Below are 144,179 nucleotides of genomic sequence, written 5' to 3'. Positions count from 1 at the left end.
CCTCCTCGTCATAGAACGCTGTCCGAAGACTAGCCGATTCCATCCTGCTGTAGCCAGGGGCGCTGTACGGATACTAGCGTTGCCCTCAATTTAGTAAATCCACGAACGGTGTCTCCGAGCTGCTTCTCCTCACACTAGGACGCCATCCCACTGCTTGCCACCAAATGTAACGGAACGTCTAGCACCCCGACCGGGTACCTTCGTTGAATAGATGCTCCTAGTGCTTTCCGAGGACTCCAAGCACTCCACTTGACACCGTACGCACTGCAGACCCCACGAACCGCCGAAGCTTGGTTGAGGTCTCACCGTCTCCTACCCACCCTGGACCTACGACAAGGCTCCAGGCTCCAGTGGGTGAACCTCTCCTAAAACCAGAGAGCAGGAACAGCTCTTAAAATAGCTAGTAGTTATAGCCAGGGGAGTATAGCAAATCTCCCAGCGTATAGCAATCCCCAGCGTCGATTAGTTACCCAAACATCAGCCTCAACATGATAAAGGGTAAAACAGGAACACTTTATTGAGGGCTACCCGCCCGTATTTATGCAGGTCCCCATCTGGTGGACACGCCCCTAGGGGACCAGAATGAAGACTGTGACACAGGACAGATATGCAGCACTGCAGGATACACAGAGACAATACATCCCCCCAATGCATCATGGTTTCTTCCTCTCTGCCCTGGAGACACCCGAGGAGCAATCCAATTATCTCTCAAGACAAAGGGAAACCACCAATACACATGTGGGGACAACAGAACCGAAATCACCATTTAAACATACAATGTCACAACCCTTTTCAATACACAGACATTTAACATCCCAAAATGGCACGAATTAGACCAGGAGTTCAAGTTAGTTCAAGTCCTTTGTGAACAAATGAGGCCTGGCTGATGAGAGGGCCCATAATCCTGGGGCAAGAGGCCAGCAGCCAGGCCCCTCCAAAACCCAGTGGCGAGGTTGGTTTCGCCACAATTGCCAACCCTTGTAATGAACAAAATGTATAAAAAAAAACTCCATATGAAGCTGGTACCATCTGGGTCCTACACAGCTCGATGGGTGTCCTTATTACAGGTCTTCAGTGCACAACTCGAAGGTTGCTTGCATCAAACGATAGAGACTGATAAATCCACCTTAGGCTTCCTGCACACGAACGTGTGCTTCCCGTTGCCATATTGCGGACCGCATTTGCGGATCCGCAATACACGGGCACCGTTCCGTGTGCATTCCGCATCACGGATGCGGACCCATTTACTTCAATGGGTCCGCAAATCCGGAGCTGCGGAATGGTGCGGAACGGAAGCACGGAACCCTACGGGAGCACTACGGAGTGCTTCCGTGGGGTTTCGTCCCGTACTTCCCTTCCGCAAAAAGATAGAACATGTCCTATCTTTTTACGGAATGGCCGGATCGCGGACCCATTAAAGCAAATTGGTCCGCGATCTGCTGCGGCTGCACCACGTACGGTGTTCGCGCATTGCGGCCCGCAATTTGCGGGCCGCAGCACGACCACGAGGCGCATGAGGCCTTACCTAGATAATCTGCACATTGCACATATAATAATCAATTGATTGCTCATGAAAAAAAAAAAACCTTGTTCTTGCACTTCAATCATAAAATTTTCCAAATTCCAGATATTCTTACAGATGAGTTTTAAGGGTTTTGTGTTACTACTTATTTGTAATTTGTGTCTGAAAGAGTTTGAGAATACTGCAGAGAGAAAAACATTATTTTCCATTCAAGATTTAGTGTAAAAACAAAATCATGGGGTTTTAGCTGAATAATTCATGCATGTAATTATTACCAGAACTGTGATGAAAGGTATTTTTCTTGGTGACTGCAGCGCATGTTCCTTGATCTGGGAATGTCAAATTCAAATCTTGTTTGTGTAAAGATCTCTAAAAGCTGAGCGCATAGCTGCAAATTACCCAAGCGGACATTACAATAAAAAGTATCAACTCCTTAAAGAGGTTGTCTCGCTTCAGCAAACGACATTTATCAGGTAGACAAACTTAATACGAGGCTCTTACTAATGTATTGTGATTGTCCATATTGCCTCCTTTGCTGGCTGGATTTATTTTTCTGTCGCATTATACACTGCAAGTATCTAGGGGTTATAATACGTTTTATTTACTCCAAAATGAAGTCATCCCACAAAATATAAAGCCCTCTCACAGCTCCATAGAAAGAAAAATAAAAAAGTTATGGCTCTTGGGATGTGGCGATAGAAAAACATTTTCTTTTTAAAAAGTGTTTTTATTCTGCAAAAGCAGTAAAATGAAAAAAAAAAATATTTAGTATCGCTGTAATTATACTGAGCAACAGAGTAAAGTTATCATGTTATTTATGCCCAAGAATAAACGACGCAAAATTTATAACAGAAAAACTCAGTGGTTGTATTGCTATTTTTTCCCATTCGCCCTCCCAGAAAGACTCAAAGGGGTTACCCCATCTTAGACAATGGGGGCATATCGCTAGGATATGCCCCCATTGTCTGATAGGTGCGGGTCCCACCTCTGGGACCCGCACCTACAACGAGAACGGAGCCGGGGAGAGTTGTGGCTGGAGGACCCCGGTTTTCCCAGGATCCGTCCACCACCAGGCGCAGCTCCCCGCCTCTCCCATTGAAGTGAATGGGAGCGCACCGCGCATGAGCGGCCTCGCTCCCATTCATATCTATGGGGCCGACGGAAATAGCCGAGCCAGCGCTCGGCTATTTTCGGCGGCTCCATAGAAATGAATGGAGGGCGGCTGTGCATGCGCAGTGCGCCCTCCTCCACTTTCTCCGCTCCGTTCTCCTTGTAGGTGCGGGTCCCACCTCTGGGACCCGCACCTATCAGACAATAGGGGGCATATCCTAGTGATATGCCCCCATTGTCTAAGATGGGATAACCCCTTTAATCAGTAAGTTATGTGTACCCCAAAATGCTACTGCTGCCACACGCGGAAGGCCCCTAGGGACTGCCATATGCAGGATCTCCAACATGCTACAGCTGACCGTTATCCGGACTTCATCGGACAGCTAAGTAGTCCTTCTAGGCGACTAATCCCCGCTTTATTCAATTATTCGTACCATGGATTCTATAGTTGTAAGATCATTGTATGTATCTGTCCCCTGAAGACTTGGCGAGAGCCAAAGAAACGCGTTGGGACACTCTCAGTTACCATTATTGTTTCATCTCTCTTTTCCTTATACATCTTGACGAAGCTGGGCAGTAGAGAGAGGTAGGGACTTTGAGTTCATTTGGGTCTGAGGATTAGCATATAGGGACATATAGGGGTATAGACTCAGTATCTTAGATCTCAATACTGTCCTTGCTATTCCCTCCTTCCCATCTGCTTCTGTCATTCCACTGTGTATCCACCATACAGTGCTGGATGATTAGGCGTAAGCTATTAATAGTGTTATATGTACTTTACACATTGAATATCTATTTTTGGGCTCATTTTTTTTATAACGTATATTTATTAAATGTTAAGTTTTAATATCGGTTTATTACCCCATGTGATATTTTCTACCCCAAAATGGCATCAATAACAACTAGAACTTGTCCTGCAAAAAAAAGTCCTCACACAGCTGTATCGATGGAAAATTATAAAAAAAATGATAGCTTTTGGAAGGCGACGATGATGAAAAAAAAATCACTTGGTCATCAAGGCCCAAAACAGGCTGGTCACTAAAGGGTTAATATAGATTTTATAATACGGAATAGAAATGTGTGAAATATGTTCCTAAGATACCAAGCCTCATGCTTATTCACAAGTTTTAGTTTTTTTACGTTATTAAATGTGCTAGTAATGGAACACAGGCAAACAATGAGTGAAGTTTTCTGTTCTGCCTAACATAGTATGGGACAAACAGAGGACTGCTAATCTAATCAGCAATGCTTCAATGATGCTCTCTGCAAAAGAAGACGGAAAAAAAAAATATTCCATAAGGTCCACTTCAGCAGAATATTATGCACCTATTCATTCCAACTGTGAATGCAAGACAGGATCTCAAATACCCAGCTGGAATCTAACAGCATCGCACCAGGCTCCAGATGCCCATTCAGTCTAGAATCCAACAGCTGGGTCCCACACCGCACAGCTGGTCTCCCTATTTGAATGCTAATATTCCTGTTACAAAGTATGTACAGTAATATAAAAAATATGTTTGCATAGAGTACGCCTCATCCCGCTATTCTCTACACTTAATGCACATACTATACACTATTGGTTCATATTCTTGATACTTTTTCCAGTCAGTTGCCCTTGGCCGTATTGGGTGTAATAGAGTGAAATCAATGGCATGTAAACCTGACATCTTTCTGGGCTAATGTTCCTTTTGGGCAATTATCAGTATCAGTTTAAAAATGGAAAAATAAAGCACACTCGAGCTTCTGTTGGGCGCCTGATGATTTTTTAATTGGTCATCATGGACAGCCAGGCAGGCTTTGAAGAGATATTTGTCATGCAAGTTGTAAGATTTCCTACTTGCTTCAAATGTGTTTTTCTGTCATCACACTTAGCAATTGACTTTGTAGAACAGAAGAGGTGCTGTATGCATTAATTCATGACTTGATGATCTACCACGGAGATTGCACTTTCATTATGCCCTCTGGCGATAATCAGAGGCCCGCAGCAATAAAATCGAATGGGATCCCACTCCTCCGTAACCAAAACCAGAAAGTGAGCTTAAGAAATGGAAAAGTTCTAATTATGATGTTATTTTCTCAATCATTTTTGTTCTCTTCTTTCCATTATCCATCACCACCCCTCCTCCCGCACAGGCAATCGGATAGATATTCCTCCCCATCAATCAACTGTACATAGGCATGCTTGTGTTCTCAATGGGGGCTGCAGAATAAAACACTGTCCGACTCCTCTAGCAGAGGCTTAAGGTCAGCCAGCCCCTACAAAATCGCCTAGTTTGGCCAATGTTAATGTAATGTGTATGGCCCCCTTAGCACTCTCATCTATAATGATTATCAGCTGCCACTCGCCAATGAGACTTTGTTTATTGTCGAAGTTGGGCCTCCTCAGCCAAAGGGCGCACAATTTTACCATAAAACTTCATGCCCATTATTCCGCAGGTGGGAGTGGACCGGCTGCAACATCTCGCCATAATCTTACTCATGCTCTAGTTTTAAAGGGAATCCGTCACCAGTTTTATGGTGTTCTAACTAAGGGCAACATAAACTAGTGACAGATCCTGTTAGCAGAATGCTGGCTCACTTTCCATAACTGACCCAGCCGTTTTGCTAAAATCTTGCATTGGACAGCTCCAGCACATGTTGATGAGTCCCCGTATTCATGAGCTCCTGGCTTTCTCCACACCCTGCTGCTAATTCAGTTGGAAATAAAATGTCAGAGGCATGGAGTAGAGAAAGCCAGAGGCTCATGAACAAGGGGACTTGTTGGCATGTGCTGGAACTGTTAGGACCGAGCAGCATTAAACTGGTGACAGGTCCCTTTAACTCAGGCATCTCAAACTCGCGGCCCTCCAGCTGTTGTAAAACTACAACTCCCACAATGCCCTGCTGTAGGCTGATACCTGTAGGCTGTCCGGGCATGCTGGGAGTTGTAGTTTTGCAACAGCTGGAGGGCCGCGAGTTTGAGATGCCTGCTTTAACTGAATTAAACCAGTCAGACATAATTTTTCAGTCGTTAACACTGTTGCGCTGCAGAACCAGGTCCAAGGATCAAAATCAAACAGAGAAGTATTTGCATGAGTAGGTAAGAAAGGGATGCAAATGAGCTCTTAACAAGCTCTTCCTCTACTGCCACCAGATGTAAGGCAGCTATCCTGTAAGTCAGTGTTCCGCTCTTTAAATAAGCCTCGAGACATGACTCGGATATTAAATAAGCCAGCACCTCATCTGCAGACAGCTGTTTCGGGGTGATTGCCCCTAATCAGTGCAGAGCAGAGTGTACTGGCTTAACTGGGTGAGCGGCCTGTCAGGGTTTGGGGGGTACTATCTCTCCTTGGGGAGAGAGCGCCTTAATCGGCATGAGGAGACATATAGGCCATACATGCTCCTCTGGAATTTTGGGAAGAAAGGGATGCAGATAAGCTCTTAACAAGCTCTGCCTCTACTGCCACCAGGCAGGTTTTCTTCCTGATTCCTTTTCCTTTCATTACTTTGCATTCTTCCTGCATTCTACTGTAAGGTTAATTAGCTCGTCAAACTGCCAAGAGCTGACATACCATATGTGAAACCAGTGTGGTTGCACTGGGGCCCAGTAGGTAAGTGGGCACACGTTCCCCTTAAAGGGATTCTGTCACCTCTTTTTACCCTATAGAGATGCGTACATGCACGGCTAGATCGCCGCTAGCATGTCCGCAATATAGTTGTCCCATATCTGTCACAGCCAGACAGCTGAGAAGCGCTCACAGGAGCTTCTCAGATCCTCCTCCTTGAATTTCTTTGTTTTGGTTTAGTTTCTCATCTCGTTAGTCTATCTCAGCTGTCATGCAGTTGGACTGATTGCTACCCTTTAAGTTCCTCCCCATAATGCAGTAGTGTGCGGCTGATACAACTTCCTGGAGTGTGTGTGCATGCTGTTCCGAGTTCCCAGTCCTCAGTCGTCAGTCGTCTGCAAGATAAGTGCTGTTTATGTATTTATGATTTTGTCTTTTCTGGATCCAGGTGACCCTGACTCCCTCCGTGTCAGTGTAGGGAGCCGGTGGTCGTGTCCCTTCACTATTGTAGGGTCTTCAGGTAATAGATAGCCGAGGAATGTGGATATGCGGCCATCCACCTTTGGGGTGTTCGCATAGGCTGAGCAGTGAGGGAGAGCGGCAGGTCTATTGCAGGGGTCTCCCTTTGTTCCTTAGTTGTGGATCCAGAGAGACATTGTTTATATGGTATTGTCTTGTTTCCTGTACACCATCCGTGACATTATCAGCCGCCAAAACCGTCTCAAGCATGGATCCGGTTTCACTTTTGGCTGAACGCTTTCAGGGTCTTTCTTTGGAGGTAGCTGATCTCCGTAAGACTTTTTCTCAGTTTCAAGTGACCGGTTCAGCTTGCGTTCATGGAGTTTGTGCTGAGCCTAAGATCTCGCTCCCGGATACGTTCTCCGGGGGTAGTGAGAATTTTGTGCGTTTTAGAGAGGCTTGCAAACTCCATTTTCGCCTTCTTCCCCATTCTTCTGGTGATGAAGAACGGAGGGTGGGGATCAATATATCGCTGCTCAGGGGTAACGCTCAGTCCTGGGCCTTTTCGCTGCCGGAGGGGGCACGGCCCCTTCGTTCAGTGGATGAATTCTTTTTAGCCCTGGGTCAGATATATGATGATCCGGATCGTATTGCTCTGGCTGAGTCTAGACTACGTCTGTTATGCCAGGGTAAACAATCCGCAGAGATATACTGTTCAGAATTTCGGAGATGGGCAGCAGATACGGGTTGGAATGATGCTGCACTCCGAAGTCAATTTTGCTATGGTCTTTCAGAGGGATTGAAAGATGCATTTGCCTTTCATGAAAGACCTACCTCCTTGGATTCTGCTATGTCTCAGGCTGTTCATATTGACAGGCGTCTTAGAGAGAGAGGAGAGATCTCTCCTTCCTGTCATACTCAGTCCCGGGACAGTGCAGCGGTCTCATTCTGTGCACAGGGGTCTCAGTCGCTGTCAGCCCCTTCTGAGCAGGAGTCCATGCAGCTGGGGTTGATTGCCTCTGACAATAGAAGATTCAGCCCGCAGGGGAGGGTTTGTTTTTGTTGTGGAGGTATAAATCATCTGGCAAATGTTTGTCCCTCTAGGAGATTCAGGCAGTTTTCTGGGAGTAATAAAGAGACAAAAAGGAAAAAATCTTTTAAAAATGTTCCGTCTGTTACTATTGGCAGGGTTGAGGCGGAAATTGAAGGTTTTCCGTTTGCTTGTAGTTCCCGTTTTGTCCTGCCTGCTAGGGTGGCGCTAGAGAGCAAGAGCATTTTTTGTGAGATTTTTGTGGATAGTGGAGCAGCTGTCAACCTCATTGATAATAAATTTGCAATAACTCATGGTTTCCAGGTATGCACTTTGGGAAAGGATATTCCTGTTTTTGCTATTGATTCAGCTCCACTTTCTCAGAAATCATTAAAGGGCATAGTTCACAATATCAGTTTAATTGTGAGTGATGCTCATGTTGAGGATGTGTCATGTTTCGTCCTTAGCGGTTTGCCTACTCCTCTAGTGTTGGGGCTACCCTGGCTCACTAAACATAACCCCACCATTGATTGGCAAGCAAGGCAAATAAATGGTTGGAGTAACTTTTGCAGAGAGAATTGCCTCATAACATCTGTTTCTGAGGTTTCTACTAAGACTGTACCATCTTTCCTCTCTGAATTTTTGGATGTCTTCTCTGAGAGTGGAGTTCAGGGTTTACCTCCGCACAGGGAGTATGATTGCCCTATTAATCTCATCCCAGGCGCCAAGCTGCCTAAATCTCGTTTATACAATCTCTCCCAACCTGAGAGGGTCGCTATGCGGGCTTATATCTCTGAGAGTCTGAGAAAAGGACACATACGACCCTCGAAGTCACCTGTTGCCACTGGTTTTTTCTTTGTTAAGAAAAAAGATGATTCTTTAAGACCTTGTCTGGATTTCAGGGAGCTGAACAGTATCACTATTCGTGATCCTTATCCGCTTCCTCTGATCCCGGACCTGTTTAACCAGGTTGTTGGGGCTAAAGTCTTTTCCAAATTAGACCTAAGAGGGGCATACAACCTGGTTAGGGTCAGAGAAGGAGACGAATGGAAGACGGCTTTCAATACCCCTGAGGGCCATTTTGAGAATTTGGTTATGCCTTTTGGTTTGATGAATGCCCCAGCCAATTTTCAGCATTTCGTCAACAGCATTTTTTATCATTTAATGGGAAAATTTGTATTAGTGTATTTGGATGACATTTTGATTTTTTCTCCTGATTTCAAGACTCATAAGGAACACTTACGTCAGGTCTTGCTCATCCTGCGGGAGAATAAATTATACGCGAAACTGGAAAAATGTGTGTTTGCGGTTCCAGAAATCCAATTTCTGGGGTTTCTTGTCTCCGCTTCTGGTTTTCGCATGGACCCCGAGAAGGTCCGCGCTGTGCTTGAGTGGGAGCTTCCTGAGAATCAGAAGGCGCTGATGCGTTTTTTGGGCTTTGACAATTATTACAGGAAATTTATTTTGAATTATTCCTCTGTTGTTAAACCACTCACTGATATGACCAGAAAGGGGGTAGATTTTTCTTCCTGGTCGGTAGAGGCGCGTAAGGCCTTTTCTAATATCAAGGAGAGTTTTGCTTCCGCTCCCATCCTAGTACAACCTGATATTTCGTTACCCTTCATAGTTGAGGTTGATGCTTCTGAGGTAGGGGTGGGTGCGGTCTTGTCTCAGGGTTCCTCTCCTGCCAAATGGCAACCGTGTGCCTTTTTCTCAAAGAAACTCTCCTCCGCAGAGAGAAATTATGATGTGGGAGATAGGGAATTGTTGGCCATCAAGTTGGCTTTTGAGGAATGGCGCCATTGGCTAGAGGGAGCCAGACACCCTATTACCGTGTTTACTGACCATAAAAATCTGGCCTACTTGGAGTCAGCCAAGCGTCTGAACCCGAGACAGGCCAGATGGTCTTTGTTCTTTTCAAGGTTTAATTTTGTTGTTACGTTCCGCCCTGGGGTTAAGAATGTGAAGGCAGATGCCCTGTCACGTTGTTTTCCGGGAGGTGGGAATTTTGAAGACCCGGGTCCCATTTTGGCTGAAGGTGTGGTGGTCTCTGCTCTTTTTCCTGAATTGGAGGCAGAGGTGCAGGCAGCCCAGTCAGAAGCTCCTGATCTTTGTCCTCCTGGGAGGTTGTTTGTGCCTCTCGCTTTGAGACACAAGATTTTTAAAGAACACCACGACACGGTCCTTGCTGGGCACCCGGGGGCAAGAGCCACACTGGATCTCATCGCTCGGAGATTCTGGTGGCCTGCGCTTTGTAAGTCGGTTGAGGGTTTTGTGGCAGCTTGCGAGACTTGCGCTCGTGCCATGGTCCCTCATTCACGGCCATCAGGTCCTCTCCTTCCTTTGCCCATTCCTTCCCGTCCTTGAACACATCTGTCCATGGACTTCATAACGGACTTGCCTCATTCCTCGGGGAAGTCTGGGATTCTGGTGGTGGTGGACTGTTTTAGCAAAATGGTGCATTTTATCCCTTTTCCTGGTTTGCCCAATGCTAAGACGCTGGCGCAGGCATTTATTGACCACATTGTCAAATTGCATGGGATTCCTTCAGACATAGTCTCTGATAGGGGCACGCAGTTTGTTTCCAGATTCTGGAAGGCTTTCTGTTCTCGCTTGGGGGTTCGGTTGTCATTCTCTTCTGCTTTCCATCCGCAGTCGAATGGCCAGACAGAGCGCGTCAATCAGAATCTGGAGACATATCTGCGCTGTTTTGTGGCGGAGAATCAGGAGGATTGGTGTTCTTTTTTGTCCCTTGCTGAGTTTGCTTTAAATAACCGTCGTCAGGAGTCCTCTGATAAGTCACCATTTTTTGGTGCATATGGGTTCCATCCGCAGTTTGGGACTTTCTCGGGAGAGGGCTCTTCTGGTTTGCCTGATGAGGACAGATTCTCCTCGTCTTTGTCATCTATTTGGCAAAAGATTCAGGATAATCTAAAGAGCATGAGTGAGAGATATAAGCGTGTGGCGGATAAGAGACGTGTGCCTGGTCCGGACCTGAATGTTGGTGATCTGGTGTAGTTGTCTACCAAGAATATCAAATTGAAGGTTCCCTCCTGGAAGTTGGGTCCTAGGTTTATTGGGCCTTACAAGATCCTGTCTGTCATCAATCCTGTTGCCTACCGTCTTGATCTTCCTCAGACTTGGAAGATCCATAATGTTTTTCATAAGTCCTTATTGAAACCTTATGTTCAACCTATTGTACCCTCGCCTTTGCCTCCTCCTCCGATGATGGTTGATGGAAATCTTGAATTTCAGGTCTCTAGGATTGTGGATTCTCGTCTTGTCCGCGGTTCCCTCCAGTACCTCGTTCATTGGGAGGGTTATGGTCCTGAGGAGAGGATGTGGGTCCCAGTGACGGACATTAAGGCCTCTCGTCTCATCAGGGCTTTCCATAGGTCCCATCCTGAGAAGGTGGGCTCTGAGTGTCCGGAGTCCACTCCTAGAGGGAGGGGTACTGTCACAGCCAGACAGCTGAGAAGCGCTCACAGGAGCTTCTCAGATCCTCCTCCTTGAATTTCTTTGTTTTGGTTTAGTTTCTCATCTCGTTAGTCTATCTCAGCTGTCATGCAGTTGGACTGATTGCTACCCTTTAAGTTTCTCCCCATAATGCAGTAGTGTGCGGCTGATACAACTTCCTGGAGTGTGTGTGCATGCTGTTCCCAGTTCCCAGTCCTCAGTCGTCTGCAAGATAAGTGCTGTTTATGTATTTATGATTTTGTCTTTTCTGGATCCAGGTGACCCTGACTCCCTCCGTGTCAGTGTAGGGAGCCAGTGGTCGTGTCCCTTCACTATTGTAGGGTCTTCAGGTAATAGATAGTCGAGGAACGTGGATATGCGGCCATCCACCTTTGGGGTGTTCGCATAGGCTGAGCAGTGAGGGAGAGCGGCAGGTCTATTGCAGGGGTCTCCCTTTGTTCCTTAGTTGTGGATCCAGAGAGACATTGTTTATATGGTATTGTCTTGTTTCCTGTACACCATGGGTGTCAAACATGCGGCCCGCGGGCCGCACGCGGCCCGCAATAAATATCTTTGCGGCCCGGCAGTCTAGTATCTCTGAAAATGAGCGCTGCTATCGGCGCGCTCATGTTCTCTCAGCAGCACGGGGAGAAGGAAGCTGTCCTCCCTCCCCACTGTGCTGCTGCCGCTGCCACCAATGAGAAGAGAGGGGGGGAGGAGGGGCGGGCGCACTGCGCCACCAATGAGGAGAGAGGGGCGGAGGAGGGGCGGGCGCACTGAGCCACCAATGATAGGACTATTCCCATTTCCCACACAGAGCGGGGCCCAGCGATGTCTCAGCACTCACCATTAGTCCTGGGCGCCGCTCCGTTCGCCCGCAGTGCCCCATTACTGTCTCCTCTCCTGCTCCCCATGCTGCTGATTACTATTGGAGCGATGGGAGGAGACATCAGCTTCACTAGTGGGCGTTCCTTCTCCCTGCGCTGCGATTGGACAGCGCTACAGCCAGGAAGAAGGAACGCCCACTAGTGAAGCTGATGTCTCCTCCCATCGCTCCGATAGTAATCAGCAGCATGTGGAGCAGGAGAGGAGACAGTAATGGAGCACTGCGGGCGAACGGAGCGGCGAACAGAACTAATGGTGAGTGCTGAGACATCGCTGGGCGCCGCTCTGTGTGGCCTGATAGTGAAAGTCAGTCTTTAACACAATACAGGAGGCGGGTGCCGGCAGCAGAATCGCATTGCCGGCACCCTGCCGCTGACAGGGAGCTGCGATCAGAGGCAGTTAACCCCTTAGATGCCGCACCTGAGGGGTTAACTGCTGATCTGCCAGTACTAGCCTCCTGTATAAAGGGGTAATTTATCATTGGTGGTGCAGTGTGCCCCCTCACCCTCAACCCCCCATCCCATTAAAATCATTGGTGGCACAGTGCGCCAGCCCCTCTCAACCCCCCCAGTATTAAAATCATTGGTGGCAGTGGCCACAGGGACCTCTCCCCTCCCCCTCATTGGTGGTGCAGTGGCAGCTTCTGATCGGAGCCCCAGCTGTGTAAGCCTGGGGCTCCGATCAGTTACCATGGCAGCCAGGACGCTACAGAAGCCCTGGTTGCCATGGTAACATCCCTGATGCTGTGTGCACAAGGCACAGAGCAGCAGGGACAGTGTGAAGTCCTATTCACCCTGATAGAGCTGAATAGGACAAGGGATGAAAGATCCCAGGTTCTCGCCCCTAAGGCTACTTTCACACTTGCGTTCAGAGCGGATCCGTCTGAGACGGATCCGCTCATATAATGCAGACGGTGGATCCATTCAGAACGGATCCGTCTGCATTATATTGTAAAAAAAAAAAAATTTTTTTTTTGATGCGGCCCACATAAACTAAAATTTTGTTTTTTTGGCCCATGTTAGCCTTTGAGTTTGACATGCTTGCTGTACACCATCCGTGACAATATCTCTGAGTGGTTTTATTGAGTGTAAAAGATGATTTTATATATATGTAAATCAGCCTGGTAAATAGCCCAAGGGGCTGTACTAACCGTTCTGGAGCCCAGCCACGCCCCCCTCTATAGGGTAAATAGAGGTGACAGAATCCCTTTAAGAGCAGCTTCATGCCATTAAATTGTATGAACAGTGTATCAAGAAACGATCCAGCACTTGGTAAATTCAAACTTCTTGACTTTATTTCATCTTGATTAATATATAATATCCATATACTGTAGCATTTTATTGGCAGCCCCACAGATAGTCACTTACGTGTTTCAAATGCTGAGTGCGTTCTTATTAATGGCTAACAACAGTAGTGACTACTTCCTAAACGGGTTTTCTGGGATTTTACTACTGATGACCTATCCTCGGGATAGGTCATCAGAATCTGATCAGTGGGGGTCCGACACCAGGGATCCCTGCCGATCAGCTGTTTCAGAAGCACAGCTTACCAAGCACAGCACAGGGATATGGAGTATATACAGTCCTGATCAAAAGTTTAAGACCACTTGAAAAATGGCAAAAAATCATATTTAGCATGGCTGGATCTTAACAAGGTTCCAAGTAGAGCTTCAACATGCAACAAGAAGAAATGGGAGCGAGACAAAACATTTTTGAGCATTCAATTTAATGAAAACAACGAATAAACTGAAACAGGCTGTTTTTCAGCTGATCAAAAGTTTAGGACCACACCTCCAAAAAAAAAACTAAACCCCCCAAAAACAGAAATCCAACTTCCAAACATGAACTCAGTAATGAGTAACTCTGCCGTTACTGTTTATCACTTCCAAAATTCGTTTCGGCATGCTTGATGCAAGCGTTTCCATGAGGTGAGTGGGAACATTTCTCCAAGTGGTGAAGACGGCCGCACGAAGGCCATCTACTGTCTGGAACTGTTGTCCATTTTTGTAAACTTCCCTTGCCATCCATCCCCAAAGGTTCTCAATTGGATTTAGATCAGGGGAACACGCAAGATGGGCCAAAAGAGTGATGTTATTCTCCTGGAAGAAGTCCCTTGTCCTGCGGGCAATGTATACTGTACCGTTCTCCTGTTGAAAAACCCAGTCGTTACCACACAGACGAGGGCCCTCAGTTATGAGGAATGCTCTCTGCAACATCTGGACATAGCCAGCGGCCGTTTGACGCCCCTGCACTTCCTAAAGCTCTATTGTTTCACTGAAGGAAAAAGCACCCCAGACCATTATGGCGCCCCCTCCACTGTGGTGCGTAGAAAACATCTCAGGTGGGATCTGCTTGTCATGCCAGTAACGTTGAAAACCATCAGGACCATCAAGGTTACATTTTTTCTCATCAGAGAATAAAACTTTCTTCCATCTTTTGAATGTCCCATGTTTGGTGCTCTCTTGCAAAGTCCAAACGAGCAGTTCTGTGGCGTTCAAGGAGACGAAGTCTTTAAAGACGTTTTTTGTTTTTGAAGCCCTTCAGTCTCAGATGCCGTCTGATAGTTATGGGGCTGCAGTCAGCACCAGTAAGGGCCTTAATTTGGGTCGAGGATCGTCCAGTGTCTTGACGGACAGCCAATTGGATCCTCCGGCTCAGAACTGATGACATTTTTTTGGGTCTTCCACTTGACTTTTTTGTTCCATAACCCTCAGGATCATTTAAGAAATTCCAAATGACTGTCTTACTGAGTCCCACCTCAGCAGCGATGGCGCGCTGTGAGAGACCCTGCTTATGCAGTTCAACACCCGGCCACATTCAAAAAGGCAGAGTTTTTTTGCCTTTGCCATCACAACGTGTGACTACCTGACAGAAAATGACAATGAATCCACATCTTTGCACAGATTTGGCCTTTTAAAGGCAAGTGGTCCTAAAATTTGGATCAGCTGAAAACCAGCCTGTTTCAGTTTAATCATTATTTTTAATTAATTGAATGCTCAAAAAATGTTTTGTATCACTCTCATTTCTTCTTGTTGCATGTTGAAGCTCTACTTGGAACCTTGTTAAGATCCAACAATGTAAAATATGATTTTTTGCCATTTTTCAAGTGGTCTTAAACTTTTGATCAGGACTGTATAACGTATACATACCTTCAGCAAGACATCCAATTTTAAAGGGTTTATCTGACCTCCAGAAAACACTACTAAACTAGGAAATTGCTTAAAACAAAGAAGAAAAAAAAACACTCACCTCCTGAAAGACTCTCGTTTTCCTTAGAGTTGGCACAATACAGCCAGTCAGGTAAAGTTATCCTGGCATTTACCAAACTCCATCATAATGCCAGATGGGGAAACGTGATTCGTCCCTCCACAGAATATGTTTTCGCCAAGTCCATTGGCAGCATGCTTTACCCCACTCTATCTGACACTTATCTGACAATTATGCTATTGATGTAAGGCTTTCTTGTAGCTGCTCAGCCATGGAAACCCATGCAATAAAGGTCCAGGTGCAGTTTTTGTGCTGATGCTAATGGCAGAGCAGGTATGGCACTCTGCAGTTATTGAGTCAGCAGAGCGTGGGTGACTTTTATACTCTCTGTGCCTCAGCACTAGGCGACCCTGCTCTGTAACTTTTCTTGGTCTGCCACTTGAGTCTGCATGACTGAGATTCTGTGGTTCCTAAATACTTCCACTTTACAATAATGTCAATCACTGCAGATTGTGGTATATCTAGGAGGGAAGAAATTCCACAAATTGACTTGTTGCAACAATGACATCCTGTTACAGTACCATGCGGGAATTCAGTGAGCTTTTTATAAAAACCCATTCTTCTACAAATGTTTGTAAAGGCAGACTGCATGGCAAGAGGGTGGATTTTATACACCTGTGGCAATGGGACTGAAGGCAGAAGAACCCACAGCCTGTGTGAGTACAGCAGGAACAGTGGCATTGGTGGAGAAAGGAATAGGTAAGTATTACCAAACTGTCTTTCTTGTTTTGTACAGTGATCCAGCCATCTTTTAATATCTGTGTACAGTATGTAAAAGTATGAGATGCCTAAAACATGGGGGATATGGGCTGAAGGGATCAGGTTCTGAGGAATAATGTAGAAGGGGATAAAAGGAAAAGAGTTGGATTAGGGAATGTGAAAAGGATGCCTAAAGAGATGAGTTTAGGGCACAATTAAAACTGTGTATATTAGCAATTAATATGATGATGAATGATATGTCCTAGGGGAGGTAACACTGGGAGCGTCACTTGTAGAGGAGGATTTTGGTGTTCTTGTAGATCATAGATTAAATAACAGCATATAATGTCAATCAGCTGCTTCTAAGGCCACCAGGATATTGTCATGCATTAAACGAGGCATGGACTCGCGGGGCAGGGATGTAATATTACCACTTTACAAAGCGTTGGTGCGGCCTCATCTGGAATATGCAGTTCAGTTCTGGGCACCAGTCTATAGAAAGAATGCACTGCAGCTGGAAAAAGTACAGAGGAGAGCGACTAAACTGATAAGGGGCATGGAGGGTCTTAGTTATGAAGAAAGATTAAAATAATAAAATGTATCTAGTCTTGAGAAGAGATGTCTAAGGGGGGACATGATTAACCTATACAAATATATAACTGGTTTCCATGTAAAATCCCCTCAAAAGACAAGGGGGCACTGCTTTCGACTGGAGAAGAAAAAGTTCAGTCTCCAGAGGCGTAAAGGATTCTTCACCATAAGAACTGTGGAATAGTATATTTCAGGACGTGGTCACATCCGGAGCAATGGGTAGTTTTAAAAAGAGCTTAGATGAATTCTTAAAAGCAGAATACATTATTGCTTATGAAAATATGTACAATTCAGGGTCTCACTCCCCTCTTTTAAAATTCACATCCCCACCTTTCCTTTGGTTGAACTTGATGGCCTTACGTCTTTTTTTCCAACCATATTAACTATGTAAGGCTACTTTCACACTAGCGTTTTTGCTGGATCCGGCAGGGTTTAGCAAAAACGCTTCCGTTACTGATAATACAACCATCTGCATCCGTTATGAATGGATCCAGTTGTATTATCTTTAACATAGCCAAGACGGATCCGTCATGAACTCCACTGAAAGTCAATGGAGGATGGATCCGTTTTCTATTGTGGCAGAGAAAACGGATCCATCCCCACTGACTTGCATTTGGGGTCATGCTGGATCCGTATTGCTCCGCATCCCAGGACGGAAAGCAAACTACAACATGTTGCGGTTTCCTCTCTGGTATGGGAACGCAACTAAACTGAACGGCATTTTGGAGCACTCCGTTCTGTTCAGTTCAGTTTTGTCCCCTTTGACAATGAATGGGGACAAAACTGAAACGTTTTTTTTTCCCCGGTATTGAGCCCCTATGACGATCTCAATACAAGTCTGTATTTTAAAGTGGATGGGCAACACATGCAGTGACTGGCACAAGAAAAGGGTGGATTCTGGAGATGTTTTTTAGGTGCAGATGACAACAGAGAACAGGTAAATGAATATAGGGAATAAAGGAAAGATCCAGGACAGTAGGTTTAGTTCAGTTAGATGTCCTCAACACAAGAAGTTCAGTTTTTGCAAGCTTCATTTTAATTTTGTCTTATTTAATGTTGAGTTCTGTGATAGAACGAGCATGTGCCAATGTGCTCTGAACTCAAGCAGAAATAACCTATCATGCAGCTTCCTGAGCCTGTAACTTAGAGGCTGCAAAGTAAAGGCATTCAAAGTCAATTTACAAATTAGACTTGTCATTTGGAAAGTAGTTTTGCAGTATTAGACTTGAGGTCAATTTAATAATATTTCTAAATGCCAATATTTGATTCTTAAAGTACGCCTTTCACATGTTGCCTCTGGCTATAGATCAACTGTGAATATGTCAAAACTACAGAGAATGCTTTGAAGGTAGGGATAGTAGAGCCTGCTTTGTGGAGTTTACTCATAGAATCATCAAGGTTCTTCTCGCAGGTTCTCAACCTTCTTAGGGTACTTTCACACTTGTGGCAGAGGATTCCAGATGGCATTTGTGAGACGGATCTGGATCCATCTGACAAATGCATTGAAATACCGAATCCGTCTCTCCGATGTCATCTGGAAAAACGCATCCAGTATATATTTTTTTCACTGGAAGAACGGATCTATCAATGCGGCAATTTTAATGCCGGATCCAGCACTGATACATTTCAATGGAAATTAATGCCAGATCCGGCAAGTGTTCCGGATTTTTGGCCGGAGAGAAAAATGCAGCATGCTGTGGTATTATCTCTGGCAAAAAAACGTAAGAGAACAGAATGCTCTCCATTCAGAATGCATTAGGATAAAACTGATCATTTTTTTCCCGGTATTGAGCCCCTGTGACGGAACTCAATACCGGAAAAGAAAAACGCTAGTGTGAAAGTACCCTTAGCTTTCTACAGTACACTGCAGCCAAGAGGCTAAGAAAAACACCAGTATGTGATGAAAAAGATGATGGAAACTGGAATCCTGTATTTAAAAAAATATCCTCTGCGGGACCACGCCGGGGAAATGTGCAGAACATACAGTACAGACCAAAAGATTGGACACACCTTCTCATTCAAAGAGTTTTCTTTATTTTCATGACTATGAAAATTGTAGATTCACACTGAAGGCATCAAAACTATGAATTAACACATGTGGAATTATATACATAACAAACAAGTGTGAAACAACTGAAAATATGACATATTATAGGTTCTTCAAAGTAGCCACCTTTTGCTTTGATTACTGCTTTGCACACTCTTGGCATTCTCTTGATGAGCTTCAAGAGGTAGTCCCCTGAAATGGTTTTCACTTCACAGGTGTGCCCTGTCAGGTTTAATAAGTGGGATTTCTTGCCTTATAAATGGGGTTGGGACCATCAGTTGCGTTGAGGAGAAGTCAGATGGATACACAGCTGATAGTTCTACTGAATAGACTGTTAGAATTTGTATTATGGCAAGAAAAAAGCAGCTAAGTAAAGAAAAACGAGTGGCCATCATTACTTTAAGAAATGAAGGTCAGGCGGTCAGCCGAAAAATTGGGAAAACTTTGAAAGTAAGGGCTATTTGACCATGAAGGAGAGTGATGGGGTGCTGCGCCAGATGACCTGGCCTCCACAGTCACCGGACCTGAACCCAATCGAGATGGTTTGGGGTGAGCTGGACCGCAGAGTGAAGGCAAAAGGGCCAACAAGTGCTAAGCATCTCTGGGAACTCCTTCAAGACTGTTGGAAGACCATTTCAGGGGACTACCTCTTGAAGCTCATCAAGAGAATGCCAAGAGTGTGCAAAGCAGTAATCAAAGCAAAAGGTGGCTACTTTGAAGAACCTAGAATATGACATATTTTCAGTTGTTTCACACTTGTTTGTTATGTATATAATTCCACATGTGTTAATTCATAGTTTTGATGCCTTCATAGTCATGAAAATAAAGAAAACTCTTTGAATGAGAAGGTGTGTCCAAATTTTTGGTCTGTACTGTACATGAGAACCAGGGGGAATCGGGTCCAACAAACACAGAATTGATTTATCCCAGTTTATACGGAGACCCGATCTGTCACCAAAATCATGTATAAGGGACATTATGGGACCGAGTGACTCCTGTAAATCCCCAATATAGATTAGCATATCGTCCGCATATAGTGAGACACGTTCTTCACCAATGCCCGCCGGAAACCCTACAATCCGTCTGGACGACATCAGTAGACATGCAAGCGGTTTTCATTGCTATAGCAAAGAGAAGGGGAGAGAGGGGACAACCTTGTTGGGTGCCCTTTTCCAATTCAAAGGGCTCCGAGGTAGTATCATTGGCCCTGAAGCGCGCCACTGGACTTTGATATAGCAACTGGACCCAAGAAATAAAAGTATCCCTTAAGCCCATAGCCCTCAACACTCCCCATAAATACTGCCATTCAATGCTATCAAAGGCCTTAGCCGCGTCCAGAGATAGTATTTCCCGACACCCGACCGCCTCTGAATATTAAGAGACAGCTGCCTAAGATTAACTGATGTTAATTTATCAGGCATAAAACCAGTTTGGTCCTCATGAATAATAGTAGTAATTACAGTTTGTAGCTGATTTGCCAGAGGTCAGTAAGGAAATAGGTCTGTATGAATCAGGACGAGACGGGTCTTTTCCTGGCTTTGGCAGATCCACGATTATTGCTTCCCTCATTGAATCAGGCAGTCTCCCTGTCACGGCCTATGGTGTGCGCTGTGACACTGTTGCCACACTTGTGGTTGCCCGCGGCAACGTGTTGCTGTGAGAGCATGCGGTGGCAGTGTCTCGGCCTGATTGCCGTGACATGGTTGCCACGCATGCTGTTGCCGGTGGTAACGTTTGGCTTTGTTTGCTTTTGTGTGCACTTCCCCTTTAAGTGGCTTCCTTCCTCTGTCTGGTGTTGGAAGGGTTAACTCCCTTCCTAGTGTTTTGTGAACACTGGGTTTAAGTGTGTGTGGGTGTGGCTGCTTGGGCTATTTAGCCTCTGCTGGATGCCTGAAGCTGAGGGGTGCTCCAGCCATGGTGTATGCTGGAGCTATACTCCTGGTCTTCATATTCCATCTGTCCAGTGAGGGCCACCCTTGTGGTAATAGATGTTAGATGTTTTTATGGTGTCTTATGTTTATTGCAGCTATGGGTGTCCTGGGTCCCTGTGTGGTTTGTGGTGTGTGCTGTCTCCTTAATGTTGGTATGGACAGCAGCACTAGTGCACGGGTTCCAGTCTGTGTGTCTGTGGCAGGTAGGTGTGTTATAGGTTTTGCTTACCTGCCATCTCTATAGCTGTATGTGTTCCCCTCTCCTTGCGGCTAGGCCTTTAGAGACTCCTGTTCCTCTGTGTTGTGGAGGAACAGGTCGTCTTTACCCTGCTCCTAGTCCAGGGATTTCTTGATGGTTAATTGGGCCCCGAGGTTCCGGAGTATGAGCCCTCCTACCATCTGGGTTGGCTCATACGGTTAAGAGCTAGGGAGAGGATTAGGGATGCAATAGGAGGTGACCTGATCCCGGCGTCCTGGCCTAGCAGCTACCCTTTATCCCTTTGATACCGCACGGTGGGGGGGCTGAGGTAGTAGGACAGTGCTATATTTTTTAAAGAGCTCCGCTGGTAAGCCATCTAAGGCCTTTTTATTCAGGAATGATCCAAGCCCCAACTTCTGTTCCTCCAATCTAAGAGGCTGGTCCAGACAAATCGCATGCTCCCTTGAGATTCTGGGGATAGAAATGCCAGTGAGGTATTGCGCTATGTCTTCTGGGCCCCTTGACAGTTTGGACTTATATAGGTGTTTGCAGTATGAGTGAAATACTGACAGTATATCCATATCAGCAGTGACCAGTGAACCTTCAGCATTCTGGATAGCCAGCACTCTGAATGGTCCATCTTGCTCCCGTACTATTCTAGCTAACAACCTACCCGAGCCCTCCCCAGCCTCAAAGTACTTCTGTCTGAGAAAGAAGCGTTTATCGTCAGCAGTATGCAGTAAATGTTCCTTTAAAGCTACTTGCTCCGCCAACCATAAAGTCTCATTCTCACGGGTAGAAGACTCAACAAACTGCATTTCCGTCTCCACAACTGATTTTTGAAGTAGCTTCAAGGCGTGTCTAGACGTTGTTTTATGCAGGCTAACCCACTAGATATACAGCCCCCTTATGAATGCCTTAAAGGCATAACATAACATACAGCTCCCTTAAGTGCCTATCCCACATTGGTAGCAAAGAATTCCTGTAATTTAACCGTGATTTCCTCCCCACTGTCCACCAGCCGCAGCCAAAAAGGGTTGAGCTTCCATGTACCGACACCCAATTTGAGAACTATCTATATAGGGGAATGATCGGACAGGCTCCTGGGCAGATACGTAGCGTCCACCACAAAGGACAATAGGTCTGATGACCCTATAGCCAAGTCAATCCTGGAGAGAGAGTGATACAAATTAGAGAAGCAGGAGAATTGACGCGCCTTTGGGTTTCTCACCCGCCAGATATCAGACAGACCCAATTCCCTTAACCCCTTCTACCCCGGGCCAGTTTTCACCTCCTGCTTTGGAACACTTTTATTTATCCAAGCCATTCTGAGATTGTTTTCTCGTGACACATTGTAATTCATTATAGTCATAAATTTGAGTCAATATATTTTACATTTATTTATGAAAAAATCCCAAAATTTCAATTTCTCTGCTTTTAAAACAGAAAGTGATACCTCATAAAATAGTTATTACTTAACATTCCCCATATGTCTACTTTATGTTGGCATCATTTTGGAAATGTCATTTTATTTTTTTTAGAATGTTAGAAGGCTTAGAATTTTAGAACCAATTCTTAAATTTGTTAAGAAAATTTCCAAAACCCACCTTTTAAGGACCAGTTCAGGTCTGAAGTCACTCTGTGGGGCTTACATAGTGGAAATCCCCCATAAGTGACCCCTTTGCAGAAACTAAACCCCTCAAATTACTCAAAACTGATTTTACTTTGTTAATCCTTTAGGTGTTCCACACTTGACTTTTTTGGCAGATTTTCCATTTTAATCCATTTTTTTCTTTAACACATAGTGGGTTAACAGCCAAACAAAACTCAATATTTATTACCCTGATCCTGCGGTTTACAGAAACACCCCACATGTGGTCATAAACTGATATAAGGGCACACAGCAGGGTGCAGAAGAAAAGGAGCACCATATGGTTTTTAGAAGGCAGATTTTGCTGGACTGATTTTTAGATGCCATGTCCCATTTGAAGCCCCCCTGATGCACCCCTACAGTAGAAATTTCCAAAAAGTTACCCCATTTTGGAAACTAGGGGATAAGGTGCCAGTTTTATTGGTACTATTTTGTGGTACATATGATTTTTAATTGCTCTATATTACGTTTTTTGTGAGGCAAGGTAACAAAAAAAATTGCTGTTTTGGCACCGTTTTTATAACATTCACCTGACAGGGTAGATCATGTGCTATTTTTTTTAGAACAGGTTGTTACAGATGCAATGATATCAAATATGTCTATTTTCTTTGTTTGTTTCAGTTCTAGATAATAAAGCATAAAAATAAAAAAAAAGATGTTTTTGTGTCTCCATTTTCTGAACGCCTTATTTTTATTTATTGTTTTCTGCCGATCGTCCTGTGCAGGAGCTCGTTTTTTGCAGGAAAAGTTGAAGTTTTTATTGGTACCATTTTTGGGTACATATTTTGATCATCCATTATTAAACTTTATGGGGCAAGGTGACCAAAAAAATTGGTTGTTTTAGCACAGTTTTTAGGGGGTTAGATCATGTGACATTTTTATAGAGCAGATTGTTATGGACGTGGCAATACCTAATATGTATACTTTTTCCTTTTTATTTTTTACATAATAATAGCATTTTTAAAACAAAAAAAAAAATATGTTTTAGTGTCTTCATAGTCTGAGAGCTATAGCTTTTTTATTTTTTGACAGATTGTCTTAGGTAGAGGCTAATTTTTTGCGGGATAAGGTGACAGTTTTATTGCTACCATTTTGTGGGACATATACCTTTTTGATCGCTTAGTGTTGCACCTTTTGTGATGTAAGGTGATAAAAATGACTTTTTTTGACAGTTTTATTAACTTTTTTTTATGGTGTTTATCGGACGGGGTGGATCATGTGATATATATTTATAGAGCCGGTCGTTACGGACGCGGTAATACCTAATATGTTTGTTTTTTTCCTTTTTTTTCTTTATATTTTTTATTATAAAATCAGGGGAAAGGGGTGTTTTTTTCTTTATTTTACTTAAAACTTTATTTTTTTTATTAAAAACACTTTTTTTTTTAAACTTTATTTCTGTCCTACTCTGGGACTTCAACTTTTGAGGGTCCGATCCTCTCTGCAATGCATTACAATACATCTGTATTGTAATGCATTGCCTGTTTATGTATTACACTAAGTAATACACTAACAGGTTGCCTAAGAGACCCAGCCTGGGGCTGACCGTGGCATAGAAGGGGTTAATACGCCGGCATCAGCTTTTACAGCGATGCCGGCGGATACAGCAGGGGCCCGGCTATCACGGACTGCCGGGCCCCTGCAGTGATCGGGCGCGCACCCCTCCGGTGCCTGCCCAACCACCATGAAGTAATAGTACGTAAAAATGCGGCAAATCACTTGCCGCCATGACGTAGTATTACGGTATATGTCGGAAAGGGGTTAAAAGCTTAGCAAATAACGTGTCACTATTCGTCCCTGCTGAGTCTGTCACCCCCAACCTATCCAACCGTGGTGAGGGGCATGTGTTAAAGTCACCTATTAAAAGGATCGGACATGGGGAGCACCCCTCTGTAAAAGACATTGCCTCCTTTAGGACCTCACTGTTGTATGTTGGAGGAATATATACCGCTACTAAAACTAAAGAAAAATGATAACAAGTGCACCCCTCCCCCCCCCCCGAGAAGAGTGTATAGATAATGTAGAAGGGAAGGACTGACCCACCCATGGTCTGCTCAGCAGGCGGGTAGTGGTAGGCACCAAATGCGTCTCAGACAATCAAATAATGGCCGGCTGACATTGCTGGAGTGCGAGATATATGGCCGCGCGTTTCGTTGCCTCCCCCAGTCCTCTAACATTTCATCCCACAACTGTAAGTTTTTCAGCCATAATCTAGATGTCAACATATTGCAACAGGATAGGCAGGCCATGAACAGTGTGGAATTAGCCACCACCGCTCATTGGTCCAGATTGTTAGCCCAACCGTCTCTTCCCTAGAGCCTCCCAAACATAAATGATAAACATACCAGTATTTCCCAAGCATGTATCCCATAAAAATAAGACAAGTAATATAACTGAGGCAAAAATAATCAACAGCAAGAAACTGTAATCAGACATGTACTAAGATACCGCCGCTAGCCTACCTCCCAAAGAATAGATTCTACAGAGGACATCCTACTAAGGCCCCTTTCACACGAGCGAGTTTTCCACACGGGTGCAATGCGTGATGTGAGCGCATAGCACCCGCACTGAATCCTGACCCATTCATTTCTATGGGGCTGTGCACATGAGCGTTGTTTTTCACCCCTCACTTGTGCGTTGCGTGAAAATCGCAGCATGTTCTATATTCTGCGTTTTTCATGCAGCCCTGGTCCCATAGAAGTGAATGGGGCTGTGTGAAAAACGCATTGCATCCATTTCACTGATGGTTGCTAAGAGATGTTGTTTGTAAAACTTCTGTTTTTCATCACGAGCATGAAAAAAACGCATCAAAACGCATTGTACCCGCGCGGAAAAAAACTGAACGCAATTGCAGACAAAACTGACTGAACTTGCTTGCAAAATGGTTCGAGTTTCACTGAACGCACCCTGAATGCATCCGGAGCCAATCCGTCACGCTCGCGTGAAAGAGGCCTAATAAAAGCGCCATTATAGAGATAGGGCACCTACCAGTGCTATATACATTAGTACTCCTGTGCCAAACAACAAGATTACATTACCTATAATATAAAGAGAGCACTGAGTATAACATTCCAGTAAGTGGGGAAAAGGATAGTAGAAAAAAGCAGGAGAAAATAGAATATATCATACAGGGAAGGGGGGAGAAAGAGGAAAAAGAAAAAAAAGGGAAAAATATGTGACGCTTATCCGGCGCGTCCATTCAGTATTGCGCCAGTTATGTAAATCTCCCGCCCTGGTAGAGGGGTGTACACGTCATCCGGTGTCTTTTCTTGCCTTGAGGGAGTGTTCGTTAGTCTCCCACTATTGCGCAGCATCCAAAGGAGTATCAAACATGCAGACTTCTCCATGAGAAGCTACCCTCAGCTTGGCGGGATATAGCAGAGTAGTGAAGTTGTAAGTCCCGTTGGCTGCGTTTCACATCTTGGAACGTTGCTCTTTTGCGTTGCACTTTAGCGGAAAAATCCGGGAAGATGGATATTTTGTTCCCATTGATGAGGAGGTCAGGGCCTGGGTTTCCTGCGAATGCAGTCCCTATCCCTGAAGTGTAGTAGTTTCATCAAGACTGGACGTGGGGGGGGGGGGGGGGAGCCCTGGTGGTGGAGCTCGGAGAGGCACTCTATGTGCCCGTTCAATGGCAAATACATGAGAGAATGAGTCCTGGCCAAACTTGTGTGTCAGCCAATCTTCAAAAAACATCACTGGGTCGGACCCCTCTGCCCTCTCAGGGACCCCCACCAATCTGAGATTATTTCTGCGCGACCTATTTTCGAGGTCATCAGTTTTGGACATCAGTAAAGACACATTATGTATAATCCTGCCAAGATCCCATTTTACTGGGGGTAATTGGTCCTCCACATTGCTCACTCTTTCATCTTCTCATTGACTTGTCTCAGATCCTGTCTGATAAGGGAGACATTTTCCTGTAGATTGCCCACGTGAGAGTTAAAGAGGACCTTTCATCAGTTTAGCCCTAGTCTAATTATGGTTTTCCCTTATAGGGTGGCCCCCACTGATGCCATGACACTTTATTTTTTTCCAAATAACCCCCCGTTCGTCTGCTGTTAGCCCTATCAGGAGGGGAGGAGCTCATTCTCCCTGGCTAAGAGCGGTGCGCGCTGATTGGATGCGCTCACAGCCAGGGAGAAGAGAACCGCACCCAGCAAAACTGCGAGTCTCCGCCTAGTATAACCGAGTCGGCTCATTATAATATAAGGTGCCGAAATCAACGGGGCCAACAGCGAAAAAAAAAAAAAAGTGCCATGGCATCAGTGGGGGTGTTCCGTTAGATTTCCCTACCCTTGTCACTTGCTGCTGTGACGCGGTAGCACCGGACATGACGCGAGGAGGTGTGCCTCGCAGGCGCACAACGACGGGGTAGGGAAATTTCACAGCAGAGTTAGCTGGACACCGGCCGACACTGCGCATGCGCTGGGAGCCTCACCAGCGGTTAGGGTAGGGAAAAATTACGGGCCAGTGCTTTTTCCCTACCCTAACCGCTGGTGAAGCTCCCAGCGCATGCGCAATGTCGGCCGGTGTCAGCTGAGAACATCCATCCGATCACCGCGCCTGCGCACTGGCCCGTAATTCTTCCCTACCCTAACTCTGCTGTGAAATTTCCCTTACCCGTCGTTGTGCGCCTGCGCAGCACACCTCCTTCATGTCATGTCCGGTGCTGCCTCGTCACAGCAGGAAGTGACGAGGGTAGGGAAATCTCACGGGTAGGGAAATCTAACGGAACAGGGGCCGCCCTATAAGGTAAGACCATAATTAGACTAGGGCTAAACTGATGAAAGAATGTTTAATTATCTGCTGCAACACTGTACAACAGCGTATATGTCCTTTATAGTAGGCTCACCAGCAGGTATATGAACATTCCTGATGGAGGCACCTTCAAGTGTGCAGGATGGTGCGTGCAGGTTGATGGTGTTATCTGCCTGCAAGGCCGCCATTTTGGAGGTCACTTGCGCTTGGTAGGGGCCTTCAGGAGGGCCCAGGGGCTGTGTTGTTTGTAGTGGCGGTAGTTATCACAGCAGGCATGGGGGGCACTGAGGATGAGCGGGCATATTAACAAAGCAGGCTGCAACCTCCGCTGCCCGCGCCTCTAATGCGGCGCCATCTTGCCTCGGAGTGGCAGGAGGCCTGGCGTCCTTCTGATCCCTCTCTCTCTTCCCTGTTCCGTGTCATAATGACACAGAAGGTATCTGTTTGTTTGGCGACGACGTCTGGTGGCATCCAGGACAGTTTTTGTCCATTGCAGGAGGAGGATGGAGGAGAATTGAAGGAGGTAGGACGGGAGCCTCTCAGTGCTGCCTCCTCTTACATGGTTGGCCAGGCTGTGCCCCTGCCGGAAACTGGAATCCTAATCATCTGGGTAAGAGAACAGTTGGTTTCTATAGGCTGCAACTTAGAGAGTCTACCAAACCTTGAATAATAATTAGGGATGAGCGAAACATCCGAAGTCGATTCGCATAAAACTTTGTTCCAATACTGTACAGAGCAGGAGATCCATACAGTATTAGAATGTATTGGCTCCGATGAGCCGAAGTTATTGCTTCGCAAAGTCTCGCGAGACTTCGAGTAATAACTTCATAACTTAATTTGTACTGTAAAAAAACATTTCCTGAACTTGGGTTCAGTTCTGAGGTAACACTTGGAACCGAAACAGAGTTCGGGAAATGTTTTTTTTACAGTACAAATTTGTTTATGACGTTCTTACTCAAAGTCTCGCAAGACTTTGCGAAGCAATAACTTCGGCTCATCGGAGCCAATACATTCTAATACTATTAGAACAAAGTTTTATGCGAATCGACTTCGGATGTTGCATATGAAGTCGATTTGCTCATCTCTAATAATAAGGCCATGAGGAAGAAGCACTTCTACATTTCTTTGTCGGATGCATTGATTTCCCTAATTCCCAACCCACCAATCTACTTTTCTTGAGGCCAGTCTCTTCAGATGAAGCCTCACTAGTGTCAGGGTGGCTCTAGGGGTCGAATATTTATTGGTGCCAGACGGGTCCCACTAAACTCAATGTAAAAAAAAAAAAAAAAAAAAAAAAGGGCCTTTCAGGGGTTAAGTAAAAATGTCTCCCCACATGCACACGAGAGAACACTGTCCCTGCACTGGATGCAGAAGGGTCTGATGTGGGGCACATACATATTCTGGCCCGCTATGTGGGGCATTATGTATAAGGAAGGAAAGGGGTGACAAAAAAAAAAAGCCAATGAACTCACAGCTGTTAAAAATGGATGAAAAAACGATGTAAAACGGCTGAAACATAGATGGCCAGAAAATGGATGCACACAGACATGCAAAATTGCCGTGAAAAGCCGGCAGTGTGTTGCATTTTGTGAATACAGCCCACTAGCCCAGGCGCTTTCCTCACTGTCTCTATGACACAGGCATGGCCACACGTAGCGGCTCCGGTCCGCTATACGGCACTACTGGCTGCTCCCTGGGGGCGCTGTGGACTGCCCTCCTATAGGGGGCGCTGTGCTAGGCTCTTCCATAAGGCAGTAGTACTATGCATCACACCACGCTCTATATGTCTGTCCTCCTCCCCAGTACAGCTTCCCTGTCAGACGCCCTCCCCTCAGCGCCGTGCACACGGCTGCATTTCCGGCAGAGAGATGGAGGGCGGCGGCTCCCCGGTGCTGTACGTGCTGGCCGCCCAGCTGTGTGCCGTGTGCTCGCAGCCCCCGCTGCCCCTCGTCGTCACCACATGGCCCTTCCACAGCGCGACACAGGCAGGTGAGGCTTTTGCGCGGGGCTAGTATATCAGGGGGTGTGCAGCGCCCTCCTGTGGTGGTGGCTGCGCCCTGACTACCAGGACTGCTTCCTATAGAGACTCCACTGCACTCAGAGGTAGACGATTCCTGCACAGCAACCTGGTTTTGGTTCTGCATCCGATCCACGTTTTTTTACGCATCGGATGCGGACCCATTCACTGCAATAGGGCGGCAAAAGATGCAGACAGAACACCGTATGCCGTCCGCAACCCTCAAAAAATAGAACATGTTCTATTCTTGTCTGTTTTGCGGACAAGGTGAGGACATTTCTACAGGAGGTAAAAATAAAATGGCGGCATGCACATGGTGGTATGAGGCCCATAGTCGCATTCACGTACGTGTTCTCCACGGACAGCACACGCCCCCATTACATACCAGTTCTTTACCACAGTCCGTGATTTTAGCACGGGTGTATGCTCTATTTTGTCCGTGTCCAGTATCGTCTATGGGTCCGTGAAAACCACATGGTTTCTAGCGGTCACTAGGTCCTGTGTGCAGCGCACAGCTGCGGTATAAAAGCTGCCCATGTGTCATGACTGCAACGTGCCGGATTTTATAGGAAATGTGTCACCAAATATTGTATTTGCCAGTTAAAACCAGATGGGAACGCGTCTCCTTTTTTCCTAATCTGATTTTATTTCCAGATTACAGATTTTTTTATTCTATTTCCTGAACATTATTACGGGGGCGGCCATCTTGCCTGAACTGTTCTTAAAGCGGTTGTCCGGGCACAGCTCTGAACCCGGGCATACCCCCTTCTTTACATTGACCAGCAGCCTGCTGGAAAATACTCAAGGCTGGTCTGGGGCCTACATCAGGTCATGTGAAAGTACCTAATAATACATGTAAGGGTGGGTTCACACTAGCGTTATGGAGTCCGTTATGGCTTTCCGTTATAAGAGGGTTATAATGGAACATAACGGAATCCATAAGACAGAAGGACAGATCCGTTTTGCTGCCCACAGACTTGTATTATGATGGAATGCAAAACGGACGCCTTTAAAAGGAATTCCGTTTGCTCTCCGTCCTAATAGAAGTCTATGGGAATCAAAACGGATCCGTCTGGTTCCAGTTATGCAAGACGGAAAACAAAGTGCTGTCGACAGGACCCAGACGGATCCGTTATGTTTTCCCATAGACTTCTAATAGGACGGAGCAAAGAGGTGTTGGGAGGCCCCCATACACATGACACGAGAGGCGTTGGGAGGCCCCCATACACATGACACGAGAGGCGTTGGGAGGCCCCCATACACATGACACGAGAGGCGTTGGGAGGCCCCCATACACATGACACGAGAGGCGTTGGGAGGCCCCCATACACATGACACGAGAGGCGTTGGGAGGCCCCCATACACATGACACGAGAGGCGTTGGGAGGCCCAGCTGACATTTTTGTAATGTGTTTGGCCAGCGTTAGATTATTGGTACATCCTGGAGAAATCGCGGTGCCTGCCTTGTGTGCATTGACTATATTTGTGCTCTTGCTGTTTCATAGCTTGGAAAGCCCTAGCGGCTCGTGGATCCGCACTGGATGCAGTGGAGACGGGCTGTGCCCAGTGTGAAACTGACCAGTGTGATGGCTCAGTGGGATATGGAGGAAGCCCTGATGAATCTGGAGAAACAACGCTGGACGCAATGATTATGAATGGGTAACTATATGTTCTTGTATATTTTGCCATTTGTCACATTGCACAGGTTTTTGCGCTTTGTTCTCGAGTCCCTCATTTTACTTGAAGTTACCATTGCTGTCACCTTGGGGCTCATGCACACGGCGCAGCAGGCGGCGCGGCTCCATGTCTTCCGCTGAAGGGCGGGAGCCTTATGTATGAAAACATCCTTTTGTAGAAGCAATATTTCTAGGGGCGAAAACCTCTGCACATAGAGGATACAATGGACCCTGCCATCTGGTGGCCACATTGTAGAGTGCTACCAACATGTACACCTGTTGATCTTGGTGTTAGACCACCATTAAAGGCTGTGTTCTTGCTGGCTTCTAAACAGAGAGGACTAAACCTGGTGCTGTATGCATCTCAATGTCCTGGTCACCAACGGCGAATAATACAGAAGATTCTGAAGGTCATCAGAGCTTTTAGCTACTACTGGTCCCCGTACTTTGCCAACCTATCAAAGAGCAGGGCAAGGGGTAGTTTGTGTATATGGAAGGCATAGATGTTAAAGGGGTTGGCCCATCATAGACAATGGTGGCGTATTGCTAGGTTATGCCCCGATTGTCTGATAGGTGCAGGTCCCACCTCTGGGACCCACACCTACACCGAGAACAGAGTGGGGAGAGCTGTGGCTGGAGGGCCCCGGGTTTCCCGGGTTCCAGCCACCGCCAAGCGCTCACCCTATACAAGTGAAAGGGAGCGCACGGCGCTTGTGTGGCCACCACTCCCATTCATTTCTATGGGTCCGACGGAAATAGCCGAGCCAGTACACTTCTATTTTAGAAATGGAGGGCGGCTGCACATGCACAGTACACCCTCCACCATCTTTCCCCACTCCATTCTCAGTGTAGGTGCAGGTCCAAGAGATGGGACCGACACCTATCAGACAATGGGGGCATATCCTAGCGATATGCCCCCATTGTCTAGGATGGGCCAACCCCTAGTGCAGTAAGTATTTAGCAAGGGTTGCTACCACTGTTAGGCCTCATGCACACCACCGTATCTGTTTTGCAGTCTGTAGACTCCGGATTCACAAAACATGGATACCGGTTATGTGTGCAATACTGACAAGAATAGGACTTGTTCTGTCTTTTTAGCGGGCAGCGGAACAGACATACATACGCGGAGAGCACACATATTTTGCAGCCCCAAAGAAATGAATGGGTCCGCATCTGATCCACACAAAATTCAGATCAGATGCAGACAAAAAATACGGTCTTGTGCATGAGACCTAAGGCTGGATTCACACAGTTCACCAATAATAACTATAACACCATACTGCCCCAAGTTATGAAAATACACTGTTAAAAAAAAATAAAGGGAACACTTAAACAATACAATGTGACTCCAAGTCAATCACACTTCTGTGAAATCAAACTGTCCACTTAGGAAGCAACACTGAGTGACAATCAATTTCACATGCTGTTGTGCAAATGGGATAGACAACAGGTGGAAATTATAGGCAATTAGCAAGACACCCCCAATAAAGGAGTGGTTCTGCAGGTGGTGACCACAGACCACTTCTCAGTTCCTATGCTTCCTGGCTGATGTTTTGGTCACTTTTGAATGCTGGCGGTGCTTTCACTCTAGTGGTAGCATGAGACTGAGTCTACAACCCACACAAGTGGCTCAGGTAGTGTGGCTTATCCAGGATGGCACATCAATGCGAGCTGTGGCAAGAAGGTTTGCTGTGTCTGTCAGCGTAGTGTCCAGAGCATGGAGGCGCTACCAGGAGACAGGCCAGTACATCAGGAGACGTGGAGGAGGCCGTAGGAGGGCAACAACCCAGCAGCAGGACCGCTACCTCCGCCTTTGTGCAAGGAGGAACAGGAGGAGCACTGCCAGAGCCCTGCAAAATGACATCCAGCAGGCCACAAATGTGCATGTGTCTGCTCAAACAGTCAGAAACAGACTCCATGAGGGTGATATGAGGGCCCAACGTCCACAGGTGGGGGATGTGCTTACAGCCCAACACCGTGCAGGACGTTTGACATTTGCCAGAGAACACCAAGATTGGCAATTTCGCCACTGGCGCCCTGTGCACAGATGAAAGCAGGTTCACACTGAGCACATGTGACAGACGTGACAGAGTCTGGAGACGCCGTGGAGAACGTTCTGCTGCCTGCAACATCCTCCAGCATGACCGGTTTGGCATTGGGTCAGTAATGGTGTGGGGTGGCATTTCTTTGGAGGGCCGCACAGCCCTCCATGTGCTCGCCAGAGGTAGCCTGACTGCCATTAGGTACCGAGATGAGATCCTCAGACCCCTTGTGAGACCATATGCTGGTGCAGTTGGCCCTGGATTCCTCCTAATGCAAGACAATGCTAGACCTCATGTGGCCGGAGTGTGTCAGCAGTTCCTGCAAGACGAAGGCATTGATGCTATGGACTGACCCGCCCGTTCCCCACACCTGAATCCAATTGAGCACATCTGGGACATCATGTCTCGCTCTATCCATCATCGTCACGTTGCACCACAGACTGTCCAGGAGTTGGCAAATGCTTTAGTCCAGGTCTGGGAGGAGATCCCTCAGGAGACCGTCCGCCACCTCATCAGGAGCATGCACAGGCGTTGTAGGGAGGTCATACAGGCACGTGGAGGCCACACACACTACTGAGCCTCATTTTGACTTGTTTTAAGGACATTACATCAAAGTTGGATCAGCCTGTAGTGTGTTTTTCCACTTTCATTTTGAGTGTGACTCCAAATCCAGACCTCCATGGGTTGAAAAATTTGATTTCCATTTTTTTTATTTTTGTGTGATTTTGTTGTCAGCACATTCAACTTTGTAAAGAACAAAGTATTTCAGAAGAATATTTAATTAAATCAGATCTAGGATGTTATTTTTGTGTTCCCTTTATTTTTTTTGAGCAGTGTGTGTATGTATGTATGTGTGTGTGTGTGTGTGTGTATATATATATATATATATATATATATATATATATATATATATATATATATATATATATATATATTTCACCTAAAGAATTATTAGGAACACCTGTTCTATTTCTCATTAATGCAATTATCTAGTCGACCAATCACATGGCAGTTGCTTGAATGCATTTAGGGGGGTGGTCCTGGTCAAGACAATCTCCTGAACTCCAAACTGAATGTCAGAATGGGAAAGAAAGGTGATTTAAGCAATTTTGAGCGTGGCATGGTTGTTGGTGCCAGACGGGCCGGTCTGAGTATTTTACAATCTGCTCAGTTACTGGGATTTTCACGCACAACCATTTCTAGGGTTTACAAAGAATGGTGTGAAAAGGGAAAAACATCCAGTATGTGGCAGTCCTGTGGGCAAAAATGCCTTGTGGATGCTAGAGGTCAGAGGAGAATGGACCGACTGATTCAAGCTGATAGAAGAGCAACGTTGACTGAAATAACCACTCGTTACAACCGAGGTATGCAGCAAAGCATTTGTGAAGCCACAACACGCACAACCTTGAGGCGGATGGGCTACAACAGCAGAAGACCCCACCGGGTACCACTCATCTCCACTACAAATAGGAAAAAGAGGCTACAATTTGCACGAGCTCACCATAATTGGACTGTTGAAGACTGGAAAAATGTTGCCTGGTCTGATGAGTCTCGATTTCTGTTGAGACATTCAAATGGTAGAGTCCGAATTTGGCGTAAACAGAATGAGAACATGTATCCATCCTCTGATGGCTACTTCCAGCAGGATAATGCACCATGTCACAAAGCTCGAATCATTTCAAATTGGTTTCTTGAACATGACAATGAGTTCACTGTACTAAAATGGCCCCCACAGTCACCAGATCTCAACCCAATAGAGCATCTTTGGGATGTGGTGGAACAGGAGCTTTGTGCCCTGGATGTGCATCCCTCAAATCTCCATCAAAAAGGGGGTCCAAAACCGTATTAGTATGGTGTTCCTAATAATTCTTTAGGTGAGAGTGTGTGTGTGTGTGTGTGTGTGTAAAATATATATATATATATATATATATATATATATATATATATATATAACCCCTTTAAAGGGAACCTGTCATGTGGATATTTGATTATAATCTAACTAATTTTATACAATCATTAACTACTAAAAAGTACCTTAGATGTATTCACTTACTGGTGTGACAGATGGTTACCTCATAATATACACACAAAGATGCCGCATGCTAATGAGCCAATTTGAGTCCAGCGGTTTTTTAATTCAGAGCTATAGCCACTCCCCTGCCCACCTGCTGCTGATTCATATGGAAAAAAACTGTCAATCAGCAGCAGGTAGGCGGGGAGAGTCAGGAGCTCATGAATATTCATGACTCATCATTATGAGCTGGAGCTTTTCAATACAAGATGTTGGCAGATTGACTGGGTCAATTAAAGAAAGTGACCCAGCATTTTGCTAAGAAAATCAGTCACTTATTTATGTTGCCCTTAGGACACCATAAAACTGGTGACAGGTCCCCTTTAAGGCAAAAATTGGTTACATCACCAAGAGGTTAAAATGCACTTGGAGGACCTTTCACTAGTTTAAAAACTAAAAACGAACTATATCAGTGGGCAGAGCGGCGCCCAGGGGTCCCCCTGCACTTACTAGTATGTCTGGGCGCCGCTCCGTTCGCCCGGTATAGGCTCCGGTGTCTGCAGCTCCCTCTGTTGTACTGGGCGGAATTTTTGTATTAGGGTTGTCCCTTGCTGCAGCGCTGGCCAATCGTAGCGCACAGCTCATAGCCTGGGACTCCCAGGGGGACCCCTGGGCGCCGCTCTGCCCACTGATATAGTTAGTTTTTAGTTTTTAAACTAGTGAAAGGTCCTCTTTCAGTCACTTGAGTTGTGTACCAGCTAGATTTACTTGAAACATAAATTCAAAATCTACAATAAAAACAACATTTTTGGGAGGGTTTTTCCAACTTTGATGTCACTGTTGGGGGGGTTAATCATGTAGCAAACTGGATGACACCCAGATGCTGCTAAATGCATCTTTCAGTTGAACACAACTACAGATTGAAACCCGAAAACAGCAAAATGATGCATGGAGCTATAAGGTGCCCATACACAATAGAAGAAATGTGGTCAAACCTGCCAGTGTAGGTGAAAAACACATGGTTAAGACCACCTGCAGACGGGCCCATTCATGTCGATTGCATCGGTATGTCTGTTCCACCGTCCCCCCTTTTGCAGACAAGAATAAAATAGGGCAGGACATGCGGAACAGGAAAATGTGGAACGCACACGGGCGGTATCCGTGATTTGAGAACTGCAAAATGGATATGGTTGTGTGCATGGGTCCTGATTAGGTTAACAAGTCCTCTATCTCATTACATCTGTCTGTATTTCAGAAACACAATGGAAGTTGGCGCAGTAGCCAGTCTTAGACGAATAAAAAATGCCATAGGTGTGGCCCGGGCAGTCATGGAGCACACAAAGCACACGTTTCTAGTTGGGGAATCCGGTATGTAGATCTGAATTGGCGTTAGTTGCTTTCACCTCTCATTTTCTAATGCAATTAAAACGACTTTCCTGTGCCCTGTCCACTGTGCCAAATGTTATAGTGTAATTAACAAGGTACCACTTGGAACCGAACCCGAGTTCGGGACATGTTTTTTTACAGTAGTAATTTATGAAGTAATTATTGAAGTCTCGCAAGACTTCGCAAAGTAATAACTTCGGCTCATCTGAGCCAATACATTCTAATCCTGTACGGAGCGCTCGCTCCGTACAGTATTCAAACAAAGTATTATGCGAATCGACTTCGGATGTTTCATCCGAAGTCGATTCGCCCATCCCTAGACAGTAGCAAAAAATCGATCCAAGATGGATTTTTCTGTTGCAGTACGACACCATAGACCAGGGATCAGCAAACTCCGGCACTGCAGGTGTTGTGGAACTACATCTCCCATCATGCACACTTGCTTGGCTGTTCTCTGAACTCCCACAGAAGTAAAAGAAGCATGCTGGGAGTTGTAGTTTCACAACAGCTGTAGTGCCGGAGGTTGCTGATCCCTGCCATAGACTATCATTATAAAAATTGATGCGCGACATTGGTGCGACACGTTGCAGTGTAGTTGTGCCCTATTCGTCGTACGACACGTCGTCGTGTTGCCCAAGCCTTATATGTGTGAAAAAAAGTAGTTTAACCCCTTAATCACCAGCAAGATTTTTTTCGTTTTTGCCTCTCTGCATATCAGCAGCCATGACTTTATATTTTCACTGGCTGTCTGAGACCTTGTTTTACACGGGAGAAATTTTAGTATTTTTGGCAAAGTTTGTGGGTAGATATAAATTATGGTGTAACATGTATTAACTTTTTCTGTGGAAATATAGAAAAAAATTATTTTTGGTGTTTTTTTTTGGTTATTTTTTTGATTAAATGAATTTTTTGGGTTATTGATGTGATGTCGATACCTAATATGTATAGTTTTTTTTTATTAAGATGTGCACAGAGAAATGTATTTTATAGTAAATAATTGCATTTTTTATTTTGGTGTGTTTTTTTTTTTGTTCATCAGTGTTTTTTATTTCTCTAATATTTTTTATCACATTTATAGCATTTTTAAATCCCATTTTGGGATTACTGTTTTCAAACTTTATTTCAAACTTCCTGTATATTAATAGATCATACTCTGTGTCACTATGACACAGGCATCTGTTAAGAAAACACTAGTGTGCCCTAACAGCAGGCTTACTAAACAGGCAGCCCCGGGGTCCTTCATCGGCTCTCAGGCCTGACTACTGATGGTTCTTAATCTCTGATCAGGTCATAGGGGAACTGGATGACCTGATCTTATGGGGGGCTCCCGTTTGATAATGCCACAATATGGACCACTGCAAGCAAAGTGTTAACAGCAGGGATCAGAGCTTTCTCTAATCCCAGCTGTGCTAAGAACAGCAGCGCATTAACTCCCTTCCACTGCAGCAATGCCAAAGACTGGGGCCCTGGGTGGTTATTGAGGGGTTAAAAAGTGTTTTTTCGCCGATGTTGCCTCTAAATAAATACATTTTGGAATTCTCAAAGTATTCCCCCACCACTGATGTTTTTTCCCCCCTCCACCTGCCCTGGTGTGTTGTCATCTTGACCACAGCTACTGACTGTTTTAGTTCACCACAGCTGGACCACCGACATGCTCAGCTTATTTCTAGACATGGCTGTGATAACTGTACTAATACTTAAAGCAACAATCCCATTTTTTACATCTCTGCATTCAGTACCCCAAACACTGCCGATTTGTGCCCCAGGTACCTGTTTTTCATGTATGTGCTTTACTTCCCCTGTCGTCCCTGCCTTTCATCTGGGCAGGATATTTACATGCAGAACTTCCTGTCTTTCTCAGCTTCCTGCAAACCAGACCCAGCATGCTTTTGGTCTGTAATGTTTTTCACAGGGCTTGCTCTGCCCAACATGGAGAGGGGAGGTGTAGGGGGCAAACAACTGCAGAAGGTACTAGCAGGCTCAGCGGAATCCATAACGGAATTCTTAGATAACCCGAACCTTGTACCCCGAACCTGAAAACACAATTTCGCTCATCACTAATGTCGAGGCGTACACCGCCGGGCTATGATAAATCAGGGCCACAGTATTTTTGGGGGTCAGATGATAAAATTCATTATAAGACTGGAGAACCACTTTTTAAGGTGCACAGACCGTCGATAGCTGTGCGTCTCTCCTGCCTCCCCAATACACATACTTTCTTGGTTTGGCCATTTTCAATAGGGAGAGAGCCACTGCCAGACACCTATGGTCACTGCTTATCTCCCAGGAGAACAAAAGGTTTAGGTGAAAAAACTTCAGGTCAGGAGCGCCTCATATACACTAGCAGGGGCATAGCTAAAGGTTAATGGGCCCTGGTGCAAGAGTTCAGCTTGGGCCCCCCTTCACTCAGTGCTTTGGGGCAGGAAAGCACATAGCCCATCGGGTAAGGAAAGTGGTTCAGTTTTACAAAGGCTATATGCTTCCCTGCCCCAAAGCACTGAGGGAAGGGGGGTCCAAGCTGAATTCTTGCACCAGGGCCCATGAGCTTTTAGCTATGCTCTGCTAGTGTATATGAGGCGCTCCTGGGCATGTTTGGTACCCAAATCCGAACTTCTTCACAGAAGTTCGGATTTGGGATCGGTGTTCTGTAGATTGTATTATTTTCCCTTATAACCATGTTATAAGGGAAAATAATACATTCTGAATACAGAATGCATAGTAAAATGGTGCTGGAGGGGTTAAAAAAAATATATATATTTTAACTCGCCTTAATCCACTTGCTCGCGCAGCCCGGCATCTCCTTCTGTCTCTTTTGCTGAACAGGACCTGTGGTGACGTCACTCCGGTCATCACATGATCCATCACCATGGTAAAAGATCATGTGAGTGACGTCACCACAGGTCCTGTTCAGCAAAAGAGACAGAAGGAGATGCCGGGCTGTGCGATCAAGTGGACTAAGGTGAGTTAAAATATTTTTAAAAAAAATTTAACCCCTCCAGCACCATTTTACTATGCATTCTGTATTCAGAATGCTATTATTTTCCCTTATAACCATGTTATAAGGAAAAATAATAATTATCGGGTCTCCATCCCGATCGTCTCCTAGCAACCGTGCGTGAAAATCGCACCGCATCCGCACTTGCTTGCGGATGCTTGCGATTTTCACGCAACCCCATTCACTTCTATGGGGCCTGCGTTGCGTGAAAAACGCAGAATATAGAGCATTCTGCGATTTTCACGCAACGCACAAGTGATGCGTGAAAATCACCGCTCATGTGAAGAGCCCCATAGAAATGAATGGGTCGGTATTCAGTGCGGGTGCAATGTGTTCAACTCACGCAGCGCATCCGCGCGGAATACTCGCCCGTGTGAAAGGGGCCTAATACTGGTGTCTTCTTATGCACCACAAGGGTCTTTGGGCCCAGTAGCGACTGCTACCTCTGCACCCCCTATAGCTACGTCCCTGCACACTAGATTGTTAGCTGGTTCAGCTGTGTATGGTGAGGGATAATTACCTTTTGTGTCCAAAGGCAAGCAATGAAGGTTGTCCTATTGACAACAAGCTAAGATTCTGAAAATAGTGACACAAAAAGTTGCAAATTGTATTTTTTTTTTTTTTTTAAGAAACAGAATAACCCCCTTTTACTGAAAGTAATTATTTGGTAATACTAAATGGTGGTTATCAGCATCATTCGTGGTTCACAGTATTCATATAAACACACACTTGGGCCCTTGCTAGGACCCGCGGGATAATTACTGACAACAAACAAAACGGTCCTCTGACACCAGTTGAATCACACTGCTAATAACCACCCCTAGAACATATTGCTGTTACCAGCAACACATTACACTATACGCCGCAATACCATACAGGGTGCAAAAGTGAAAATACAAAAAGGTTATATATGGAGGTGTTGATATTATAATAATAAAAACACTACACACCACATATCTTAGCACTGCCATATACTGGTGTTAACTGATGCCCTCTGCTTAGTCCTGATGGTTTTACTCATACACATTTTTTCTTTTCTATAATAGCAGTTTTAAGTGAATATAATAAAAGATGTAGTTTTAGATACATAGTTAGGACCCCTAAAGTGATTATTATTTTTTTTGGTCAGAGGACCGTTTTGTTTGTTCACAGTATTCATGCCGTGCAGTTGCTAGCAGTATATTGCATCGGTTAAGGCGCTACGCCAGCCCCTCGGTGCACCTCTTCACCTTCCCCTCTGCCTGTTGCCACTCCCCCACCCAATGAGATTGACAGGGCCAGGCCCTGGGCAGTACCACCATCAGTGTATGTGTAGTGAAGATCTCGGAGCGAGAACGACCACTCGTAGATCTTCACTGTGCCATTAGTGCAGATCCCAGTATGCCATTTCTCGGCATTAGTAATACCTAATGCAGAGAGAGGCCATCTTTTAGTCACCATGACCAACCCTACCAGGCAGTATTTCTACTTTAATAGGGTTGATCAAGGTGACAGATGTGCCTAAAAGGCATGACTTCGGTAATTTTTAGGTTTATTTTGATCGAATTCAGCAGATTTATTTGGTAGCAATGTGACGGGGACGAGCTGACTGTTCTGGTAAGGTCACTGATCTTTGAAACAATCATTGTGGCGTTATTAGCTTTTCCTCTTCTCTCCTTTTGTGACATCTGTTGTCTTTTTAAAGTAGGTTTGATTTTAACTTTGCAAAGTCAGTGTAATGTGAACGTCCATGCAGGATAATAGCAATTAAAACCAGACGGTAACTTATCAAACCTATCACTTTTAGCTTCTTTGTTCGCTGAGAGCATGGGTTTTGTGTGTGAAGATTTAACCACCAACAGATCCTTATCCATCTATTCGAAATGGCTCGATCAGCAGTGCCAACCAAACTTTCGCAAGGTAAGTTGTATAGACGGTATCTATATTTGTATTCTACACTATGATGTATGATAAGATCTTAATCCAGGATTAAGAGGACATGTGTTGTGTCATGTCCTCTTAAAGGGGTATTCCAGGATTTTATTATTGATGATCTATGTCAATATCTGCCGATCAGCTTTTTCAGAGTAGATCTGGTGCCAATGGTCTGTGCCAGAACTACACCTCTCTGTGCAATCATTTTTTTTTCTTTTTCGTTTGTTTTTTACTCCCTGCCGTCCTAGAGCCATAACCTCTCTTTTTTTTTTTTTTTTTTTCCACATAGCCGTATGAGGTTTTTTTTGTGTGGGACAAGTTGTACTTTATAATGCCACCATGTATGGCTGCATATAATGTAGTGGGAAATGGGGAAAAAATTCCAAATTAGGTGAAATTATAAAAAAATATTAAAAATTTCCACCACAGTTGTATGGGTGTCGATTTTACAGCGTTTTCTATGCAGTAAAAATAACCTGTTACTTTCTACGGGTCAGTACGATTACAACGATACCACATATTTATAGTCTGTCTTGTATTTTAATACTAAAAAAAAAAAATACTAAATTTGGGAAAATATTTTTTTTTTCTTTGCATCACCATATTCTGACCCCGTAACTTTTTTTTATTTGTATGTTCATGGAGCTGTGTGACAGCTCATTTTTTGCGGGCTGATTTGTAGATATTAATGATACCGTTTTGGAGTCCGACTTTTTGATCACTTTATTAAATTTTTTGTGATAGGTGAAGTGACCAAAAAACGGCAAATAGGCCATGTTGACTTTTTTTTCTGTTTCGCCATTTCGTTTGGCTTATGCATTTTTGCAAGCGGCAATGCCTATTGTTTATGTATTTTTAATTTTGGGGAAAGGGGGGTGATTTAGAATTTTTATATTTTATTATTTCTTTATATTTTTTACACTTTTTTTATTTTTACACAGGGAATATAACAAGCAATCATTAGGTTTCTTTTCTTATAGACTTCAATGCATTAGAAAAACTGGTTTAGTTGCCCATAGCAGCCAATCATATTCCACCTTTTATTTTCCAAAGGAGCTCTGAAAAATGAAAGGTGGAATACGACTGGTTGCTATGGGCAACTAAGCCACTTCTACTTTACACCAGTTTTAATAAATCTCCCCCTGTGGAGCCCTGCCACAGGCAAGCGCTCCATAGTTACGTATGTATGGCAGCCTCGGATCACTCAGGAGGACCGAGGTTGCCGCCATCCAGCTCCCCCGATCCTTGCTAGGGGCAGCTGGTGCATGACTGGGAGCGTGTGCTTCCAGTTTTTGATCTCCCAGATGCTGTGGTCATATTTGACCATGGTATCTGAGGGGTAAATATGTACATACGTTTAAAACAGAAGGCACCTGACGGCTATGTCACTCGCGAGCAGTCGCCATCTCAGCATACCCGACCAATGATTTATTTTTACGTTAGGTGGTTGGGAAGGGGTTAAGCAGCGTGGCCTTTTCATACTATACCAAGTACAGCAGCGTACATTGTATAGTGGTTATGATTGGTATTGCAGCTCATTCCCATTCACTCGCAGCACACAATAGAGCTGCAAAAAGGCCACATGGCGGATGGACATGTCACAAGCCTAGGACGAGGCCACAGTACTCATCCAGCAGCTGATTGGCAAGTGCCTGGAGTCAAACCCCCTCTGATCAAATATTGATGACTTATCCTAAGGATTAGTCATTAGTATTTATACTAAATATGTTATCCAGGATTTAAAGTGATTAAGCTTCTAATATTGTGTATTTCTAATGCTACAGTTCTGGTTCTTTAGACACTTGCAGTATTTTAGGTGGTAATTGAATCTGTACCACATCAGAATAAATTGCTATTATAAATCTTTAAAATCAACTTCCAGGTGTAGCGCTCAGTGGGCAACAAACCCGCACGACGGCTCAGATGAAACTGATCTCACCTGATAGATTGCAGCATGTCACACGAAAAAGTGTGAAAAAGTTTCTTTCGTATAACAAAGCATATAGAGATAATATGCAGTTTTTTATGGACAATACATGCATTATACGCACCCACAAGTGTATGGAGAATCTGAGAGAACTTATTTTATTAACATAGAAAAACTGACAGTTGAAGAATCTGCAGGCAATCGTCCTAGTATATTTAGCTTACTTAACCGCTATTTCTGGTTACTTTGTAATGATTTTTGGCGTGTATGTCACCGCTCCTGACATGTCTGTTTTAATAGCTCCATGCATTCCCCATGTAATAACAGTTCTGGAGCATCTATTCCAATGACTCTATGTTGTGCCATTCCTGTATTATTTCTTCTAGACGTTATGAATAAATTGCTAGCAGTCTGCAGTAAGGGTACAGAGGGGTGGTAACCAGTTGAGGAGGTCCCTGCACAGTCTAACACCAGCAGCACTGATTGGATAGAGTCTGACTCTGCAGGGACACGCCTCCAACTGGTTACCACCCCTCTGTACCCTTACTGCAGACTGCTAGCAATTTATTCATAACTTCTGTAGAAATAATATGGGAATGGCACAACATGGAGCCATAAGACTAGATGCTTCAGAATTATTACATGGGGAATGCTTGAAGCTATTAAAACAGGCATGTCGGGAGTGGTGACAGGTCCTCTTTCATTATAAAGGTTATGTATACCTTTTAGGGGAAATGTATTTTTCTTTTTATTGTTTTGCACCTATTTTCATCTGTTTTCTAGAGCTGCGTGTTCTCAGTCTGCAGGCTGGTCTCTCTCCTGTCCAGAGAAATCAATCAGACAAACATTCTGAAGGCCAACTCTGAAGCTCTTACATCTGTTCTCCTAAATGGTTATAAAGACTTATGTAAGATGAATTATGGCCAGTTTGACTTCAGTTTAAAGTGGGTATTCCCATCTATGGCATACTAGGTGTGGATTGGGATATACTGTTGTTGTAAAACAGCAGAAACCCGGTGGCTATGGAGCCCGCTCCACTCCAGAGTGGGCACCATCTTTAAATTACGGACTTGTCTGCTTGGCACTCCTCCATTCAGGCTGTGTGGCTCCCAGGTTACAGTACCTTCCCCAGACTTCGGGTCACCGCAAGTAAACTTCCTGCATGGAAGTATTCATGTGTAATGCTGCAGCCAAAGACTGTCCTCGAGCAGCACCTCACCGCTGGGTCACATTATACACTGCTTGTTTCCATGGTTACAACCACCCTACAATCCAGCAGCAGTGGTCATGCTGCACACTATAGGAAAAAGCACCCCCTCTCTGTTGGCCGGGACCGCAGGAGCGCACATAGGCTGGTGCTTTTTTCTATGGTGTGCAAGCACGGCCACCACTGATGGATTGTAGGGTGGTCGTAAACATGGAAACTAGCTGTGTATAATGTCATAGAAAAATGAATGTTCATTGGGTGTGGGTCCCTATCTCAAAAACAGGGACCTGAAGTGGATGGAGAGCGCTGGCCGGGCTATTGTCGGAAGTCCCATAGTAATGAATGGAAGTGTGGATGCTCAAGTGTGGTGTGCCCTCCATTCTCTGTGGGGCACCGTTCTTGAGATTGGAGCAGGTCACAGAGGTAGAACTTGCACCTGTCAGATGAATATGCCATAAATGTCCCAGATGGGAGGACCCCTTTAAATAAGTGTTTATAACCATTTAGAAAAACAGAGGTAAGAGCTACAGAGTGAGTTGTCAGACAGATTCTCTGACAGACCGGCCTACAGTGTGTGCAGGTGGCTATAGAAGACAAATGGAGCAAAAAAAAAAAAAAATAATAAATGCCCCTGGAGGTGTACAAAGCCTCTAAAGAAGAATTCTAGGAACACTGATTTCCAGTCTAGTATGCAATCATGGCATCACCAGTAATATATATGCTCATGAATGCTGCTTTTCTTATCTTGTGGGAGGTACGGCTTGCTCGCCTGCCTGTTTCTAGCCCTAGTGCCCTCCATAGACTCCGATATAGGCTGCTATTATCCTCCCTAACAGATGGTCCATGTTCTCCCTCCATGATACAAGAAGGAAGGAAGAATGTTATTTCTCTCTAATGGGTGAATAAAGTGGTGCCTGGCGCAGTTTACGCACTTCAGCATACTGCATCAGGATGGGCTCATGAGGGACAAGGAAGGTGGGAAGTAAGGAATGTGCTGTACACTGTTTACAACACAGGGACTAAAGACTGGTGAGGAAATTGTGTCATGGACCCAATTCCATACAAAATATGCCCCAAACCATCTTGTTTTCATTACTCGTTCTAGGTATTTTTAATCCGTAGAATAATTGTCATTTGAGCTACAGACGCTAAATATTTCTATATTCTCAAACATGTTGAAGGCATGATTGTATTTAACCATTATAATGTAAATGGTGTTAAAGGGGTTAACTCATGACTAATGTAAAAAAATGAGTCGGACATCATATAGGACATGACAATACCTTTCTAACAAAGCTAGAACCAGCCCTGTACCTCACATGGATCCAGAGATCTCCACATTCATTGCTCTACTAGATTTATATCAATGTGACAGCTCAGGGGGGCGTGTCTTTTCTGCTGCAGCTCAGGGGGGCGTGTCTTTTCTGCTGCAGCTCAGGGGGGCGTGTCTTTTCTGCTGCAGCTCAGGGGGGCGTGTCTTTTCTGCTATATCTCTTCCTATCACAGCTAAGGAGGCAGTTGAAGGATGAAACTGAGCATGTGCGGCCATCTCAGTGAGCTGGACAAAGGAAAAGAACAAACAGCAGGTGGCGCTATACAGATACATTTTATGTAATAACTCAGTGGCAATACAGAATTTTTAATTACATGAAATTACAAAAGTATTCAGATCCAGGTGATGGTTTGAAACCTGTAGAATATTTTCAATGGGACCCCTCCTTTAACGCAAGACTGCACATTATTATACATGGTTTGCAGAATGTGACTCCAGATCCTACAAAATCCTGTGGTCCTTATAAACCTGTAAAAAGTTTATCAGAAGGAAAGAAACCCACCCTACAGAAACAAGTGGATTTGCACAGCCATGATACCATTGGTAAGTGAGATGAATAGTATAAATCATATAAGTATTTAAGCAATTGTCTGGCCTTGGAACTGACACCCCTGGGGTCCTTCCCTATGCCCCTGTAGATAAAATGTCACCTGTCCACGGTCCCATTGCTGCTACGTTTCCAGTGCTTCTGGTTCCGCAGGACCAGGAAGCTGCTTAGTCCATTGACCAATCACAGGACTCAGTGGTCTTAGCGGTAGCAGTACATCACTGCTGTGACATAGCATTCCTGCCACTGTGACTGCTGAGGCCTGGGATTGACTGCAGTGGTCATAAGACCATGCCGCTTCCTGGTCATGCAGGGATCTGAAGTGGCAGAGAAGGGCATAGCGGCTGGACCTCGGGAAGGAGAGTGTGCTTTTTTATGTTCTGGGAAACGGAGAAGGACCCAAGTGGTGGGCTCCAAGACTAGACAACACCTTTAATTTATCATATCCTTTTCAGTATAACGTATATAAATAGTAATTAAAGGGGTTTTCTGGGATTTTGATACTGGTTATCTATCCTCAGGATAGGTAATCGGTGTCTGATCAGTGGGGTCTGACACTCGGGACCTCCACCAATCAGCTGTTTGAGAAGGCATCAGCGCTCCTGTGAGCCCTGCAGCCTTCTCGCAGCTTACAAAACACAGCACAGTACATTGTATAGCGGCTGTGCTTGGTATCTCGTTCAGCTTCGTTCCGTAAGCACAGCCGCTATACGATGTACGGTGCTGTGAGAAGGCCGCAGGGCTCACAGGAGTGCTGGTTCCTTCTCAATTAGCTGATCGGCGGGGGTTCTGGATATGAGACGCCCACTGATTAGATACTGATGATAGGTCAAAATCCCAGAAAGACCCTTTAATCAGATCCTATGTAGTATAAAGTATATAAATGGTAATTTATCCGATCCTATATAGTATATAAATATTAATTTACAGATTGTTCCTTTCTGTATGTTCTTTTATTGGGTAACTAGGAATGATTGTAGTTGATGGAAATGGAAATGTTGCCACTGGAACCTCCACAAATGGAGCGTCTCACAAAATCCCTGGGTAAGTAAATATTTCTAGGGTTATTGCAGTAACCTGTTACATCTTTCTCCATTTAATACACTACTTATAGGCGAAGCATGGATATGTCCTACTACTTGTCTTCTGCTGTTTCTGAAACCGGATGGCAAATACCATTTTTACATCGATGACACACCTGTCACTTACAATGAGGAGCACACTGGTAATGAAGATGGTGGAGCCCACATATGTGTCACCTGTGCTACCATCTGGTTTAGTCCTTCTAAATTGGAAGTGGAGAGAGGTTTCTGACCTTAGGCTAGTTTCAAACGGCCATGTGTGGTCTGGGAAAAGCATTCTGTATTTGGAGGCGGATTTCCCAGCTCGACTATGACTCTGCTGACCTGAGTGATCTATGACGATGCGAGTTCCAGCTTCAGCACTGGTCTACTGTCCAGTACTGAAATGATGCTGTGAGTACAGTACATTAGCCCACCATCTGGCTGGAAGTCATGTCATCAGAGATCACTGAGCCACATGGAATCCGGGAATTGTGACCCTCTTAACTGTTTTTTGGGGACTGCACTGCTGTCTGAAACCCACCTAAGTGGTAAATCTGTCAGTCTGTGGGAAGCCTCACCACACATGTCCAGTTTTCTTGCCACTTTTGAAGAGGAGAGGTATGAAAAGTCCCAAATCATAGTACACTTATGAAATGCGCCATAACTTGTACATTTTCATAAGTCCTTGCCAAATTCCCCTCTGTGTGTCTAGATAGACATTAGTAAATAATGGCTTGTATGTTACTAGCCTTTCCTGCTCTTAACTGGATATATTCCAATTCTACAAATAAAGGAGTCTTTTTTTCTTTCTTTTTGGGAGTCCCAGGGTTTATTACTTTCCTGAATTAAGTGGCACAAATGTATTGCATGTCTACAGGAAAATAAGCAGCCATCTAATGGCAACATGTTGTTGGGGGGGCGTCTATGTGGGCAGCAACTTGGAGAGGACTGTTGCTAAAGCCAAACCAAACTATGAAATGCATATAATGTGATAAAAGTTTCTCTTTATGTGTAGACGGGTGGGAGACTCGCCAATGATTGGAGCTGGATCTTATGCAGACAGTTCAGTTGGAGGAGCAGCAGCCACTGGAGATGGGGACACCATGATGCGATTCTTACCAAGGTAGTGTTCTGGGTAGATTAGGGCTGAGTTCACATCAGTCTTCAGCCTTTCCATTCTATAAAGGAGCAGGAGAACGGGAAGGATGAATTCAGCACATGACTGAGCCACACGGAGCCTACAGTTTCCGCTCAGAGGAAGATTTTTCCAGCGGAGACAAACGTTGTGCATGCAGGACTTTTGTCTCCGCTTCAAAAATCTTCCTCTGAGCGGAAACCTAACGGACCCCATTATAGTCTGTGGGGTCCGTAGGCTCTGTTCGGCTCAGTTATGTGCCAAATCCGTCCTTTCCGTTCTGGAAGGGCTAAACGCTGATGTGAACTCGGCCTAACTGAAGAGAATGTCATATAGGAAAGGTTCCTCATGCTTTAAAACTGGATTGTGAACAGACATTTCTCGCCCATTTTCCTTGGGGGACACAGGAAACCATGGGTATAGCTCTGCTCCCTAGGAGGCGTGACACTAAGTGAAAGCTGTAAGCCCCTCCTCCATCAGCTATACCCTCAGCCTGGAGAGAGAGACTGCCAGTTTTTGCTTAGTGTCCAAGGAGGCAAGACACTCCCTGCTTAGGCAGGGTCGCTTTCCTATTTGGGGTTCTGTGCCGATCTGGGGATTCCTCCGCTCCGCTTTTCTCTCCCCACCGTTTTGTCTTTCCTTCAGAGTGGCCTTGCCCAAGGTCTGGGTCTTAGTTCTTTGAAGGGTCAGGTGTCTGCGCTGTCCATTTTGTTTCAGCGCCCACTGGCCCCCCTTGGTCCTGTCAAGACTTTCCTTCAGGGCGTGGCTCACGCGGTTCCTCCGTACCGCCCTGGGACCTGAACCTGGTTCTCTCAGCGCTCCAGGCTTCTCCTTTCGAGCCTCTGCGGACTGTTTCCTTGCGGCTTCTGTCCTGCAAGGTTATTTTCCTTGTAGCCGTCACCTCTCTACGGAGGGTGTCCGAATTGGCTGCACTCTCCTGTCTGGAACCTTTCCTAGTGTTCCACCAGGACAAGGTGGTTCTTCGTCCGGTCCCTTCCTTCCTTCCTAAGGTGGTCTCCACCTTTCATCTGAACGAGGACATCGTTCTCCCCTCCTTGTGTCCTTCCCCTTCCCACCCCCGGGAGAGGAAGCTTCATCGCCTGGACGTTGTCAGGGCGCTGAAGGTTTATCTGGAGGTAACCAGCTCTTTCAGGCGTACTGACTCGCTCTTTGTGGTTCCGGAGGGGTCGCGCAGAGGGATGGCGGCGTCCAAAGTTGCTATCGCCCGTTTTGTCAAGATGGCTGTTACTGAGGCTTATCTCGCCAAGGGCAAGGTTCCGCCCCTTGGTGTTACCGCTCACTCCACTAGAGCGGTCGGGGCTTCCTGGGCTCAGAGGAATCGGGCTTCTACGGAGCAGATTTGCAAGGCGGCCACTTGGTCCTCCTTGCACACCTTCACCAAATTCTACAGGGTGCATACTCATGCGTCGGCTGACGCTGCTTTAGGCCGTCTGGTGTTGCAGGCGGCAGTTGATTGATGCCTCTGGGTGTTGGTCTGGTTGTTCTGGTCCCTCCCTTCTGGGACTGCTCTGGAACGTCCCATGGTTTCCTGTGTCCCCCAAGGAAAATGGGCGAGAAAAGGAGACTTTTGTATAACTTACCAGTAAAGTCTCTCTTTCTCGCTCTTCCTTGGGGGACACAGCACCCGCCCTTCATTTGGGTTTACAGTTGTGGTTCCGGCTTGGTTGCCCCCGTTGGGGCTTGACAGTTCTTTTTTTCCGGTTGGTGGTTATCTTTCACTACTTGGACACGCAACTGGCAGTCTCTCTCTCCAGGCTGTGGGTATAGCTGATGGAGGAGGGGCTTACAGCTTTCACTTAGTGTCACGCCTCCTAGGGAGCAGAGCTATACCCATGGTTTCCTGTGTCCCCCAAGGAAGAGCGAGAAAGAGACTTTACTGGTAAGTTATACAAAAGTCTCCTTTTTATATAAATTGTTCTTTATTGTGATTCCTTTGTAGTAAAGCAATGTCTTTCTGAGAGGAAAAAATTTCATGAATGTATGTGTGTATGCCTTGAGTTTTTGCTCTTAAAGGGGTTGTTTGAAATAATTAAACATCTCAAACAAGCCCTAAAATAAAAAATAAAAATAAAAATCTTATTCTCACCCTTTTTTCCAGCAAAGTTCTCCTTTATCCTGCTGCAGTTAATTTACAAACCGTAACAAAGACATGCCTGGTCTACCACTGAGGACAGTGAATGGCTGTAGTGGTGATTTCCCGGATACCTACATCTCAGTGTCAGTGACGTGCACAGGGTCATGCCTGTAAAAGGCACCTGACTGCATCCAATCACTGTCCTCTCCTCAGCAGTCTACTGCAGAGGACAATGATTGACTGCAGCCATTGTCTTCTGGATACCCGCACATTAGTGTCTTGCCTTTATAAGGCACCTGACCACTGCAGCCAATCACTGTCCTCTCATCAGCAGTCTACCGCAGAGGACAGTGATTGGCTGCAGCCGTTATGTTCTGTATTCCCATACGTCAGTGTCATGCCTGGATAGGCCAACTGACTGATCCAGCCAGTCACTGTGTTCTATGCACCGTGGGCAGGCCCGCAGTGCTTCAGGTTCAGGGCATGAACTGCACCACAGTCGCTCACCTCTGCTGTGAGTAACGGCTGTAGTGGTCTCCTAGTTGGATGCTACAGCCATCGCTCACAGCAGAGAAGAGGGTCTGTTGAACAGCTCATACACTGAATTTGAAGGCCTGTTCCCAGTGCACTACCTGGAGTTGTACTTTAGCATTATGGTGATAAAAAGTTAGTTTTCCATCAATAAGATCTGACAGGCTCCAGTTAACCTGTTCCGGACATAGGGCGTACCGGTCCGCCCGGATTTCCCGATAGTTAAGGACACAGGGCGTACCGGTATGTCCTATGTATTTCTGATCACCGCCGCTCGGAACCCAGTACCTGCTGAAATCAATCAGCAGGCACCCAGGGTCAATGTCCAGGGCCCCCCCCCCCCCCCCCGTTTCGGCGATTGCTGCTAACCGCAGGTCAATTCAGACCTGCGGTTTGCAGTAGTTTCGGGTGGCTTTATTTTATGTTTAACCCCCCCCCCCCCCCCACCACTGCAGCCCTCTGTGTTATGTGCCGGCGGGCGGGAGGGCCGCAATCATCCGCCCTCCCCCTCTCTCAGGATGGCTGAGCGGTTTGCAGTTGCAGTGTCAGCACATTGCTGACACTCTGCTTGAAACGCCTAACATCTGTGCTGGCACAGAGACGTCATGAGTTTAACCCCTTCCATGCCGCTGTGCCTTTTCAGCCCCCGATGGGAGACCCCATCACCCACTGCTCTGCTGTAGCAGCGAGTGATGGTTACCATGGCTGTCCATGGTGCTGATCAGAGGCTGTCCATGGTGCTGATCAGATTTCTGCTAAAGGCAGAAGTCTAATCAGACTTTGTAAAGTGAAAATACAGACATCAGACCCACTGGATCTTCAAGAACCAAGTGGGTCTGGGTCAAAAAAATGTAAAAAAAAAAAAAAAGTGAAAAAAAGTTAAAATAAAAAAACACATTTATCACTGATTAAAAATGAAAAAAATAAAATTCCCTACACATTTTTGATATCACCTCGTCCGTAACGACCGGATCTATAAAACGGTCATGTTACTTTCCCCGCACTGTGAACGCCATAAAAATAAAAAAATAAAAACTATGATGAAATTGAAAATTTTGCCCACCTTACTTCCCAAAAAAGGTAATAAAAGTGATCAAAAAAGTCGTATGTACGCCAAAATAGTATCAATCAAACAGTCACCTCATCCCGCAAAAAATGAGCCCCTACACAATGGCCCAAAAAATAAAAAAAACTATGGCTCTCAGACTATGGAGACACTAAAATATGATATGTATGTATGTGTGTGTGTATGTGTGTATATATATATATATATATATATATATATATATATATATATATATATATATTTTTTTTTTATATTATTGTGTAAAACTTACTTAAATAAATAAAAAAATTATACATATTGGGTATCGCCGCATCCGTAATAATTTGCTCTATAAAAATATTACATGACCTAACCCCTCAGGTGAATATCGTAAAAAATAAAAACGGTGTAAAAAAAGCCTTTTTTTTGTCACCTTACATCACAAAAAGAGTAATAGCAAGCGATCAGAAAGTCATACGCACCCCAAAATAGTGCCAATCAAATTGTCATCTCATCCGCAAAAATCATACCGTACCCAAGATAATCGCCCCAAAACTGAAAAAACTATGGCTCTCAGACTATGGAAACACTAAAACATTATTTTTTTTTGTTTTCAAAAATGAAATCATTGTGTGAAACTTACATAAATAAAAAAACAGCATACATATTAGGTATTGCCGCGTCCGTGGCAACCTGCTCTATAAAAATACCACATGATCTAACCTGTCAGATGAATGTTGTAAATAACAAAAGAAAAACTGTGCCATAACAGCTATTTCTTGTTACCTTGCCTCACAAAAAGTGTAATATAGAGCAACTAAAAATCATATGTACCCTAAACTAGTACCAACAAAAGTGCCACCCTATCCTGTAGTTTCTAAAATGGGGTCACTTTTTTAAAGTTTCTACTCTAGGGGTGCATCAGGGGGGCTTCAAATGGGACATGGTGTAAAAAAACCAGTCCAGCAAAATCTGCCTTCCAAAAACCGTATGGCAATACTTTCCTTCTGCGCCCTGCCATGTGCCCGTACAGCGGTTTACGACCACATATGGGGTGTTTCTGTAAACTACAGAATCAGATCCATAAATATTGAGTTTTGTTTGGCTGTTAACCCTTGCTTTGTAACTGGAAAAAAATTATTAAAATGGAAAATCTGCCAAAAAAGTAAAATTTGGAAATTGTATCTCTATTTTCCATTAATTCTTGTGAAACACCTAAAGGGTTAACAAAGTTTGTAAAATCAGTTTTGAATACCTTGAGGGGTGTAGTTTCTAGAATGGGGTCATTTTTGGGGGGTTTCTATTATGTAAGCTTTACAAAGTGACTTTAGACCTGAACTGGTCCTTAAAAAGTTGGTTTTTGAAAATTTCTGAGAAATTTCAAGATTTGCTTCTAAACTTCTAAGCCTTGTAACATCCCCAAAAAATAAAATATCATTCCCAAAATTATCCAAACATGAAGTAGACATATGGGGAATGTAAAGTAATAACTATTTTTGTAGGTATTACTATGTATTATAGAAGTAGAGAAATTGAAACTTGGAAATTTGCAATTCTTTGAAAATTTTGGGCAAATTTGCTATTTTTTTATAAATAAAACTGAATTTTTTTGACTCCATTTTCTCGCCCAATTCCTTGGGGGACACAGGAAACCATGGGTATAGCTCAACTCCCTAGGAGGCGTGTCACTAAGTGAAAACTGTTAAGCCCCTCCTCCAGCAGCTATACCCTCAGCCTGGAGAGAGAGACTACCAGTTTTTGCTTAGTGTCCAAGGAGGCAAGACACTCCCTGCTTTGCAGGGTTGTTTTTTCTCAATTTTTTTCTTATTTTTTATTTTATTTTGAATTTTTTTATTTTTTACTATTCACAGGGACAACAGAGACGCCTGGACATCTCTGTTTCTCCCGGGGTCGAGCTGCGCCAGTGCCGGTCATCCGCACTGCTGCCTCCCCCACAGAAGACAAGGAGGACCAGGGCAGCCCAGCTCCCCTGCATCCCGCCAGCGTAAGGGTTGCCCGCACGTCAAGCCCCTCTCCAGCTTCCTGCCACTGCGGTACCAGTAGCTGAAGGGGCGACCCTGCTGGAATGGACAAAGGGTGAAGACTTCGGGATGGTGAGAGTGGCTGTTCCAGCCCCCCCCTCCCTTCTGCACCCAAGGCCTCCTTCACCGGTCTAGTATGGCTGAATACAGAAGTTCTGGGGCTACAGTTCACAACAAGAGCCCCCTAAAAACGCCCCACTTCAGGCTAGGTGCCTCTCTTCAGGAGGGCGGTATTACTCCTTTAATCCCTTCTATGCTGGCAGCAGCAGGGGCGGACGTTATCTGGGGCACCCAGGGATCGCAGGCAGGCAAGGCCTGCCACAGCAACATACAACCGGCACCCTTTCACTGCCGGCCGCATCGCGATGGCCGCACAGAAAAATCGCGGCATCGTTCTATCTGCGGGGGCGGAAGTTATCTCTTCTGCGGCGGCCATACCATTTGCATTACAGCGCCGCAGGCCGCCCCCTCCTCCTCTCTACCTCAATCGCGCGTCGGCCGTACATTAGAGAATAGTCGGCATCCACTGCGCCATTACAGTCCGCAGGCCGTCCCTTCCTGTCTCTATCTATATTTAAATCGCGCGCGCGAACGAAGTAGGCGGGGGGCGGGGCTTCGCTTCCCGCTCCTCTAATATCCCGCCTTCTGATCATCTCAAGAGACCAGCAACCGCTGCTGCCGCTTCTCCCCTGATGAGATATTGTGTCGAAGCTGCTCCTTCTGCTGTTTCTTCTGCTGACTGCCCTGAGGTCTTCGCTCTGGTAGGATTGCTAACCCCTTCCTAGTGCCAGCAGCCCCTAGCCTGGACGGCCATCCCCATTCTGCCAACATGTCCGACCCCTCAGGGGCCTCTAGGCCCTGGTATCACGCCTGCACCGCCTGTGAAGCACCCTTTCCACGGGGGCAATCAGACCTGCATTGCTCTGCATGCCAGGCCCCAATACAGGGTCCGCCACTTGCTGTGCCGCCCCCAGTTTTCTTGGATCCACCTGATTGGGCAAGATCCCGGTCCCAGACTGTGGAAAGCCTCACTCATGTCATGGGCTGCCTTGTAAACACACAGCCTGCCATGCAGTCTGCTACACCCCCTGTCGTATCCTCCGGGTCCGCTACTTCTGCCGACCCGTCTGGGTCCCTAGCTCCCAGTGACACCTCCAGGGCCCGGCACCTCCAGAAGCGGTCCAGGGCGGAGTGCGCATCTTCCTCGGATGCATCCCTGTCACCTCCAAGGGTATGGTCTCAGTCGGGCCCCTCCTCCTCACAGGACATGCCCTCAGAGGGAGAATTAGTGGATTCGGATTGGGACATGGACTCGATATTACCGTCCAAGCTAGCCTCTGCTGTGGGCCATCTCATTACCAATATTCGTGACACCTTTAAAATTCACGACGACCCTCCCAGCACTGACAAGGCCGGTGTGTCTTTTTTTCCGCCCCAAGCAGGCGTCTACGGTATTCCCCCTCCACGCCGACTTCTCGTCGGTGGTCTCTAAGGCTTGGTCTCGCCCTGATGCCTGCTTTAGCCCCCCCCCCCCCAACAAGTTGGATATCTGTTATCCCTTCCCGGCGGATTGCATCTCCAATTGGGCGTCTCCGCCTAAAGTCGACCCTCCCGTGGCCCGCTTGTCCAAAAGCACAGCCATTCCTGTGGTGGACGGCTCCTCTCTTCAGTCCACTGAAGACCGGCGCATGGAATCCCTTACAAAGGGCATATTTGCCGCCTCTAGTTCAGCCCTCAGGCCGGTCTTTGCTTCCGCCTGGGCCGGGAAAGCGGTCTCTGAATGGGCTTCCCAGCTGGATCAGGAACTTGATTCGGACGTCTCCATTCAGGACCTCCGTTCTTTAGCCCAGCTCGTTGTTCAGGCAGGGAAATTCATTTGTAAGGCCTCCCTTGATGCGGGTGCCCTCATGGCCCGTTCCTCTGCTCTGGCTGTCTCAGCCAGGAGAGAACTTTGGCTAAAGGTTTGGACGGCGGATGCCGCTTCAAAACGGTCTCTTGCTGGCCTTCCCTTCGCGGGCTCCCCCAGCCTAGGACCAAGAGCACCACTCGAGGCCGTCTTGGTTTCTCTCGTTTTAGGTCCTCCCGCAGGTCCTCCGGCCCTCGACCCGCCACCGGTCAGTCATCCAATTCCTCCCAGGATAGGCGTAAAAAGCCTTTTTTTCGGACTCAACCCTCCTGGCGTAAGTCCCAACCTGCTCGCCCTTCCACGGCCAAGCAGACCCCCGCCTGAAGGTGCGCCCCCACCCACCCGCGTGGGGGGCCGCCTCCTCCTGTTCAGGGACATCTGGCAGACACACGTCTCCGACGCCTGGGCACTCGAGGTTGTGTCTTCCGGATACAAAATCAAGTTCGCGTCCCTCCCTCCGGTTCGCTTCTTTCGCTCCCGTGTCCCGAGGGACCCCCAGTGTGCGGCCGCCTTCTCCGAAGCCTTCTGGTCAAGGGAGTGATTACTCCCGTTCCTCCAAGAGACAGATTCAAGGGGTTCTACTCGAACCTTTTTGTGGTCCCAAAAAAGAATGCTCGGTAAGACCGATATTGGACCTCAAACGGTTAAACCGGTTTCTCCGTCTTCGTCGGTTCAGGATGGAGTCCCTCAGATTCGTGGTGGCTTCTCTGGAAAAAGGGGAGTTTCTGTCGTCTATCCACATCCAGGATGCTTACCTCCACGTCCCGATCGCTCTGTGTCACCAGCGTTTCCTTCGCTTTGCGGTGGGGAACGACCACTATCAATTTGTCGCCCTCCCCTTCGGCCTGGCGACGGCTCCTCGGGTGTTCACCAAGATCCTTGCCCCTGTCCTGGCCTTGCTCCGCTGCAGGGGTGTTTTTATGCTTCCCTACTTGGACGATCTGCTCATCAAGGCGCCCTACTTTTCCCAGACGTCCACCAGCGTGGACCTCACGCTACAAACCCTGGAGCGGTTCGGTTGGATTATCAACCTTCCCAAGTCTTCGCTTACCCCTTCCAGACAACTCCTGGGGATGCTACTGGATACAGAAGCGGCGGAGGTTCGGCTCCCACCGGAAAAGCGTCTGCTCCTTCACCGTTTGGTTCGGACCCTTCTTCTCCACCGCCGTCCGTCCTTCTGGTCCATCATGCGGGTATTGGGACACATGGTGTCCTACTTCGAAGCGATTCCTTTCGCGCAATATCACTCCCGCATCTTCCAGAAGGCAATCCTGTCTGCCTGGGACAAGTCCCCGGAGAGTCTGGACCGGCCCTTCCCCCTACCTCCCCATCCTCGGACCTCCCTCCTCTGGTGGTTACGGACTTCCCTCCAGGGAAAATCCTTTCTGCCGATGACCTGGTTGGTGGTCACTACCAATGCCAGTCTGCAGGGTTGGGGGGGGTGTTTCCTCCCCGATCCGTCCAGGGCACTTGGTCTCCATCGGAGTCCAAACTGCTGATAAACATTCTGGAACTGAGGGCAATTCTCCTATCGCTCCGGCACTGGACTCCACTGCTTCGGGGCCATCCTGTCCGGGTCCAGTCGGATACAAATCATCAAGGGGGCACTCGCAGTGCAGCGGCTATGCAGGAAGTGCCTCACATCCTCCGCTGGGCGGAAACTCATGTTCCGGCCCTGTCGGCAATTTACATCCCGGGGGTGGACAACTGGGCGGCGGACTTCCTCAGCCGGACGACGATCGACCCAGGGCGAGTGGTCTCTGCATCCCGACGTGTTTGAGTCCATTTGCCTCCGTTGGGGTCGTCTGATGTGGATCTCATGGCCTCCAGGTTCAAGCACAAGCTCCCCACCTTCCTGTCCAAGGACCCGAGGGCGTATGGCGCCGACGCTCTTGTTCTTCCGTGGACGGAATTTTCCCTACTGTACGTGTTTCTGCCCCTCCCTTTTCTGCCACGGGTTCTCCGGAAAATCGCGACAGAGGGCATGCCTACGATCCTGATAGCCCCGGATTGGCCTCGCTGGCCTTGGTATGCCGACCTAATACTGCTCCTGGGAGACACGCCTTGGCCGCTGCCTCGAAGAGAAGACCTCCTCTCTCAAGGACCGATCTTCCACCAGCATTTAGGGTCGCTACGTTTATCGGAATGGCTATTGAGACCGCAGTTTTAACGCGATGGGGTTTTTCGGCGGATGTGGTTCGTACCATGATCCACGCACGGAAGCCGGCCTCGTCCAGGATTTACTACCGGACTTGGCGGTCTTACCTGGGTTTTTGCGAAAATCTGGATGTTCATCCTCTTCGTTTTTCCCTTCCCACTGTCTTGTCCTTCTTACAGTCTGGTCTGGACCTGGGTCTGGGTCTGAGCTCGTTAAAGGGTCAGGTCTCGACGCCTTCCATCCTCTTCCAGCGTCCTTTGGCCCCTCTCGGACCTGTCAAAACCTTTATCCAGGGAGTCTCTCACTCTGTTCCCCCGTATCGCTCTCCCATTCTACCCTTGGACCTTAATTTTGTGCTCTCGGTGCTCCAGTCCTCCCCCTTCGAGCCGTTGCGGAGGGTCTCTCTTCGCCTTTTGTCCTGCAAGGTCATTTTCCTTGTAGCCATCACGTCCCTACGACGGGTGTCTGAATTGGCGGCACTTTCTTGCACGGAGCCCCTTTTGGTCTTCCACCAGGATAAGGCGGTTCTCCGTCCGTTCCTTCCTTCCGAAGGTGGTCTCCACCTTTCACCTCAATGAGGACATCGTCCTCCCTTCCCTTTGTCCGTCTCCTCCTCATCCTCGAGGACTGGAGCTTCACCGCCTGGATGTTGTTAGGGCCCTGAAGATTTACCTGGAAGTCACCGGACCCTTTCGGCACACGGACTCTCTCTTTGTGGTTCCGGAAGGTCCGCACAAGGGGTTGGCGGCGTCCAGGGTGTCTATTGCCCGCTTTATCAAGATGGCTATTGCCGAGGCTTACCACGCCAAGGGCAGGGAGACGCCTTTTGGTGTTTCCGCTCATTCTACCAGAGCGGTCGGTGCCTCTTGGGCTCAGAGGCATCGGGCTTGGGCTGAAGAACTGTGTGTAAGGCGGCCACCTGGTCTTCCTTGCACACCTTCACTAAGTTCTACAGGGTGAACACCTCTGCATCGGCGGATGCTGCTTTGGGCCGCCTGATCTTGCAGGTGGTGGTTTCTTGATCCCTCCGGTGGTTTCGCCTTGGGCTGTAGTCCCTCCCCTCTTGGACTGCTCACGAACGTCCCATGGTTTCCTGTGTCCCCCAAGGAATTGTGCGAGAAAACGACATTTTTGTATAACTTACCAGTAAAATCTCTTTCTCACTCTTCCTTGGGGGACACAGCACCCGCCCATTGTTCTGGTTTACCGTAACGGTTTAGTTGCCCCTGTCGGGTAGTTGACTTGTTTGGTTTTACATGGTTGGTCATTGCCTTTCTTTCACTACTTGGACACGCAACTAGTAGTCTCTCTCTCCAGGCTGAGGGTATAGCTGCTGGAGGAGGGGCTTAACAGTTTTCACTTAGTGTCACGCCTCCTAGGGAGTTGAGCTATCGCCATGGTTTCCTGTGTCCCCCCAAGGAAGAGCGAGAAAAAGATTTTACTGGTAAGTTATACAAAAATCTCGTTTTACCAGTGTCATGAAGTACAATATGTGACGAAAAAACTATCTCCGAATGGCCTGGATAAGTAAAAGCATTTTAAAGTTATCAGCACTTAAAGTGACACTGGTCAGATTTGCAAAAAATGGCCTGGTCCTTAAGGTGAAATAAGGCTGTGTCCTTAAAGGGAACCTGTCACCAGTTTTATGGTGTCCTAACTAAGGGCAACATAAATAATGCCATGCTGAGTGACCGTGACGTGGTGCATGATGGGCTCCGATATTTTCCTGACAGGAATATATTGGCAAAAGTCTCAGCTTTTAATCTTCTGCTTGTATGACCAGCTAGTATAGTCAGTGGCATATCCTTTTGGTGCATTTTCTTCAGTGATTTATATAATTGTATTTTCATCCGCACAATGCTCTGGTCTGTGTAGGATGCTTTTGTGGTGCATGTGGACCGCGCTGGCGTCCCCCTTTTGTACGCATTAATTGCTCGGGATGGTCGTTTGCTGCGGTCCACATGCGGTGGGACTGCTCCCCCAATGAGAAACACGCTACAGTGTTTGGAGTTTGAGCAGCTCCCCCATATCTGCCACGATATTTCTGTGGTTCACATGCGGTGGGACTGCTCGCCCAATGAGAAACACGCTACAGTGTTTGGGGTTTGAGCAGTTCCCCCATATTGGCCACTGCAATTCTGTGATTTTGTTTCAACATAAATAAGTGACTGATTCTCTTACCAAAATGCTGGGTCACTTTCTTTAATTGACCCAGTCAATCTGCCAACATCTTGTATTGAAAAGCTCCAGCTCATAATGATGAGTCCTGAATATTCGTGAGCTCCTGACTCTCCCCGCCTACCTGCTGCTGATTGACAGTTTTTTTCCATATGAATCAGCAGCAGGTGGGCAGGGGAGTGGCTATAGCTGTTAATTAAATAAACGCTGGACTCAATGACATCACGCTGGACTCAAATCAGCTCATTAGCATGCGGCATCTTTGTGTGTATATTATGAGGTAACCATCTGTCACACCAGTAAGTGAATACATCTAAGGTACTTTTTAGTAGTTAATGATTGTATATAATTAGTTAGATTATATGCAAATATCCACGACAGGTTCCCTTTAAGGAGTTAAATACACTAGATATGATGATATACCTTTTTGCTTTCTCTGGATCATACTGCAAATTATGGACATTGTCAGTGCAATGATACTTACTGTATACCGATATGTTACAGTTATCAAGCTGTGGAGAACATGAGGATGGGAGCAGACCCCACCATGGCATGTCAGAAGGCTATTGCCAGGATTCAGAAACACGTCCCAATCTTTTTTGGAGCAATCATCTGTGCCAACAAGACAGGAAGTTACGGTAAGGTTATATTTATGTGTGCTGATTCAGACAGATACATTTCTCACATTAAAGTAGGATTAAAGGGTTTGTTGCACAATGGACATTTATCCTGTAGATGGGGATAAAGGTCTAATGCTGTGTGCCCCAATTCACTAGAAGGTGTTCTTAAAGGCTACGGTATGTACACCTTCGGGGACAATTATTTATTTATTTTTTTATGATTGCATTTTACTCATTTTGGGCTAAAAATCTTTTTTTTCAATTGGTCTTTATTAAAAATATTGAGCCATTTTGTCACAAAGGGTTAACCGTTTTTCTAGCTGTGTGAATGGTACTTTCTGCCGGTCATCTAATAACCCTTATCTCTAAATTACTAAAAGGTCATAAACACTTATTTAAGCCACATTCTTATCAGTAAGGTAAGGACTGAGCAATAATGAGTGTTTATAATGTCAGAGAGCAGAGATAAGGAGCCCGTCAGCTCCCCAACTAGAGGAGCAGAAAGAAAGTCCAGAGGCTGCTACTAGAGCATCTCAGCTCTGTACAGAAAAAAAGGACCAATTGAAAAAATGATTTTAGCTCAAAATGAGTTCAATGCAATAATAATAATAATAATTAAAAAAATTTCCACCAAAGGTGTACATAGCCTTTAAGCCCCCTGTTCCCCCTCACTGCTCAACCGCTGTGAGGAAGAGTTTGAATGATGGTGCAGTGGTTGAGAATGTAGGCTTCAGCTGCATTCAGTGTCTATAGGGCTGTCATCAAAGAGCTGAGCACTGTATTCAGCCATCTTATCAGTCCAATGGACATTAAATAGTGTGGAAAGCTGCACGCTGAATCACTAAACCATTGAAAGATCACTGGGGTCATGCAGTGATGATGACCCCCCTTGTATTGATCAGTAGGGGTCCTGGCAATCAGACATTTATTCCTTGTCCTGTGGATAGGAGATGTATGTCTACTGTGGGACAAACCCTTTAATTTTCTTTGTGATAACCAACGGACAGTTCTATACTGGGGCATTGGTCAGAACATGACCAGAATCCTGGTATGTGTAGTTTATTGACAGCATCTATTTGAATACCAGCAAAATGAAATATGAAAATGCCTATTGGTAATGTACCCAGCGTTCCCAGACTTCTGAATGGTAAGTGTGATGTATTAGATTATTTCTACTATATAAGTACATGTTTTGGGAAGAGAATAGTGAAGGGATTATGTAAATTACAAGATGTGCAGCCTGGTTTTCACGTCATGTGTTACAAAGACCACGTTGCCTTTGTTAAAATAAGATTAAGAATACTGAGATTCTGGGCGATATTGAAGGTAATCACTGCAGATCCTCACTGAAGCATAAGTTACTTCAGAGTTAGTTGTCCTGGATTATGAGGCTCAATGCCTTGCAACCTTATGGCTTATATGTTACTTTTGGAGGAAAAGTACTGTAACTCTACTCGTTATCATTATCCTGATATATTGTTTGCAATAGACACAAAACATTATATGTATTTAAAAAAATCACACAGCAGTAGCAGTGCAGCACAACTCTCAGCTGTAAGGGTAAATGCACACGTTCAGGATTTATGTGCGGACAATCTGCACTGCAATTTCAAATTCTCATAGAATACAATATACAAGATCTACGGTGCGGATTTTCTGCACGCAATCCTGATCGTGTGCATTTACCCTAAGGGTGTATTCACATGTGGAAGAAATATCTCCATCTGAATAGGGGTTGTCTTGGCAGCAAGCCCATGGGCCTATATTTATTACTCCACCTATGCTAGTTTTCTTCCATCACATATTCACAACTTATGCTAAAAGCCCCTCTTACACAAAAATGTAGCTCCTTTTTAGAACTGTTGCTCCCCGCTCGCCATTCTTCCATAAATAGATTTCTGCAAACCCCATCCAGTTTAAAGAAATTTCTGCAACTAATCTGCTGCTTGTGAATTTATAATAAAAATCTGACATCCACTTTAGATCTCGTGCCAGTGTTGAATATTATATTGAGCTCTAAAAGCTGGCAGTATAATCCTAGCAATAGTCAGACAGGTGACGTCAGAAAGCATTGGCAGAGTGGGGGGAGCAGTAGACTGTGGGGCTCGGACAGTATGTAATGGGGCATGTGTTAGCTGCTGAATAGCTTTATTTAAAATGTTTTAGTTTTTTTTCTTCTTGAAACACAAGCACAATCGAGTCCATTGCTACCTCTGAACACTTCTCCGAACATTTGTGAAGTTACACACTTAAAAGAGACCTGTTAGCACCTGCAGGCCCAGTGTATACAAGAGATGACCGGGTACATTGTCATTAAGCAGTGTCAAATATCGAACTCATGTTTTAATTAAAACTTGGTATTAGGCTTCCAGCCTGGTTTTCTCCACCCCAGCCAACATTTGGTATCCTCCCTGCACACAGTTCATACTGGGACCCCCCTTCCCAGACAAGCTGCACATTTTCCAATATCCTTATGGCACCTGCAGGAGATTGGGCAGCGTAAAGATGCTGACAGGCCACTTTAATGGATTGCTATGACCAAGGGATGGAGTCTCAAAAGAAAAGTTGAACTCAAGTCCCTTTCACCGTAGAGCTCTGTAATAAGTTCCCTTTAAATCTTCAGCAATCCCTACTACAAATTGCCCAGTGGAATGATAGAGCGTGGCCTTTAAATCTAGCTTTGTTTTACATAAAAAATATAGAAAGGCCTGAAACTTCAAATTAATCAGAGATCAGTCATTGTGCAGGATGTCTCATTAGTAAGGTTTAGAGTACAATTTACCGATCAAGGAGACTTATTAGATTACACTGCTTATATCGTACTTTGATCTTTTGCTTCCCACAGATTTGTGTGTGCCAGATTAGACTCGGAGAAGCTCGTTACTCTTTAATCATTAAATTGGCTTTCCAAGATTCAGATATTGATAACTTGTCCAAGGATCAGTCATCAATATCAGATTTTTAGGGGTCCGACACATGGGACCGCCCACCAATCAGCTGTTTGAGAAGGTTGTGGTGATTTGAGGAACGATGCAGCCTCCTCATCATTGCTTACTGAGGAAAGAGCTGTCTATTGGATAGCGGCCATGCCTGGTATTGCAGCTAAGACCTATTCACCTGAATGGGACTGAGCTGTGCCTGGTCCACGTGACTAAGGAACGCGGTGCATGCGCGGTCTGCCCTCCTTCACTTTGTGGGCTCCTTCACTTTACTGTAAGCCACCATTCTAAAATATTGTCTGCACGTTGCCGCTCAGTCTGGGTCTGTATGTGCAATATCCATCCCCTTTGGAGGAAATCAGATTATCACCGGACTGTTAGAAACTGGCCCTTTGCAAGTGGTAATGAGATGTTTCTTGGATTGTACAATCAAGCCCCATGGAAATGCATACACCCTAGACATGGGGGCACCTCCCACAACAGGGGTCCAGGAGCTTTTCAGCTAGAATACCAGAGGAGGAATATTTTATATCATAAGACATAACTTGTCTGTAATAATTGTGTTCCTTTATAATGTGGGTATTGCAGGGAGTCGACATCTCATCCCTGACAGCCAGCATTCCCAGATAATGAGCATCTCACATTGTGGGACCCCTACACCGGTCATATTTGGTATTAAGACGATTGTCATGGACTATATGTTATTAAAACATGTTGGGTTTCAGATATCCATTAGTGTGGGCAGGAAGAAAAGTTGTATTGATATTTCATGTTTGCTAGGGAGGGAGAGAGTAGGAGCATGCACATGTAATGAAGGCCTTCCCAGAAGGCTGGGTCAAGAATGGGAGGGAGACCCCTCTCAGTTCCACCCTCTGCCAAATGGGGCTAAAAATTAGGGATTTTGAACCTTTTGTTGACACAATTTTGGGATCTGATCAACATCGGGTTGTGTTCCACATTCTCCCGTCCCCGGTACCAGAAAGGACTCTTATCAAGCAAATTGCTAAATATTAAGGATCTTTCTATTTTTATAACTGTTTTTGCATGTCTGTGTATGTCTGTTATTTATTTTTATTTTTGTAACTTAAGTACTGCACATTTTTAGTACATTAAAGCACATCTTTAATTGTTTTGCCTTGTGCCTTGAACGAGCCCAGTAACCTCCATATTTAAATGTATGAATGCGGTTTGCATTATCATGTATTTGCTATTAGTGTGGCTAGTGCTACTGCGAGCCTGCTTGCGAGTGGGGTGCTGTGGGGTTTTCTATGAACCCCTAATTAATTGGTATATTAATTTAAACATCATAGGTGGCACCTAGTTGGGGTGCATGAAAGGCCTGTGTGTACTGACATAAGAGATTGAGTGCATGAAAGAGATCTACTATTGGCAGTCGCACCCAGGTCACATGACAGGGTGGTCCCCGTACGTGATACAACTTCTTTAAAGGGGTTCTCCGGGAATTAAGAAAATGAAAATACCTAAATATGACTTTATAAATATAAATATATTCCCAAATACCTTTCATTAGCTATATTAGTTCGTTTTGTCTAGGGAGCAATTATTAAGAGAAATAAAATGGCCGCCCTCCTATTAGTACACACAATACCTGTCCTGATCACACAGGAGGACAAGTTACTTCACAACACCGAGCTAAAGAGCTGCCTCATCCACCTTTCTGCTCTGCTGGTCAGGGATTATGATCCTGAATACAGATGATAAGATCTTCAGCTGAATCTCTGTAGGAAAGGAGCTCATTAGGAGACATGAAGTACAGAGACGATGGACAGGACAGACTGTGGTAATGGAGACTGCATACAAGTGCTGCTGCTCATTACTCACATCTTCACCATCGTCTCTGTACTTCGTCTCCTCATGAACTCTATTCCTACAGAGATTCAGCTGAAGCTCAAATTAAACTGTATTCAGGATCATAACCCCTGACAAGTAGATCAGAGAGGAGGATGAAGCAGCTCTTTAGCTCAGTGTTGTGAAGTAACTTGTCCTGCTGTGTTATCAGGACAAGTTTTGGGTGTACTAATAGGACAGCAGCCATTTTGTTTCTAATAATGATTGCTCCCTAGTCAAAACGAGCCATTATAACTATAACTATAACTAATGAAAGGTATTTGGGAATATATTTATAATAAAGTATTCTTTAAGTATTTTCATTTTCTTAATTCCCGGAGAACCCCTTTTAAGATATCACACTTTTACTGGAATAGATTGTGAGTTGTATTTTAATGGCATTCAGCATGTTTCATGCTGTAAAGTCATTTAATAGAACAACAAATCATTTGTTTTACAAGTCAAGCAAGTTTTGGTGAATAGGTTTTGTACAATTTTACAGTGTTCTTGAGCTGTTATTTGTTTTGTGCTTTAAATACGGTAAATAGATTAACACTTTCTTTGGTCTCCTTATAGGTGCTGCCTGCAGTAAAGCTCCAGGCTTCACTCAGTTTCACTACTCCATATATAAACCTGGCCTGTCTCAGCCTCTGGAAGAGATGGTGGATTGTCTATAGCTTAAACTGGGTTTGTCTCCTGTAATGCAAAGCACTTTTGCAAAACTTAACACGCTATAGTTGCCTCATGTGTACTTTCTTCATGTGTACTATGTGTGCATTTGAGAACTGTACGTATATTGCAATGAAGACCAGAAAATCAACTGCAAGACTAATAAAAGAAAATAAATGATATTACTGTTTCGTATGTTACTTTATTATGAGCAGTATTTCTGCAGGTGCTCTACCTTTTAGGGCCTATTCACACGATCCTATGGTTGCCGTTAGAGATGAGCGAAATTTTCAAAAATTAGATTCTGACGCTTTGCTGAATTATTAAAAAAGAAATTGATTAATTCGCCACAATGTACATGACTGTGCATCGCAGAAACATGCATAGCTAGTCCGTTGTGGTAGTTAAACAGTTACTCTTACACTCAGTTCACACTTCTTTTATTTGGTCAGTTACGGGTCAAAAACGGATCAAATAACTAAATTGGGAACTCAGCATTACAGGTCAATGTTAGGTATAAAGCACTTAACCGTGCAGTGGCCCAAAATTGTACTATAGTGTTAAAGAGCGCTTCCTTCCCACATAGATCGCTAGAGAACCTGCTCTGTTACACGCAGATAGAAGTAGCAGGCCCATGAGTGGAGAAGGGTGTCAGCAGTAAGTTTATGTTGACATCACTGTTTTTCTCCTTCTTCTGAACCGTCAGAACAACCCCAAAATAAACGGATCCTGTATTTTGAGCATCCGCCTTCACACGGTCAGTAATTGATCAGTTTTGTTAAGGCTAAAAAATTCCTATGGTCAGTATTTGGTCAGTTTTTTGCATGAATATTTGATTGGCAAAAACAGGAGTGGGTCCAAAACAGAAATAACAACATATTATGGAAATATTTTCATGTCTTCTGTGTTTTCGACCAACTCCTGCTTTTGGCTTCCAAATTATGAGCATATCCTAATGCAAAATAGGGACCGTGTGATAGAGGCTTTATGGATGCTCCAAAGACAGGGTCTGTTGTGTTTTTTTCATTTTTCCATCCTGAAAGATCAGAAGGGTAAAATAAATGGTGATGTCAACAAAGCCAAACAGGGACACTAGTAGCCCATTACAGAGGGGGGAGGATGACGATCACATGAGGAGTCAACATAGTGGCCCAGTCAAAGTGGTGAGGGGGGCAACAGCATGAGGAGTCAACACATTGACCCAGTGACAGAGTGGAGAGGGTGGCAACCACATAACGAGTCAACATAGTGGCCCAGTCACAGAGTGGGGAGGGTGGCTGAAGTGGTGGAGCCTTGACTGCTGGAGGATAGGTGCAGGCCACTGGGAGAGTCAGAGGTTGCTGTTTTAGACTGTACAGTAACATTAGTGCCATGGTTTTCCCAGACCACTTTATGGTGTTGATGCAGGGCTGTGGTGCCAGCATTGGCACCCTAGCCATGCTTCACCTTCTGCCCACAGATTCTACAAACAGGAACACTGACATCCTCTGGCGAGTATGGCATTTTCCCCCCATCACTGCCTCTTTGAACCAGTGTACTTTTAGTTGTTTCCAGACAGGTAGGATCCCGAGTAGCAGATGGTCTACCACTAGCACGTTTGGCTCCAGACCTCACACTGCTGCCACCCTGCTGACTTATGGCCACGCTACCACCCTGCTGGCTCAGACTAGGGCTGGGCGATATGGCCTAAAATCTATATCGCAATATAATTTGAAGCATGTGCGATATAATGATACATCGCGATATAATATTTTCTTCTGTATGTATACAAATGATAAAACGTTTCAGGAAATTTTTAAGATGTGTATTGTGCAATAGACCTTTTTCAAAACCATGTAAAGATGAAGTGTTAGTAAAACACAAAATTGTTTAAAATAAAGTGCAAATTTTGCCATTTGCCATCATCCATGTCCCCCAGCCAGCCCCATGCTATTGCCATTTGCCATCATTCATGTCCCCCAGCCAGCGCAATCAGCCCCATGCCATTGCCACCATCATCATCCATGTCCTCCAGCCAGTGCCATCAGCCCCATGCCATTGCCATCATCCATCTCCCCCAGCCAGCACCATCAGTCCTATGCTATTGCCACCATCATCATGTCCCACAGCCAGCGCCATCAGCTCCATGCCATAGCCATCCACTGCCCACCCCCCGGTATATTCGGGCCCCTGCTAAAATACTTACCTTTCCTGCAGGGTGCGTGGCTGGCTGATAGAGTCCACAGGAGACGGACCGCGTCTTCTTCCTAGCATGCACTGGGAGGGATCTGATGTCACACACAGCGTCAGCCAGCACGCTGACTATGTGTGCACGCAAGGCCCTGGCCAGTGCAGCGCGGTGCAGAGTCGGGAGGCTACGGAGCGGTGAGTGAGAAGCTTCTTCAATTCAATACCGCTCCGTGGTCATCTATCGCGATATGGCAATATAGACAAAATATATATCGTTGCCCGAATTTATATAGTTCATATCGTTTATATCGCCCACCCCTAGCTCAGACGCTGCCTCACGTGCAAGCTGCCACCCTCATCCCCTTATGATGATAAAGCCCCCTCCCACGTGTGATCAGCCACATAATTTTCCACTACTGTCTGCAGGTCACTGTCACCCTCACCAGTCTCAGGGCTGCATGCCTGACCGCTCGCAACACCTGCTCCAATGCGACTCTCATCGTCGCTACTTGCCCGTCTACCGGAGGAAGCAGTGGATCTCTCCCCCACATCTTGGCTGGGCAGTAGTTGCTGACTGTCCTCAGTAAGCTCATTCTCGCTGAAAAGCGGAGCAGAGCCGACGGCATACAATACTTCCCAAGCAGAAGGAACATAAACTGAAAGAGGCAGGTTCAGGACAGGTGGGGGCACAGAGCCAACTAAGCTTGGTGTCAGAGTAACCCACTGACCGCTGGGGGTGTCTGATGTCAGCTGAGACGATGTTGAAGACAGAGTGAACCATTTAAGGACAGCTGGGTTGCTGGTCCAAACATGCCCGCTAATTGATACTGGCAGCTCTGGCCTGCCACTACCACCCCCTTCTTCTGCTGCTATTTCTGCCAGCTCCAGAAACCTTTTTGCCACTGCCAGTTTCCTTAGAAGGCCCTAGCACCTGTCCGTCGGGCACACTGTACTGTAACTGTACGTGTAAAATAGCCGTAGTGCCAGGCCACAATTTATATGCAGTCTCCATTACCACAGTCCTGTCGGTCCTCTCTGTACTTCAACTGTCTCGACATGAACTCCATTTCAACAGAGATTCAGCGGAGACCAAATAACTGAAGTGTGAACTTGGCCTAACCTGTCCTGCTGCTGTGTAATTAGGAAAGGTTTTGTGTGTACTAATAGGACGGCAGACATTTTATCTCCCCTGATCATTGCTCCTAGACAAAATTAGCCATTATAAGTAATGAAAGGTATTTGGGAATATATTTCTAATAAATTTAATATTTAAGCATTTTCATTTTCTTGTTTACAAGAGAACCTCTGTAAAGCTACTTTCATACTAGCGTTTCTATTTTCCGGTATTGAGATCCATCATAGGATCTCAATACCAGAGAAAAACGCTTCTGTTTTGTCCCCATTCGTTGTCAATGGGGACAAAACGTAACTGAACAGAATGAAATGCTCCAAAAAACATTCCGTTCCAACCGCAGAAAGCTGCGGTTTTCTTTCCGTCATGCGATGTTAAAGATAATACAACCGGCTCCGTTCAGAACGGATGCAGATGGTTGTATTATCCGTAACTGAAGCGTTTTTTGCTGAGCCCTGCCGGATTCAGCGAAACTCTAGTGTGAAAGTAGTACCAAAACAGGCCGACTGGCCCAAGAAAAACCCCAATGAAATGCACATCCACTAGATATTGAAACAATATATAGATTTTATTGGACTACAAAGACACACAAACATGATTAAAAATTGTATACAATATATCTTGTGCTGGTACAGAATGTGACCAAACACCAACGCAGCTCCCACCTAAGACCATAAATATGGGCACAATGTATGTAGTCCACACAAACAATATCCAAAGATATAAAGCAAAAAATACACCCTAGATGGCAAATAATAATATGACCTCAAAACACCTGGTACCTGAATGAAATCAAAGATGTGAGGACTAGCAAGGTGGGCTTTATGACGCTAGTGTGAAAGTGGCCTAAGGCAACCACAGATTGGGCAGAAAGATGGAGTCTCAAAAAGAGGAAAAGTTGAATTCAAGTCCCTTTCACCGTAGAGCTCTGTAATAAGTTCCCTTCAAATCTTCAGCAATCCCTACTACAAATTGCCCAGTGGAATGATAGAGCGTGGCATTTATATCTAGCTTTGTTTTACATTAAAAATATAGAAAGGCCTGAAACTTCAAAGCAATCAGAGATCAGTCATTGTGCAGGATGTCTCATTAGTAAGGTTTAGAGTACAATTTACCGATCAATAAGACTTATTAGCTTACACTGCTTATATCGTACTTTGATCTTTTACTTACCACAGATTTGTGTGTGCCAGATTAGACTCGGAGAAGCTCGTTACTCTTTAATCATTAAGAAACCAGATTATTTTTTTTTTTTAAGTTACTGGAATAGATTGTGAGTTGTATTTTAATGGCATTCAGCATGTTTCATGCTGTAAGGTCATTTCATATAACAACAAATCATTTGTTTTACAAGTCAAGCACGTTTTGGTTTTGTACAATCTCACAGTGTTCTTCATGTTTTAGCCTCGTGCTTTAAATAAATCAATTAATATTTATTTGCTCTCCTTATAGGTTCTGCCTTCGGTGACGACCCAAGGCTTCACTCAGTTTCACTGCTTCATATATAAACCTGGTTTGTCTCAGCCTCTGGAAGAGATGGTGGATTGTCTATAGCTTAAAGCAGTGCTCCCCAACTCCAGTCCTCAGGGCCCACTTGCCGGTCAGAATTTGGTGGTATCCCACAAATTTAATACCTATGGTAAGTCCTGATGCATTGACACAAATTATATCAGCTGCTCAATACTAAGGACATCCTGAGAACATGACCGGCAGGTGGGCCCTGAGGACTGGAGTTGAGGACCACAGGTTTAAAGGGGTATCTGCTTTTTTTTATATTGATGACCTAACCTCAGGAAAATGTATCAGTATCAGTTCGGCACCCCCACCAACCAGAGGTTTCAATAGACCACAGCGCTCCTCATTGCTTGGTTTTGGCTCCAATATGCATTGTAAGCTGTGAGACCTTATATAGACAGCGGTGTGCCTTTCCAAATCTCGTCCAATCAAGTGAATTTAGCACAGATGGAATTCAATCAAGGTGTAGAAACATCTCAAGGATAATCAAGAGAAATCAGAGGCCCCCAGAGCTAAATTTCAAGTGTCATAATACTTATGTCCATGGAAAAATTTAGTTTTACCTTTTTAATAACTTTGCAAACATTACTAAAATTATGTGTTCATTTTTTATTAAGTGGGATTGAGCGCAGTTTGTTGGGGAAAACTTGAATTTTTTATTTTCACACGAAAACGCCACATAAAATGTGAAAAAAGGTGAAAGGGTCTAAAGACTTTACGAATGCACTATAGATACCGATCCTACCTGGAATATGAACCTTGTTCCATCTGCTATAACTAGCCCCCAACCAAGCCCATTTTTGTTTTTTGCTCCCTACATTCCAAGAACCAGAACTTTTTTAACATTCCATTCACATAGCCATATAAGGGCTTATTTTTTGCAGGAAAAGTGCTATTTTTTTTAATGGCACCATTTAATTCATCATGTCTTATATTGGAAAAATGGGAATAAAATTATTTGTGGGGTGAAATTGAAGAAAAAAAAAGTTCTGCCAAGGTTTTTTGGGTTTTGACATTACAGCACTCACTGTTCACTAAAAATGACATGACATCCTTATTCTGCAAGTCTGGCTGTCCTGTTGCACGTGCGCTTGTCAGCTGAAGTCATCTGTGTTGGTCGCATGTTCATATGTGCCCTCATTGCTGAGAAAAATTATGTTTTAATATATGCAAATTAGCCACTAGGAGCAATGGGGGAGTTGCTGTTACTCCTAGTGGCTCAGCTATCTCTGCAACTGCCGCACCCTCTGTACTTTGATTGACAGGCCTTATGATGTTTTTATTGCCCGGCGCTGTCAACCAAAGTGCAAAGGTTGCGGCAGACTGCTAAAGTTCACTGTATTTGGCTTAGCCCGATACCACCATGCACCAGCGGATCTGGACAAAAAAAATCCCCAAAAAAGCTACATGCATTTTTTGTCAGGCCGAAAGCCTGCATATGTGCCGAATACGACACCGATGTGAACCTGGCTAAAGCAGCTAACTGCATTAAAGTGATCTGTACAGACCAAGAAGTGGTGTCTATTATTAGGCTTAGTGGCCAGTGCGCAAACTGCAAGATTTTATGGGTTTTGTTTAAATACAGATATTGACATGGAAAATGACAAATAACATCATCAAAAATGCTTTCTAAATATATTAAATATAAAAACGTGATTTAAACAGTAGGTCATTTTCTGGGATTTTGATACTGATGACCTAACATCAGGATAGGTCATTAGTATCTGATCGGCGGGGGTCCCGGATGTCAAACCCCCACTGATCAGATACTGATGACCTATGCGGAGGATGGGTTAGGAGTATCAAAATGCCGGAAAACTCCTTTAGGCCTCATGAGCATGGCCGTTGTGCGAGCGTTTTGTGCATTTGGGACCGCAATTTGCGGTCCCCAATGCACGGGCAACGTCTGTGCGGCGGCCGGGACGGATCGAGACTAGAGTTGAGCAGACACCTGGATGTTCGGGTTCGGCCGAACTTCACAAAAAAGTTCGAGTTCGGGACCCGAACTTGACCCTGAACCTGAACCCCATTGACGTCAATAGGGACCCGAACTTTTGCGCACTAAAATGGCTGTCATAGAAAGGGCTAGAGGGCTGCAAATGGCATCAAAGTGTGGTTAAGAGCATGGCAAGTGCTCTGCAAACAAATGTGGATAGGAAAATGACTTTAAATAACATAAAATACGTAAAAATAAAAAATAATCTTGATCGAGGAGGAGGAGGCCTACACTGCTTTTTTGTTTAAAATTTATTTATATTTTTTAAAATTGGGGTACACCCCAAAACATTGAGAAATATAACCTGTGATAACCCCCTCCAGTCGTGCTAAACACACGTTCAGATAATACACTGGCTGCAGGGCAAGCCAGCACCTCCAAGAGGTAAAGGGCAAGCTCAGGCCATGTGCCCAATTTGGAGACCTAGAGGTTGAAGGGGGCAGACCCGTCATTCAGTACGTGTAGGCGTGTGCATACTTACTGCTCCACCATGTATGTGAAATGCTGCCTCCTTCTAAGACGTTCCATATCAGCTGGTGGTGCTGGTTGTTGTGGCGTGCTGACAAAGCTTTTCCACATTTCGGCCATGCTAACCCTGCCTTCTGAGGTGCTGGTTGTGCCCCAGCTGCGTTGGCGACCTCTTCCTCCTCCTCTGCCTTCGCCCTGTGCCCCCGCTGCCAGGTGGGAATGCCACCAGCAGCGCTTGTACTCGCGCATCTTACGATCACGCTCCAGTGAGGGAATTAAGGACGGTACGTTGTCCTTGTAACGGGGATCCAGCAGCGTGGTCACCCAGTAATCACCACAAGTTAGAATGTGGGCAACTCGGTAGTCGTTGCGGAGACACTGCAGCATCTAATCGTTCATGTGTGCCAGGCTGCCCAGAGGCAACGAAAATCTGTCCCCTGTGGGAGGTGTATCGTCTCTGTCCTCTGTATCCCCCCAGCCATGCACCAGTGATGGCCATGAGCTGGTCTGGGCGCTACCCTGCTGTGAACCTGGTTCCTTCTTCTCATCCTCCAGAACTGTGCCCTGGCTGGACAATTGTGTACCTTGGGTTTGTGGGTGCAGGAACCCACCCTCGGAGCCACTTGTGAATAACTGGCTGGAAACCCTACGAAATGATCCCTCTTCCTCCTCCTGTGCCACATCCTCTTCCATCATCGCCAACAGCGTTTTTTCAAGGAGGCATAGAAGTGGGATAGTTACACTGAGAATGGCGTTATCGGCACTGGCCATGTTGGTGGAGTACTCGAAACAGCGCAACAAGGAACACAGGTCTCACATGGAGGTCCAGTCATTGGTGGTGAAGTGGTGCTGTTCCGCCGAGCGACTCACCCGTGCGTGCTGCAGCTGAAACTCCACTATCGCCTGCTGCTGCTCGCACAGTCTGGCCAGCATGTGCAAGGTGGAGTTGCCCTTGTGGGCACGTAGCATATGAGGCGGTGAGCGGGAAGGCCGAAGTTACGCTGCAGCGCTGACAGGCGAGCAGCAGCAGGGTGAGAACGCCGAAAGTGCGCACAGATGGCCCCGCATGTTATGCAGCAGCTCTGACATGTCGTAATTTTTAAGGAATCTCTGCACCACCAAATTCAGCACATGTGCCAGGCAAGGGATGTGCGTCAAACCGGCTAGTCCCAGAGCTGCTACGAGAATTCGCCCATTATCGCACACCACCAGGCTGGGCTTGAGGCTCACTGGCACAAACCACTCATCAGTCTGTTGTTCAAGGCCCGTCCACAGCTCCTGCGCGGTGTGGGGTTTGTCCCCCCAAACAGATACATTTTAAAACTGCTTGCTGTCGGTTACCCCTGGCTGTGCTGAAGTTGGTGGTGAAGGTGTTACGCTGACCGGATGAGGAAGCAACAGGAGGCAAACTGAAGCGCCCTGCAATCCTCGGTGGTGGAAGGACATGCACCAAACTGCTATCCGCCTCAGGCCCAGCCGCCACTGCATTTACCCAGTGTGCTGTTATGGAGATATAATATCCCTGACCGCGCTTACTGGTACACGTATCCGTAGTGAGGTGCAATTTGCCACAGGTTGCGCAGTGCACACCAGCATTTCAAAGGACAGTAATTTTGAAATGCTGGCATTCAGGGCTAGGGATTGCGGGTGGGTAGAGGGTTACTTCCTCTTCCTCTCCAGTGTTTGGAGATGGAGAGCTGAATGCTTCTGTGGGATATTGTGGAGATGCTTGGTGACCCAGGTGGTGGTGTTGCTGGAAGATCCTCTGTTTGCGGGGTGGCAGGTGGCACTGTCACTCCAGAGGTGGATGAAGAGGCCGAGACTGGTGCAGAAGTGAAAGCAGGAGGAGCCAGAGACCTTTCTTGGTTTTTCAGGTGTCTACTCCACTGCAGCTCGTGCTTAGCACTTAAATGCCTGGTCATGCAGGTTGTGCTCAGGTTGAGAACGTTTATGCCTCGCTTCAGGCTCTGATTGCACAGCATGCAAACCACTCGTATCTTGTCGTCAGCACATTGTCTGAAGAACTGCCACGCCAGGGAACTCCTTGGAGCTGGCTTTGGTGTGCTCGGTCCCTTGCTGCGATGGGCAGTAGGAGGCATACTGTCTAGAGGACGGCCGCTCCACTTTTGCACCCTGCTCCCTTTTCTGCTGTGCTGGTGGCTCTGTGCGACTACCGCCTCTTCCTCCAAACTACATAGATCACTCGCATGACGTTGATTCCATGTGGAGTCGAGGACCTCATCGTCCTCCACATCCTCTTCCACCCAGTCTTCACACCCTGCCCTCGTCGGTCTGCACACTTTCGAAAGCCCCAGCAGTTGGCACCTGTGTTTTGTCATCATCCGAGACGTGCTGCGATGGTCCTCCCATGTACTCATCTTGAAAGATAAGTGGTTGGGCATCGGTGCACTCAATCTCTTCCACTTCTGGGGCAGGGCTAGGTGGATGGCCCTGGGAAACCCTGCTAACAGAGTCATCAAAAAGCAGAAGAGACTGCTGCATGACTTGGGGCTCAGACTGCTTGGCTGATTTGCAAGGGGGTGAGATGAAAGACTGATGGACATCGGCTGCAGGTGCCAACTGTGGTCTTTCAGCAGGAGACTGGGTGGGAGACAATGTGAAGGAACTGGAGCCACTGTCAGCAACCCAATCTACTATCACCTGTACTTGTTCAGGCCTCACCATTCGTAGAGCCGCATTAGGCCCGACCAAATACCGCTGCAGGTTCTGTCGCCTACTCGCACCTGAGGAAGGGTCTTCACTTGTGCGTGTAGCTGGTACAGATCGACCACGTCATCTCCCTGCAACAGGAGCTCCACCAGAAGCACCACCACCTGGGCCACGTCCCTTATTTGACGCTCTCCTCATATTTCTCGAATTTAGGATCTTGCCCTAAATGGGTGTCTAATAATAGAATATAACGACAGTATGTAAAGGGTGTATCTCACACAGCCTGAACAATGACATCTGCAACAAAGGCTGCCAACTAATTTTTTTTTGCCCAAACGGGTCTTTGTTTAATAACTGAATTTGACAGCAGTATATAAGCCTGTAATTTCACACGTGCTGATGCTGCAAGGCCTGAAAAATAGTGGAATCTGGCAAAAAAAAATTTTTTTTAAAAATCAAGAAAATGATGGCTGTATTTCTAGCTTAAATTGCACACTGACTAATCCAGATGTTGTATATTGCCAAAAAAGTGTTTTTTTTGGTAACTGAATATGAAAGCTGTATATATTAAACTTGAATTTAACACTTGCAGATCAGGAAAATAGTGTTTTTTGTCAAAAAAGTGCATTTTTAAAACCCCAGAAAATGATGGCTGTATTTCTAGCTTAAATTGCAGTTTTTCGTGATTTTCTGCGGAACCATTGTTTTTCAATGGGTCCGTTGAAAACTCTGCTAATGCACCGTCTGCCATCCGCATCCGTGGTTCCAGTCCGTCAAAAATATATAACCTGTCCTATTATTTTCATGGAAAACTGTTCGCGGACCCATTCAAGTCAATGGGACCGCTAAAAAACCCGGAGGCACACAAGATTGTCATCCGCGTCCGCGGTGGTCAATCTGGTGGTCCTCCAAAAATAAAGGAAGACACACGGAAACAAATCACGGAACCCCATTTTGCAGAACGGAACACAACGGTCGTGTGCATGAGGCCTAAGCCTGCAAATGCACCAGATGTTGTAAATTGCCCAAAAAAATTGGGATTTTCAATGTCCCAAAAGCTCAGATGCAGTGCTAGTGCACTGAGCTTGCATAAAATGTCCGCCGCCCACCTAACTGACTTATTAAAGTAATTTTTTTTCGGTTACTGGGCTCAGGGCAGGATAAAAAAATTGTGCCCTACACCCACAAAACACAATGTAGATCGCTGAGTTAGATTCAGATTTTGAGCAAAGATTCAGTCCTATTCTCTCCCTGAAAACACCAGCAGCATCCTCTCCCTACACTACACAGCAGAGTGACGTGCAGCGCTACGTGACTCCAGCTTATATAGAGGCTGGGTCACATGCTACACTGGCCAATCATATTAGTAGGCATGGCTGTGATGGCTTCTAAGGTCAGACAGTAACCGCTTGTTGATTGGCTGCTTTGCAGCCTTTCAAAAAGCGCCAAGAAAGCACCGAACCCGAACTTTTACTGAAATGTTTGGGGTCCAAAAATACTAAAGTTCGCTCAACCCTAGTCATGAACTCATTCATGGGAAAACCCGTTTAATTCCAAAGAATGGAGGGCCTCAGCAAGTGTACTATATTAGACCAATATCAATCCAGCCTCGGAGTTATGTTTTTTTTTTTTTTTTAAGTCCCCTATAACAGAGCCGTCTTGGGCTTACAGAGCTGAGGCCTTTTAGATATTAAAGACTGCTACTTGGAGCTCTCCACATAACTTGTTCCTGTATCAGACCTGGCCTTTGGACCTGAAATCGTTAGTCTTTCCCCAATTTAAGTTCCCCCAATTTAATTCTCCAGGGGTGCTGTCATGGGGCAAATAAGTGATTACTTTTATGAGAGGACATTTTCTTCTTGAACCTATGATAGTGAATATTTTATACAGATGATGTGTGCTAACAAACCAACCTGTCACTGGAACAACATAAAATATCAGTCCCTTTGTCCTTACAGGATATGGACGGCGCTGCATTTTTTAAAATTGAATTGCATAGTACATTTCTAATATAGGGTAATTATAAATTTTACTTCAGTGGGCTGCAACAATTGGCCTATATCTATATATTTACTGTTTACAATGGGGAGGGGGGAAATGATCAAGATTGGCATCTCTTGCTCTGCTGGAGGATGCATCTAATTTATGGTGAGGTGCAGTCCTTTTCATATGAGCATCCTCTGCAGTCCGTGCACCTAAACTGAAATACATGGCAGCTACGAACTGTCAGATTTCTGTCGGAATTTACACCAGAAAACTGTCGTTAACTAAGATTAATGTGCTGGGCCCACTTTCCCTACCCCTTTTTGGAAAGTGGTGAAGGTGGTATAGAAACGTCACAATGACATTTAAAAAGTCACAAACACAGGGTCCGCAACTTTTTTTTTTTTCTTTTCCTCACCTAAGAACTGGTGTAGGGAGATAATAAAATCACCCACTAGATGTCCAGCTCATCTTTGATTTCATCATAAATCAGGATCTTTTAGGAGAGGTCAAAGTTTAAATATATGATTTTATTGTACAGTATTGGGAAAGAAAAATGAATATAATTAAGCAAGAAACATCAAAAGGACATGATATTCACAACATAACACTTTACTGTACATCAGAATGTGCTCTGAGACACCGAAGCACCTAAGACGGTTACTCTGTGGGATTTGCCCATTCAAAGAAGTTACATTGCTTATCTTTGCCGAAAGGGCACACGTAAAAATTTCTGCCATTGTTCGGGCCAATCTTCAGTACTGTTCTCATAATGCATCTCTTCCCGTGGTTGCAGAATGGAAAATGCAGATCAGCCCACTGAAACAAAAGAAGCAGAATCGGTTATAATGCTGTGCAGATTATACATTAATTCTACACCAATGGAGAACATATTAAAGGGAGTCTTTCACCTAAAATCACCATTATAGAACACTAACATCAGGATCTCCATTACATTCCCCATATTAGAATGCTACCTTCCATATTGCTGTCCATCGCCAATTTTCTCAGAGAACACTTTTATTCAATATATTAGCTTCTGAAGGTGCCCAGGGGCGGCGTTCATGCGGCCGTTGCCCAGGCCCCTCGTCGCTTTTCATACGAAACCCCTCCCCTTTCACCCCTCTGGCCCGACCTAGGTTCTTCTGATTACATCCTCCTCTTAGTGAGAATTCCAGCGCCGGTCAACAGATTCGCCGCGCCTGCACACTTCATTCCCCATTATGGGCAGAGGCACAAGGCCAGCTAGATTGGGATGTACGGGCCGGCACATGAGCATTAAACACTCTTGCGTCTCTGCCCATAATGGGGAATGAAGTGCGCAGGCGGGGCGAATCTGTTGACTCTGCAGAACGGTTATGAGGTTAATAGAGTTTTCCCCACTAACAATACTTATCCTCTCCCCAGCAATCACGGGAAGGTCAGTCATGAAGTGCCCCATAGAATAGAAGTGAATGGAGAGGTCACGCGTAAACACCACAGCTATGGGACTTTTGGAAATAGCTAATGCACTGTACTCAGCAGTCCTATAGAAGTAAATGGAGCTGGGGGGATCGTGAGGCAAGTATGCTCTCCTCCCTCGTACATCGCTGCTACCAGTGAGTGCTGGATAGAAAAGCAGTGCTCCAGTTCTTCTGACCAGCTCCTTGGTGCTTGATGGGGCGAATTTGCCTAATAGTGAAAATGCTAATATCTCGGGAACGCTGCTATATAACTAAGATATTATTTTATCAGTATGTCCATCTTAATCGGCTGATCATTCTGACAGAGTCTCTTTAACCCTTTAATGAGACATCGAATGAATTGTTTAATCGCCATATGGTTGATATCAATCAATAACCCAAATCAACGGATTGGGTTTTATTGGAATTTTCATTACCCGTTTGGGTTTTTGATTATTGTTTCCTCTCCATATGGTGCCCTTTAATTACCTAGGATAGCTATGGGCTGTAGTCCAATACCCATCACTACAGCTCCTTATCTATAGGTAGTGAATGGCAGTAATCACACCTAACGTGACGGCACTATACCAGTCTTTGTACTGTTTATATAGTTTTGATATTTTTCTCTCTCCTCCCCTTTCCTTTTTAGGCTTTAACTAGGTAAGTTCTAGGCACAATCTCTATCTTTTCTGGCATCATCCGGACCTCCTGGAGTTTGGCTATTTCATCTTACCCAGCCAAGTATAAATCTGTTATTGCTGTACCTACGGTGGTTAATATTGAATAATTCATAGCAATAGCAGACAGTTCAGCACGAATGAAGCTCCTCACGACCCCGCAGCATTCCCTTGGAATTTTTCCATTTTCCACTCTTCGGTACAGTATCGGTCGGTATAAATGCTGAGATTTTTCAGTACCCTTGTCACACAATGTTTCAGGAGGACCCCCCCCCCCCTTCCTCATGTGTACCGACATGGGTTTACACTGGTGTTATATACCACCTTTATAATACAAAATTACAAACCTATATAAAACAGCGATCAGAAAAATACACTAAGTGAACATGTTTCATTTGCCCCTTTGGTCTCAAGCCTCACTATCTAATATGTCGCTCTCTGTAATAGTTATCTTTTTACTACACTATCATTTCTTCTTTGCACCTCGTCAACTATCTGCCACTTCAATTTGCTTACAATATGTCTAGCTTGAACTGTTGTGTCCCCAAAGGAGCGCTTTGATTGTTCCCCTCATTTTCCTATCTTCCATACGTTCTAAGACAAGACCAGTGTTCATGTAAGCACACTTTTATCAGTATGGAAGTCTGTCCAACATAACACTTCCCACACTGGCACTTTAATGAAGAAATCCCATTTGTTGTGTTACAGGTGTAATCGCCATGTACAGGAATGACACATATTTCCTTCTCTAATGATACCATTACAATTCTGACACCCCAGGCAGGGAAATACTACTGTCCAGGTACCGTTGATGATGGACATCCTCTATATAGGAGCTCTATGCCCTGTATTCTTACTATATGTGACACTGTCATTACATATGCTGGTTTTCTCTCTTTTGGAATTATCTATGTATGGTACTAGCTACTAACTACTTTTAAATTGTTTTTCAATACGCAGATATGAATACGGTAGGAAATAACCAATGGCTCGTGCGACTTCGGACGAAAAGAACTTTGGCTCTATGGAGCCAATACATTTTAATGCTGTACGGATACAGCATTAAAATGTAAATAGTTGAATGAATCGACTTCAGATCTATGATCCGAATGTTGATTTGCTCAAGCCTAATGGTAACCATTATAAACATAGGAATAAATGGAATTGAATCTGATACAGTATTCCATTATATTCAGGGACAGATTTTCACGTCTTGTACCTCCCTATAGGCGAGGAGATGCAGGCTACGGCCATAGTTATGTATCTGTAAAGCACAGATCTGACAATCATACAAATAGTTCTTCCTGTTTCAGCGAGTAAAGGTATGACTGAATGCAGCTGAATGTAAAGACTCACTTCAAAATAGTCACATCTTGCTTCCCGAGGTAGAGAGCAACTATAAAACTGTCTTCCTTTGTTGTCACCATCTTTTTTCACAACCTGCAGAACAGAGGGACGGCCATGCTTGCTGCAGTGGGGGCCATTTGCATTCGGTGGAGACGTGCCTCCTGTCATGTTAACGCGAGGTGAACTGCAGGAGTAACGAAATTAAAAACGAAATGAATAAATCTAGTACATACTGGAAAAGTCTAACAATGATTGGAGGGTATAGTATGGTGGCTAGTATTAAGCTGATAGTTTAATACAAGGGGGACATTTACCAAATCAGATACGTCAGTTTTGTGGCTTAAAATAAAAAAGTCACAAGTCATGGCGATTGCGACATATTCTGCGACATTTGGTGTTCCTTGCCACTTTCCACAGTGGTCTATGTTTAAGAGCTAAAAATGACAGACTTGGATTATGGTACATTTTTGCAAAAGTCACCCCTTGTTGTACTTTTACACATTGCAATTAGGGATGAGCGAATAGACTTTGGATGACATATCCGAAGTAGATTCCGTACAGTATTAGGGCTCATTCAGACGGCAGTATGCTGTCCGCAAAAATGTGGATCCGTTTTTATTTTACGGACAGTTGAGCATGTCCGCAAAAAAAAACAAAAAACGGATTGTATTCCGTTTTTTTGCTGACCCATAGACTTCAATGGGGCCCATGTCCTGATTTTTACTGACAAGTATAGCACACGTTTCATTTGTTTTGCTGAGCCGTGCAATGGAAGAAAAGGCCCTATAGAAGTGAATGGGACAGCATCTAATCTACAAAAAAACGGATCCGCATTTTTGCGGACAGCATACGGCTGTCTGAATGAGCCCTTAGAATGTATTGGCTCAGATGATCCGAAGTTATTACTTTGCGAAGTCTCACCAGACTTCGGGTAATAACTTCATAAATTAATTTCTACTGTAAAAAAAAATCCTGAACTCAGGTTTGGTTCCAAGCTCCTTTTAACCACTTCAGCCCCCAGTGCTTAAACACCCTGAAAGACCAGGCCACTTTTTACACTTCTGACCTACACTACTTTCACCATTTATTGCTCGGTCATGCAACTTACCACCCAAATGAATTTTACCTCCTTTTCTTCTCACTAATAGAGCTTTCATTTGGTGGTATTTCTTTGCTGCTGACATTTTTACTTTTTTTGTTATTAATCGAAATTTAACGATTTTTTTGCAAAAAAATGACATTTTTCACTTTCAGTTGTCAAATTTTGCAAAAAAAACGACATCCATATAGAAATTTTGCTCTAAATTTATTGTTCTACATGTCTTTGATAAAAAAAAAAATGTTTGGGTAAAAAAAAAAATGGTTTGGGTAAAAGTTATAGCGTTTACAAACTATGGTACAAAAATGTGAATTTCCGCTTTTTGAAGCAGCTCTGACTTTCTGAGCACCTGTCATGTTTCCTGAGGTTCTACAATGCCCAGACAGTACAAACACCCCACAAATGACCCCATTTCGGAAAGTACACACCCTAAGGTATTCACTGATGGGCATAGTGAGTTCATAGAACTTTTTATTTTTTGTCACAAGTTAGCGGAAAATGATGATTTTTTAATTTTTTTATTTTTTTCTTACAAAGTCTCATATTCCACTAACTTGTGACAAAAAATAAAAAGTTCTATGAACTCACTATGCCCATCAGCGAATACCTTGGGGTCTCTTCTTTCCAAAATGGGGTCACTTGTGGGGTAGTTATACTGCCCTGGCATTCTAGGGGCCCAAATGTGTGGTAAGGAGTTTGAAATCAAATTCTGTAAAAAATGACCTGTGAAATCCGAAAGGTGCTCTTTGGAATATGGGCCCCTTTGCCCACCTAGGCTGCAAAAAAGTGTCACACATCTGGTATCTCCGTACTCAGGAGAAGGTGGGGAATGTGTTTTGGGGTGTCTTTTTACATATACCCATGCTGGGTGAGATAAATATCTTGGTCAAATGCCAACTTTGTATAAAAAAAATGGGAAAAGTTGTCTTTTGCCAAGATATTTCTCTCACCCAGCAGGGGTATATGTAAAATGACACCCCAAAACACATTCCCCACCTTCTCCTGAGTACGGAGATACCAGATGTGTGACACTTTTTTTTTTTGCAGCCTAGGTGGGCAAAGGGGCCCATATTCCAAAGAGCACCTTTCGGATTTCACAGGTCATTTTTTACAGAATTTGATTTCAAACTCCTTACCACACATTTGGGCCCCTAGAATGCCAGGGCAGTATAACTACCCCACAAGTGACCCCATTTTGGAAAGAAGAGACCCCAAGGTATTCGCTGATGGGCATAGTGAGTTCATGGAAGTTTTTATTTTTTGTCACAAGTTAGTGGAATATGAGACTTTGTATGAAAAAAAATAAATAAAAAAAAAATAAAAAAATAATAAGCATTTTCCACTAACTTGTGACAAAAAATAAAAAATTCTAGGAACTCGCCATGCCCCTCACGGAATACCTTGGGGTGTCTTCTTTCCAAAATGGGGTCACTTGTGGGGTAGTTATACTGCCCTGGCATTTTCCAGGGGCCCTAATGTGTGGTAAGTAGGTAAATGACCTGTGAAATCCTAAAGGTGCTCTTTGGAATATGGGCCCCTTTGCCCACCTAGGCTGCAAAAAAGTGTCACACATGTGGTATCGCCGTATTCAGGAGAAGTTGGGGAATGTGTTTTGTGGTGTCATTTTACATATACCCTTGCTGGGTGAGAGAAATATCTTGGCAAAAGACAACTTTTCCCATTTTTTTATACAAAGTTGGCATTTGACCAAGATATTTATCTCACCCAGCATGGGTATATGTAAAATGACACCCCAAAACACATTCCCCAACTTCTCCTGAGTACGGCGATACCAGATGTGTGACACTTTTTTGCAGCCTAGATGCGCAAAGGTGCCCAAATTCCTTTTAGGAGGGCATTTTTAGATATTTGGATACCAGACTTCTTCTCACGCTTTGGGGCCCCTAGAATGCCAGGGCAGTATAAATACCCCACATGTGACCCCATTTTGGAAAGAAGACACCCCAAGGTATTCAATGAGGGGCATGGCGAGTTCATAGAAATTTTTTTTTTTTGGCACAAGTTAGCGGAAATTGATATTTTTTATTTTTTTCTCACAAAGTCTCCCGTTCCGCTAACTTGGGACAAAAATTTCAATCTTTCATGGACTCAATATGCCCCTCACGGAATACCTGGGGGTGTCTTCTTTCCGAAATGGGGTCACATGTGGGGTATTTATACTGCCCTGGCATTCTAGGGGCCCTAAAGCGTGAGAAGAAGTCTGGAATATAAATGTCTAAAAAATTTTACGCATTTGGTTTCCGTGAGGGGTATGGGGAGTTCATGTGAGATTTTATTTTTTGACACAAGTTAGTGGAATATGAGACTTTGTAAGAAAAAAAAATAATAATTCCGCTAACTTGGGCCAAAAAAATGTCTGAATGGAGCCTTACAGGGGGGTGATCAATGACAGGGGGGGTGATCAATGACAGGGGGTTGATCAATGACAGGGGGGGTGATCAGGGAGTCTATATGGGGTGATCACCACAGTCATTGATCACGCCCCTGTAAGGCTTCATTCAGACGTCCGGATGCGTTTTGCGGATCCGATCCATCTATCAGTGGATCCGTAAAAATCATGCGGACGTCTGAATGGAGCTTTACAGGGGGGTAATCAATGACAGGGGGGTGATCAGGGAGTCTATATGGGGTGATCACCACAGTCATTGATCATGCCCCTGTAAGGCTTCATTCAGACGTCCGGATGCGTTTTGCGGATCGGATCCATCTATCAGTGCAGCCGTAAAAATCATGCGGACATCTGAATGGAGCTTTACAGGGGGGTGATCAGGGAGTCTATATGGGGTGATCACCACAGTCATTGATCATGCCCCTGTAAGGCTTCATTCAGACGTCCGGATGCGTTTTGCGGATCGGATCCATCTATCAGTGCATCCGTAAAAACCATGCGGACATCTGAATGGAGCTTTACAGGGGGGTGATCAGGGAGTCTATATGGGGTGATCACCACAGTCATTGATCATGCCCCTGTAAGGCTTCATTCAGACGTCCGGATGCGTTTTGCGGATCGGATCCATCTATCAGTGCATCCGTAAAAATCATGCGGACATCTGAATGGAGCTTTACAGGGGGGTGATCAATGACAGGGGGGTGATCAGGGAGTCTATATGGGGTGATCAGGGGCTAATAAGGGGTTAATAAGTGACGGGGGGGTGTAGTGTAGTGTAGTGGTGCTTGGTGGGACTTTACTGAGCTACCTGTGTCCTCTGGTGGTCGATCCAAACAAATGGGACCACCAGAGGACCAGGTAGCAGGTATATTAGACGCTGTTATCAAAACAGCGTCTAATATACCTGTTAGGGGTTAAAAAAAACACATCTCCAGCCTGCCAGCGAACGATCGCCGCTGGCAGGCTGGAGATCAACTCTCTTACCTTCCGTTCCTGTGAGCGCGCGCGCCTGTGTGCGCGCGTTCACAGGAAATCTCGGCCATCGCGAGATGACGCATATATGCGTGACTCTGCGCAGGGCTGCCACCTCCGGAACGCGATCCTGCGTTAGGCGGTCCGGAGGTGGTTAATGATTGCCAATCACCTTCCTATATAACTGTTACAGGCAATTATCTGCCCCTTTCCAGAAGATTTCATGGCTGTATGACTGGTGTGGCAGATCTTCTTAAAGGGAATCTGTCACCAGTTTTAGGCCTCTTTCACACGGGCGTGTGTGCCCCGTGGTCGTGATGCGGACTGCAACGCACGGGCACAGTCCGCGGGGCAGCGGATCGCGGACCTATTCACTTGACTGGGTCAGCGATCCGGCCGTTCCGCAAAAAGATAGCACATGTTCTATCTTTTTGCAGAACGAAAGTACGGGATGAAACCCAACGGAAGCACTCCTTAGTGCTTCCGTTCCGCATCTCCGTATTTGCTGACCCATTTAAGTGAATGGCGGTCACTGGCCACTTGCGCAAAAAATCAGAACTTAGTGAGTTTTTCGCTCTGCTGTGCTCCACTGCGGAGTGAGGAGCGGTATCAACAGAAGGAGCGCGCTGATGAATCACCAGGGCGCGCGTGGCAGTACGAAGGCCGGGAAAGACATTGTGGAGCCGGAGCAAGAAGAAGAAGAAGAAGAAGAAGAAGATGGCTGACTCACCCCACATCTAACACTCAGGGAGTGACTCACACTGACACTGACTGTCACTTACTGATAGGCACGCAGCAGGCAGTGAAGTGCCATGAGAGCCAGGCCAAGCAGGTGGCAGTCAGGGTGCTGGTGAAGGATGACCATAGACAGTACTGCCCAGAGGATGCCATCTCTGCTGTCCATATACTAGGCCTACCAGTATTACCCCTTCATATACCGCCTGCCCGCCTGGTCAGGGTGACCAGGCGGTATATGAAGAGGTAATACTTGTGGTAGGCCTGGTATACTGCAGGCCATCTGCTTGTAAGTTACATATGACAAAAGACTGGAAGCGTTCGGGTACAGAACACAACATTTCATCGGTTGGTGACAAAATGCTAATTAGTATATTGCTGAGACTATAACAAAGGGAATGCAAAATAAATATCAAATTAATAGACATTCAAGTTTTGTGGTGGCTTCCTATTTTGAAGTTTAGGCCCTGTACACAAACGGGGTTCCACCCTCTCTTATCTGCAGTTAGGCTTCATACACGTGCCCGTTTTATAATTCCATGTAGGAGGCTGCATCCTGCATGAAAGTTTTTTCCCCAAAGCTCGTTTTTGGAAACCATTTTTTGGTTCCACTTACAGTATAGGAAAGCATTACCGGTAATTAAGAAATATCTGTTTAAAAACAGCAGGCAGGTAAGAAGAAGGTAAGAAGAAAACAAGAGGGTGTCTACTGTAGCTGTCTATCAAATAATTTATAGAAAATAAATGTAATGGAATAACTCAGGAACATACTTTCTTTATGTCCATGGAGACATGGTATGGTATATAGCCTGGGTTTTCACCATAGAAAGAGGCATCTTCCTGTATTGGGAGAAAAGTGGGAATTTGGTTGCCTACAATAAAAATTGGGGTTTCAAGGGTTTGAAAAAGATAAAGATGTGGACAGATGTACCGGTGATTGGTTAATCTCCATCCTCTCAAGGGTAAATTAAATTTAAAAACACAAAATTAGAGGGGCCATTATAATAATACAGAGGGGTCCATTATAATTATAATAATACAGGGGGACTAGCTCTCTGGCACTAGCACAGCATTGGAGGAAGCAGCAGGATGACAGTGTTTAGGCACCAGGAGGGGGAGGATGATAGTAAAATGAGGAATCTAAGATTTTTTTTCTGTGAACCTCTGCAGAGACGAGAAGCGGCTGAAAGAAGGCATGAAAGAAGGCGATCTTATCTCCAAATGAAAACAATGAGGAAAGAGTCTACATCACAGGAGATGTCACTGGATGTATGAGGCATGTGGTGCTGTATTCTATAATAATTTCCATGCACATATCTGCTTACGGTAGGGTAGGGAGGAGGGGGTATATAGAAATTGGCCCACACTACTGCAGCCTGGCCACAGACTTCAGGTCACACTGTGTGTGTTCTGAATTCTGGAGCCTCACACTCATCTACTACATTACCTGTACTCAGAGACTTATCACTGTGTTATCTGTGGTGTTACGTAGGACTGCAGGTGACATCTACTGCATTAACTATAAAAAAAATAAAAAGGGGGGGTGTGTGGCTACAGGTTACGGGGGGGGGGGGGGGGGGTCGCAATACTTGGCTTGCCCCGGGTGCTGGCAACCCACACTATGCCACTGGACCACAGCATCTGAAGTGTTAAATGTCCGCGACCGACATTATTGCTGGTCGCGGACAGTACTAGTACGGCGCTGGTCGGGAAGGGGTTAAATACATGTATATTTGAAAATTTTATAATTTCCTATTACATAAGCAAATTTTAAAAATAAAAACAGTTATACCTCTCTAAAGGGGTTATGCGGCCATTTATATTAATGACCTATCCTCAGGAAAGGTCATCAATATCTGATTGGCGGGGTCCAACACCCCCACCGATCAGCTGTTTGACGAGGAGGCATCGCTCCATGTGATCACAGCTTCCTCGTCTCTATACTGTGCGTGGTCTGGAGCGGCGGGGTAGTGTAATTACAAGTACCCACTCTAGTCACTTGAAAGGATCGAGTACTTTTATTACACTGCACTTGGCAAGGGTACTGGGTGTCGGACTCTGGAGATTAGATATTGATGACCTCTCCTGAGGATAGGTTATCAATATATATGGTAGGAAAGCCCCTATGTGTAGATCTAGCAGAGAGAACCTGTGCCCTTCACTTTACTGCTGCATATCCTGATGACATAAGGGACTGTGTGTTTTGCAGAGTAGCTATTAATCTGACTGAAAGGCTACCCATTATGTCAAGTACAGGAACAGTTCATTTATTTTTCATCAATGTTGGTCGCAAATGCACACAATAGTTTAAATATGTAGCTGCAGCTCATAACAGTGGCATGAATAAATGATACCTATACAAGGAGTGTTTGTACTGATGGAATAATATTTAAATCACTTTTCTGAGGTTCTGTCACAGGAAAAACAAAGTGACATTTCTAGAAGGCAATTATAGAGCCACGTTCTTCTAATGCCACTGAAGGAGATGTGTGCAGGGAAATTGAGTTAACAAGGATCACAGTGGGTGAACGAATCAACACTTGACAGGTTTTTATTTCTTATTTTATTCTTTTAATGTTTTCTCAGCTTTAAAAAAAATCATTTACTGAACAGAAAAAAAAAAAAAAAAAAAGAGGAAGCAAATGTACTTTCCATGCATTTAATGTTCTCCTGGTCATGGCATTTAGCCACTGCCCAAGACAACTGTGATTTCCCGTGAAGCCCTTTTTATTATTCCCTTTAAAGCGCATCTACATCTGCCATAACTGTCTGAGAGGTACACAAACCCACCTCCAGGACTTGCCCCTATGTGCCTTGACCTGCCTAGTATAGTGACCACATCTCAGCGGGAGAATGAATGACAGCTTGATTGATCCCATAGAAGTGAATGTAGGAGCGCGTTCTCCACAAAGGTCCTAGAGGTGGAACTTGTTGGAGACTTATGGCCACAAATGTTTAGTTGAGTATACCCCTACAATTCAGCCTCAAGAATCAGACCTCGTGCAATTCTACTTTATCAAACTTAGGGTACTTTCACACTAGCGTTTTTCTTTTCCGGCACTGAGTTCCGTCCTAGGGGCTCTATACCAGAAAAGAACTGATCAGTTTTATCCCCATGCATTCTGAATGGAGAGCAATCCGTTCAGGACGCATCAGGATGTCTTCAGTTCAGTCTTTTTGCCTGTTCAGGACGGAGATAATACCGCAGCGTGCTACGGTTTCATCTCCGGCCAAAAATCTGGAACACTTGCAGGAATGCCGGCATTTTTTTCCATAGGAATGTATAAGTGCCGGACCCGGCATTTAAAATACCGCAATGCCGGATCTGTCCTTTCGGTCTGCGCATGCTCGGACCGAAAAAAAAATTGAAAAAATAAATGCCAGATCCGTTTTTCCAGATGACACCGGAAAGACGGATCCGACATTTCCATGCATTTGTAAGACGGATCAGGATCCTGATCAGTCTTACAAATGCCATCAGTTGGCATACGTTTTGACGGATCCGGCAGGCAGTTCCGGATTCCACTGCCGCAAGTGTGAAAGTACCCTAAGATTGACAGATAACCCTAAGGTGAACCAAGCTTGGTTTAGTAGAACCACAGAACGTTTGGCTGCGAGATGAAAGTTAAAGTTAGGTTATGTTACAATGATTTTCGGTGGGGAATTTTTGAAGTGTTCCAAGTATCCTGGCATAGCACAGATGTACAAGGTGAGGAATAGCAATCTGGTTTAACCATATATACACATATCTACAGGCCAAAAAGGAATAGAAAGTAGGCAGACCTGGGGACCTTCTTAAGGCCCTGTGGCTGCCCTGGAATCCCATCAACTATTTGTGAAGTGTTGTGGGGGTCCCAATGGAGTGAAAGAGGGAGCCCTTTCCCCCTGTCTAACCACTTACATGATGCAATGACCAAGGCATCCAAAGTGTGAACAGACCAAGCTTAGAGTATCCCTGATCTCAATCACTGCAGCCATGTTTAATACATGATATTTCTATTACAGTCACTCTCCCCCAAGGTCTACTGAGCCTTACCTCATAGAGGAGCTTGCGTTACTTGTTGTGATGTGTTCAGTCTTCTGCTTCTTCTGTAGCGGTGTGAATGAATGTGTTCTTCCATTCACAGTATTCGGAGACTCTGTCCGCTCTTCATTTTCACTGCTTCTTCTCTTACTGGATATCATGTGTATGTTGTTGTAACCGATACCTCCAGGAGAGACACATTTGCCTTGCTGTTCTTTATACAAATTACTTTCTGCACTGAAATCACTCAGTACCAATGTTGTGAATCCAAAAGCCGTCTTTCTATTAATCTTCACTTCAGCCAGTAGTTTTCCAAAATTATTACATGGATATTTAATCAGATCCGAGTCATAAGCGTCAACGTCATTGGCTGAATGTGTTGGAGCTTGGGAAAAAAAGAGAAAGATTGAAATGTCCTAAAAATATAACAAACAAGCATACCACAATGAATATTCAACCTCCTGCATAAAAACGGACAAAAGTTGTAGTTTTGTCCACAACAGGTGGTGTAAGAAGAAGTGATATTGCTGGAAACATTCTCCTCTTCTCTCACTTCATTGAGCAATGTTATATTATTGGCAGAGCCAAATAAGTTACTTTCTCAAAGTATCCGCTAGGCTTGAGCAAGTCGACCTACCGATCATAGATCCAAAGTCGATTCCTTCATATACTTCGATGTTAATGCCGTTTCTGTTCAGCATAAAAATGTATTGGCTCCATGGAGCCAAACTGTGTCTTGCCCAAAGTTGCACGAGACTTCAGTGAATTACTACAGTATTCCTATCTGCGTATTTAAAATCAATTTTCAAGGAATTCAAAGTGGTCTTTGGTACCTTTGGCTGGTACCTAGGTACCAAAGTCAACTTTAATTCCTATTCTAATTTTTTTTTATATGATTTAAATTGATATGAATACAGTAGTAAGTCACTGAAGTCTCGCCTGACTTCGGGTGAGACATAGTTTTGCTCCACGGAGCCAATACATTTTAATGCTGCTGTTGCAAAACTACAACTCCCAGCATGTCCGAACAGCCTACAGCAGGGCATTGTGGGAGTTGTAGTTTTACAACAGCTGGAGGGCCGCAGGTTGAGCATGCCTGCTGTACAGAAACAGCATTAACATTGAAGTATTTGAACGGATCGACTACAGATCTAGGATCTGCGGTATGAACACGCTTGTCTGAAACTAGCCTTAGCCATTTAAATCACTAAAGTTGATTGTCTCAGACACAATGACTCCCAAGAGCAGTCAGCTGGTTGCCTCAGGTTGTCAAACACATGAATTTCCCAGGAAAATCCATTTAAATGAGCTCTTAGTCTCTGATGATACCAGATGTCAGGCAGCTATCCTATAAGTCAGTGTTCAACCCTTTAAATAGGCCTTGAGACATGATTTGGGTAATAAATAAGCCAGCATCTCATCTGCAGACAGCTGTTTCAGGGTAATTGTCCCTCATAAGTGCAGAGCAGAGAGCACTGGCTAAACTGGGTGAGAGGCTTAGGTCAGGATTCGCAGGATAATATCTCTCCTTATGGAGAGCACCTAAACAGTGTGAAGAGCCTTATAAGCCAGACAACGCTCCTCTGGAATTCTGGGAAGATGGTATGCAGATGAGCTCTTAGCAAGCTCTGTCTCTAAGGCCCCTTTCACACGGGCGAGTATTCCGCGCGGATGCGATGCGTGAGGTGAACGCATTGCACCCGCACTGAATACCGACCCATTCATTTCTATGGGGCTGTTCACATGAGCAGTGATTTTCACGCATCACTTGTGCGTTGCGTGAAAATTGCAGCATGCTCTATTTTGTGCGTTTTTCACTCAACGCAGGCCCCATAGAAGTGAATGGGGTTGCGTGAAAATCGCAAGCATCCGCAAGCAGTTGCAGATGCGGTGCGATTTTCATGCACGGTTGCTAGGAGACGATCGGGATGGAGACCCGATCATTATTATTTTCCCTTATAACATTCTGAATACAGAATGCATAGTAAAATAGCGCTGGAGGGGTTAAAAAAAATAAAATAAATTTAACTCACCTTAATCCACTTGTTCGCGCAGCCCGGCATCTCTTCTGTCTTTAACTGTGAGCAATAGGACCTTTGATGATGTCACTACGCTCATCACATGATCCATCACCATGGTAATGGATCATGTGATGAACGCAGTGACATAAAAAGGTCCTATTGCTCACAGTTAAAGACAGAACAGATGCCGGGCTGCGCGAACAAGTGGATTAAGGCGAGTAAAAAAATTTTAATCCCTCCAGCGCTATTTTACTATGCATTCTGTATTAAGAATGCTATTATTTTCCCTTATAACCATGTTATAAGGGAAAATAATACAATCTACAGAACACCGATCCCAAGCTTCGGGTACCAAACATGCGTGATTTTTCTCAAGCGAGTGCAAAACACATTACAATGTTTTGCACTCGCGCGGAAAAATCGCGGGAGTTCCCGTAACGCACCCGCACCTTTTCCCGTAACGCCCGTCTGAAAGAGGCCTTAGTCTTCTGGTAGTTAACACAGTGCTAAATTCCCCTTTAACACTATGTGAATTAAAGGTTTTTTTCTGGATTTTGATACTGATGTATCTGATTGGTGGTGATCTGACACCCGTGCTCCCCGCTGATCAGCTGTTTGAGAAGGCACCGGCGCTTCTGCAGCCTTCTCACAGCTTTTCCTAGGCCAGTGATGACACGCTCATGTGTCACGCGGACTAGGAGCAGCTCAGCCCCATTCAAATGAATGGTCTGGGCTGCAATACCAAACACAACCGCTATACAATGTACAGTACTGTGCTTGGGAAGCTTAGAGAAAGCAGCAGCGCTCACAGGAGGGCCGGTGCCTTCTCAAACAGCTGATCGGCGGGGGTACCGGGTGTCGGACCCCACAGATCAGATACTGATGACCTATTCAGAGTATCAAAATCCCAGAACAGCACTATCCTTGTCTGTAATGCAGACAATAGGACATGTTCTATTTTTTTTTGCGGAACGGAAATACAGACATATGGAAACGGAATGCACACGGAGTAACTTCCGTTTTTTCTGTGGACCCATTGAAGTGAATGGTTCCGCATACGGTCCACAAAAAAACAAAAACGAACGGAAATGGAAAGAAAATACGTTTGTGTGCAAGAGGCCTTATAGGTGGCATTAAAGGCAGAGCTTATTAAGAGCTAATTTACATACCCTCTTCCTGGCATGCCAGAGGAGCGTTGCCTGGCCTATAAGACTTCTCACGCCATTTAGGTGCTCTCCATAAGGAAATATAGTATCCCCTTAATCCAGGAAAAGGTAGACAGACATTTTCCCTGCAGCAACTGGTGGATGTAAAATATAGCCGATGCAAACAGGAACTTCTGCCTCAACATTCAGTAGCTACAAAGCAGAAATCTGCATTCTGTATGCAATAAGATTGCACATACCTTCCGGTCTAGTAGTGAGGCATGCATCACATTTCTGGTCTGATGGTTTATTTATGAGAGTGCACACTCCACAGGCCCAGTGCTCTTCTTCACTCTTGGCCACATGGTCTTGTGAGTCTTGTTTATACATCCATCCAAGAATACTATTTCTTTTTGGCAATTTACTATTGGATAAAAAATAAATAAGTGGAGTACTAAAGTATAATAATCGGAGAATACAAATGTGATAGCACTCTATATCCAGCATTCTGCCCTGCCTCCATGCTGGATGAGGCATTGGTGTACATTTTGGCCAAAGCGTAATAAGCCACTCACCACGTCAAGGTCGCCTCTATTGAGTGGTCCCTAACACTAGTTCACACATTTTTTCTTTAAAGTATAATAATGTATATGTATATATATAATTTAATATTTGTCAGAAGTTTTCCTCATCAGGAGTAGTGGGAATATGACATTTTAAAGGGAACCCGTCAGCGGGAAAAACCACCCCAAACCGAAAGCAGTACCTTGAAGTAGCCGGCAGTGTGTTTCTAATGATCATTTTCTTTCTGCAGTCAGATGCGGGGGGTTTTTTTTATCCCCTGCACGCGCTATTTTCCAGTAATGCTTGAAGTCCAGGGGGCAGGGGGCAGCGGCCTCCTTGCTTCAAGTCAAGGTAACTGCGCCCCCTTCCCTGAGACCGACAGCTGGCTGTTTGGCAAAGCCAGCTAAACTCTTATGCATAAGCGCGGTCAGTCACAGGCGAAGGAGGCGCGGTTACCTTCACTTGAAGCATGACTGGAAAATAGTGCGCGCAGGGTATAAAAGAACGTTTTTTCCTGCTTTTACCGCATCTGACTGCAGGAAGAACATGATCATTAGAAACAAACTGCTGGCTACTTCAAGGTACCGCTTGTGGTTTGGGGTGGTTTTTCCCGCTGACAGGTTCCCTTTAATTTGTGTTTTCAGCCTATTTTTTGGTCAAGAAAAATCACATCAGTGGAACCCTTCTGTAAGTGATAGTTACAACACTCAGTTGAAGCTAAGACTATTCTGTACCTTAGATCAACCTGTTCAGGTTTATCCTTTTGACAATTTGAGCAAAAGTAGGTCATTCTGTTGTCTTCTCCCAGACGGCACACTGTGATTTTCGTACCACACTGACTACAGCAAGGTTTTTTGTACACTTTGTAGTGTTTGTAGAGAGGCGAGCCATTCTTTCGACACTGCAAAGACAAGACATACTTTTATGAACAAGGCCTGATGCTCACGACAGAATTTTGCATCCACAACGGATCCACATATTTTGCGGATAACACTTGGATTCATTCATTTCTATGGGTCCACAAAACATGCATGTGCTGTCCATATCTGTAGGTCTGTTCCGCAAACAGAACATGTCCCATTCTTGTCCATATTGTGGACGAGAATAGTCATTTCTAGTAATGGGAGTGAGAAAAATGTGAAGAGCACACGGAAAGTATGCAGATCTGTGGTTTGCAGACAATACAGACACGGCCACGTGCACGAGTCCTAAACGTACAGTCCAGAGGAATCATTGAGCTGCATGCAACTCCTGTGGACCGAAGCTGCCACTTGATAAAACTGGAACGTCTCAATAAAACGTCTCCATGTAGCTTCAGCTTAAATGCTGAACTTATCTTTAGCCCCACTAAATTACCTTATAAAACAGAAGAGTGAAGTCCCGCGTCATTTTGACCAGATGGCTTATTTGCTTGTCTGTTAGCAGACCAGCCTGTAACATAAAAAGGACACACAAGAGAAGGCTTTTTTAATCTTTCCAACATTAAAGGAGATTTCTGGGATTTTATTATTGATGACCTATCCGCATGATAGGTCATTCATATCAGATCGGCGAGGGCCGATAAAAAAAACAAAAAAACACCCATGGCATCAGTGGGGGCCGCCCTACAAGGTAATACCATAATTAGCCCATGTCAAAACTGATGAAAGGTCCTCTTTAATAAGCTTAATGAAAATAATTTCAGCATATTGGATCTCAATGATAAGATTATTCTTTATTTAATTATATTATTTTTTTCCATATTTTGATAAAAGGTGATTAGTATCACCTTAGTGGCCATCTTCAAATTTTATATTAATTCTTCCTAAACCCTTGAAATCATTAAATTTGTCTCCCATAGCGCCTATTCTCACCTTACCCTAAAACTGCATTGCTAGTAGAGGTCCGTCTATCGGTTGGCTGCGCTGGAGGATGGGAGACGCACGAGCAGGCTGCCGTGCTACGTGCGTGCGCACATCCATTCCCGGAAGTGAGAGCGCTGTACAGCCGAGTCTCGGTGAGTCCCGCCCGAGATCCGATGGTATATTCTAATCCCCAGCAGTTCCCATGGTGACTGGGACGCTTGCCTGGAGTTAGAGTATACCATCGGATCAGATTTTTTACGATCTCAGCGAGATCGTGAAAACTCAAATCCGATGGTATATTCTAACCTGGAGGCATTCCCATGGTGAAGGGGACGCACCTCCGACAGGGCGCTTCCATCCGCGTCACCCGAGGGGTTAATTTGCACGGACGGCAGCTCCCTGTCAGAGGTCGGGTGCCTTCTACAATGTTTACATTGGTGGGCAGTGCGCCCCCCCTCCTCCCCAGTAAAGGGACACTGACAGGCCGTTAGAGCATATAAAGTGACTTATATTCTTCTATTGGTCTTAATATGCTTAATTAAACTATACCATTATCACCCCTTGCTGCTTTTCCTTTACTTCTACTGGAGCTGGAGGGTGTCGGGGACCTCATCCGGTGAAGGTACGGAGCGACAAGATGAGGCTGATGCCAGGAAGATGGTACTGGGCATGCGCGGGATTTCACTGCTTCGGGAGAAAAAAAAGCCGCCCAGTGCAGTGAATACTAATGAGCTGGGCGGCACTAGGAGACGGCCCCTTGGGCACAAAGTAAGGTAATGTGCATATTGATAAACACTTTTTATAAGTAAAGGAAAGGCAGCGAGGGGTGATAATGGTATAGTTTAATTGAGCATATTAAGACCAATAGAAGAATATATGTCACTTTATATGCTCTAACGGCCTGTCAGTGTCCCTTTACTGGGGAGGAGGGGGGGCGCACTGCCCACCAATGTAAACATTGTAGAAGGCACCCAACCTCTGACAGGAAGCTGCCGTCGCGCAATTAACCCCTCGGGTGCCGCGGATGGCAGCGCCCTGTCAGATGTGCGCCCCCATCACCATGGGAACGCCTCCAGGTTAGAATATACCATCAGATCGGAGTGTATGTGATGGAAGGAGGAGGGGGGCGTGATTAAGTGGGGAGAGCTCCGATTGGTTGAGGTGCAGCAGCTCGTTCATGAGAGGAGCTGAATGCATTGTAGGTAGTGAGGGCATCGGCGGCCATCTTAACAAGCGAGTGAGATTGTAGTTTTGTGCAAACTGGTTGCTAAGGGCTGAATCTTATTAAATATGGGGTAAGTAAGTCTAATAGTTATTGATTTGGGAATATCCTGTTATTAGTAACTACATATCTGAAAATGAAAATTTTGGTCTAAATGTGACAGTTATCCTTTAACCACTTAAGGATCGGGCTCATTTTCACCTTCAGGACCAGGACAATTTTTGCAAATCTGACCACTGTCACTTTATGTGGTGATAACTTTAAAACGCTTTGACTTATCCAGGCCATTCTGAGATTGTTTTTTTGTCACATATTGTACTTCATGACACTGGTAAAATGAAGTAAAAAAAATTCTTTTTTATTTATAAAAAAAATACCAAATTTACCAAATATTTGTCAAAAATTGCTAATTTCCAAGTTTAAATTTCTCTACTTCTATAATACATAGTAATACCTCCAAAAATAGTTATTACTTTACATTCCCCATATGTCTACTTCATGTTTGGATCATGTTACAAGGCTTAGAAGTTTTCTGAAATTTTCAAAAACCCAATTTTTAGGGACCAGTTCAGGTCTGAAGTCACTTTGCGAGGCTTACATAATAGAAACCACCCAAATTACCCAATTCTATAAACTAAACCCCTCAAGGTATTCAAAACTGATTTTACAAACGTCGTTAACACTTTAGGTGTTCCACAAGAATTAATGGAAAATAGAGATACAATTTCAAAATTTCACTTTTTTGGCAGATTTTCCATTTTAATATATTTTTTCCAGTTACAAAGCAAGGGTTAACAGCCAAACCAAACTCAATATTTATGGCCCCGATTCTGCAGTTTACAGAAACACCCCATATGTGGTCGTAAACTACTGTACGGGCACACGGCAGGGTGCAGAAGGAAAGGAATGCCATACGGTTTTTGGAAGGCAGATTTTGCTGGACTGTTTTTTTTTTTTTACACCATGTCCCATTTGAAGCCCCCCTGATGCATTCCTAGAGTAGAAACTCCAAAAAAGTGGCCCCATTTTAGAAACTACGGGATAGGGTGGCAGTATTGTTGGTACTAGTTTAGGGTACATATGATTTTTGGTTGCTCTATATTACACTTTGTGAGGCAAGATAACAAGAAAGCGATGTTTTGGCAACGTTTTTATTTTTTGTTATTTACAACATTCCTCTGACAGGTTAGATCATGTGATATTTTTATAGACCAGGTTGTCACGGATGCGGCGATACCTAATATGTATACTTTTTTTTTTATTTATGTAAGTTTTACACGATTTCTTTATTGAAGCAAAAAAAAATAATCATGTTTTAGTGTTTCCACAGTGAGAGCCATAATTCTTTCAGTTTTTGGGTGATTACCTTGGGTAGGGTATGATTTTTGCGGGATGAGATGACGGTTTTATTGGCACTATTTTGGGGTGCGTGTGACTTTTTGATCGCTTGCTATTACACTTTTTGTGATGTAAGATGACAAAAAATGGTTTATTTAGCACAGTTTTTATTTTTTATGGTGTTCATCTGAGGGGTTAGGTCATGTGATATGTTTATAGAGCGGGTCGATACGGACGCGGCGATACCTAATATGTATACTTTTTTTTTCCCCCTACTTCTTACCAATTTTTTTTTTTACTTTATTTGGGGAAAATGACGTTTTTGTTTATTTTTACTTGAAACGTAATTTTTTTGGGGAAAACTTTTTTTTCCCCACTTTTTTTTTTACTTTATTTTTTGTCCCATTTTGGGACTTGACCTTTTGGGGGGGGTCTAATCCTTTACAATGCATTCCAATACTTCTGTATTGGAATGCATTGGCTGTATGAGTAATACTGTGTGTATTACTCAGACAGCTTCCGGCCTGTGAGATCCAGGGGGCTGGATCTCACAGGCTCTTCACCGGAAGGCAGCGCAGATGCCTCAGGAAGGCATTGCGCTGCCTTCCATGCCATCGGGTCCCCCCCACAGCCCCATGGGGACCCCATGGCACCGCACCAGGTAAAAGCCGCAAACCGCAGGTCTGAATTGAGCAGGCACCGTGTTCCGATCACCGCCCGCCGGGCGGCGGTGATCGGAACTATAGATGACGTACTGGTACGTCATGGGTAGAGTTGAGCGAAGACCTGGATGTTCGGGTTCGACGAGTTCGGCCGAACTTTCGAAAAATGTTCGGGTTCGGGATCCGAACTCGACCCGAACTTCACCCCGAACCCGAACCCCATAGAAGTCAATGGGGACCCGAACTTTTGGGCACTAAAAAGGCTGTAAAACACACCCGGAAAGGGCTAGAGGGCTGCAAAAGGCAGCAAAATGTAGTTAAATCCCCTGCAAACAAATGTAGATAGGGAAATGATGAGTTAACATAAAATAAATAAAAATTAAACAATATTAATTGGAGTGAGGTCCCATAGCACAGAATCAGGCTTCAAGTCACCCACCAATGGAGAAGGTCACTTACTATTATTTTGACCACAGCACCCAGACAAAGGAGAGAGGTCCCACAGCAGAGAACCAGGCATCATATCACCCACCACAGGAGTAGGCCACCATTTAGTTACTTTGACCCCTACACCCAGACGGAGGAGAGAGGTTACACAGCAGAGAATCAGGCATTTAGATCACCCACCACAGGAGTAGGCCCCAATTTAATGGGACCCCGGCAACCATGTCAGATGGCACAACCATCAGCTTCATATCAATCAGCACAGGAGAAGGCGACTTTGAAAGACTTTGACCCCTACACCCAGACGGAGGAGAGAGGTTTCACAGCAGAGAATCAGGCATCATATCAACCACCACAGGAGAAGCCACCATTTAGTTACTTTGACCCCTGCACCCAGGAAGAGGAGAGAGGCACCACAGCACATATTCTGGCATCATATCAGCCACCACAGGAGAAGCCACCATTGAGTTACTTTGACCCCCGCACCCAGGAAGAGGAGAGAGGCACCACAGCACATATTCTGGCATCATATCAGCCACCACAGGAGAAGCCACCATTGAGTTACTTTGACCCCCGCACCCAGGAAGAGGAGAGAGGCACCACAGCACATATTCTGGCATCATATCAGCCACCACAGGAGAAGCCACCATTGAGTTACTTTGACCCCCGCACCCAGGAAGAGGAGAGAGGCACCACAGCACATATTCTGGCATCATATCAGCCACCACAGGAGAAGCCACCATTGAGTTACTTTGACCCCCGCACCCAGGAAGAGGAGAGAGGCACCACAGCACATATTCTGGCATCATATCAGCCACCACAGGAGAAGCCACCATTGAGTTACTTTGACCCCTGCACCCAGGAAGAGGAGAGAGGCCCCACAGCACATATTCTGGCATCATATCAGCCACCACAGGAGAAGCCACCATTTAGTTACTTTGACCCCTTCACCCAAACAGAGGAGAGAGGTTCCACATCAGAGAATCAGGCATCATATCAACCACCACAGGAGTAGGCCACAATTTAATGGGACCCCGGCAACCATGTCAGATGGCACAACCATCAGCTTCATATCAATCAGCACAGGAGAAGGCGACTTTGAAAGACTTTGACCCCTACACCCAGACGGAGGAGAGAGGTTTCACAGCAGAGAATCAGGCATTTAGATCACCCACCACAGGAGTAGGCCCCCATTGAATAAGACCCTGGCAACCATGTCAGATGGCACAACCATCAGCTTTATATCAATCAGCACAGGAGAAGCCACCATTGAGTTACTTTGACCCCTGCACCCAGGAAGAGGAGAGAGGCCCCACAGCACATATTCTGGCATCATATCAGCCACCACAGGAGAAGCCACCATTGAGTTACTTTGACCCCCGCACCCAGGAAGAGGAGAGAGGCACCACAGCACATATTCTGGCATCATATCAGCCACCACAGGAGAAGCCACCATTTAGTTACTTTGACCCCTGCACCCAGGAAGAGGAGAGAGGCACCACAGCACATATTCTGGCATCATACTAACCACCACAGGAGAAGCCACCATTGAGTTACTTTGACCCCTGCACCCAGGAAGAGGAGAGAGGCACCACAGCACATATTCTGGCATCATATCAGCCACCACAGGAGAAGCCACCATTTAGTTACTTTGACCCCTGCACCCAGGAAGAGGAGAGAGGCCCCACAGCACATATTCTGGCATCATACTAACCACCACAGGAGAAGCCACCATTGAGTTACTTTGACCCCTGCACCCAGGAAGAGGAGAGAGGCCCCACAGCACATATTCTGGCATCATATCAGCCACCACAGGAGAAGCCACCATTTAGTTACTTTGACCCCTGCACCCAGGAAGAGGAGAGAGGCCCCACAGCACATATTCTGGCATCATATCAGCCACCACAGGAGAAGCCACCATTTAGTTACTTTGACCCCTGCACCCAGGAAGAGGAGAGAGGCACCACAGCACATATTCTGGCATCATATCAGCCACCACAGGAGAAGCCACCATTGAGTTACTTTGACCCCTGCACCCAGGAAGAGGACAGAGGCCCCACAGCACATATTCTGGCATCATATCAGCCACCACAGGAGAAGCCACCATTTAGTTACTTTGACCCCTGCACCCAGGAAGAGGAGAGAGGCACCACAGCACATATTCTGGCATCATATCAGCCACCACAGGAGTAGGCCACAATTTAGTTTATTTGACCCCTGCACCCAGGAAGAGGAGAGAGGCCCCACAGCACATATTCTGGCATCATATCACACACCACAGGAGAAGGCCTCTTTCAGTGATTTAGGCCTTTGGACCCAGACAGAGGAGAGAGGTCAGAGATTAGCTTCATATCCCCCAGCACAGCAGAAGACCGCTTTATTTGACTTAGGCCTCAGCACCCAGACAGAAGACAGAGGTAGCATGGCAGAGGTTATGGCTTCATGTCACCCGTTAGTTTAACCGGCCACTTTCATCTGGTTAGGCCCCGGCGCCCAGACAGAGAAGAGTTTCATTCAACTGTGGGTTTCATAAAATTTGTATCAAATAAAGAAGTGGCCCGTAGCACAACAAGACATGTTTTAGGCAGTTAATAAGGACTACTCTGCACAAGGGAGGGACAGGTCCTGTGGGATCCATGCCTGGTTCATCTTTATGAAGGTCAGCTTGTCCACGTTGGCTGTGGACAGGCGGCTGCGCTTGTCAGTAATGACGCCCCCTGCCGTGCTGAATACGCGTTCAGATAAAACGCTGGCCGCCGGGCAGGAAAGCACCTCCAAGGCATAACATGCTAACTCTGGCCACGTGGACAATTTCGAAACCCAGTAGTTGAATGGGGCCGAACCATCCGTCAGGATGTGGAGGGGTGTGCAGACATACTGTTCAACCATGTTAGTGAAATGCTGCCTCCTGCTAACACGTTCCGTATCAGGTGTCGGTGCAGATAGCTGTGGCGTGGAGACAAAACTTTTCCACATTTCTGCCATGCTAACCCTGCCCTCAGATGAGCTGGCCGTGACACAGCTGCGTTGGCGACCTCTTGCCACTCCTCTGCCTTCACCTTCCACCTGTTCCCCTGTGACATGTGGGAATGCTCTCAAGAGCGCCTCTATCTGCGTACGCTTGTACTCGCGCATCTTACGGTCGCGCTCCAGTTCAGGAATTAAAGTGGGCACATTGTCTTTATACCGGGGATCCAGCAGGGTGGCCACCCAGTAGTCTGCACACGTTAAACGTGGGCAACTCTGCTGTCGTTGCGCAGGCATTGGAGCATATATTCGCTCATGTGGGCCAGGCTACCCATGGGTAAGGACAAGCTGTCCTCTGTGGGAGGCGTATCGTCATCGTCCACCGTATCCCCCCAGCCACGCACCAGTGATGGGCCTGGGCTGCCACCCCGCTGTGAACTTGCGTCATCCTCGTCCCCCTCCACCTCCTCCTCCTCCTCGTCCTCCAGTACAGTGCCTTGGCTGGCGACTTGTGAACCTGTCCTCTGCTGCTTAAACAAACCTCCCTCTGAGCCACTTCGAACAGACTGGCCCGAAAGTGTTAGAAACGAGCCCTCATCCTCCTCCTCCTCCTCCTCCACCTGGGCCACCTCCTCTAACATCATTGCCCTAAGTGTTTTCTCAAGGAGACATAGAAGTGGTATTGTAACGCTGATAACAGTGTCATCGCCACTGGCCATGTTGGTGGAGTACTCGAAACAGCGCAGCAGGGCACACAGGTCTCGCATGGAGGCCCAATCATTGGTGGTGAAGTGGTGCTGTTCGGCAGTACGACTGACGCGAGCGTGCTGCAGCTGAAACTCCACTATGGCCTGCTGCTGCTCGCACAGTCTCTCCAGCATGTGCAAGGTGGAGTTCCACCGGGTGGGCACGTCGCATATGAGGCGGTGAGCGGGAATGCCGAAGTTCCGCTGTAGCGCAGACAGGCGAGCAGCGGCAGGATGTGAACGGCGGAAGCGCGCACAGACGGCCCGCACTTTATGCAGCAGCTCTGACATGTTGGGGTAGTGGTGAATGAACCTCTGCACCACCAAGTTCAGCACATGCGCCAGGCAAGGGATGTGCGTCAAACCGGCTAGTCCCAGAGCTGCCACGAGATTTCGCCCATTATCGCATACCACCAGGCCTGGCTTGAGGCCCACCGGCAGAAACCACTCGTCGGTCTGTTGTTCAATACCCCGCCACAACTCCTGTGCGGTGTGGGGCCTGTCCCCCAAACATATGAGTTTCAGAATGGCCTTCTGACGTTTACCCCGGGCTGTGCTGAAGTTGGTGGTGAAGGTGTGTGGCTGACCGGATGAGCTGGTGGAAGCAGTGGAGGAGGAAGCCGAGTAGGAGGAGGAGGCTACAGGAGGCAGAGAATGATGCCCTGCGATCCTAGGGGGCGGAAGGACGTGCGCCAAGGAACTGTCCGCCGGGGGCCCAGCCGCCACTACATTCATCCAGTGTGCAGTTAGTGAGATATAGCGTCCCTGGCCGTGCTTACTGGTCCACGTATCTGTGGTTAGGTGGACCTTGCCACAAATGGCGTTGCGCAGTGCACACTTGATTTTATCGGACACTTGCATGTGCAGGGAAGGCACGGCTGTCTTGGAGAAGTAGTGGCGGCTGGGAACCACATACTGCGGGACAGCCATGGCCATCAGCTGTTTGAAGCTGTCTGTGTCCACCAGCCGGAATGACAGCATTTCAAAGGCCAGCAGTTTAGAAATGCTGGCGTTCAGGCCAAGGGCTCGAGGGTGACTCGGGGGGAATTTGCGCTTCCTCTCTAAGGTTTGAGATATTGAGAGCTGAACGCTGCTGTGTGATATAGTGGAGACGCTAGTTGACGGTGGCGGTGGTGGTGGTGTCGGTGGCACATCCTCTGTTTGCTGCTCGGCAGGTGGCAACATTCCTCTCGAGGCGGAAGCCGAGGCAGCAGCGGTAGAGGGAGCAGGGGGAGCCTCAGCGAGTGCCTGGTTTTTAAGGTGTGTACCCCACTGCAGTTCATGCTTTGCATGTAGATGCCTGGTCATGCAGGTTGTGCTGAGGTTCAGAACGTTAATGCCTCGCCTCAGGCTCTGATGGCAGAGCGTGCAAGTCACTCGGGTCTTGTCGGTAGGACATTGTTTAAAGAAGTGCCATGCCAGGGAACTCTTTGAAGCTGCCTTTGTGGGGCTGGGTCCCTGTTGGCGATGTCCAGTAGCAGGCGAACTCTGGGGGCGGCGGCTCGTCTGCTTTGGCCCCCTGCTCCCTCTTTGGCTTCGCTGTTGTCTCAGTCTCACCACTACCTCTTCCTCTGAACTGTGAAAGTCATCGCCACGACCTTCAGTCCATGTGGGGTCTAAGACCTCATCGTCCTCTGCATCGTCTTCCACCCAGTCTCCCTCCCTGACCTCCTCCTGTTCAGTCTGCACACTGCAAAAAGACGCGGCAGTGGGCACCTGTGTTTCGTCATCATCAGAGAGTCGGTGACTCTGCTGTGGTGGTATTCCCATGTCCTCTTCATCTGGAGACATAAGTGGTTGTGCGTCAGTGCATGGTATGTCTTCCTCCACTGGGGAAGGGCTAGGTGGACGCCCCTGGGAAACCCTGGAAGCAGAGTCTTCAAACAGAAGAAGAGACTGCTGCATAACTTGTGGCTCAGACCGTTTCCCTGATATGCTTGGGGGTGATGTGACAGACTGATGGGCTTGGTTTTCAGGTGCCACCTGTGCGCTTTCCGCAGAAGACTGGGTGGAAGACCATGTGGTGAACGTGCTGGAAGCACTGTCGGCCACCCAATCGATTAATGCCTGTACCTGCTCAGGCCTTACCATCCTAAGAGCGGCATTGTGCCCCACGAGATATTGCGGTACATTCTGCCGGCTAGTTGAGGGAGTTCGTTCCCTACTGTGTGCGCCTGGGGCCGAACGGCCACGTCCTCTACCAGCATTAGAGGCTCCACGGACACCACCACGACCGCGTCCTCGTCCCTTAATAGTATTTTTCTTCATTGTTGCGATTCAACTCGCACCACAATGAAATATATTATTTTTTATAAGCAAAATCCCCTCACTGGAATACTTTCAGTCTTTTGACTGTATGGATTACAGATGGAATGACTGTTATATGTGAGTACCGCTTTCTTTGACAGATTCTAGTATGGGTACATATATGTTTTCCCAACCCCAGCACATTAGTTTGCTAATTCCAGATGTATGAAACGCAGGCCTAACTGTATCTAGTATATTGAACGCCAGATAAACTAACTTGGCCTTTTTTAAATAAAAAAAATTCCCTCACTGGAATACTTTCAGTCTTTTGACTGTATGGATTACAGATGGAATGACTGTTATATGTGAGTACCGCTTTCTTTGACAGATTCTAGTATGGGTACATATATGTTTTCCCAACCCCAGCAAATTAGTTTGCTAATTCCAGATGTATGAAACGCAGGCCTAACTGTATCTAGTATATTGAACGCCAGATAAACTAACTTGGCCTTTTTTAAATAAAAAAAATTCCCTCACTGGAATACTTTCAGTCTTTTGACTGTATGGATTACAGATGGAATGACTGTTATATGTGAGTACCGCTTTCTTTGACAGATTCTAGTATGGGTACATATATGTTTTCCCAACCCCAGCACATTAGTTTGCTAATTCCAGATGTATGAAACGCAGGCCTAACTGTATCTAGTATATTGAACGCCAGATAAACTAACTTGGCCTTTTTTAAATTAAAAAAATTCCCTCACTGGAATACTTTCAGTCTTTTGACTGTATGGATTACAGATGGAATGACTGTTATATGCGAGTACCGCTTTCTTTGACAGATTCTAGTATGGGTACATATATGTTTTCCCAACCCCAGCAAATTAGTTTGCTAATTCCAGATGTATGAAACGCAGGCCTAACTGTATCTAGTATATTGAACGCCAGATAAACTAACTTGGCCTTTTTTAAATAAAAAAAATTCCCTCACTGGAATACTTTCAGTCTTTTGACTGTATGGATTACAGATGGAATGACTGTTATATGTGAGTACCGCTTTCTTTGACAGATTCTAGTATGGGTACATATATGTTTTCCCAACCCCAGCACATTAGTTTGCTAATTCCAGATGTATGAAACGCAGGCCTAACTGTATCTAGTATATTGAACGCCAGATAAACTAACTTGGCCTTTTTTTTAAATAAAAAAAATTCCCTCACTGGAATACTTTCAGTCTTTTGACTGTATGGATTACAGATGGAATGACTGTTATATGTGAGTACCGCTTTCTTTGACAGATTCTAGTATGGGTACATATATGTTTTCCCAACCCCAGCACATTAGTTTGCTAATTCCAGATGTATGAAACGCAGGCCTAACTGTATCTAGTATATTGAACGCCAGATAAACTAACTTGGCCTTTTTTTTAAATAAAAAAAATTCCCTCACTGGAATACTTTCAGTCTTTTGACTGTATGGATTACAGATGGAATGACTGTTATATGTGAGTACCGCTTTCTTTGACAGATTCTAGTATGGGTACATATATGTTTTCCCAACCCCAGCACATTAGTTTGCTAATTCCAGATGTATGAAACGCAGGCCTAACTGTATCTAGTATATTGAACGCCAGATAAACTAACTTGGCCTTTTTTAAATAAAAAAAAAATTCCCTCACTGGAATACTTTATGGCTTTTCACTGTATGGATTACAGGTGGACTGGTATTAGTAGGGGTGACACAAGCACACCCAAGTCCCTGATGTAGGATTTCTATGGCACAGACCACTATTACAAGTGATTAATGGACGTTGGGAGAGATTGTGCTGCAGCACTAGTCCCAAGATGGCCGCCGCCTATCAGCCCAGTAACATGTGCCACAAAATGGTCTGCACAACCTTTAAAAAAAATAGCCTTGGACTGTGCTGCTAAATCGCTATTGGTCTGAATCCCAGGTGTAGATGTCTGACTTGTTTGGAGCTTTGGAATGCACACTGTGGCAGCTTCTGCTGCAGCACTACAAGTCGCAAAATGGCGGCCGGCGGTCAGCCCAGGTACATGTGGATGGAAAAATCACTCTGGCCACTCTAAAAATAGCCAATCCCTATCAAAAAAGCAGCTCAGCTGCAGTTGTTCAGATGAATCACAGGTGGAGGAGAGAAATTTGCTTCCAGTTATTCAATTATCCCTGCCTATTCTCGCCCTAGCATCAGCTGCGTCTATCCCTGTTCTATTCACATCGGGAGTGAGCACGTCCCGACGTGCGCACAAGCTTATAAAGAGGCTGAGTCACATGCTGCACTTGGCCAATCACAGCCTTGCCAATAGTAGGCATGGCTGCGATGGCATCTTAGGGCAAGTAGTATGATGCATGTTGATTGGCTGCTTTGCAGCCTTTCAAAATGCGCCAAAATACATGCCGAACGACGAACCCGAACTTTTACGAAAAAGTTCGGGTTCGGGTCCGTGTCACGAACACCCCAAAATTCGGTACGGACCCGAACTATGCTCGAACTGTTCGCTCAACACTAGTCATGGGTCCTTAAGGACTTGGGAACCATGCCGTACCGGTACGTCATGGGTCCCTAAGGGGTTAAAGGGGTTGTTTACATTGGTGAACTATCCTCAGAATAGGTCATCAATATCAGATTGGCGGGGGTCCGACACCCAGCTACTTCCTCTTCATTACATCGCCCGTGGTTTCAGAAGTGCAGTACAATGACACTCACTCCAAAACACTACGCAAGGGAGACGATGTGTAGTGTAATTATCAGGAACCAGCGCTCGAATGGAGCGCTGCCTCGGTGGCAGGGGTCCAGCACCAGTCATCAGATATTGATGACCTTTGCTGAGGACAGATCATCATTATATACTGCCTGCACATCCGCTTTAATCAATAACCACAGGACAGAACACTGGCATGATGAATGTGAGAGAACAATACACGGTACCTGGACTGCTGGATGAAGGGCACTGTCAAAAAGAGCTTCATTTTTAATAATGTTACCAACTCCAGGCAGCACTGCCTGATCAAGGAGCACATCACAGACCATGCGACTGCCCTGCTTCTTAACTTCACTCTCTGCTCTAGAGAAACTGAACTTGGCGGAGCAGACATCCAAATCCTGAAAAGTTCGAACTTTTTCTTGACAATCTGATGCGTTCCTTGAGTAAAGAAATAAAAATTATTAAAGAGGTTGTCTGAGGATTTGACATCAATATCAGATCGATGGAGAACCAACACCTAGCACCACCGATGATCAGCTGTTTGAAGAGGCCACATCATTCTGGTGAGTGCTGTGACCTGCTCACAGCTTACCAAGTACAGCGGCTGTGCTTGAAACTAAAGCTCAGGCCTATTCACTTGAATGGAACTGAGCTGCGCCTAGGCATGTGACATGGGCCCGGAAGGGACCGGAGTGCTGCAGGCTCTTTGAACAGCTGAGCAGTGGGGGTGCCAGGAGTCAGTCCCCCAGAGAATAAATAGAGCAGCAGAGCGCATGCTTGGCTTGCCATTCCATTAGGACGAGAACAATGCTTCCCCCCCCCATTCTTGTGATATGTGGGGGGTACCAGTAGTCGGACCACCACCAGTTAGTTTTATCGAGGTTGCTCTCTGTTGTCTCTTTTGTTGACTTGGACAGACCAGAACAAAGCTCTCATCATAAGCAGACTCAGAGTTAAAGAACCAGGACCCAGCATGTATGGTACATGCATTATATTCACCACCCATTGACTGTGTAATGCTTCATAAAAAACACAAACCACAACATTTCAACGGGTCCCGGTTCCAGTGCTGTGACTGCCATCTCTGATGCTTCCAGTCCCTGTTGGACCAAAGTATGACACTGGCCTCAGCTGTGACATGCAATGGACCAGAAGCAGCAGAGATGGAAGCTGCGCTGCTGGAACTGGGACCCATCGAAAAGGTAAGAGGTGTTCTTTTTAGCAGTCGCCTTTCTAGGTGGACAGTTTCATTGATCTCTATGAATTATTTCCCTAAATCCCATAAGCTTGATTGCAAAGCAAAAAGAAGCCCCCATTAGACACTCTGATTGGGTTCTCCTAAGAGGTGAGGGTCCTACAGGTGGGCCCCTTGCTTAGTAAGCATTTATCCCGTGGTTATGTCATAACTGTCCAGGATGGGAATACCATTTATTACAGAGATGCCATTGTACTTCCACAAAGCGTATGAAAGTGAACCTATACATGAAATATATCTATTTTTTCATCTTAAACTCCTTAGCAAAAAAAGCTGTTAATCATTTTCAATATTTCAGTTAACCGTTTCTATATGCAAACAGTGCTGAGCTTACTAATGGGGCCGAGGCGAGACATCTACCATGATATACAGATTGGTATCACAATCATGGCTCGTCAATGAAAAAGTCAGCTCTGCTAAACTTCTATCCATCACTACTCTGATACATTGATTTACACCACACAAAAAAAATAAAAATAAAAAAATAGGTCTTCAAACTTATTGTACATAGAACATAAAATGTGAAACCTAATAAATAACCTTTGTCAATGTCCTTTTACCCAGAGCGCTATTAGAAACAGTTCACGACGCCAACGCTTTACCTGACATGTACTGTGGAGTCAAAGAAGGAAATCAAGTCCTTGGTGAGCTGCACTTCCAAAACTGCTGGAGCTCCACTTCTATCTTTCTTCTCTGCTGGATTAATGCGCATTGATCCATTCATTCCAAAATGGACTCTACAATGTAACAACGGGGCATTAAGTGTGATTATAGCTGCAAGCAGTGACTAAACCAGTGGCCAGCTCATCAGCTGCTCATTTCTTGGCACTAGGCCTATAGGCTAAGTGATTTAACTTTTCACATACGTCTGCTCTAGAAAACGGTAAAGGTCGATCATTTCTGTGTAAGTTGAATTTACAGGTTATTGCCATCCTGATTTTAAAAGTTCAGCGAGTGCAGTAAACGGTAGAGGTGAAGTTAAAAGGCGCTTAAAAAAAAACATGAAACGCGTCGCACCTCGTCCTGTATACTTGTAATAAAAACAAAAGGATATTGATGTGTGTGTTTGCTCAAACCTTTCAATTATTTACAATAAAATTTTCTGCTTTTGCTGATCTTTAAATATTTATCCAAGGTCATTGTGCAGACGCTCGGCTACATCTTGTTTTCCGTGCTTTGTTTGTTTTATTAAATAAAGATGGAACTGAAGGCAGCGCTGCCGCAAGAAGCAATACATTACATGGAGTGGAGGTGACCAGCCGGCTGGATAATGGATTTGTCACTAGCAGCCACTGCTCGAAACTTATGCACTTACCAAACAACTCAACAGCTCATCACTCACATAGAAAAATGGGCCTATTGCCATGTGTAATGTACTAGCAGAGTATATAGGATCAAACTAAAAATCAGAGCCAGTGCAAAAGCAAGAAGTGTCTTCTAAATATTTAAAGGGGTTGTGTCATTTCAGCAAATGTCATTTATCACGTAGAGAAAGTTAATACAAGGCTCCCACTAATGTATTGTGATTGTCCATATTGCCGCCTTTGCTGACGGGATTCATTTTTCCATCACATTATACACTGCTCGTATCCATGGTTACAGACCACCCTGCAATCCATCAGTGGTGGTCGTGCTTGCACATTATAGAAAAAAAAGCACCAGACTATGTGCGCTCCCATGGTCCTGGCCACCAGAGAGTCCAGCACTTTTTCCTATAGTGTGCAAACACGGCCACTGCTGCTGGATCGTAGGGTGGTTGCACTCATGGAAACTAGCAGTGAAATGAATCCAGCCAGCAAAGGAGACAATATGGACAATCACAGTGCATTAGTATGTGCCTTGTATGAACTTTCTCTACATGATAAATGCCATTTGCTGAGTAAAGTATGTGAGCATTCTTTTAAAGGGACACTTTCATTAAACATTTTTTTAAATCACAAATTAAACAGGTTTTCTGGGATTTACATATTGATGGCCTATCTTTAGGATAGCTCATCAATATGATGAGTTGGACCCACGCCAATCAGCTGTACAAAGTGGCCGCAGCACTCGGTGAGAAAGCTTAGGCCTCTTCATAGGCCATGTGATGCCACGTTCATCAGTCACATGGCCTACACCAGCTCAGCCCCATTAAAGCGAGTAGGCTGAGCTATCAAGAGCGGGGACCTTGGTAAGCTCCAAGAAGGCTGTGGAGCCGGAGCTCTGTTGAGTGCTGCAGCTTTCTCCAACAGCTGATCGTCATGGGTGCCAGAAGTCAGACACCAGTTTGACAACCTATATGCAAAAATTCCGAATTTATTTAAAAAAAAAATTAATAATCTATTCTACTTCCTGTCTCGGCTCTATAACTTTCTCGTTTGTGTGGATTTTTAGCACCGTAAACAGTGTAACTGCATTCCTATCAGAGAGGGAAGTGAATGACCGTGAGCATCTTTATCTGGGGTTATCGAGAGAACAATAGAGCTGTCATACTGTAATCCAAATTATACACCTATTATTGTCATGAAGATTACCCTGCAGTTAACATCTTCCACTCACGGCAGCAGTAAACTGAAAATAAAATAAATTTTCTGACAAAAGTGTCGCTTGAATCCTCAACTGGAAAAAAAATAATCTTACTTGCTTGAAACAACAGTCTTGACAACAAGATGATCACAATGTGTCTCCCTACAGGGACCAACCTCCATGTGGAAACCTGGGAATAAGTGTTCAACTCCCCTGCAGAGCCAGCATTTACAAAATGTCCAATTGGTTGTCTGTGTAATGTAGGACAAGAAAGGTCCTCCAAGGTGACACACTCTTCACTCTGGCCAAAATTTGAGGATCCTGACTAGACATCCCTCCCTTTCCCAGAGAAAGTATATACAACTCATTTGGAAGAGGATGAGGACCTTTACGAAGAACTACCCAAAAATATTAAAGGGGTTGTCCTGTTTAAATAAACATCCTCTTTCATTTTTAAAGGTGTGGTCACATGCCCAGCTTCATGATCTCCTGCTGTTCTTTACTGCCTGGTCCCTCTTGACATGTAGGCAAGGACTGCTCAGTATGTGGGTGGAGGGGTCTTAACTTTCCAATGATGGCAGATGTCACTGGAAAGAAGGATCACACGTTTTGGAGTTCAACGTGTCTGATTCTTTGTTCTCAAGGATGAGATGCTGCTGCGAAAAATGCCCGCGTGCAGCTTTTTTACCTTCTCCTATTGTGAACACATGCACTCTGAAGAATAGCCGTTTACTGAATGAGCGTTCAGCCGACAGGTATCTAAGGTACATGGCCATGTTTAGCCTTTTCTGGTATGTATTTGGTGTGTATGGCCATTTCTGGATGCACATGGTTGGAGATCAAATATCTTACCGTAATGCTTTCAGTCCAAAGTAAAGAAACAGTTCTTTTCCTAAAGTTGCCACCCCAGTATAGGTGCATGAAACCAAAGACAGGAGAACGCTGCTACTTGTTCCCAGAGCTGCACTGCTGGCTGGATTCTGTAAGTGCAGAAAAATAAATTACCGGCTGAACCCCTTGAATGTCCAGAAATTTATCGTATCTATCGAATTGTTAGCAAGTAAATGTTAAAGGGCATCAGCAGATTTGTACCTATGAAACTGGCTGACCTGTTACATGTGCACTTGGCAGCTGAAGACATCTGTGTTGGTCCCATGATCATATGTGTCTGCATTATATTGTTCATATGTGTCTGCATTATATTGTTCATATGTGTCTGCATTACTGAGAAATATGAAGTTATAATATATGCAAATAAGCCTCTAGGAGCAACAGGGGCGTTGTCATTACACCTAGAGGCTCTGCTCTCTCTGCAACTGCCATGCCCTTTGAATGTCCGGGAAAGGCTGTGAAAACGTCATCACGCCTGGCCCAGTCAATCAAATGGAGGGGACGCGGTAGTTGCAGAGAGAGCAGAGCCTCTAGGTGTAATTGCAACGCCCTTGTTGCTCCTAGAGGCTCATTTGCATATAGGAAGACATTTCTCTCAGTAATGCGGACACATATGAACATGGGACCAAACACAGATGCCTTCAGCTGCCAAGCGCACATGTAACAGGTCAGTTTCATAGATACAAACCTGCTGACAGACGCCCTGAAACCGGGATTAGCATGCTCTACTGCAGTCTAGGTATAAGCTTTCATAGACAGCAGGGAAGGACACATTCTTGCATATTGCAGGTGATCTAGTTCTGAAGGAAGCATGGTTGCAGATTTACATTTGCTGCATTCACGTTGACCATTTCCTTGACAAGTCATTCAGGGTCTGATGCCACCACATCACAGGCATGTAGCATTTTTGGTAACATTAATCCTGACATGTTTTAGACTAGCAGAAGTTGTTTTTCCCCTCATCAGACAACAGAATATTTTGCCAACTGAGATATTGTGAGTTTCTCTACCATACTGGCATCAGTACACATTCAGGGGTTTTTATGCAGTTTTGAAGCCAAAAACCAGGTGTGGATATTTAAGAAAGATTCAACTTTTTTCTAAAAATCCATTCCTGGTTTTAGCCTCAAAAACTGCATGAAAAACCTGGACATCTACTGGCAGGCTAAAGCTGCAACTAGGTCAACGTTTTTTTGGAGGGTATCCAAGGGGTGCTATTTTTGCTTGTGAAGTGTGCTTAGAAGGCATAAAGAATCTTGTAGGCCATGCGATCCTTCTCTGGAAAAAGGTATGCAAATACGTGTTTTGTTTTGTTTTTAAAAGGAAAAGTGGAGCTCTGGTGGAGCTAGTTGATGTGTTGGTACCCTATAAGTCAATGTTCAACCTTTCAAACAGGCCTTGAAAAATTACCCAGGATTATGGCTAAGCCAGTATCTCATCTGCAGACAGCTGTTTTGGGGCGATTGTCACTCATCAGAGCAGACAGAATGGTATAAAGGGGTTGTCTCACCTCCAACATTAGTGGCATACCACAAGGATATGCCACTAATATCAGAGATGCGGGTCCAACCTCTATCTCTAGAATGGAGCTCCTAAAGTGAAAAGGAGCGCACGGCCACCCTCCATTCATTTCCATGGGAGTCCTGAAAATAGCTGATCTGTGGCTCGGCTAATTCTGGCAGTTCCATAAAAGTGAATGGAGCGGTGGCCGCACTTACGCAGTGCACTCTCCACTCATTTGTATGACACTCCCATAGAAATGAAAGGAGAGTGGTTGCACATGTACAGTGCACTCCGTTTCACTTTCGGAGCTCCGTTCTAGAGATAAAGTAGGTGCGGATCGCAGGTACATGCACCATCTAGTATTGGTGGCATAACCCTAGCAATCCGCCACTAATGCTGATGGTGAGACAACCCTGTTAACTTGCATGCTTCTGCAAAAAGGCCATACTTAGGATCAGGGTGGATAAAAATCAATGATTTAAAAAAAAAAAAAAAAAAAAAAAAAATCAGATTTTTTGGATTTAAAGGGCTTCTGTCACCCCACTAAAGTGATTTTTTTTTTTTGGGGCTAGTTAAATTAGTTATATAGCGATATATGAAAATATAATTGTGTTACTTACTTTGATCCAGCAGTTTATTCAAAAAACGAAGTTTTATAATAGGCAAATTAGGTCTCTACCAGCAAGTAGGGCGTCTACTTGCTGGTAGCTGCTGCAGAAATCCGCCCCCTCCTCTTGTTGATTGACAGGGCCAGCCGGGATCTCCTCCTCCGGCCAGCCCTGTCGGCATTTCAAAAATCGCGCGCCTGTGTTGATTCGGCGCAGGCGGTCTAAGATGAGGAGGCTCGTGTCCTCAGAACTCCCTCAGTGCGCCTGCGCCGATGTGAGTTCCGTTTGAAGGGGCTCACGAGCGGCCCCGAACGCATCCGTACTGCCCTAATGCATTCTAAGTGGACGCGGATCCGCTCAGAATGCATCTGGCAGCGTTCAGCCTCCCCTCAGCAGGCGGACACCCGAACAACTTTCAGACTTAGAATTTTTTCTAAACTATAATGCAGACGGATCCGTTCTGAACGGATCCAAATGTCTGCATTATAGGAGCGGATCCGTCTGTGCAGACAGCAGACGGATCCTCTCTGAACGCTAGTGTGAAACGCTAGCGTCCGGAACTCACACGCTAGTGTGAAAGTAGCCTAAGCTTTTCTTGTGTAGGCTGGGCTGACAGTCTAAGTTTCTTAAAATATATATATTTTCTTTAGCCAAATTAGTTAACAAACATGGATGTTTAAGCAAATAACATGATGTAATGTTATTGTTTTAGTTGAATAAATCCTATTTAAATAGTTATTATTAAGGTAATGATTATTTTTCTCCTTCCTAAGTACAACAGAAAAATTGTCCAAATATGAATCTTTATGTAAAAAACTATGATTTAAATCAAGCTTTACTGACTAGTGATTTAAATCGTGATTTAAATCGGTTTGATTTAAATCAAATCCACCCTGCTTAGGATTACATCCACATGGAGGATAAATTCTGTAACATTGCATGTGGCAAATCCACTGCATTGTACAGTAAAGAAATCTGCAACAAATCAGCAGCAGAATTTCCGCCGAATCGCAGTACGAGGGATGTTCAATAAGTTATCTACCTGAATATGAAGACAACATTTTCGGAGAAAATTGAACTTATTACTTTTCAATGTAATCCCCTTGACTTTAACACACTTATTCCACGTCGCCTCCAGGGATTGGGTGCCCTCAGAGTAGGAGGCTTCTTGCCGCTGCAGGAACCCTGTTACCGCCTCTTTGACTGCATTGTCATCATGAAATTGTTTCTCACAGAGAAATTTCTTCAAGTTCTGAAAGAGAAAGTAATCACGGGGTGCCAGGTCTGGACTGTAGTGTGCATGGTTAAGCTCCATTCCCTGATAGCAGCATGTGATTTTCAAGACTTGAGAGCTGGTGCATTGTCACGAAGCAGCAACACGCCTGCTGATAACTTCCCACCGCGTTTCTCTTTGAGGCATGAATTCTAGTAACTCTCGTAAAACTGTTGCCTTGATCTTTCCAGCTGACTGCTGGATACAAAATTTCTTTGGAGCTGGTGACCCCTTCTGCTTTCATTGCATGGGCTCTGGTTCGGTCTCAGCATCATGCTGGTGGAACCATGTTTCATTACCCGTAATAATTTGAGAATAGAAGTCTCCTGGGATTTCTCTAGGCTTGTCGAAACTCTCTTGGTCAAATTGCTGGCAACAAGTTTTTTGTTCAGGTATCAACATTCGTGGCACCCACCGGGAACTGACCTTTACCATCAAAACATGAATGATACTGGAAACTGTGCCAACTGAAATGTTTAATTCATGAGCTATAACACTGACTTTGACTTGATGATCTTCTAAAATCTCCACTTTGTGGCAGGTTTCCTCTTAAGATGCTTCAACAGGTCGCCCTGAACGGGGGTCATCTTCAACTGCCCCCGATTTAAACTGCTTGACCCAAACGTTACTTGGTAGTATGAAGGCGCATCATCACCATATACAGCAATCACCCTTTCATGGATTTCTTTAGGGTGATTTTCTTCCTTTTTAGGGAATTTAATCCCAGAACAAAGCTCCACTGCTGTTATGTGTGTTGTATGTCCAGACATGTCTCCTCCTGCACAGACAAGCTGAGCTCTCTAATGCTGGGGTAGATAACTTATTGAACACCCCTCGCATAACCTGTACCACGTAGTTGTACACTTACTGGTGCAAGGTGAAAACACTAGGGCACTGCTGGAAAAAAAATTATGAAATGTTGCAACACTATAAGAGCAATGTACAATCAACCAGAGTGTACACAGTGTCTGGACTTCCCAGTCAGAAAATGTGCAGCATATTACAGTAGCTGCAAAGTGGATGAAACGTTAACACATAATCCATGTCGTCATGCGGTGACCTACAGTGAAGATTTTAACTACGCAGCAGGTCACAGATTTTCACCCTTCAATGTAGCCGAGTGGAATTGGCGGTGTATCAACAGCAAAAATCCATAAGTAATACAAATGCTGCAGAACCTGCAGCAAAATCCATGATGGATTTTTTTTCCTGTGGGCAGACTGACCTATCAAGTTAGGCTACTTTCACACTGGCGTTTCTGGGTCCGCTTGCGAGATTCATTTCAAGGCTCTCACAAGCGGCCCAAAACGGATTAGTTAAGCCCAATGCATTCTGAATGGATAAGGATCTGTTCAGAATGCATCAATTTGGCTGCGTTTGGTCTCTGTTACGTTTTTTAGATGGTCACTAAAACGCAGCTTGCAGCGTTTTGGTGACCGTCTGACAATGCGGAGCCAAACGGATCCGTCTTGATTTACAATATAAGTCAATGGGGACGGATCTGTTTTTCACTGACACAATATGGTGCAATTGAAAACGGATAAGTCCACTATTGACTTTCAATGTAAGTCAAGACGGATCAGTTTTGACTTAGACTTTTTTTTTAATGAATAATGCAAACGGATCCGTTATGAACAGATACAAGCGTTTGCATTATTGGTGCGGATCCGTCTGTGCAGATACAAGACGGATCCACACCAAACGCGAGTGTGAAAGTAGCCTTATTCACAATCCAGCCCTTCCTCTACCCAATGGCCACGTCAGCTATAAATGTGTGACTGTTTAAATATACTCTTTCCACTGCTTACCTAACAGTGCATCTTAGAAATTGGTCATCAGAGGACCCCTTTAAGTCAGTGATCTAGCTCCTGCATATGAAATGAGAGTACAGAACGCTTGTGCAGTGAGCCTCTAGGAGCTGATGCAGAGGATGGGAGTGGTAGTGGCCCTGATGAGATAGTGTGTCACTGTGTACTCCTTCAGGTGGTTGCTCCTTGTGTATCAGTGCAGCAGAAATGTAGTTTGAAGGCCAGAAAAATGAAGTCTCTTTTTACTTAGTTGAAAATAGAAGTAAGTACAAAGTGCAATTTCTGGCACCAGTTGAGGAGCTATGGTGGCAATTTGGATGGCTATAGATTGACAATAGCAGGCACTTGTAGAGATAGTCAGGTCCATAAATATTGGGACATCGACACAATTCTAACATTTTGGGCTCTATACACCACCACAATGGATTTGAAATGAAACGAACAAGATGTGCTTTAACGGCAGACTGTCAGCTTTAATTTGAGGGTATTTACAGGTGAAACTCAAAAAATTTGAATATCGTGCAAAAGTCCATTTATTTCAGTGCAAATGAAAAGGAATTGCATTAATGCAGCTTAAAATTAGAATTTTGTGAAAAGGTTCAATATTCTAGACAGCTAATTAATCCATTCTCCCTGAGCAAAGGGTACCTCAAAATTGTGACTTTGGGGTTTCATAAGCTGTAAGCCATAATCATCCCAATTATAACAAATAAAGGCTTGAAACATCTCGCTTTGCATGTAACGAGTCTATCTCATATGTTAGTTTCACCTTTTAAGTTGCATTACTGAAATAAATGAACTTTGCGCGATATTCTAATTTATCGAGTTTCACCTTGTACATCCAAATCGGGTGAACGGTGAAGGAATTACAACAGTTTGCATATGTGCATACGAGCCTCCTTCTCTCAGAGCGCCTGCGCCAAATGAAGACAGGCGCGGGATTTGAAATGATAACAGGGCCAGCCGGAGGAGGAGAGCGCTCCCTGGCCCTGTCAATCAACAGGACGAGGGGGCGGTTTTTTGCGGCGGCTACCAGCAAGTAGACGCCCTACTTGCTGGTAGTGAACTGATTTGCATATTTTAAAAGATCGTTTTTTTAAGGAAAAGAAGCCACAGCCAAAAGGTAAGATCCCTATGTAGGGAATAGTCGTTATAAAAGTATTTTTAACAAGCCCAAAAAAAAATTTAAAAAAAATTTAAAAGTTTTGGGGGTGACAAAAGCCCTTTAACCACCTCAGCCCCCAGTGCTTAAACACCCTGAAAGACCAGGCCACTTTTTACACTTCTGACCTACACTACTTTCACCGTTTATTGCTCGGTCATGCAACTTACCACCCAAATGAATTTTACCTCCTTTTCTTCTCACTAATAGAGCTTTCATTTGGTGGTATTTCATTGCTGCTGACATTTTTACTTTTTTTGTTATTAATCGAAATTTAACGATTTTTTTGCAAAAAAATGACATTTTTCACTTTCAGTTGTAAAATTTTGCAAAAAAAACGACATCCATATAGAAATTTTGCTCTAAATTTATAGTTCTACATGTCTTTGATAAAAAAAAAATGTTTGGGTAGAAAAAAAATGGTTTGGGTAAAAGTTATAGCGTTTACAAACTATGGTACAAAAATGTGAATTTCCGCTTTTTGAAGCAGCTCTGACTTTCTGAGCACCTGTCATGTTTCCTGAGGTTCTACAATGCCCAGACAGTACAAACACCCCACAAATGACCCCATTTCTGAAAGTACACACCCTAAGGTATTCGCTGATGGGCATAGTGAGTTCATAGAACTTTTTATTTTTTGTCACAAGTTAGCGGAAAATGATGATTTTTTTTTTTTTTTTTTTTTTTCTTACAAAGTCTCATATTCCACTAACTTGTGACAAAAAATAAAAAGTTCTATGAACTCACTATGCCCATCACGAAATACCTTGGGGTCTCTTCTTTCCAAAATGGGGTCACTTGTGGGGTAGTTATACTGCCCTGGCATTCTAGGGGCCCAAATGTGTGGTAAGGAGTTTGAAATCAAATTCAGTAAAAAATGACCTGTGAAATCCGAAAGGTGCTCTTTGGAATATGGGCCCCTTTGCCCACCTAGGCTGCAAAAAAGTGTCACACATCTGGTATTGCCGTACTCAGGAGAAGTTGAGGAATGTGTTTTGGGGTGTCTTTTTACATATACCCATGCTGGGTGAGATAAATATCTTGGTCAAATGACAACTTTGTATAAAAAAATGGGAAAAGTTGTCTTTTGCCAAGATATTTCTCTCACCCAGCATGGGTATATATAAAATGACACCCCAAAACACATTCCCCACCTTCTCCTGAGTACGGAGATACCAGATGTGTGACACTTTTTTGCAGCCTAGGTGGGCAAAGGGGCCCATATTCCAAAGAGCACCTTTCGGATTTCACTCGTCATTTTTTACTGAATTTGATTTCAAACTCCTTACCACACATTTGGGCCCCTAGAATGCCAGGGCAGTATAACTACCCCACAAGTGACCCCATTTTGGAAAGAAGACACCCCAAGGTATTCCGTAAGGGGCATGGCGAGTTCCTAGAATTTTTTATTTTTTGTCACAAGTTAGTGGAAAATGATGATTTTTTTTTTTTTTTTTTTTTTTCATACAAAGTCTCATATTCCACTAACTTGTGACAAAAAATAAAAACTTCCATGAACTCACTATGCCCATCAGCGAATACCTTGGGGTCTCTTCTTTCCAAAATGGGGTCACTTGTGGGGTAGTTATACTGCCCTGGCATTCTAGGGGCCCAAATGTGTGGTAAGGAGTTTGAAATCAAATTCTGTAAAAATTGACCTGTGAAATCCGAAAGGTGCTCTTTGGAATATGGGCCCCTTTGCCCACCTAGGCTGCAAAAAAGTGTCACACATCTGGTATCTCCGTATTCAGTAGAAGTTGGGGAATGTGTTTTGGGGTGTCTTTTTACATATACCCATGCTGGGTGAGAGAAATATCTTGGTCAAATGCCAACTTTGTATAAAAAAATGGGAAAAGTTGTCTTTTGCCAAGATATTTCTCTCACCCAGCAGGGGTATATGTAAAATGACACCCCAAAACACATTCCCCACCTTCTCCTGAGTACGGAGATACCAGATGTGTGACACTTTTTTGCAGCCTAGGTGGGCAAAGGGGCCCATATTCCAAAGAGCACCTTTCGGATTTCACAGGTCATTTATTACAGAATTTGATTTCAAACTCCTTACCACACATTTGGGCCACTAGAATGCCAGGGCAGTATAACTACCCCACAAGTGACCCCATTTTGGAAAGAAGACACCCCAAGGTATTCGCTGATGGACATAGTGAGTTCATGGAAGTTTTTATTTTTTGTCACAAGTTAGTGGAATATGAGACTTTGTATAAAAAAAAAAAAAAAAAAAAAAAAATCAGCATTTTCCACTAACTTGTGACAAAAAATAAAAAATTCTAGGAACTCGCCATGCCCCTCACGGAATACCTTGGGGTGTCTTCTTTCCAAAATGGGGTCACTTGTGGGGTAGTTATACTGCCCTGGCATTTTCCAGGGGCCCTAATGTGTGGTAAGTAGGTAAATGACCTGTGAAATCCTAAAGGTGCTCTTTGGAATATGGGCCCCTTTGCCCACCTAGGCTGCAAAAAAGTGTCACACATGTGGTATCGCCGTATTCAGGAGAAGTTGGGGAATGTGTTTTGGGGTGTCATTTTACATATACCCTTGCTGGGTGAGAGAAATATCTTGGCAAAAGACAACTTTTCCCATTTTTTTATACAAAGTTGGCATTTGACCAAGATATTTCTCTCACCCAGCATGGGTATATGTAAAATGACACCCCAAAACACATTCCCCAACTTCTCCTGAGTACGGCGATACCAGATGTGTGACACTTTTTTGCAGCCTAGATGCGCAAAGGTGCCCAAATTCCTTTTAGGAGGGCATTTTTAGACATTTGGATACCAGACTTCTTCTCACGCTTTGGGGCCCCTAGAATGCCAGGGCAGTATAAATACCCCACATGTGACCCCATTTTGGAAAGAAGACACCCCAAGGTATTCAATGAGGGGCATGGCGAGTTCATAGAAAAAAAAAATTTTTGGCACAAGTTAGCGGAAATTGATATTTTTAATTTTTTTCTCACAAAGTCTCCCGTTCCGCTAACTTGGGACAAAAATTTCAATCTTTCATGGACTCAATATGCCCCTCACGGAATACCTGGGGGTGTCTTCTTTCCGAAATGGGGTCACATGTGGGGTATTTATACTGCCCTGGCATTCTAGGGGCCCTAAAGCGTGAGAAGAAGTCTGGAATATAAATGTCTAAAAAATTTTACGCATTTGGATTCCGTGAGGGGTATGGTGAGTTCATGTGAGATTTTATTTTTTGACACAAGTTAGTGGAATATGAGACTTTGTAAGAAAAAAAAAAAATAATTCCGCTAACTTGGGCCAAAAAAATGTCTGAATGGAGCCTTACAGAGGGGTGATCAATGACAGGGGGGTGATCAATGACAGGGGGGGTGATCAATGACAGGGGGGGTGATCAATGACAGGGGGGGTGATCAATGACAGGGGGGGTGATCAATGACAGGGGGGTGATCAATGACAGGGGGGGTGATCAATGACAGGGGGGGTGATCAATGACAGGGGGGGTGATCAATGACAGGGGGGGTGATCAATGACAGGGGGGGTGATCAATGACAGGGGGGTGATCAGGGAGTCTATATGGGGTGATCACCACAGTCATTGATCATGCCCCTGTAAGGCTTCATTCAGACGTCCGGATGCGTTTTGCGGATCCGATCCATCTATCAGTGGATCCGTAAAAATCATGCGGACGTCTGAATGGAGCTTTACAGGGGTGTAATCAATGACAGGGGGGTGATCAGGGAGTCTATATGGGGTGATCACCACAGTCATTGATCACGCCCCTGTAAGGCTTCATTCAGACGTCCGGATGCGTTTTGCGGATCGGATCCATCTATTAGTGCATCCGTAAAAATCATGCGGACATCTGAATGGAGCTTTACAGGGGGGTGATCAGGGAGTCTATATGGGGTGATCACCACAGTCATTGATCATGCCCCTGTAAGGCTTCATTCAGACGTCCGGATGCGTTTTGCGGATCGGATCCATCTATCAGTGCATCCGTAAAAATCATGCGGACATCTGAATGGAGCTTTACAGGGGGGTGATCAGGGAGTCTATATGGGGTGATCACCACAGTCATTGATCATGCCCCTGTAAGGCTTCATTCAGACGTCCGGATGCGTTTTGCGGATCCGATCCATCTATCAGTGCATCCGTAAAAATCATGCGGACGTCTGAATGGAGCTTTACAGGGGGGTGATCAATGACAGGGGTGTGATCAATGACAGGGGGGTGATCAGGGAGTCTATATGGGGTGATAACCACAGTCATTGATCACGCCCCTGTAAGGCTTCATTCAGACGTCCGGATGCGTTTTGCGGATCCGATCCATCTATCAGTGGATCCGTAAAAATCATGCGGACGTCTGAATGGAGCTTTACAGGGGGGAAATCAATGACAGGGGTGTAATCAATGACAGGGGGGTGATCAGGGAGTCTATATGGGGTGATAACCACAGTCATTGATCACGCCCCTGTAAGGCTTCATTCAGACGTCCGGATGCGTTTTGCGGATCCGATCCATCTATCAGTGGATCCGTAAAAATCATGCGGACGTCTGAATGGAGCTTTACAGGGGGTTGATCAATGACAGGGGGGTAATCAATGACAGGGGGGTGATCAGGGAGTCTATATGGGGTGATCAGGTGCTAATAAGGGGTTAATAAGTGACGGGGGGGGGTGTAGTGTAGTGTAGTGGTGCTTGGTGCTACTTTACTGAGCTACCTGTGTCCTCTGGTGGTCGATCCAAACAAAGGGGACCACCAGAGGACCAGGTAGCAGGTATATTAGACGCTGTTATCAAAACAGCGTCTAATATACCTGTTAGGGGTTAAAAAAATCACATCTCCAGCCTGCCAGCGAACGATCGCCGCTGGCAGGCTGGAGATCAACTCTCTTACCTTCCGTTCCTGTGAGCGCGCGCGCCTGTGTGCGCGCGTTCACAGGAAATCTCGCGTCTCGCGAGATGACGCACGGATGCGTCCAGGAGGAATGAATCAACCACCTTCCGGACGCATCCGTGCGTTAGGCGGTCGGGAGGTGGTTAAAATGAACTCTGTACCTTTTATCTGCTCATTGTAATTGGGATAATGAGGGAACACCACACACCTGGCCATGGAACAGCCGAGAAGCCAATTGTCCCATTACTTTTGGTCCCTTAACAAGTGGGAGGCACATATGCAAACTGTTGTAATTCCTACACCGTTCACCTGATTTGGATGTAAATAACCTCAAGTTAAAGCTGGCAGTCTACAGTTAAAGCACATCTTGTTTGTTTCACTTCAAATCCATTGTGATGGTGTATAGAGCCAAAAATGTTAGAATTGTGTTGATGTCCCAATATTTATGGACCTGTGAACGCCATACTTACCCCCTCCTCTTGCTCGCTCTTCTCAGGTCCCACGCTGCTCTGTCCTGGCTGCTTGCAGTGTCAGGATGTACAGAGCACACTCTGACCCGAAGCTGCAGGCAAGTTATTTTATTATTTTAGTCCTATCTGAGGGTCTAATGAAGGGGGGAGGGGGGCGACGACGACTGGAGGTCTGATATAGGGGTCTGAAGGGTCTAATGGGGGGGGGGGACTGGAGGTCTGATATAGGGGTCTGAAGGGTCTAATGGGGGGGACTGGAGATCTGATATTGGGGTCTGAAGGGTGTGATTGGGGGTCTGAAGGGTCTCATTGGGGGTCTGACTGGGGGTCTAGAGAGGTATAATGGGGGTCTGGAAGTCCAATCAGACAATTGGGGGTCTGGAAGTCCAATGGGGATCAGATATGGGGGTTTGGGGGTCTAATGGGGGTCTTATCTGAGGTCTGAGATTGGGTCTGGGTCTGACATGGAGGTCTAATGCAAGTCTGATATAGGTCTAAAAGGGGTCTGGTCTGAGATGGGGGGGGGTCTCATCTGCGATTTGATATGGGGGTCTGATCTGAAAAGTAAGGGGGTATTTTTTTAGTACTGGCACCACCATCTCTATGGTACCAGTATTTTCAGGGGGACTGTTTCTGCAGTATAGTATGGGTGGGGGGGGGGGCAAGATGGGGTGTTGAGAAGGTGAGGAGGATGATGGAAAAGTAGGAAAGTAAGATGTCTGTTTGTTAAACTCTGCAGGGACGAGACGCAGCTGAAAGAAGTCACCATGGCGGTCTGGTCTGAAAGGAGAAGATGAGGAAAGAGAATATCTACATCAGAGGAGACATCACCGGATGTAAGAGGTACATATGTGGGGCTGTATTACCCTGTATTTTCTGTAGCGCTGTATGTAATGTTTTCCAAGTATGTCTTTAAAGGGGTTGTCTGCTTTTTTTTTTTTTTTCCATACGAGCGCTACCTTCTCTGCTCTGTTTACCTGCTCATCACTGCAAATGCTGCAGCAATCAGGTAAACAGAGCAGAGAGAGCAGCTCTCATATGAGCGCTGCCCTCTCTTCAAACAGCCGATTGGCCTGGGTAACCCTGCCGATCTGATATTGATGACCTATCTTGAGGCTAGGTCATCAGTAGTAAAAAAAAAAAAAAAAAAAAAGAAGGACAACCCATTTAACAATAGGACTGGAGGGAATGGGTTAGGTTGAGAATTTGGCATGGGGGGGGGGGGGGGGGGGACATTTAAATTTTTGCCTCAGACAGCAGAAAGGCTAGGTGCACCCCTGCCCCTTGCCATAAAGCACTGAGGGAAGGTGGGGGGCAAGCTGAACTCTTGCACCAGGGCCTATGAGCCTTTAGCTACGCCCCTGGATGCTACATAACTATGGACAACAGATCCCCCCCCAGGTCTGGGGTACTGCATTTGGACAGAAGTGAATAATTTGGAATATACTCCAGTATTGTCCAGCTTCTGCAGAGAATGCTACATGGAGAAAGTTCTTGGTACATACATCTCCCAGTAAGATGCAGGGGCCATGAATCTTCACAGCTCATTAAATGCACTTGCTTATTTATACCATTTCACGAGACCCTTTCAGTCTTTTAGGAACTGAAAAGAAAAAAAAATGCACGTGTATATCTGCAAAGGTCATGGAGAGAAACATATGGGAAAGACTCAGCCGACGTGAATTAGGGCAGAACAAGGCAGCAGCCATGACGATTTATCCACCCAAATAGGTCACCTTGTTAATATTCCACAGATTTATAAGATTCCGTGCCGCAGAAATGCAGATATTTTCTCGCACAGGATAACAAGATCTCTAAGCTCTCCCTATGGCCATGACATCTATGTATTAAGAGAACCCTAATAAGCACCATAATCAAAATTTATAACCATGTCTGCCCTTATTCTGGTATTTTGCTTTCTCCTCTCATTTTTCAAAAAAATGTCGCTACTTTGCTATATTGATAACCCCTGTACTGTCCCTTCTGAGAGCAATTTCACAGTGAAATTACCCTTTCCAGCTAGCACCATTACGATGCTGGAATATTTGTTTTAATAATTTAATGTAATGAAATCTCTTACAAATCGCTTCTTGCAGTGCAAAATGTTCCCTAAATACCCAGGCGGGAGACAACAGCATTGACGGAGCACTCCAAAGGCTCAATGACTTTGTGCAATTTAAAAGTCTAAACAGCAGGCAGGGCCCGCGGAGACGAAGGCGAGAAGCCTTGGACCTCGGCTAAGAACAGGACATTATGGGAAAGAAGCTGCAGGTCTCACTGATGGACTGGAGCCAGGTAATTACAAAGCCACTGTTGGCATATGCTCTGGTCTACATTATGGTCGATTACTTCCTTTCAGGGCTGAGCACAAACCTGGAATTAAAGATGGAGTCGACATTGCTTTAAATACTATTTAAAAAGTAAAACGACTGCCGAGCAGAGCGTTGTGGAGGACGGAGGCTTTCGGAGAGAAAAGGCTGTGAAAATCAAATTACCGCCGCACTTCAGGACATTAAAAGGGTATTCGGCTGACATAACCTTAAATAAAAATGAAAACTCCTGTACTCCACTAGATTGCTCCAAGTGTTGTATTTTATTTAACAAGCGGATTTCCAGTTCAAATGAAATGTACTAGACGTTTTCGGCATTTAGCCGCCTTCAGAACACTGGAATCATTTACAGACCTGCAATTATTAGAAGATAGTGCAAAGCATAACATAATGTAACGTGACATACACACAATAATACAATAGAAAAGCAATCTGCTCAATGGGGAGGGATGTCTTCTGCTCGGTCCAGGGGGTTAGCGGGATACAATCCATATACATGGGTACGTAGCCGTACATAAAGGAAAATAATTGGCATATTCACAATGTGGGAAAGAGGTTCAAACCACAGCAGTATATCAGAGCAATGAGGCAACAATATTAGGTGGGGTATCGTCAGTGGCAACACATTGTGGTAGTATAACGCAGCAATAGGTGACCGGTAGCTGCATAGCGGGGGTATCATCTGTAGTACTCATAGTAAGTAATGAAAATGCTTACCTGGATGAGCCGCACTGTGTAGAGAATTGAAAGTAGGGTAAAGTACCCACAGCCAGTAGCAGATCGGGTAGAGGAACCAAAATGGTCCTGGTGTGTTGGGCTCTGTGGCCCTGGTCGGCGCTGGGTTTAAACTGGGCAGCAGCCCTATAGGAATGGCGCCATTAACCATGTGGGGCGTGTGGCGTTTTATATCCTGCCACATTGGTGCATGGGAAGGAGAGGAGGGCGGAGAAAGGGAAGAGGAAATGCCAGAACGACGGCTGCTGCATCAGGTAGGGTCTGGCCATGTGCGGGTGGCTGGCGCCCTGAGAGGAAAGGAAGACCGGGTAGGAGAATTCCTAAGAGGGCGGTCACTGCTTCAGAGTGGCAATGCGCATGCGCCATGTGTTAGTTGAAAGCCAGTAGTATAACGGGAGTATACAGCGCGTGCAGCAAATGCGAGAAAGAGAGTGTGGGCGGAGATAGTAGAGTGAAGGAACAGAAGTATATGTGTGTAGTAGCAAAAAGAGAATAAGGAGAGCAGAAAGATAGAGAGAAGATGAGGTTGGAGGTAAAGAAAATAGAGGAGGTGAAAGCAGTAGGTGCAGATGGAGATGAGAATGTCTATTCTTGTCCGCAAAACAGACAAGAATAGGACATGGGGCCACGGAACGGAGCAACGGCTGCGGACAGCAGACGGAGTGCTGTCCGCATCTGTTGCGGACCCATTGAAGTGAATGGGTCTGCACCTGAGCAGCAAAAACTGTGGCTCGGATGTGGACCAGAACAACGGTCGTGTGCATATGGCCTTCGGAGAGAATAGGGATGAATGAGAAAGCTCAGTTAGATATAGTCACCAAAAGGATACAGACTAGGCTTCATCCAGAGGGAAATGTCAATATCTTGTCTGAAAAGAGAAAATGCCATGTTAGTAAGTTATGTAATGGTACAGGAAAATCATAGTCACGTATATATCAGCAGAATCACAATATTGAATATGAAGATGTGTTCATATGAAGCTCCCCAGTTCGTATTCACGGTTGAGACCTTTGGGTTCCAGTGTTTGTAGTCGATGAATCCATGAGGTCTCCCTGTTATTGAGTATTCGAGAGAGGTCATCGCCCCTTCTGGGGGCTTCTATCTGTTCGACTACTTGAAAACGTAGCTGGGCAATAATGTGTCGTTTGGATATGGAATGGGCAAAAGAATATTCTGACAGCGGATGGTAGATTTATGCTGACAGATTGCATCGTTTCTCCTACATAAGCCCGTGTACGAGCTGGTGAGGGCTCTACCACTGAAATACCCAGGCGGACATTCCTCAGGACACAACGTAGAGGCACATTCCCTTGCTTACATTGCTCCCTCGTCACGAGAGGAAACCAGATCCATCCCCCTCACACTGGTAAGGGTTATCCCATACGTGGCTTTTACACGTGTGACACCTCCAATGTCATCTATGTAATCAAATGCCCCTGTGGCCTGGCGTATGTAGGAGAAACTACGCAAAACATCAGGGACTGAATCTGTCAGCATAAATCTACCATCCGCTGTCAGAATATTCTTTTGCCCATTCCATATCCAAACGGCACAGTATTGCCCAGCTACATTTTCAAGTAGTCGAACAGATAGAAGCCCCCAGAAGGGGCGATGACATCTCTCAAATACTCTAACAGGGAGGCCTCATGGATTCATCGACTACAAACACTGGAACCCAAAGGTCTCAACCGTGAATACGAACTGGGGAGCTTCATATGAACACATCTTCATATTCAATATTGTGATTCTGTTGATATACGTGACTATGATATTCCTGTACCATTACATAACTTACATGGCATTTTCTCTTTTCAGACGAGATATTGACATTTCCCTCTGGATGAAGCCTAGTCTGTGTCCTTTTGGTGACTATATCTAACTGAGCTTTCTCATTTATCCCTATTCTCTCCTTCTAAGGCCTCATGCACACGACCGTTGTTCTGGTCCGCATCCGAGCCACAGTTTTTGCGGCTCGGGTACGGACCCATTCACTTCAATGGGGCCGCAACAGATGCGGACAGCACTCCGTGTGCTGTCCGCATCCGCTGCTCTGTTCCGTGGCCCCGCAAAAAACATATAACATGTCCTATTCTTGTCCGTTCTGCGGACAAGAATAGGCATTTCTACAATGGGCTGTCTGTTCCGTTCCGCAAATTGCGGAAGGCACACGGGCGGCTTCCGTGTTTTGCGGACCGCAAAAAACGGAACGGTCGTGTGCATGAGGCCTTACTTTATCTGTCACATTCACATCTCCATCCGCACCTACTGCTTTCACCTCCCCCATTTTCTTTACCTCCAACCTCTCTATCCTTCTGCTCTCCTTATTCTCTTTTCGCTACTACACACATATCCTTCTGTTCCTTCACTCTACTATCTCTGCCCACACTCTCTCTCTCGCATTGGCCCCCGCGCACGTGCCGTATACTCCCGTTATACTACTGGCTTTCAACTAACACATGGCGCATGCGCATTGCCACTCTGAAGCAGTGACCGCCATCTTAGGAGTTCTCCTACCCGGTCTTCCTTTCCTCTCAGGGCGCCAGCCCCCCTCACATGCCCAGACCCTACCTGACGCAGCAGCCGTCGTTCTGGCATTTGCTCTTCCCTTTCTCCGCCCTCCTCTCCTTCCCAGGCACCAATGTGGCAGGATATAAAATGCCACAAGCCCCACATGGTTCATGGCGCCATTCCTATAAGGCTGCTGCTCAGCTTAAACCCAGCGCCGACCAGGGCCACAGAGCCCAACACGCCAGGACCATTTTGGTTCCTCTACCCGATCTGCTACTGGCTGTGGGTACTTTACCCTACTTTCAATTCTCTACACAGTGCGGCTCATCCAGGTAAGCATTTTCATTACTTACTATGAGTACTACAGATGATACCCCCGCTATGCAGCTACCGGTCACCTATTGCTGCGTTATACTACCACAATGTGTTGCCACTGACTATACCCCACCAAGTATTGTTGCCTCATTGCTCTGATATACTGCTGTGGTTTGAATCTCTTTCCCACACTGTGAATATGCCAATTATTTTCCTTTACGTACGGCTACGTACCCATGTATATGGATTGTATCCCGCTAACCCCCTGGATGCAGCAGAAGACATCCCTCCCCATTAAGCAGATTGCTTTTCTATTGTATTATTGTGTGTATGCCACGTTACATTATGTTATGCTTTGCACTATCTTCTAATAATTGCAGGTCTGTAAATGATTCCAGTGTTCTGAAGGCGGCTAAATGCCGAAAACGTCTAGTACATTTCATTTGAACTGGAAATCCGCTTGTTAAATAAAATACAACACTTGGAGCAATCTAGTGGAGTACAGGAGTTTTCATTTTTCCATTGAAACTCGGCCTGGGAACTGGTGTGGAAAAATTACTGTTCGCTGTATGGTCGCCATCTATCCTTTGGAGATGCGCAGAAACTTTCGCACGATGGTCTGGTCGTCCCGACCTGTAGCCGATTTGTGCCCGCCCTGGTATTGCTGCAGGATACCAGTGTCATGGCGCCGGCTGAGGCGTGAGGGATGGGGACCATCGAACAAAGGTTTCTTCATCCACGAGGATAAGCGCGGCAACGAAAAGGGCGCGAATAAGTGTGCAAACGCGCAAACATAAGTTTGTGCAATCATTCACATCTTCGCCAGCCAATCACTTCATACCATAACCTGTCTCCCCATTGGTCATGATTGTAAGACCGCCTTCCAGCCAATCACTTCATACCATAACCTGTCTCCCCATTGGTCATGATTGTAAGACCGCCTTCCAGCCAATCACTTCATACCATAACCAGTCTCCTCATTGGTCATGATTGTAAGACCGCCTTCCAGCCAATCACTTCATACCATAACCTGTCTCCCCATTGGTCATGATTGTAAGACCGCCTCCCATCTTCCGGTATAAATAAACCACGCCTAGCCGCTGGGAGGCAGGCACATTATTGGAACCTACTTGAGAACATCTGTCATGTTATTTTGGAGGAATTGCGCACACATCGACGCACACTACACCAGGGATTTTCCGATTGTACTCCTGGCGGTCGTTTTCGGTTGTGAGAGCGAGACAAAGGAGCAAACGGCGACATCAGAACCGTCTCCTGATACCTACGTATCTACCCACGTGGAGTGTTACCCAACCTGTTACCAGTTAAATAAAAATGAGGTTGGAATTGCCGCAAACCTCACCGTTTGCATTGCCGCCGAAATCCACTACGTTTACGGACGTCCTGCAGATTTACAATCCGCACTGGACGTCAAGTTATGTTCACATCTTGTTGAGGAAATTTTCAGCTGTGTGAGGACGAGATTTGAAGGGGTTCACTTCAGCCTAAAGCATTGATCATGTAGAGAAAGTTAGTACAAACCACTTACTAATGTATTGTGATTGTCCATATTGCCTCCTTTGCTGCCTGGATTCATCTGTCCATCGCATTATACACTGCTGGTATCCATGGCTACGACCACCCTGCAATCCATCAGTGGTGGTCGTGCTTGCACGCTATAGGAGAAAGCGCCAGCCTTTATGTTGGCCGGGACAGTGGAAACACACATAGGCCGGTGCTTTTTCCTATAGCGTGTAAGCACGGCCACCGCTGATGGATTGCAGGGTGGTCGTACATAGGGAGGAGCGAATCGACTTCGAATTAAACATCTGAAGTCGATAAGCATTAAAACTTTGTTCTTGGAACCGAACCAGATTTCAGAAAATGTTTTTTTTTTAACAGTACTAATTAATTTATGAAGTTATTACCTGAAGTCTCGGAGCCAATACATTCTAATACTGTACGGAGCACCTGTTCCGTACGGTATCAGAACAAAGTTTTATGCAAATCCACATCAGAGGTTTCATCCAAAGTCGATTCGCTCATCCCTAGTCGTAACCATGAAACGAGCCGTCTATAACAGGATGGAAAAATGAATCCAGCCAGCAAAGGAAGCAATATGGAGAATCACAATACATTAGGAAGTGCCTTGTATTAACGTCCGCTACTGATAGATGACACAACCCTTTAAGTTCGGTCTAGTATTTAAAAAAAAAAACAGCAAGAAAAAAAAAAAGCCTGAAAACATTTGACCAAAATGCTGTTTGTACCAAATGCTATGACAAAAACCTCGCCTTTGCAGAGGAGCCCAGCTGACTACCACTGGCATACAGGACCTGTGCCACACTCCTGATATGGGGCAGGGGCACTGGACTATGCCCCACAGACCAGGCGCGCTATATACATATGGAGACACGTAGCTGCGTGATTACCGCACTCCCCCGCACCGCCACCACACGCTGTCCCTGCGCCACTCGGGCCCGGATCTTCTCCCCGTTCAGCGTGCAGCCAGGACCCTCCACCATGACGGCCAGCCGCCTGTCACCTCCACACACAGCATTCAAACTGTGGCGGCAGCTGGACTCCACTCAAACCCCGCCCCAAATTCTTCTGATTGGTGAAGAGCTAGGAAATGGAAATGTATACAAACTTTCCATTGGTGTATTTCTGCAGAAGTCGTAGGCGACTGGTCAGAGCAGCTGTCCATCACTTTGGCAAGTCTGCAGAAAGTACTGGAGAGCGCATGTGCAGTGAAATGTGTTTCATAAGGCGTTCTCCCCATGGTGTCCAGCAGAGGGCGCAGGCTGGTCTCATTAGTGAATAGTATACACTGAGAAGAAATCAATCCTATTGCTGGCCTTGAACATTTGGAATGACAGTACTCACCGCTAATGGTGTCCAGGTTCTGCAGCTGCATGTTCTGGAGCTGAATGTTCTGGAGCTGGATGTTCTGGAGCTGAATGTTCTGGAGCTGAATGTTCTGGAGCTGAATGTTCTGGAGCTGGATGTTCTGGAGCTGGATGTTCTACAGTTGCATGCTCTGGGGCTGAATGTTCTGGGGCTGAATGTTCTGGAGCTGAATGTTCTGGAGCTGAATGTTCTGGAGCTGGATGTTCTACAGTTGCATGCTCTGGAGCTGCATGTTGGGGTGAAGTACTGCTTTTTGGCATGTAGGGACAATTTTACAAGTGTGAGACATCAGCACATTCCTGTAACCATAGAGGGTCAGATCCACATGACTATGCTTCTGTATATTGAATGTGTGACCCAGAGCAACCAGAGGTTTAACTGACTTGAACTCAGAACATCTTATATCCCTATGACGCTGTAAGGTCGAGTCCATAAATATGCGGCTGGACCCGGACTCTCATCCAAAATCTGAATGCATAATCCATCCATAAAATACTTGTGCGGACACGGCCAAAGGGCGGTTTCACACACAAAATGATTGCAGAAAACTCCACCATTCTCTGGCCTGTGCTCTCCTCAGCATAAGATGCTATGCAGTGACATCATTCCCCGGCCTGTGAGCTCTCCTTCACAGCTCAGCAGGTGCGATGATTTTGCTGTATCACGTCTGCTGCTGGAGAGAGCATGATGTGTTTCGTTTATAGGGGAAACGGGGCTAGGTTAGTATTCCTTCTTTTTTTTTTATTAACATGGGGCAGCACTACTGGAATAGGGCACTAAGAGAGCAGCACTACTGGAATGGGGGCACTAGGAGAGCAGCACTACTGGAATAGTGCACTAAGAGAGCAGCACTACTGGAATGGGGGCACTAGGAGAGCAGCACTACTGGAATGGGGGCACTAAGAGAGCAGCACTGCTGGAATAGGGCACTAAGAGAGCAGCACTACTGGAATGGGGGCACTAGGAGAGCAGCACTACTGGAATGGGGGCACTAGGAGAGCAGCACTACTGGAATGGGGGCACTAGGAGTGCAGCACTACTGGAATGGGGGCACTAAGAGAGAAGCACTACTGGAATGGGGGCACTAAGAGAGCAGCACTACTGGAATGGGGGCACTAAGAGAGCAGGACTACTGGAATGGGGGCACTAAGAGAGCAGCACTACTGGAATGGGGGCACTAGGAGAGCAGCACTACTGGAATGGGAACACTAGGAGAGCAGCACTACTGGAATGGGGGCACTAAGAGAGCAGCACTACTGGAATGGGGGCACTAAGAGAGCAGCACTACTGGAATGGGGGCACTAGGAGAGCAGCACTACTGGAATGGGGGCACTAAGAGAGCAGCACTACTGGAATAGGGCACTACGAGAGCAGCACTACTGGAATGGGGGCACTAGGAGAGCAGCACTACTGGAATGGGGGCACTAGGAGAGCAGCACTACTGGAATGGGGGCACTAGGAGTGCAGCACTACTGGAATGGGGGCACTAAGAGAGCAGCACTACTGGAATGGGGGCACTAAGAGAGCAGCACTACTGGAATGGGGGCACTAAGAGAGCAGGACTACTGGAATGGGGGCACTAAGAGAGCAGCACTACTGGAATGGGGGCACTAGGAGAGCAGCACTACTGGAATGGGGGTACTAGGAGAGCAGCACTACTGGAATGGGGGCACTAAGAGAGCAGCACTACTGGAATGGGGGCACTAAGAGAGCAGCACTACTGGAATGGGGGCACTAAGAGAGCAGCACTACTGGAATGGGGGCACTAAGAGAGCAGGACTACTGGAATGGGGGCACTAAGAGAGCAGCACTACTGGAATGGGGGCACTAGGAGAGCAGCACTACTGGAATGGGGGCACTAGGAGAGCAGCACTACTGGAATGGGGGCACTAAGAGAGCAGCACTACTGGAATGGGGGCACTAAGAGAGCAGCACTACTGGAATGGGGGCACTAAGAGAGCAGCACTACTGGAATGGGGGCACTAAGAGAGCAGCACTACTGGAATGGGGGCACTAAGAGAGCAGCACTACTGGAATGGGGGCACTAAGAGAGCAGCACTACTGGAATGGGGGCACTAAGAGAGCAGCACTACTGGAATGGGAACACTAGGAGAGCAGCACTACTGGAATGGGAACACTAGGAGAGCAGCACTACTGGAATGGGAACACTAGGAGAGCAGCACTACTGGAATGGGAACACTAGGAGAGCAGCACTACTGGAATGGGGGCACTAGGAGAGCAGCACTACTGGAATGGGGGCACTAGGAGAGCAGCACTACTGGAATGGGGGCACTAGGAGAGCAGCACTACTGGAATGGGAACACTAGGAGAGCAGCACTACTGGAATGGGGGCACTAAGAGAGCAGCACTACTGGAATGAGGGCACTAAGAGAGCAGCACTACTGGAATGGGGGCACTAGGGGAGCAGCACTACTGGAATGGGAACACTAGGAGAGCAGCACTACTGGAATGGGGGCACTAAGAGAGCAGCACTACTGGAATGGGGGCACTAAGGGGACATAACTACTGTGTGGGGGGGCACTAAGTGGCATAAGTACTGTGAAGGGGGGCATAATAACTGTGGGGGCACTAAGAGAGCATAACTAATATGAAGGGGGGCACTAAGGAAGCATTCTACTGTGAAGGAGGTATGATGGAGCCATTAATACTGTGGTGGGTCACAAAGGGGACTGGGCAGGATTAGATGTGTATAGATAGCTGTTGGCCGGAGTTAGAGGTGTGGCTTAATGTCCTGTACATTGCTTGAGCGCATCTAAAATACAAAAAAATAAAATAATGAAGTCTTATTTAATTTTTAAAAGTTCTACTCTTTTGTATATGAATACCTATGGGATGAAATTACCGACAGCTTTGCAACATTTTTTTCTTTTATGCAAACTGCACAAAATTTTTACTTTTTACACTGTGCTTGACAGAAGTTGAAATGTGGGTGTAGCTTAGGCTAGTTTCACACTGGCAGAGTGTTCCAACCGCGAGCAGCTTGCGAGAGATGCCTGGATCGGGCACTGCCGGCCGATTCACTATAATGGGGACCAGCGGAGATCCGGCCCCATCCCGGCAAAACATGCAAATCAAAAATACCATGAAAGCACTCCATAGTGCTTCCGATCCGTGCTTCCGCACCGGATCTCCCAGATTGCGGACCTGGTGCACACGGCCGGTGCCCGTGTATTGCGGACCCGCTGTATGTGGGCCGCAATACGGCCACAGCCGGGCAATGGTCGTGTGCATGAGGCCTTAAAAGGATATTTCAGTTTCATGATAGTGGTGACCTAAAACAAGCAAAACTTAGTATGCCTCCCCCCAGTTTCCCAATCACTCCCAGGCAAAGCAAAATGCAAAGCTCAACGACCCACATTTCTGGTGAATATATATATATTTTTTTTTAATAGGTGGATGAAATTTAATTTTTTTTTAAATTGCACCTTCCTCCTCACCCACTTTGCCTGACTTCTATGTCAGTAAAATGAAACAGGTACTTATTCTGACCACCATATTTCTCATTGCCTTCACACCAGACAACTGGCAGAAATACATTGTTAAATCTCTTGCTTCCCATGTTTTACAAAGCAGGCTGCCAGCCACCACCAGGGGGTGCACAGTGCATAGGAATGTATACAGTTACAATTGACTGAAATGGAAGCCGTAATAACCTGTTTGCACTGAGCTCCCCTTGGTGGTGGCTGCTTGAAAATGCAGTGTTTTTGAAATGGAAAGTGATGGAAGAGTTCAGTATGGGGCCTCCTCCCCCATGCCCGTAGCAGTTGACTGTTTAGGATAGGTCATAAATATCTGATTGGTGGGGGTCTGACTCCTGGCACTTCTGCTGTTATAAGGGGTTGCGTTGCTCATGCGAGCGCTGCATCCTCTTCAATGTTTACCTGTACGCTGTCTACATTGTCGTTCCGTTGTAGAGTAAATACAGCATCTGTCTCTCATTAAAGGGAATTGGACAAAATTCTGCAAATTACCCTTTACTGCCACTACAAGTAGACAGCGTGCAGGTAAACATTGAAGAGGCGGCAGCGCTCGCATGAGCACCGTGGACCCTTCAAACAGCTGTTTGGTGCAGGTATTGTGAGTTGGACCCCCACTAATCTAATATTGATGACAGGTCATCAATATCAAGAAACCAGACAACCCCTTTAATAAATGTCTCCATGGTTACCCTGTGAAGCCTAGTCCTGTAGTTATTGCTACTCCGCTGCCATTGCTCCCTCTTCTTGCCAGCCTGCAACGGTTGAAGAAAAGGCAGATGGGAGAAAGTAACGCATGACTGAAGGACTAAGCTATGCACAGCGATTGTTTGTATTGTAGTCTGTGCTATAAGGCCCTATCCACATGAACATATCCACCTTGCGGTCTGTAAATCACAAATCCGCCGAATATGGTCCATGTGCTGTCCGCATTTCATTTGTGGACCCATTGTTTTCAGTGGGTCTGTGGTCTGCATTTTGTGGACATAATCAATCAACAAATATAAGTATTACTATGTTCCTTTCAAAAAAATATTATCTTTTATTAAACATGATTTTAAAATGTACATCTTTTCATGATTGTGGTAGGGATTCAAATATATTGCGCCATAATAAATATTCAATACAAAAAGGAAAACTATTTTGAATATGATGGTCAATTATATATGTGCCCTGTCTGCCTAGATATACTTGATTACCTACTATCTGACTGTCTGTGTAAAGTGCACTAGTGCGGGAGAGTACGGCCTCTTTCACACTACCGTATGGCTATTTCAGTGTTTTGCGGTCCGTTTTTCACGGATCCATTGTTCCGTTTTTTGTTTCCGTTGTGTTTCCGTTTTTCCGTATGGCATATACAGTATACACATAGAACAAATTGGGCTGGGCATAACATTTTCAATAGATGGTTCCGCAAAAACCGGAACGGTCACGGAAGACATACAGATGCATTTCCGTATGCATTCAGTTTTTTTTGCGGACCCATTGACTTTAATGGAGCCACGGAACGTGATTTGCGGCCAAATATAGGACATGTTCTATCTTTGCACGGAACGGAGATACGGAAACAGAATGCATACGGAGTACATTCCGTTTTTTTTTGCGGACCCATTGAAATGAATGGTTCCGTATACGGAATGCAAAAAACGGTCCGCAAAACGAAAAAAAAAAAAAAAAATGGTAGTGTGAAAGAGGCCTAAAAGGGGTGAAAAATACCCAGGGCTATTGAATATCAAATCCTAAATTAGCCTCAGTACGATTACCTTCCTAGAACTCTCATAAACAGAAAGTCTATTGGTCTAAGGCTACTTTCACAATAGCGTTTACTGGATCCGGCAGGGTTCAGCGAAAACGCTTCCGTTACTGATAATACAACCATCTGCATCCGTTATGAACGGATCCGGTTGTATTATCTTTAACATCGCCAAGACGAATCCGTCATGAACTTCATTGAAAGTCAATGGGGGACGGATCCGTTTTCTATTGTGTCATGTGGATCCGTCTTTATCTGCATCCCATGACGGAAAGAAAACCGCAGCATGCTGCGGTTTGCTTTACGGTATAGGAATGCTACCAAATGGAACGGAATGCATTTTGGAGCATTCCGTTCTGTTCAGTTACGTTTTGTCCCCGTTGGCAATGAATGGGGACAAAATGGAAGCGTTTTGAGATCCGTCATAGGGTCTCAATACCAGAAAATAAAAACGTTAGTGTGAAAGTAGCCTTATATGCATAATAGTGGCAGGCAGGAAGAAGACCATTCGACCAGTAACATACCGTAGGTTTGACTAAAATGAACAGCTTCCCCTAAATGTGCGTTTCGCGCTACTGCTTCTTCAGGAGGAGAGGCTTAGGGGAATGTGGGGATGGATTTCTAAGGAAGAACTAACCTACGGCGTGTTGGAGGCTGCTACACGTTACTTGCGTGCACTGCGGTCACATTATGGGCGCATGGCAAATCGCCGCCTGTCACGTCATAGCTACTTCCAACGCCGGCAAGGGCAACCTCCCGCACCAAAGTGTCGTAGGTTAACGTTGCTGCCATCTTATCTACTTGGCTACAAGTAAAAGCTCTGTGGCAGCGGGGATCGCCATGTGCACTTATATTAATCCTTCATTAATATACCTATGAAAATAAATATAATTGCTGTTAAATTTACAATAGAAATAGAAGATATCTAAAGAAGGAAAATTAGAACTATATAAAGTGCTGGGGTAAATAAAGGGGGTCATTTTATGTGAATTGTATCTGTTATTGTAAATTTACAAATGAAGTTATATTCACTGAGTATTTTACAGAAACATGACAGAATGCAGAACGGGCAGCATTTGTACATGGCAGCGCACATGGACAGCAGCCGCCAAGCAGCGTCACAACAGGAGACGTGCACCGTCACTTAGTATAACTAATGGAATCCCAGAAATGATTTACCATATTATAGTATTTTCTTAAGACGGTAATCACTAAAACTAAACACTCGTTAAACACTTTTGTGCAGACTTTAGACACCTATATGGTGGGTTTATTGATGGATACGCATACAGTACATTGTCCAAGTGCTAAGGCGGAGTTCACACTCCAGTTATTTGGTCAGTTGTTTCCATCCGTGATTGTGAGCCAAAACCAGTAGTGAAGCCAACACAGAGAGGAGGTGTAATGGAAAGATTCCCTCCTGTTCTGTGTTTTTGAGCCGCACCTGGTTTTGGTTCATAATAACTGATGGAAATAACTGGCCAAGTGTGAACTTGGCCTTGCAAGCTTTCAGCAAACATTCTTAGATCAGTTGATTACCCCTGAAATCACAGATAGCCGTTTCCCTTGTACGATGCCTGTACATGCGGCTATACTGTAATTACTTCTGAATATTTTAGCAATTATCCTAAGCATCGGAATGGATTTGGCAAAGACTATTGGAAATGACTGCTGCCGATGTAGACTAAATAATATGTACGATGGGTGCCACATGTTACAATAATCTTTGAACTCGGTTTCTAAACATTTGGGTAATTATAAACCTCTAACAGGTATCATGTAAATTATTTGGCAAATAAAAGTGCTACTTTAGCTCTCCACTCACTCCCTTATGAGTCAATGGAGGATACAATCTAATGTTATTTATACTAAACAATTGCATCTCCTAATGTTAGAAGCAATTACAAACTCTCAATGGCTTTTTAATATTGCTGGATCGGTGCTGTTATGCAGCATCATGCTTATGGCTTTCATTTTGCATGGACCATAACTTTGTAAAATAGATTGGAGCAATATTCTAGGCACATTAACAAATAAAATCAGGTCGTTATATGTTTGCTTTTAATTTATTTTGGTTTCTTTTAAAACTTTTCATTACTATAACAATAGGCTGAAAATCTAAATGATAGATTAGAAGCATCAGCCAAACCTGTTTTGACAAAATAGAGGGCCATAGGGTAGAGAAGGTGTATTATTCAATATACATATTTTATGCAGCTTTATCGTTATTTTTCAATTATATTTTGGATGGATCAGTGTGGTAGTAATTAGGCTAAATTTGATCAGATTTTTTATTAATTGTAATGCAGCGGGTGTGGACTCGAAGTATCACTGAACAGATTTGGCTTAGGTCTACTCCTGAGGTTATTATCTAAGTGGTTTCCCTAGTTTCAACCTTATGTTCCTATACAGGAATCTGTTTTTTGCTGCAGGGGAAATACGATCTCCATTCAGTGACATCTGACCCAGGTGAGTCAAAAGACACCCCTCTATGGCACCAAAGGGGACTGCCAAAATCATAGTCAGTGGACAAGCAAGGGTCAATACGGTAAAAAAGCCAAGGGTCAGGGCAGGTAACATAGTGTCAGTACAGTAAACAGGCAGAGGTCAAGGCAGATGGAATAAGTACAATACGGTAAAACAGCAAAGGACAGGCACAGAAGATCAGATGGCACATGACACACCTTCACAGGGACTAGGAAAGCTAGGAACCTTTTTGATCTGGCATCCCCCTAAAGAAGAAGGTGTCTTACCTAAAAAGGTTAGCCATAGGCTAGGGACTTATTAGGACATGTATACTGGCCTTTTAAGTGCAAGCAGGAGTACTCGTTTGTGCGATCTACGAGAAGAGAGGAGTACAGGCAGGCAGTGATGAGGAGTTTGCATATGCCTAGCATAGGGTGGTCACAGAAGGGCATAGACCACAGGAACCAGAGGGCAGCAGGACAGGTCAGTATTCTTGATGCTATGCCCACTTAGAAAAAGGAGATGTCAATGACAGACTGACGAAGGAACATTAAAATAGTGACTATTGATAAAAAATCTTGAGGTTAAATTATTTGTCATTGATTTTAGATCTGCAGAGGTGACCATCGCAGTAAGGGGGAGCTCACTGCATATGGATTTATTATTGAGTGGAGACTGCAGGCAGACAGCATTTTAGCCTGTACCTCTATGACTGTGTGAAGGGAAGCAACAGAAAAAATGTCAGCCCCTATGTAGAATTCTGAGCTTATTTAAAGGGGTTGTCCAAGCACTTGATGAACACTACTGATGAACTATCCTCAGGCTAGGACATCAGTATCTGATTGGCGGGGGTCTGACTCCTGGCACCTTCGCCAATCAGCTGCCTGAAGAGTCCATTACACTCCATTTTTCTCAAGTGTTGGTTTGGGGGAAATGAACTCAATACAACGGTACAGCAAGTGTTTTGTCATTCAGAGGATGGATAGCGTTTGAAATCTTAGTGAAAACACCTGAAATCTGTGCATCTCGAGACAGTTCAATTATGTATTTATTTATTTATGTTGGTTTGGGAAAATAGCACGTGTGCATCGTGTGTTATAAAATACAGAGGCTAGCGTTTTAAATCAAATGTGAAATATTAGACAGAAATGTGAATGAGGGAATTTCCAGACAGTTCAAGTTTATTTGTATTGCAAAATATAGCAATAAACGTGTGCAACATGTTTTATAATACTTAGAGTAGTGTTTTAAATCTTTGAGTGAAAACTGGTGAAATACTAGACCGAAATCTGTGTCAGGGCATCTCCAGACAGTTCAATTTATTTTTTGTTTTGCAAAATATAGCAAAACAAGTGTGCAATGTATGTTTTAAAATACAGAGGATAGCGTTTTAAATCTCTGAGTGAAAACACGTGAAATACTAGACCAAAGTCTGTGTCAGAGAATCTCCAGACAGTTCAAGTTTTTTTGTTTTGCAAAATATAGCAAAACAAATGTGCAACGTGTATTTTGCAATCTTATAGTCCAGAGGATTGCGTTTTAAAAACACGTGAAATACTGGTCTGAAATCTGCATCAGGGCATCTACAGACAATTGAAGTGTTAGTGTGGGAGGAGGGGAAATAATCTTACAATACACTAGAGAAAACTTTTTATCTGAACCTGCAAATTTGAACACACATAAGACAGTAGGCCCAAATCTGTTAGTAGCGCCGATACTACATTATTTCTGAAGTAAATTGTCAGTACCAGTGTTCCATTTGTTTGTAGTGATGAGCGGCATAGGCAATATTCGTTTTTGCAATATTTTGCTAATTTTTCACATAATATTAGCAATAAATTAGCAAATTCTAGAATTCGTGATCTCCAGTCATTATTTTCGCGATTGCGCAAATCGGCACTAATGATGCGCATATTTTATGCGCAATACATGCAACTTCACATTTTATCAGGTCTGAGTAGATATTACTGGTTGGTGCTCTAAGTACTGTTGTGGCATCACAGCATTATGTCTGTAGCATGTATGTATGGACAGCAGAGAAACAGTAATTCCTATCACACTACCTAACACCCAGCTACACTATATCACTATCTAACCTACACTGACTATCTGTATTATATATATGAGCTAACTATAACTAACTATCTAATGTAATTGGATAAGCAATAGGATCCAGATGAAAGCACAGAGCACAGCAATGTCACTGCTCTCTCTCTCAGAACTGCAAAAAAAAAACAAAAAACTGCAGAAAATGGCTGCTGGGGAGTTTCTTATATAGTAAAGGGGTAGGCAACTTTCCTATAG

At 45.2% G+C, this 144,179-nt stretch overlaps 2 protein-coding genes across 4 annotated transcripts; one reads left to right on the top strand and one right to left on the bottom strand.

Moving 5' to 3' along the window:
• Positions 1–28,636: 28,636 nt before the first annotated feature.
• On the top strand, positions 28,637–66,619 carry AGA (aspartylglucosaminidase). The gene is made up of 9 exons (XM_040418696.1): positions 28,637–29,141; positions 30,675–30,828; positions 36,154–36,266; positions 41,066–41,178; positions 46,086–46,203; positions 47,176–47,251; positions 48,287–48,394; positions 60,866–60,999; positions 66,345–66,619. Exons 1-9 carry the CDS (start codon positions 28,784–28,786, stop codon positions 66,443–66,445), a joined length of 1,275 nt encoding a protein of 424 aa, XP_040274630.1. The 5' UTR covers positions 28,637–28,783; the 3' UTR covers positions 66,446–66,619.
• A 12,293-nt stretch (positions 66,620–78,912) lies between these two features.
• NEIL3 (nei like DNA glycosylase 3) lies at positions 78,913–133,810 on the bottom strand. Of its 3 annotated transcripts, XM_040420530.1 has the most exons (10): positions 133,682–133,810; positions 113,615–113,742; positions 110,860–110,994; positions 109,227–109,440; positions 96,163–96,237; positions 95,541–95,707; positions 94,503–94,666; positions 91,089–91,461; positions 81,846–82,020; positions 78,913–79,189 (listed from the first exon to the last, which is right to left on the bottom strand). In XM_040420530.1, exons 1-10 carry the CDS (start codon positions 133,772–133,774, stop codon positions 79,031–79,033), a joined length of 1,683 nt encoding a protein of 560 aa, XP_040276464.1. In that variant the 5' UTR covers positions 133,775–133,810; the 3' UTR covers positions 78,913–79,030. The 3 variants fall into 3 exon arrangements, with proteins under 3 accessions (XP_040276464.1, XP_040276465.1, XP_040276466.1); XM_040420531.1 differs by lacking the exon at positions 110,860–110,994; XM_040420532.1 differs by lacking the exon at positions 113,615–113,742 and having other exon boundaries at positions 133,682–133,792.
• Positions 133,811–144,179: the final 10,369 nt, after the last annotated feature.

This window comes from Bufo bufo, chromosome 2, assembly GCF_905171765.1.
Source record: "Bufo bufo chromosome 2, aBufBuf1.1, whole genome shotgun sequence".
Classification (NCBI taxonomy): Eukaryota; Metazoa; Chordata; class Amphibia; order Anura; family Bufonidae; genus Bufo; species Bufo bufo.
This window is presented reverse-complemented; position numbering and strand designations above follow the sequence as displayed.

What these genes read in the sequence shown, in the direction of transcription:
- AGA (XM_040418696.1), top strand. Translation starts at nt 28,784, where the DNA reads ATGACACAGGCATGGCCACACGTAGCGGCTCCGGTCCGCTATACGGCA. An exon ending in GCGTCTCACAAAATCCCTGG is followed by an intron (nt 47,252 to 48,286) that starts GTAAGTAAATAT and finishes CTTTATGTGTAG; the next exon opens with ACGGGTGGGAGACTCGCCAA. An exon ending in ATGATGCGATTCTTACCAAG is followed by an intron (nt 48,395 to 60,865) that starts GTAGTGTTCTGG and finishes GATATGTTACAG; the next exon opens with TTATCAAGCTGTGGAGAACA.
- NEIL3 (XM_040420530.1), bottom strand. Translation starts at nt 133,774, where the DNA reads ATGGTGGAGGGTCCTGGCTGCACGCTGAACGGGGAGAAGATCCGGGCC. An exon ending in CCTGAACAGGTTGATCTAAG is followed by an intron (nt 94,667 to 95,540) that starts GTACAGAATAGT and finishes TTTATCCAATAG; the next exon opens with TAAATTGCCAAAAAGAAATA. An exon ending in CAAGATGTGACTATTTTGAA is followed by an intron (nt 79,190 to 81,845) that starts GTGAGTCTTTAC and finishes CTTTTGTTTCAG; the next exon opens with TGGGCTGATCTGCATTTTCC.